A 144,179-nucleotide genomic window follows, 5' to 3' on the forward strand; every position below is an offset into this window, starting at 1 on the left:
GTTCTACGATATACCTGGTACGTAGAATCTTTCTGAATTCCTTACGTACTCCTGGGGAAAGCTTAATAAGCTGTAAAAGATTCACATTCGGCTTGACTTCGCAAAGAGAGCTCGCCAAATCGAATTCATGATAGTTTGATAGAGCTCGCTTTTCACGCCAAATCATCCGCTCTTTAGGTCGCTGAACCGGCTTTATTGCCTCTTTCTTAACTTTCACCTTCTTCTTTGGTGGTTCCTTATCGGCTTTACTTTCTACGGGCTTCAAAGGTCCCCCTTTCATGGCAGGATCCAAAACTTGCGTCCCTTTGTCGCCTTGTTTAGGGTTTCCGTCGACAGGCTTATCCTTATCGGCTTCTCTATCCTTTTGACCTCTTGTAAGGACAGCTCGCAGATTAGAGATTTCAGCATCATTAACGCATACAACCTCAATCAAACTAACCCCACTACCACTTGGTAGCTCCTCCACTGTAGTCTTTGGTCGTTGAAGTATTTGTTTAGGCCCATCTTCTTGCTGGGAATCACTTCCTTGGGCACGATGATTAACAGGCCCTGGTTGCCGACTCCCACGCTGGAGGGAACTGATCTTACTCCAGCAAGTAGCTGCTAAATGGCCGGATTTTCCACAAATGTTGCACTTAACATTTGGGCAATTTCTTGGATAGTGTTGCCCACCACACCATTTGCAACTAAACCTCGAAGGTGCACCCTCCTCTGGGTATCTACTTCCTATCAAATTTTGTTGTTTTTTAAGGAAGTTGACATCAACGGCTATTTGTCGATACTGCTCCGTAATCATGTCGGTATAATGCTTCATCATGTCCTTAACCTCGCCAAGAACATTGGAAGAACTCGACTCATAGCCTTGGTCATTACCCTGTCGTTCCATCGGCCTAACAATTCGATTAGGCACTGGTTGTTGAGCCACAGTCATGGTATTAGAATTGACCGCCTGGCTTCCACCACTTGGAGCCATTTGACTGCCCATAGGCATCGACATGCTAGGGGGAGCTGGTAATAAAGGCACATTCTGCATCATGTTCCCTCTCCCATTAGGGTTAGCCATCGATATCCCTTGGCTACTACTGCCATTGGCCATTGCCACATTGTTTCCCAATACTAAACCCATATTCGAATTGCCTCGAGAAGCATAGGCTGCTTGTAGTCGGGATTCCACCTCTTGTGCTCGTGTAATGGCAGTATCTATATCCCCCAAGGAGACACTATTCAACTGCAATTGGATATTAAAGTCCAAACCATGTAGGAAATATTGCAATTGGGCAGCTGCGGGGATAGGATAGAGGTGTCCAACTTGCGGAAAACCTCTTTTATCTTCTTCGCATAAGCACGAATATCCTCGTGTGGTTCTTGCCGGGTCACGTTAAGTACACGCAACCAATATTGTCCACCCCTTTCAGGGGCAAACTCCCTTCGAAAAGCTCCATAGAATGAATCAATATTCAATATGGTTCCGGCTTCTAAACCATGATACCATATAGCAGCTCTTCCTTTGAGAGTCATATTGAAGAACATCATTAAATGTCCTTCTTCTTGAATGCGACAATTAAACATCAGCTTTTGAAACTCCCTAATGTGGAGTTCCGCATCTTCCTCAACTAACCCATTAAAAATGGGTAGCGGGTAACCTAGAGCCGGCAAATCCGTCGTTCCTGCTAGAATTGCAATAGGCTGCGCCATGACGAGGATTGGATTTGCACTAGGAATAGGGAACGGTGGGGTTACACCTCCCGTACTTGACGTGGACTGGCTTATAGAAGGAAGGGAAGCACTAGAGCTTCCACCTTCTCCTAACTTACTACTTGTGGCCCCAAGACCACTAGATCCACTCCCTCGTAAGGGTTCAGCACCGCTACGCTTAGGAGAATATCTCCTGAAAATTTCAGCACGTCGCCTAGCTCTTTCGTCTCTTTCTTGCTTTTGGATTTCTGTTAGACGATGCTTATCAATAAATAACGGATCAATCTCAGTATCCTTTGGCATAAACTGCTAGTTGGTCCCTAAACAACCAGGATTCGAGAACCGCCACTTTTAAGCGGCTCCCGGCAGACGCACCACTGATGGACCTGAAAACGGGCCGACACTGGCTCATGCACTAGCCGGGCCTCGTCACTACGCACAAGACAACCCCTCGGCCTCGCGGCCAGGAGCGTCTATCAAAATCTCTGCCTTCCTAAACATTGCGTTTGTAATACGTTGTAGTCCAACTGATCCTAACCCAATATTACTCCTCAGAGGGAGTCCCTTTCACATAGCCAAAAGGCTCGAATTACATACACATGGGGTTCCTCCTACGGCTAAATGCCGTCAACCCTCTGCGACTCTCCTACACCTTGGGGATTGGCCCCTCGATGCGTCGCTCAACATTTAGACATTTCGCACAAAAGTCGCTCAAGGTACCAAATAAGCGTGTCCAGGAATGTACCATTGTCCTTACTTCTCTTTCCCCTAGACCCCACGACTAGCCTACAACATGGGTACCTCACTGCCTCTCATCGTAGGTCATGTCCTAATAAAACAATTGCAATGCATGTCCAGGAGCTGGTCTCTGATATCTTTAAATTCTTTTCATGCTCTATGCATTTGGTGGATGCCTAGTGCTCAAACATTTAGCAAAACAGTATCGTGCACAAGTGCAAAAACATTCTTTTAATGGTTTCCAACTACCATTCGTGCTTTGTTGCATGGGCTTAGCACCGAGGTGATCCTCGTGCTACTAAGCTCTTAATTTTAATTATCATCCGTCCTAAATGCTATGCATAGAAATCATCAACTTTCCCATCATCTCACATGGCATTTAGACATATTTCAACTCCTCTACCCTTCCCCATTTAAATATTGCATCATTGGATAGATTTATAGGGCATTTTATCATTATTTTTTGTGTAGAAAGCGGAAAAAGACACACTAGAACAAGAAGGTGGGGTTGAACTGAGGCAAATCCTCATGCTTCAATCCCCACAAACATTCACAAACATTGCTCTTATTTATCCTTATTTTTCGAAACCCAAAATATATTTTTTTCCTATTTTTAGGGTTTTTTCCACACTTTTCTTGTATTTTCCCTTATTTTCCTACATTATTTAATTACTGAAAATTCAAAACAGGTTATGCGCTGTGGCCCTTAGTTCCTTCTTGCAGAAAAATGAAAGTTTAGTTGGTGTTCCTATTCACTTCCCCATTTTTATGCCCAAAAACCATCATTTTCCCTTGATTTTTCATGTTTTACGTGTTTTAATGTATTATTTTTAACCATAAGATGCATATTTTCTTGATTTTCTGATTATAACCAGCAAGAACTCATAGAAAATAGCAACATGAACAATTTTTAGCCCACATGAACAACATTTCATCCATCAAAAGCCATAAAATCTCAAATTTCCTTTGAAAATTTTAAATTACCGCTTATTTGCGTGTTTCGGGTTTCATGTCCATGGCTGCAAATTTGGAAATCAGCAGCACTTCATGTCCAGCACAATCACCAATCACCATTTCCAGCCCGTGGAGCAATCCGATCCATGCCGGACAAGCCTCCATCATTCTTTCTTCTTCCTTCTTCTTCCCACATGAACTTGCCTTTAGAAGAGAGAGAGGGAGGAGAGAGAAAGACTGATTTTCTATCTCAGCATTCAGGCCATCAATTGAGGGGCGAAGGGCGGCGATAGAGTCAGGGTTCAGAGGGGAATCAATGCCCAATGTCGATTGGGGGGGTTGCTCACAGGCAGGAGATGGCTCCTCCATGATTGAAGCGCAAATTTCGGGCGCAGTATGGCGCCTTCTTCTCCACGATTTTGCATCTCTCATTTTCATCTTCCTTTCATGTGACATTTAAAATTGGGCTCCCAAAGGTCATGCCCACTTTGGCCAAACTTTGTCCACCCCTTCGCATCTTGACCGGTTTCTTGGCCATTTCCCCAGCCATTTCCCCATCCGGACTCGGAATCGAGCTCTGAAAAATCCTGGGCATCCGGCTTAGCATCCCGCATTGGCCAGTAGCTCGTGTCAACCCGCACGAATGTCTGAAAAATTATGAAAAATCAACAAGTGTCGCTCGGGCACCTTTAAAGCACTTTGGCGCTTAAAATCGTCCTAGATCGAGCCGCCGCCTTTGACAGTGAATATTTTTCCCTTGATATTCATAATTTTTAGCTAATTTTAAGCACTTCCCGTCACCTAAATTCCGCTCTCATCTTGACTAACCAGAATCCTGTAGATCTGCTCACGAAAAGCCTCTCTACAGAGCGCTTTGCCTTCCTCAGGAGATTGATGGGTGTGGGATGAGATGACATCTTTCCTCATCCGGTTGTACATGTGTACATGTTGTACTGTCTTTTTTCTTTTCTTTTCACTCCTCACTGGGGCAGATTCGCCTTTAAATGGGAGGTTGTTGGGGGTAAAGGCGCCTCTGCCTAGCCGCCCGTGTATTACTACACTGACAGTCACTGCGATTGCACACTGCAGGTGGCAGGCACCCGTCACCATCACTTTATTATTTATTCTTTTAGTGACAGTTTGAATAAAGGAAGGCCTAGTCACACATTGTGACTGTTGGAGTTCCCATTTCTAGTCTCTCCCTTTCTTGCTCTTGCTCTCTCGCCATAGCTCTCGAGTCCAACCTTCGATCCGTTGCTCCCTTTCATTGTGGACCTCGTGCTTAATATCAAGGATTAATGTAGAGTCAACAAAGGGAGTACTCACAGTGTTGGGACTCGATAGCTGTGACACTTGCTTCGCCATTGATTCTTCATCCTTATGTCACATAGGTCATTCATCATCAGTCACTTCGTACTCCTCCTCCTCCTCCTCTTCTTCCAGCCAAGCACGTTTTGGTAATGCCAATTTGCTTGCAGAGCTTCGACGCATGTGGGGTCATGGCAACAACAGCAAGGTGCGAAGCACACGGTGATGGAGAAAGAGAAGAAACATCAAAAGACCATGTTTCCTTCTTCATTTCAAAAGTAAAGTCTAAGTCTTCTTTGAGTAACCCTTCTTTTGTGCCAATTTTCATGTCAAAATCATGCAATTCACACGTGCAACCCTCAAAAACTGATTTGTTTGCACCAACATGAATAAATAAATTAAGAGGTGAATAATAAGGTTGCACTAGCCTTTTCAACCTGAAACCATTAACTGCAGGTTTCAAGATATTGCCCTGCAAATTTTTTAGCAAAAATGTACCTTGTCCAAGATCTTCATAAATGATAAATGGTCTAGCATACCAAAGCTTCAGTTTACCTAGGAATTTTCCCAATCGAGAATTGTAAACAACAAACGAATCCCCTTTTTCAAAAAAAATTCTTCTTAATGTGTCTATTCACCCAAGCCTGTCTCCTTTGCTGTGTGATTCCTGACACATAGGCAGCTAACACCCTGTCTTCCTCCAACTTCAGGAGCTGTTCCATCCGATGCTGCATTGACTGTTCAAGATCCAATTTATGTTCAACAGAAACTCTTAAACTTGGGACCACGAAATCCATAGGGACCACAGCCTCTAATCCATACACCAACCTGAAATGTGTAAGTCCAGTTGTCACCTTGTATGTAGTCCTAAAAGCCCACAATGCAGTCCTGAAAGGTGTAAGTTTAGTTGTTACCTTGTATGTAGTCCTAAAAGCCCACAACGCAGAATCCAACTTGAACTGCCTGATCCTGAACTGTTGTACTTTCAAGAACCTCTTGCTGCTTTTCCCTTATCTTTAGGAACAACTTCTCCTTGAAACCTAGAATCAAATCCAAGATATGTTCCAATGTTAATTGCAAGGAACACTTTTCTAGAGCCTAGAATAGATCTGCTGAACCTCCCTTTGAAAATTTTCCTAATTCTTTATCTTCAGGATACTGATCCTGCTCATCAGGATACAAGGTTCCTGAATCTGCCTGATCATCAAGCTCTTCAAATCTAACTTTCCCTGCAAGTTTTTGAAACCTTTTGACCTGCTTTGTTGCCTTTTTCCTGGCTTTCTCTTGTTCCTGCCAATCAAGCTTCAAGCCTACTTGGCTTTTGGTAACCGCTAATACCATAGCTTCATCAGGACAATCCTCTACTTTAATGCCATTAGAACAATCACATTCAACATGCATACTTGCAGCATTTAAGTTTCCTGACACCCCCTCTCACCATTCTTGAACCTCTTCCTGCTAAATTTTCCTACAACTAGCAGCTCCTATACCATCTGAAAATTGCATTTTCTCATCTTGGTCAGGTAACTCTATGAGGACTGCTACAATTGGGGCAGGTGGATGCCGTGGATGAGATGCTCCTACAAGTCTTCCGTCATTGCAAGTCCTTGCTACTAGTATTCCTCTCTCAGTCCTGGGCCGTGCCTAGAGCTCACAGTTCGTTCAGTAAATGTCCTTGACCTCCACAATAGTGGCATGCTCCCGTTTGAGTAGTTTGTTGCTATGTTCTTAAATTTCCTCAAGGCTGTCTTGCATGCATTCTTCCAGATCCCTTGAAAGATCTTTGAGGCATTGTGTCAGTAATAACCTAATTTACTGCAACTGGCTGCATAGGTTTTGGCCTAGGCTGCTCCATTGGCATCTGCTGTGCCATCCTAACATTAGGATTGTACCAACATGTTCAGGTTTCATGGCCATTTCTTTGGCATATCTCACGGTACTTTTCCTTTCTCTTAGTGTCCAAAATACCTAAATCTTTCAGCTTTTGCTTAATCTTCTTATCCAGTTTACTCTCATTTGCTTTTCTTTTACTTTTGTCTTTTTTTTCTTCTTTGGCTGATCCTGATTTTTTCTTCTTCTTCCTATGTTTCTTCTTGCTAGACTCCTCATCATCAGAGTCATTAGAATCATTTTTTGAATCTCAACCATTCTCACTATCATCATCATTAGTATCACTTTCAAATCCTAAATCTGAACATGAAGAATCATCATCTTTATGTGTTTTTGAACGAGAAGTACCCAGGCTTCTCTCAACTCTTATACCAGCCCTAATCATGGTATCCAGTGTACCATTTTGTTCCAATTCTACATTAGCAATTAGGCTCTCGATTTTACTCCTCAAACCCTTAATGAAGTAAGTAATTTGCATGTCCACTGATGGTGCATCAACATTATTCAACCTATTCAATAGGTTTCTAAACTTTTGAGCATAATCTTCCACTAGCATACTCTTTTGCTTAATCCTCTTGATCTTCCTCAGAATATCCCCCCGGGGTTTTATCTTTCCAGAACCTGCCAAAAAATGCATTTTTAAATTTATTATATGTATTAAATGCTGTCATACCATAACTAGAAAACCAGTCCATGGCTTTTCCTTGCAAAGTGGCTGCAACTTGCTGCTCTTTGACATGATCTCTATACAATTGATAAAATCCACTTGCTGTCCACCTTGTTTCAAATTGAGCCACATGGCAGACTGGATCTTCCTTCTTCTTGCTTGAAAATTTAGATGCTCTCACCTTTGGGTTGAATAGTTGATTTTGATTCATATTGTTTTGCTTCTTGGTCTTCTTCTGTGGTGGTAAAGGGTTAAAACTCAAATATTATTTACTGGAACCCTTGCATTCCTTAACAGGAATGTCCTTCCTAACACCGCATGTTGCAATGTTTCAAGTGCCTATCTTGTAGGAGTCCCCTGATAATCAGGAGGCAATATTACTTCTTCATTATCTGATAAACCTGGTATGCTTGAAGGAATTGGAGGTGTTGGGGGGGACTCTATAGAGGTGGCAAGAGAACACCAAGGGATTCTGTCCAACATCTGTGAACTCTTCTTCATCCAACCTACCTAATTGCACTGCTTCATCTGTTATCATTAGGCCTTACAGTTTGATGTTGCTATCTTGACAACACCTCCCTCAATTCTCGAGATCTGTTCCTTGTGAGGATAGGATTGGATAAATAAGGATAATTGTCTGACATAAATACTGCCCATGCAAGGCATCGTCTACATCTCCAATGCCATTAGAATCTTGAATTCCTGCATCCCAATTTTGTAATTATTCTTTCCAAGCCTGATCCTAAATCATGAGAGTTATTCCCATGAAACTAGCAGGATCGCCAAAGTGTTATGGCCTATCAAGTCCATAACAGAAAATACAAGAAACATCAAATTCCCTGAAACAACCATGTTACTGCAGGAAACTCCCTAACATGATTTACAGCCATTTCATACATTTATTCTTCAAGAACACTATGCAAACACGAACTACACATTACATTCATCAATGCAGAACTACTATCCTGAAAAACTGTCACACAGTTCTTTGTCATCACGACCACTCTTGATCAAATAACTTAAAATAGACATCGTAAATATTCAGGACACAAATACACAGTAATAGAACCAAATATGAGCGACCAAAATCTGGCGTTGTCCTTATGAAAATAGCATTACTCAGCATGCAGGATCTCAAAAGAACGTTAGGAAGGTGCCTGAATGTCAAGTAAAAACTTCATATGACATTTTCAGTCACTTTACATATGCTAGTTCTACATGTATACTAGCACTAAGGTATAAAAGGACTAATAGCAAGTGCAATTCGAGCCTCAACACATTTTCTTGCTACATTTACATTGTCTCCTCAAAAATCGGAACGTTGATGCAATTCAGTTCCTCCTGCCACCTCCTCAACCATCCTTGTCATTGCTCGAGGTGTGGGACTAATTCCTTGTTGTAGTCGACTCAAAAGCTTCTCTCCACTAGGTCCTGCACCATGGAACTTTCCACCATTGAGAATGTATGTCGTTTTGTGCTCTATAGTAGAGCATTGGCCAAATCGCTGACACATGCATCGCACAAGCTGATAGATCCCTTGAATCCCTTCCCTGCCAACCAACTTGCATGCATTGTCTCTACTAGGTTCATGGTTGGCATATGAGCAATGTCCTCCACCACCTAGACAAAAATACATCACGAGAAGGTATGGAGCGTGAGAAAACAAATGCACCACACATCAAATCCTACTATTATGAACTAGTCTTATCCCAACAAAGTGTTGCCTCCAACGTGGATATCTGATATGCCACCAACTAAGCCAACAATCCATTGTTGGTATATTGCAATCCGCAACTTTCCCTGAGGCCCACCAAGCCTGAATGAATTGATATTGCATTGTTGCATCATCTTCCGTGACTGCACACCTCCACATGAGGCACAAGCGCTTATGCTCATCTTGGAAACTCTTATGCATATATTGTGATGTGTGTATTTGGAGACTTTGTTCCCAATGAAATAAGCAAGATCTCTCCTCTCCTTGCATTACGTTGATCGTACCACCATTGAAGACTATGTGGATGGCCCTCCAATTGGCAGATGCCTTGTCTACCATGAATCCTTGAAAATTAGTGCTTTGGTGTCCACACTTCTCCATCACTTCATTCATCTTTGTCCAAAAAAGAGCTTGTGCATTTGTATCCTCTTCCTTCATCTCACATATTGCCAGAGTCACCAACTCTTGTACACTACAGAAACACAAGATAGGAATGGAAGAGTAAGGAGAACTATGTTACTTAAGTTCGTGTTGTGACGGTAGAATCATGTAAGAGAAACTACCTTGGGTCATACACATGTGATGCCATGGTGGTCCAATCATTAATGCGATGCACGTGGTTGAAGCATATCCAACTATTGTGTAGGTCCCTAGTGTTATTCCTTCACATATGATTCACTAAGTCAACCCTTGAGGCTGGCCTAGTTGTTGGCATTTTGAATATAAAGCAACTATTGTCATTGTCAACGACTTGCCCAAGAAATAGGCTACCATGGAAAAATATGTATGCACAACATTGCTTTAACTTTAGAAGATGAGATTCCATTCCATGATCGCTCTCAACACGTGCTGCACTGATCATGTGTTTGAACGTGCATGCACAGAATATCAATCTTCATATGCATAGCTTTTTAATGATATTTTGGAATGTGTTGTAAATGGAATAATATGTTACATGTTCCTCTGAATGAGTGGTTCGAGTTCCTCAAGCATCGTCAAGAGTTTTGTGTTAGACATGGGGACACCTTGCTTACAAACCAAGGCATTCATCACTAGCCTTCCAAGCACAGTCATTTGCAGATGTCGTAGTCCACTTGCATTAAAGTCTCTTACCATTTGCTCTATGATCTTTCGCACCTCTTTGATATTAGCTCTGCATGTGCCTCTTTGCACCTCATGGTTACGTGTGCCTTAATGGATGAACAGTCTTGACATTGGCCTCGCTGACATCACATAATACACTACACACTCGCACTTGAAGAGCAGGATGGGAGGGGGGGTCTTACAATAAAGGCATTCAAGGCTTTCAATACCATCAACTGACATTTGACTGTCGGTATGCTAGTATTAAGTTTACGTGCATGGCATGTATTGAGACTTGATTAATATGATTTACTTGCAATAGGGTACTAGAACCATGTCATGCGACTCTACAATCATTTTGATGATAGTGGAGCGAATGAAGAATCTTGTACCTATCCATGCCACCTTGTTTGGGGAACCAAAAATCGACCTACCAATACAATTTCAATTGGGACACTCTAGTTCTTTGATACATTTGCTTCGGCGAACAGTATCAGGGAATGCCATCAATGTTGATGCGAGCTTTGTCTAGCAATGGCCATCGTACCTTTGCTCCATACCCTCCATTGGACGCATATTGTCTGCTATTGGTGGAAGCTCGCATGCAGTATTGCCATCATACGAAACTGGGATCTCCTTCACTCTCTTTCCACATGCACTCTCTCTCGCATACCCTAGACCCTAAACCCAAATAACTAAGGTAGATACGGGCACTGGTGATCCCTTTCTCAACGGGCAAAATGATCCTAATCCACATGCACTTGCACTCTCTCTTCATTCCCTCCAAAAAAAATCCCATAACATATTAATGTACAATCATATTAACTAATTAATTAGTATTACTATACTAACACATATATTTATATGAAATGATTAATATTAATATATAAATTAATAGATAAGTTAAGTAATATTAATATGCCAATGGTTTACTTAATACTAATTGATCGCTATAATAACTAATTAATTAATAAATTAGTTGATATGCATGAACTAATAAACAAGCTAACTAAGATCAATTAAAGATTAATTAATAATCTAATTGATATAATTTGACCGTTACACTACAAACTAATCAATGAACTATTTGATACCATCTTAGTAAATATTAATTGATTTATATATGTGTTAATTAATTTGTATACTAATAAAAGAAATCATTCATAATTTAATTAATAGATTAATATTAATCAATTGAGTAATAAATAGTATTAATTATTAAATAACTATGTGATAAAATTATTTAATAATAATTTAATAAAATAAATGCATAAATTAAATTAGCAATTACAACTTGAATTAAAGAAATTTATTGGTTCTTAATAATTATTTCAATTGATTTTAATTTAAGTAATTTATAACCAATAAATAAATGATCGATTATTAGTTTAATTTTAAGTAATTAGTTATTTATTTCAATTAATCGACCAATATATAATTTTTTGGCTAATTAATTGAATCAATAGTTATTAAACCAATTAGTTATTTATTAATTATTAATTTTAAGTAATTAGTTATTTAACTGAATAGTAATTAATTTTAAGCACTTAGTTATTAATTTTAACTAATTGACTAATAAATAATTTTATTAGTTAATTAATTATTAATTAGTTAATTAGTTAAAAAGTTAATTTATTTGTTACTTGGTTTTTAATTAGTGAATTAATTATTAATTGTTATTAATTTATTCGTTAATTAGTTACTAACTTACTTGGTTAATTAGTTAATTAATTAATTAATTACTTATCAAATAATTAATTTTAAAAAGTTATTAACCGACTAGTTAATTTAAAAAGTTATTACTTAATGTTTATTAGTTACTTAATTAATTAATAAATTGATTAGCAAGTTAATTAATGACTTAATTTACAAAAATAGGAAGTGTTTTTTGCTTTTTTTTTGTGTGTGTGTGTGTGTGTGTGTGTGTGTGAGCATGCGTGCGCGGACGACGGGTGAGATGAAGGTAGGCAGGCGGTCTGATGGATGAGGGCTAGCGAGAGCTACACATAATGGTCATGCGTATAGGTATATGTTTGAGGGAGCCCCGATAAGGGAGCATCAGCACCCCTTTCTAGGACGAAACAAAACTCTTTGCCCTCCCCCACACCCCCCCCCCCCCCCCCCCCACCCCCAACAAAAAAAAAAAAAAAAAAAACTCTTTGCCCCCGACCCCTTTTGGTCCCCGTCCCCAACATCCAGAAAAAATTTTGGGCCCCTTTCCCCCCTCCCCCCGAAAAAAGAACATTCTTGTTAGTTAATTAATTTTGTTTGTTAATTAATTAAATTTATTTATTACTTAGTAATTAAAAAGCTAATTAGCTTACTAATAATTTAATTAGTCAAAATTATATTAATATTTAATATTTTTGGCTAAGTAATTTAATTAGATAGTTAATTTTGTTAATTATTAATATTTTGTGAGTTAAAACATTAATTAGCTAGTTAACTTATTTAATTAGTTGGTTAATAGTTGCTTATAATTTTTTCTAATAATATGTTAAAAATAATTTATAATTAATTTAAAAATACTATATAATTAGTAATTTTTAATCAATTTATTAGCTCATATTTAGTTAAAAAGTAGTTAATACTTAATAGTGGTTAGTACTTAGTTCATAATTAAAATTAGTAACCAGTGATTAAAGTTTAACTAGTAACTAATAAGTAATAATTATGAATTATTAAATATTAACTAAATTTTAATTAGTAAATACTTTTTATTTAAGTTGTTAATTATTTGATTACTTAATTAGTTTATTATTCCCCCTTCTCTCATCAGTGGAAAAAAACCCACATATCCAAGAATGCATGGGGGGAAGAGAAACAGAGTGATGGGAGAGAGAGAGAGAGAGAGAGAGAGAGAGAGAGCATACAAAATGTAGTATTTTTTCTCATCGAGAAGGCGTCGTTGGCAATCCCTTCCTAGATAAAAAAATATTGCATGTTCTCCCCACTCTCATCCCCTCTCTCATCACTATGTTACTCTACTCTCTCTTTCCCCCATGCTCTCTATTCTCGTATCTGTGGATTCTTTTTTTTCGACAAGAAGGGGTTGCTAGTAGCCCCTTCTTGAGTGAGAAAAAAACCCACACTCTATTGCTCTCTCTTCTCCCCACGTTGTCTATTCTCAGAACCGTGGTTTGTTTTTTCACCAAGAAGGGGATGTCGGCATCCCCTTGTTAGGTGAAAAAAACCACAAATCTAGTTGGGCCAAAATTTACTCTCGCCAAGAATGGATCATTGAAAAAAAAATTCGTCTGATAAGGGGTTGCCGACGACCCCTTTCTGGTGAGAAAAATTTACACATATCGCATGCTCTCTCTCTTCCCCCTCTCTCATCACTCTTTATCTGTGCCCCCATTTTCTCTCTCCTTCACCTATAAAAGGACCCATCCACCCCTCTTCACATTGCAAATTGTTTCCATGACTCTCGGTATGTGACTCTCTCTCTCTCTATCCCTCCCTCACTCTCTCTCCTTTGTCTTTAAAAGGACCCCCCTCCCCTTGCAATTCAAGTCCATGTTTTCTATCCCCTACCCTCAGCACAATTCTCTCTCTCTCTCTCCCCCCTCTCTCTCTCTCTCCACACCTCTCTCTCTCTCTCTCTCTCTCTCTCTCTCTCTCTCTCTCTCTCTCTCTCTCTCTCTCTCTCTCTCTCTCTCTCTCTCTCTCTCTCTCTCTCTCTCTCTCTCAGTCACATGTCATCATCGTGCATTAGAGGGGTGTGAAGGCCCGTGGCAAAGGCAATACTGAGATTGACATTGAGGAAAACGAAATTGTGCAATGGCCAATGGAACAAATGGTAAGCAACCCCTCTCTTGATTTTTGTTACGGCTACTCTATCTCCCCCTCTTACCCTATTTCGGATCATTGTTTGCAGGAAAGAGAGCGACGACTGAACAAGTCTCCTGAGGACTTTGACTTGCCTCCATGATCTAGAGCAAGATGACATGCTATTGTCACCAGCAACATGCAATCAATCACAAGGGGGGAGTCACCCTCCAAGAGTAAGAGGGAAAGCAGCACAAACACGATCATTGACTTCCATCAAGCTACAAGCAACCATTGCAATTGCATGTGGGGAAGGAGTGACATCAAGACAAGGTGGACACACTTTTATGATGCAGATGAGGAAGGGCAAGAGAAAGCTTGTAATATGGGAGAGTGATACTAACAAGGAAAGTGACGACCATCAAAGCATTGAGTCCTGCAGTGCACATCAGGGGCGTGACCATATGCAAACCAATAAGAAGCGAATGCAGAGAACTGAAAAGGAGCACATGACAAAGACTAGTGAAACGACTGGCAAGACAACTCTCACAATCACTTGCGATAAACATATTGTGCAAGCATGCATAGAAGACCAGTTGAAAACGTTGATGGTGAGTGCTTGTAAAAGATGGTAGCATGATTTAGATTATAGTTTTATTTCTTTACGTTGATTGGACATTAATTACTTCATCATCTCATTCAGATGCGGACATCCACCCCTTTGCCACCCATCCCATTATGTCGTTTGGTTTCCATGCTACAATAAGACAAGCCACATCGAGGTACAAGCAACTCTCAAAGACCTTTTTCAACAAGGAGTACGTTAGAGAGATGGGTATATTCATAGTATCATTAGAGGCTCCAAGGCACCAGTGCAAGGAGGTTGATGATATGATTAGAAATGAGTGGGAACCCCATTGGCTAAAGAAACATAAGGACTTTGAGGCAGAAATCAATGGCACCGGTGCAACCTTTTTGTCATATTGCATGTTTTATGTTTGGGATAGTAACCATCGGCTCAAAGCATGGATGAATGAGATACGCACATGTGAGTGGCCCTAAATTGTAAGACCTTAACATTTTACAATGTGTTTGTTGCTTACGTTATTGTTAACATAATTGATTGTTTGCAATAGCCTTTCCAAATAATGCGAGGCAACATGTGCCCATTGATTGGCGCCTTGTGAAAGTGACAAGTGTGACAAAGGGGGAGATTTTGTCGACTATTTCTCTCGTACAAGCAGGTATGCAATGGACCATATTCTCATATGCTTTGATTACCTTTGTGTGCTAAAGGTCACGTGGATGATGAAATATGCATGAGATCCTAATATAAAATGTACACAAGCTGGCACAAAAGGGGATTGTCCATACCTCGTATCTAGACCTTGTTTATGAAGCAAGAATGCTAGGGCAGGCTGACCGCACAACTATTTTTGGCAAGCTAATTGATGAGGCAAAGGCATGGGTACAAGCGCACACAAAGTCAGCGCCCATTCCCGCATGGTACAAGGCACCATTGATTGCACTTGCCCACGTTATGTGGAAGGTAGGTAGTTCTTCAAGCTAACTTAATAATGTTTTTTCTCATTAATTTTTTCCTAATGTAATGATGTTGTCCTTAATTACCAAGTGCAGGATGAGTATGATATGGTAGTGCGACCAATTGAATAGAAACGGACATAGCTCTCCAACTTTGAGTTTAGAACCAAGTGGGGTGAGCCGTACTATAGTGTCAATGAAAATCTCATCAAGAAAACTCAACGTTTGCTAAGAGTTGCAGACCCCAGCCTCAGAGAGAAGTGGTATCAGTAAGTTGCTACCTCTTTGTACTTGCCATTTATATGTACTCAAAGTACATTGGTCCAAAGTAACAATGTTTTTGTCAATGCAGAACTGTCTCATGCTTGGAGTGGGGCTCCAAGACAAAGGGGTGTATTGAAGAGGAGAGAGCATGCACATTGGCATCCTCAAAGCTAAACAAGTCAGATCATGTAAGGATATTGAAATCCATGGAGAGTTCTGATAAGAAAATTTGAACGTTGATGGGCATGCCTGAACATAGGTTATTCTTGTTCGTCTAAATTATATGCATCATAAGCCTGACAAATTTGTATTAAATGACATAACTTTGATTCGAGCATATGGAAATGCACCGTTTTAAAGTTGGGTAAGACAAGAGACCTTTTGGACCATGTTGCAAGATGGCAGAAAGAGATTTCTTTTGAGTTGGGAGGACTACTATAACATTTGAGTGGAACACAATTTGTTCCAACACACCCAAGCTATAAAGAGAAAACATAAAGAGCAAATGTTTCGCACTGTCTTCCATGATTTCAAGCCATATGAAGATATAGAGTCATAGAAGTCAACGAAGTTGGTAGCATGGAGGCTTCTGTACAAGTAGTTCACAATATCCTTCTTTAATAGCATGTCTGCAATGCTATCTTGCCAATCCATTCTAGAAATGTAATGGTGCTTTTGCAAGTTAGGTTCATGTACGAGAAGATGAAGAGGGGGGCTATACAAACTTTGCCAGGAGAATGTGAGGACTGGGCAAATGTACAGGAGGATCAGTGCATGTATGAGGATTACTAGATAGAGCAAGAGTGGGATGAGAATGTATATCAAAGATGCCCTATTTTCCTCAACTATCCATAAGGTGAATACCCCTCTAATGAGAAGGGTTTCTACCAAAAATTCTCAAGGAAAAAATAAACACAAGAGACACAAGGATCCAAAGGCATGGTAAGTAACATGAGTTGCATTCTTAGGAGTATATTGCACTTTGTTGATCACCGCCATTGCACACTGCAGGTGGCGGGCGCCCGTCACTGTCACTTTATTCTTTATTCTTCTTTATTCTTTTAGTGATAGTTTGAATAAAGGAAGGCCCGGTCACACATTGTGACTATTGGAGTTCCCATTTCTTGCCTCTCTCTTTCTTGTTCTTAGCCTCCCGCCATAGCTCTCGAGTGCAAGCTTCGATCCTTCTCACCTTTCAACTGGTATCAGAGCTCGGCTTCCCGACTCTTAAGCTTGGTTCGTGGCATTCTCAGCTTCCCATCGACTCCCTACTCGCATTGGGTCTCCTTCCCGACAGCTTGCCATTACTATATGCTAGTTACATTGTTTGGACCCTATTGCTACTGGAGCTCGGTCTCGGCTTGACCTTGGATTCTCGGAGCTTACTTTGGAGGTTTATTGGCTTGCCATAGTTGTATCTTGGGATGTACTTGATGTCTTACATGCTTATCAATGCTACATACGGATGCTCTACCGCCTACATATTCGGGATGTACTATTGATGTATTGTCTTGGACTTATGTCATTGGCACTGTGTCTTGCCTTGGTTTGAGCTCTTGAGCTCGTACATACGGCTTTTGTGCCAGTGGGAGTGTCTTTGGATGCTTGATAGACATTGAGCAGGCGGTCTATGCTATTTGAGCTTTTGAGACTATTTGGGATCTTTTACCCTTCGGGATGATGCATGGTTCATATGTCTTGGTTCATGTTCAATGCAGCTGACTCTTTGATTTGGGTCCCTCTCTTTGTGAGTTGACACCTACTTGTGTCAAGTCTTGGTAGTGGCAGGAACACTTTGCCTCGTTGACTAGGGGATGCGCCTACTCACTGGCAGATATTCGTATGACATGTTTGGGTGTTGGATTCATGCTTATCGACTATCATATGCCTATGTTATGCCCACATGATGTTGGCTTGGTCTTGGCAGTATCTGATTGACTTGGGATCTGCTTTTGGCACTGTTAGCTCTCATTTACTGAAATCTGTAATTTATTACAGCAAGCATATATGTATGGATTGAGATGGATTTTTCATGCTGAAATATTCTAAAATGATGTACTTTCACTAGTACTTGGTGGGCACCAACTTGTGTTACACTTTTCTCGTCATTTTCTCTCGATTTTGGTGATTTTTTGGTCAATTTTTGCAGTAAACAGTAAGCAGTTTTGAACTTTCTGCAGTGTTCCAGCCTGCATTATGGCGAGTTCATCCACTGATCATGCTATTTTCAACATTACTAAGCTTGATGGTACGAATTACTCTTACTGAAAGAGCCAGATTTGGCAGTGTTGGTGCAGAAATCGCAGATCAAACCATTGAGGTTAAGGGGGCATCTGCCTGCAACTATGCCAGATGAGGAATGGCTTGAGCTTGATGAGTTATGCAAGTCCACTATTGTATTATCTCTCACAGAACAGGTTCATTACAATGTATTTGAGGAGGAACAGAGTGCATGGCAGTTGTGGGATAAAATCAAGAATCTCTATGACAAGAAAAGTCAAGCGAGTCAGATCTATTGGCTGAAGCAACTTATGGATCTGCGCATGAAGGAGAATGTGACTATGTCTGCTCACTTGCGCTAGTTCCATCAAGAACTTGACTTCGCAGGACATCACTTTTGCAGAGGATGTCACTCCTCTCTTCTTGCTTGGTACTCTTAATGAGTCATGGGATGTATTCCGCACTGCATTATGTGCCTCTACTGCTACCTTGAAATTATCTGATGTTGAGAGTGCTCTTCTGCAAGAGGTTAACTGTAAGGATTTAGATGCCTCTCGTGTGTCGCATGCTATGACAGTTAGAGGCAGGAATGATGGATATGGAAAGCATGGCAGTGGCAGTGGTCGTGGACGGGATTCTTAGAAATCTCGGTCCAAGTCTCGTGGGAAGTCACGTAGCAAATCCCATGGCAGGAATGCAGATGTTACTTGTCGCCATTGTGGGAAAAAGGGCCATATTAGGCCACAATGCCATGAACTGCGCAATGAAAGGCGCAAAGATAAGGGGAAAGACAAAGTGCAGGATAAGTCTTCTGATGGCACCATAGTGCCTGCAAAGTCCAGTGTTAAAATTGAAGAGATCAATGTTATGCAGCCTGAGGATGTTGATGATGATGATTATATCCTTGAAGCTTCTTCTAGTGCTTCGCAGATGACAGAGATACACTCTATGTATGCACAGTGTTGGCTCTTGGACTTACCTTGCTGAGAGTGGTTTCATTCATATCGTATTGTTTCGGGCTCTGTGCGCTTGGGTGATGATAGCTCTCTTGATATTGTGGGCATTGGTGCTGTTAGACTGCAGTTTCTTTCTGGTAGCAGTTTGGTTTCTTTAGGATGTACGTCATGTACCTGCTTTGACACGCAGTCTCATGTCAATTGGATAGCTTGATGACGCATGTTATCATGTATCTTTTAGAGACTCTTCATGGAAGATCACTCGTGGCAGACGTGATTGCGAGAGGTGCCAAGGCTGGCAGCCTCTATCCCTTGATTGTATCCGCTTCTTCCCTTGACCATGTTTTGTCTATGGGTTCTATCCCACATGTATCTCTTTGGCATGCCTGTTTGGGCTATATGTCTTTGAAGGGAATGAAAATGCTTTCTGGTTTGCAGTACTTACCACCCCTTGATTATGCATGTTTTGATTCATGTGAGCATTGTCTTTATGACAAGCAGACTAGGTCTACGCATAAGAAGTCTGGTAGGCCACGCATGAGTGAGCCCTTGGCATTGGTACATTCGGATGTCTGTGGGCCCATGCCTTATCAGTCTATGGGTGGTGCCAAGTATTTTGTAACTTTCATAGATGATTTTTCACGAAAAGTTTGGGCTTATCCCATTAAGCTGAAATCTGATGTCTTGGCTATGGTTCAGAGATGGCTTGTATTGGTTGAGAACCAGTCTGGGTATAGACTAAAATGCCTAAGGACAGATAATGGGGGTAAGTATGTCTCATGTGCTTTTGAGCAGTTATGTGATGAGAGGGGTATTAAGCATCAGTTGACCGCCCCCTACATCCCCCCCCCCACAATGGTTTAGCTGAGCAGATAAATAGAACTATCCACGAGTGTGTACGCAGTATGCTTAGCCATGTAGGCCTACCACAGAGCTTTTGGGCTGAGGCAGTTACTACAGCTATGCATATCATAAACAGATCACCTTCTAGTGGTTTGGATTTCCAGGTTGCCAAGGAGGTATGGACTGGAAAACCTCCCTCTTATGCGCATCTCCATGTCTTTAGATGTGAGGCATTTTGCCATGTGCCCAGGGACAAGAGAAGTAAGTTGGATCCTAAGAGTGTCAAATGCATTTTCCTTGGTTATGGGGATGCACGCGAGATGGGTTACCGTCTCTGGGATCCGCAAGCGCGAAAAGTCATCCGCAGTCATGATGTAATCTTCCATGAAGACAAGATGCATAGGCAGCCTTGAGATCCACAGGGTCATATTTCAGGAGGAGCCGAGAGCTCCTGCACAGCCAGTTGGACAGCCTACAGCTGCAGTAGATGCTCATGGTCAGGGTGTTGGACAGGTAGCTGGGCAAGCAACAGAGCCTGCCATGAGATGGTCTACTAGAGACAGACGTCCACCTGATAGATTTCAGCCCTCGATGCATTATGTCTTGGTTACAGATGTAGGGGAGCCTTTCACTTATGATGAGACTATGCGCAAGGGTGACAGTCACTCCTGGGAGAGGACTATGCAATCTGAGATAGACTCCTTGCATAAGAATGACACTTGGGATTTGGTTTCCTTGCCTATGAGCAAGAAGGCTTTGCCATGCAAGTGGGTGTACAAGCTGAAAAGTACCCCTGGACACCCCAAGCCGGCATACAAGGCTAGATTGGTAGCAAAGGGTTTTAAATAGGAGCATGATGTGGACTTTGATAAGGGCTTTTCTCCTGTGGTTAAGATGGCCACCCTGTGCTTAGTCTTGGCTTTGGTTGCTCAGCTTGACTTGGATTTATACCAGATGGATGTCAAGATGGCTTTCTTACATGGGGACTTGCATGATGAGATTTATATGGAGCAGCCTAAGGGCTTTGCAAAACCTGGCAGGGAGCACCTAGTGTGCAAATTGAAGAAAAGTCTTTATGGCTTGAAATAGGCACCTAGGGAGTGGTATCATAAGTTTGATGACTTTATGCAGTCACAGGGCTACAACAGGAGTGCTATGGATTCGTGTCTTTACAGGAAGAAAGCCCATGATGGTTCTTTATTGATTTTGGTACTCTATGTGGATGATATGCTGATAGCAGGGAAAGCTTATGATGAGCTAGGTGCTCTTAAGGCTTAGCTTAAGAAGAGCTTTGAGATGAAAGATCTGGGATAGGCCTCTCACATACTTGGTATGCGCATTAAATGCGACAGGCATCAGGGACTCCTCTACTTGTCACAGAGGGAGTACATTCATAAAGTCCTTGAGCGCTTCCACATGCAGGAGGTAAAGCCTATTGGTTGTCCATTGCCTTCTTATGTGAAGGTATCACAGGCTGATTGTCCACAGACAAATGAGCAGAGGGCCGAGATGTCCAAGATTCCCTATGCATCCGCATGGGCAGTCTTATGTATGCCATGATAGCCACTCGTTCAGATATTGCCTTTGCAGTTGGTGTTGTGGCACGCTATATGGCCACACCTGGCAAGAAGCATTGGGATGCCGTGAAGGGTATCATGAGGTACCTGAAGGGCACTGCAGATATGTGCATATGCTATGGCAGCCAGGATACATGAGTCGTGGGGTACACTAACTCTGATTATGCAGGACATGCAGATAGTATGAAGTCCACTTCCAGCTATGTATTCACCTATGCTGGAGGTGATGTTTCTTGGATGTCCAGTGTGTAGAATTGCACGGCCCTTTCTACTACAGAGGCCGAGTATGTTGTAGCCACTAAGGCTTGCAAGGAGGCCATTTGGTTGGGTCATTTGGTTGCTGACCTTGGTATTGATGCTATCCCTACACTGCATCCGGACTCTATGAGCGCTATTCAGTTAGCCAAGAATCCCGGTCTTCCATGCGAAGACGAAACACATTGAGGTGAGGTATCAATTCATGCATGGGGTCGTTGAGGACAAGTCTGTTGATCTTGTCAAGATCTCGACTGACCAGAATCCTCCAGATCTGCTCACGAAAGCCTCTCTACAGAGCGCTTTGTCTTCCTCAGGAGGTTGATAGGCATGGGATGAGATGACGTCTTTCCTCATCCTATTGTACATGTGTACATGTCGTACTGTCTTTTCCTTTTTCTTTTCACTCCTCACTAGGGCAGATTCGCCTTTAAGTGGGAGGTTGTTGGGGGTAAAGGCGCCTCTGTCTAGCCACCCGTGTATTACTACACTGACATCACTGCCACTGCACACTGCAGGTGGCGGGCGCCCATCACCGTCACTTTATTATTTATTCTTCTTTATTCTTTTAGTGACAGTTTGAATAAAGGAACAGTCACACATTGTGACTGTTGGAATTCCTATTTCTTGCCTCTCTCTTTCTTGATCTTGCTCTCCCGCCATAGCTCTCGAGTGCAAGCTTCGATTCTTCTCACCTTTCAGATCGTGTTCTCAAGGACACATGGATGTTACTTTTCCTTACCACAACACACTCCACCATGGTAGAGCTTGTCGAGTAGGTTGTGGAGGATGGACACCGACAGATGGAGTCAGGGCAGAAGTGTTGGGCCTTACACATGGCATAGGTTATTCATTGCGAGATGCATGTCTGTGTCATTGAAGATAAAGAGGTGAGAGTTTTAAAGTCATGATATGGTCATGCTAGATATTGTTTATGTATCACACTTGTTGGCTTTGTTTAGTGAGTGCAATTACTAAAATTAGCATTTCAAGCTTTAAATATAGGTATATGTGATATATATTCTAGCATACATGCATTCAAATATCACTTACAATGGATTCATCCCTCCGGAATTCACAAAAGACGACATTATTGTGAATGAGTGGGTGCGAGATGATACATCAAGATCTCCACTGAGGTCAATATGAGATCGAATGTTGTTAAACTAATGTAGAGATGTTTTGTAAACATTTAGTAGATTTCTAATCCGTTATATGACTATCAAATATTGTAGGTAGCATGCAACATGGAAAGATTTTTTGGAGCTCATTCTTACAAACACACACAAAAGAAGGGGACACCATTTTAGATTGCAATGCGGGATGTGGTAACTTTGCATTCGTAGCGTTAATTCCAATAGACAAATTGCATGTCTATATCGCTTTGCCAAAATGTGGAAGATATCTAAGAGCAAAGGTAACATGTTTACATAAACTTGTACAATATCTGATTGTATTGTAGTGTTCTTTTTCCTCATACCAATACATGGGTGCTCACCCTTCCATGTGAGCATGTACAGCTACCTCCCACAACCCGAAAGTTAATCATGTTCAATATGAATGGGTTGTTTCTATGTAGGCGGCCAAAGTAGAAGGGTTCATTACCAGTGAAGCCCCTAGAAATGGAAAGGTGTTGGATGATTTTTCAGCTAGGGCTCGCAAGGTTTTTGAAGGAAATATCTACATTGTTTGACATTGCCATCTGGATATCCATGAAGGAAGACAACTTAAGTGAGCTACTCCAATTAGTTAGAACTGAATGTGTGAAGTTGTCAAAGCAAGCACCAACCTTTGTATTTCAATATGAACAAGGCAAGTGCAAAGCAACTCCCACAACAACTTCTGCTGAAAGGAGTTACACAAACCCCCTTTTCATGAAATGTTTTGATGACATTGATTGGCCACACTTCAGCCCAACAACAACACTATTTGTGGATGATAGCATGGAGAAGATGCAGATGAACCCACCCAACTCCTTTATATGTCCACTCCCGTTTGAGGACCCCATGGACGCTATCCTTCTGGAGCACATGCTTCCCTACTTAATTGAGCTAGCGTGCTTCCATGGTTCAGTCCTAGACTTTGTTAGGGATCACCAATTCCAACCCCCAGCAATGGAACTCGATTGATATTTGATGTGCATGATGAATATGTACTTTCAAAATTTTTAGATAGTGTTTATTTACAAGCGCAATGAAATGAGGATGAGAGGGAAGAGGAGAAAGAGAGAGGAATGCACAATTGAAGGAGATTGTGTATACGCATTCGCTCAATTGCAATACAACAAGATGTGTAAATAAAGCACATGCAAAATATCTAGGAAAGGGCGGAGTGTGGAAACATGCATGCATGTGAATGTATATGTGCACAATGGATTGAGTAACAATGAGGTAATCTTGTTGTCCCAATATTAACTATTCGAAAAAAAAAAGATATCTCACATTATTGCAATGAGTGTAACAAATTGTTTGATACCCTATCCTCTTGTAGTAAGTCCACACAATAATGCTCAATTGAAAGTAGCGAAAACATGTGCAATGTAGTTTTGCTTATGTGTGCACAATGGAATTGATATATCAGGATATAATATCAAACCATGCACATAAAAGTAAGAGGTATGTGAATGTATATATGCACGTGGGAGTAACTATGTGATATTCTTTTCATCCTGATATTAACAGCTAAAAGTGTGTAAGACAATGGACCTCATGCAAACCCTTGACCCTTGCAAAATTAAGAGGGGGGAGAGAGAGAAGTTGCTAATTTAGAGAGAGAGAGAGAGAGAGAGAGAGAGAGAGAGAGTGTGTGTGTGTGTGTGTGTGTGTGTGAGAGAGAGAGAGAGAACGAGAGACAGGGTGATTTCTTTCAATAAGTTCATCCATGACATCATTTTTTGAAGGAATGAAGAAGAAAGAGTTGGTTGATTAGTCAAAGGAATAGGGGATTTTGAAGGTGAAACAAGCTCCATCAACAATGGATTTGTTGAAGTTCAAGTAGAGCCCAATCTTAATCGCATCCGTTCTCTTCGAGCAATCATGTTAACTGCATCAATAACATCTGTCCATGTAGTCTTGACTCCTGATTCGGAGGTAGCATCTTCTAGGCGATTAGCAAGCTTTTCTTGCAGAATGGGATCTGCAACCTTAAGGAATAATTCAATCTTCTAACCTTCCATACTTTGTCGGTCTTCAGCATCAAGTTGTCCAAATTTACTTTCAAATTCATCGTATAGAGCTATTGCAGCTAAACCTTTGTTGGGTTTTTCAACCCATTTAGTGAAACTTTTCTTCGTCATAAGGCCAGAGTCTTCTAAGAAGAATTCTTCGCGTAGGGCTTTTTTGAATGCAGCCCAATCCGCATCTTGTTGGAAAAGACCATGGATTCTTTCTTGCATGCTTGGCTAGTCTGGCAAAATAGCGGCTCCATGCATGTTGTAGTACACCAAAGAAGAGCATTTTCTCAACATATAAACGAATGAAAACAAAGACATTTTGACCATTAAATTGTTTTAATTCATGCCCAACTTCTTCTAGGGCCTTGATAGCTGTGGAATCAATCTACTCTTCTTCTTGCCTTTGTTGTTATTGTTGTAACATTTGGATTTGTTTTTGTTGAGTCTGCTTTGCAGTATGCGCACCAATTGTTGTACAGTATCTCCTAAAGAATCCCCCATCTTGGAGTTCTCTTGCATCGACCTTCACGTTGGATTCACCAATGTTGCAGCACGTAGGGTTAAAGGTCACCATAGGGGTTTGGCAAGAGAAGAATGTATGAGGATTCAAGAACTTAGACTCCAGAGATGGTAGAGATAAGAGAAGGCTTGAAGGTTTCAAGCCAAGTTCTTGAAGATAAGTGACAGTAGGGTGAAGGTAAATTCAAGGAGAGGAGTAGACGGAAGAGAAGGGGTTCGAAGAGATTGAAGATGTAGAAGAATACTTCCAAAAAGAATTAGAAAATATAGAAGAATACTAATAGAGATGAAGCCTGTCAGTTTCTTTCAGCATTATGAGAAAATATAACTCTAATAGACAAAAACATGTGCAAAATAATACCTTTCTCTATGCTGCTCAGATCGCCAATCTGATCCTTTCAATGGCTCCAAATGGGGGGTTAAATACCAGGACATCTGGCCAGAATCCTGCCAGATCTCTCCTTCTTCATCTCCCACTTTCAGAGTGCTATTCATCACTGCCTGAAAACAACGATCGCGCGATTTCGCTAATCTCTCTTTTTACATAAAATCCTCTCAAATTAGCTGAAAGCTACATGCTTTCTTTTACATGTCATCCTATTCTAGAAGTTGTCTATAGTTTTGTAGATTTTTTTACAAGAGATAATATCTAGAATATTAAAAATTGACTAAAATCTAATATTTTTGAACCATGGACACTAACACTAATGTCTAAAATGGCATTGGCTCTCTAAATCTAAAAGGAAGCCACACTCTAGATTTTTTTACACGGTGTGCACGTAGCGGCACGACAACGTTGCTACGAGGAACCAGACGCGCGGTCTCCTAACTATGTAATATCTAAGTATGCATGTGCACTCACATAATATCTACACCACCACAATATATATACAGTTTGGGTCCTCAAGTGCAGGACAATACTCTCTGCCTACTGAGAGTTCAACCTGTCTCCCCAACTAATTAGCACTGCGTCTTGTGTACGATTAGAAGACTAGCACTAACCCCAGGGAGAGACCACATATAAAGCTTTTCAATTGCAGGTATTGCAGACTCCAACGGAAGTACTGTCAGCTCTTCATCATCACTCCACTCTGAATTTGTATCCTTCATCATCCTGCAAGCCCACCAACGCATTGTCGCCTGCATAGTATCCCCCAAACATCAACACCTGTGCCAACCCATGAATGCAACTCCCAACAAAAACCGGTCCTATCCCCAACTTCAACACCCCTATCACCAACCAAGAAGGCCAACAAAGTGCCACCAACCACCTTCATCCACACCACCACTAAAACTCCTCCACGGCAAACCACAGATGTCCCTTCCACCCACGTCTTCGGTGCATGCCAAAGCCTGCTACCTACGACGATGAGTGCCATGGGACTGGCACTCATCTAGGAGGGGGGTAATGTTAACCCTCAAACGAACAAGGTGAAAAAGTCAAGAAATCTAAAGCAAAAGACAAGGGCTAAGGCAAAAGGGAAACAAAAGACGAAGGAGCGCCAAGAAGAATGTGGAAACATAAGAAGGGAAAAAAATTCCTAAAGCAGGGAGAAAGGTGCAAGTCAATACTTTTGTAAAAAAGGCGCAGGGTGCACCATGATTTATTTTAAGAGTTCTGGGCTCTCACCCGTGCAATTTGTGAAGGTAGATGGGCGGTAGGAAGGAAGCTAGGAAGATAGAAGAACAATGGGACAAAGGGCCTAGGCAACGACCGGCCATGTAAAAAAGGGGATAAGGGGATGACCACCCAAAAGGGATTTAGGGTTTTGTATATAAAGTTGAAAAGTGAATGAGAAGCTCATTCTTGTGTGTGGCAAAAAGCTTATTCTTCTTCTTCTCTTCTTCTTTCCTTATTGCTTGTGCTTGAGAGAGAGAGTGAGTGAGTGTGAGGGAATGAGGAAGTGAGTGTGTGAGAGGGAGGGATCGAGGAGAAGAAGCTCTCCATCTCCTCTCTTCATCTTCTTCTCTTCTCTATGCTTCTCTTGTCTCGCGTGGCTATGGAGGATGGAGCTTGTTGGAGAGGGATTGAGGTTGCTTGAGCTTGCCTCAAGGATCGTTGAGCTACCGGCATGCACCGGAGAGGAGGGTACTCTATCGGGCATCAAGGTAAGCTCACTACACCCCATAGGTAGGGAGGGCGTGTCGGCTATGTGAGAGGTAGCCATAGCCACTCGGCTTGAAACGCTTGACCAATAAGCAGTCCGTAGGTCTCGGGGGTTGAGTTTGAAGCTCCCTTCAACCATGGTGGTGGAGGTCAAAAAAATATAGGGATGAAATAAGTGGACTATGTGAAACAAGAAATGGAGGTTTCCCAGAAAAGCTCGCTTCTTGCCCTTCCCTGCATCAATTAGGGAAAAGCTTGTGATGTAACAAAAAGGTTAAGCTGTGACCTAAGGGGAGTGGCATGTATCACTTTATATGATTGCACTCTAATGATGAATTTATTGTTGTGGGTTGCATCTTTTTGGAAGTAATTCAAATAATATTGTTTTGTTTTTGTCCTTTGAAGAAAAGCCTAATTGTTTTGGGAAGGCAATGGCCTCCCTAGCCTGGATGAGTTGGTTGACTCTTATGGATATTCAAGTGATTGCTTCATTGAAAAGTAAATGTTTTCCTAGCTAATAGGCTAATTACATTGGTTGTGTACTTGTAAAAAATTTATTGTGCCCTTATGGGCGGATATATAGTTAAACATTAAACCTTCCCCAAGGTTAATAGTAGGAGCCCTTTACCAAGGGCTTGGATTTGACCACGCTAGGGGCTAGGATTGTCCCTAGATGTAAGATGTCTCTCCATAGAGAGGGTGTTAGGCTAAGAGGTGATAAGGGTGCCAAGGGAGCTTTGGTGGTAACTCCCTTGGGTTTGTCGAGGACCAACTTAACCCTTAAGAGCCCAAGGATGGACTTCTTAGAAGGCCTTGATGCTAGATAAGGACAGATTGGTGGATTGTGTGCTAGAGATTTAGACACGAGTCTTGAGTTAAGGGATGGAATGCTAGGTTGGCATTGTACCTTGGAGAAGGTGCATAATAAATATACTATTTGTAACTACTTTCAAATGATTGTTTAACATTGTCTTTGTGTTTGTGATAATAAATTATGTGAAGAAACAAGTGTTTAATGGTTAATTAAGGAAGTTGCCTTTCCATATCAAGCATAAATGTGTTAGGATAATTAGATAACCAAACACACCCTCAAGAAAAGCACAAGGGCAAGATCCCTTGACGGATCCATCCTATGGATGGGTGGTCTTAGTGAGGTAAGAGTTCTCCTTCAATGTGATGTAATTAGGAAAGGCTAAGTATTGGATTGCCTAGCGTGCTATCTTAGATCTTGATCAATGTTGTTTTAGGGGATTGTATTCAAGACTATACCCTATGAATAGAGGGGTTGATGCATATAGCTCCCCCTCGTTTCTCACTCTCTTTGAACCAAGAGCAACATTAATCTACTTTGTTTTGAGTTGACTTGTGATGCAATGGCTCAAGGACCTATAAGGTGGTAGGTGACCTTAACATTGAATTAGGAACCCGACAATCCTTATGGGTTATGGCAAAAACCTTCTATTGTGGGGTGGACTTGAGAGAACCTTGACTTATTCTAGGAGTATCAAGTGACGTTGCTTACGATAATCTCTTGATGGGCCTCTAAATTGTGCCATTGAGGCTCTCAATTGGGCACATTATATTTTCGAGGGTGGGTTATTGCCACTTTGGCTGACTTGGCTATAATTTCCTTATTTTTGCTTAAGATATTTACCCCAGCTTCCTTGTGTACAACAAGATCTATGATAGGCCAAGATCTAGAGGATCGTGTCACTTACTTGCTCTACTCTCAGATGCTCGTACAAGCAATTTTACTATGCATAGTGGTAGTGGTCTTCTAAACCAACCTTCCTCACTCACCTTAAAGTCAACAACCACTAAGGTGTCTAATTTATGTCTTTCTTGGTACCTTTGCATAACTTCTTCATGATTCTCATCTTCTTCTTGGTGGTAGGAGCTCAAGGGGAAGAAGGCATTCAATCGCCTTCTAAGACAGTGCTCTCAATGTTTGTATCATGGTAGCATGTAACTCTTTATGTTCTTGATTCTCACGATCCTTCTTCCTCAAATGATGGAGCAACTCCTCCTTTATTTACTCTATAGACATTAGACTAATTTCAAGGATTTGCTCATGATCTTGATTCTCATGATGCTTCTCATGATCCTTCTTCCTCAAATGATGGAGCAACTCCTCCTTTATTTACTCTATAGACATTAGACTAATTTCAAGGATTTGCTTCATGCTATGCAAAGTTCCAAAAATCAGCCCTATTCGAGCCTTAAGTCCCTCTAGATCTTCTATCTATGGAGTGCAAACCAACATTGTAGCTTTTTTAAAAAGTGTCTACTACTTAGCCATGACATATTTATATGCTTCCAATTAGACATCGTGTTTGACTTTCGCTATACAATGCTACTCTTAAGACTTGGATATCTTAAGTTAAATTGTCTCAAACAGCCTCCTGGTCATATTTTCTACTAATGTATCAATTGGCAATTTGTTTCTAACAAATGTTTTCACATCTCCTTCACTTCTTCCCCCGAGCCTTAAGTTTTGAGTCCTTCTCTTTAAGTGTTGGTGCGGAGCTATTGTACTTGATCATTGGATTCCACAAGGAACTTCTTGTAGTCATCATGTATTTCATCCAGTCTTTTATGAAGTTCCTATTTGGCCTTTATTACCTTTGCTTTATCTCTTTTGAATTCTATACACAACCACTCTAGAGCTCCTTATCTACCTATTGTGCGTTGTTCTATAGGGGGACTCATGTGTACTCTTGGAGGATTCATTGCGGCATGGTTTATCTTCTTGGTTTATAGTGATGGCTTTTGGTGGAGGTTTTGCTTTGATAAGCTCACTGATTTGTACCTTCATGTTTCCTATTTGTGGCATTAATTTGTGAATGGTTGCTAAATCAAAAAATTGTGATTCTCATGTCACCTTCCCCTTCTTAGAGCTCTCCTCTTTTTTAAACTAGAATGTTAGCTACTTTGTATGGGTGTTCTTGTGCATTGCCTCTTAAATAGTTTGCTTTGCTTGGTGGGGTAGTTAGGTTCGAGGTATCATCATTTTATCCTTGAGCTTCCTATCTCCGTGATACTTCTTCAAGACTCCAAACTTACGCTCATGACTTGTCTTTTTAACTTCTTGGAAGGCCCCATGTCTTCTCACTTTCTTTCTATATATAAATCTCTCTCTCCCCTGACCTCCTTCCTCTCTCTCTCTATGTCTTTCTCTCTCCATATATATATATATATCTCTTTCCCTCTCACTCCCTATCTTCTTTCTCTCTCTCTCTCTCTCTCTTTCTTTCCTCTCTCTCTCTCCCCCCTAGTACTATCTCTCTTCTTCTTCTATCTTTCCTCTCTCCTATACTTATCTATTCTCCTTATTTTCTTCTTCTATTTTTTCTCTCTCTTCTTCTCTTCTCCTCTCTTTCTTTTAGACCCTCCTCTTTCTTCCCTTCTTCTCCTCCTCTTCTTCCTATCATACCCTCCTATTATTCTCTATCCCTCCCTTCTCCCTCTCCCTCTCCCTCTCCCTCTCCCTCTCCCTCTCCCTCTCCCTCTCCCTCTCCCTCTCCCTCCCTCCCTCCCTCCCTCCCTCCCTCTCTCCCCCTCTGTGTGCGTGTGCGTGTGTGTGTGAAAAAAAATTTGTGGGTCAAATAATAGCTTTTTTAAGCCTTAGCTAAGGCTTTACATAGCCATTAAAAAGGCTTATTAGCTTCTTCCCTGCTTGTTGCATATGGCCGATTGACTATTAGAATTCTCCTACTTGACAATGAGCCCAAGGAAATTCTTCAACATTGAATTGTATGGTCATAAGGGATCTTAGTGAGTTTGAGTGTTTGAATCAAGGGGGAGATCATTTTGAGGTGGCGATGGATTTGCTAATTGACAGCAATAATGATAGACTCATATTTTTGAATTTTTTAAAAATAAAGGTCTTTAAATCCTTTAAACTCCACCCTTGTAAGCCCTTATTCCCATGTAGGCTCTTGGGCATCACAAGAAATAACATAAAGGTATGAGAAGCTCTTTGCTACTCACATGAAAAATGAGAGGGTGGATCCCTTCTATTGCCCCTATCCATAGAGATATAACAAAGAGTATGCAAAAAGAAAACATGGTAGGTACAACTTTCCTAGGATTCCAAATATAATAGACACACATACAAATAAGGCCTACTTGTTTTAGCCCATAGACCTAGTGCCATCATTTAGCCATTTTGTGAGATATTTCACCGATTGCCTAAACCCCTCCTTCATCACAATGTGTAATTGCCTCAAATTGATGATAAAGTTGTTATAACAACTAGTTACACCATATGAAGATGGGCTTCTGCCCCACTATTTTTTGACATAAATGCAAATATTGATCTTGTAGTGATGGTTTGACTTCACCTTAGAGTAGTGCTATTACCTACAATTTGTGTACAATTACTAGAAGACACAGTGGATAGTACATTTTCTAAGTGTACATATCCATTCTTCCTTGAGTCGTCTATACAACTACATGAATCCATAAAAGAATATCTCCTAAGCAAAGGATACCTCACTACCTCCATGTTGGCAAAAGGAAGCTACACTTAAAATGAATAAGGAGGTGTAGTGATGTATGGAATGAAGAGAAACTCTGCTACTTGTTACTAAAAGAAATTAAGTATAAGTGGAACATAGGGAATGCAAAAGTCTAGCGGGTGAAGAAATAATACATGCTAAGAAAGTTGATTGACTGACGTTTATGTTGTTAAGGCTATCCCAATGATTGAATGGATTAAGTTTGAAAGTGATCAACATTGAGTGACTCTAGGAAGCCTAAGGACTTCCCCAAAAGTGATGATAGACATATTTTCAAGATTAATGAACACTTGAAATAATAGTACCCACACACCAAACTTCAAACATGGAAGAGGAGGGCCAAGAAGATATTGGTGCACATGCCCTCAAGAAGGCTAAACTTGGTCTCATGGAGAATAATTATGAACAAATACTCTACCAATGTGAGACTAAGTAAGTCAGGGAAGATATATGGCCTATACGACTTGTGCAAAAGGCATGAGGAGTCTACCGCATACCTCTTTTGGGACAGTCACACTACAAGGATATAGGGGAGTAGTGATGGGAAGTTGCGATGCATATTAGTGGTGTCGCTATTTGCATCACAAATACGATGCAAATAGCGACGATACTCAGATAAAAAAAAAGTGAGAGAAACCCGAGCGCGGCATTTTGCCACAAAGAGTGAAAGAGAGAGCGAAAGAGATCGTGCATTTGTGAGGGAGAGGGAGAGGAAGAGAGAAAGAGAGAGAAGGAGAGCTTCTCATTGCCGCCGCTGTCTCCATCACCATTTGTGAAGAAGAAGAGGAAGTGCACAAAGGAAGAAGAGGGGCCGTCACGAAGAGGAGACGAAGAATCCATTCTCAAGCCTTTGCAGTGAGTACATTGCCCCCTCTTGGCTTGTTCTTATTCTTCCTTCTTTTCTTTTGTTTGTTTTTGTTGAGAATGAGGTACATTGAGGATGAAAGAGAGGAAATGAGAGAGGGAGAAGAAGAAAGGAAAAGGAAGAGGGCATGAGAGAGAAAGAATAAACATGAAAGATAACAAAGAATGTAAGAAAGAGAGAGAGGGAGGGAGGAGAATGAGTAAGAAAACACGAGGGGTAGAGAGAATCGAAGAGAGGATTTGTCACGAAGAGGAGACGAACAATCCATCCTCCTCTTGGTTTGTTCTTGTTCTTTCTTCTTTTTTTATTTGTTTTTTTTTAGAATGAGGTGCATTGAGGGAGAAAGAGAGGAAATGAGAGAGGGAGAATAATAAAGGAAAAGAAAAAGAGAACAAGAAAGAGAGGTTTTTGTATAGTTTAGGGATATAGATTTATAGATTTATCTATTAGTTAGTTAGTTTAGTTAGATACTTTTCTTTAAATTTTTTAGATTACTGATCAATGAGAGAGAGAGAGAGAGAGAGAGAGAGAGAGAGAGAGAGAGAGAGAGAGTGAGAGTGAGAGAGAGAGAGGTTTGTATTGTTTAAATTGTTATCTACTTAAATAATTGATTAGTAAGGTGTTAGTAGGTTTGTATACAATTAGTAAGTTTAGATTTATAAATTTCTAGCCATGATTTCTAGTTGATTTAAAGAGAGAGAGAGAGGGAGGGAGAGAGGAGAATGAGTGAGAAAACACAAGGGGGTGATAGATTTATAGATTAATCTATTAGTTAGTTAGTTTAGTTAAATACTTTGCTTTAAATTGTTTAGATTACTGATCAATGATTGAGAGAGAGAGAGAGAGAGAGAGGTTTGTATTGTTTAAATTGTTATCTATTTAAATAATTGATTAGTAAGTTAGCAGGTTTGTTTACAATTAGTAAGTTTAGATTTATAGATTTCTAGCCATGATTTCTAGCTAATTTAGAGAGAGAGAGAGAGAGAGAGAGAGAGAGAGAGAGAGAGAGAGAGAGAGAGAGAGAGAGAGAGAGAGAGAGAGAGAGAGAGAGGAGAATGAGTGAGAAAACACAAGAGGTGGGAGAGAAACAAAGAGAGGGTTTGTCACGATGAACAATCCATCCTCGTCTTGGATTGCTCTTGTTCTTTCTTCATTTTTTTTGTTTGTTTTTCTTGAGAATGAGGTGCATTGAGGGAGAAAGAGAGGAAATGAAAGAGAGAGAGAGAGAGAGAGAGAGAGAGAGAGAGAGAGAGAGAGAGAGAGAGAGAGAGAGCAGAAGAAGAAAGGAAAAGGAAGAGGGAATGAGAGAGAAAGAATAAACATAAAAGATAACAAAGAAATTGGGAGAGAGAGAGAGAGAGAGAGGGAAGGAGAGAGGAGAATGAGTGAGAAAACACGAGGGGGTGGAGAGAAACAAAGAGAAGGGCAGGAAAGAGAGAGAGAGAGAGAGAGAGAGAGAGAGAGAGAGAGAGAGAGAGAGGGAGAGAACATAAAATGAAGAGTGCAAAGAAAGGTGCAAAGAAAGGGGGAGAAAACCAAGACTTTAGTTGACATTAATTTTGTTGAGTTATAAGAGAAGAAATCCCTTCTCAAACAAATTAAGAAAGAAAAAGAGAATGAGAACAAAAACCAATTGTTTGTCATAACGTAGATGAAATGGAAAACGATGATGGTCATGATGTTCAAGATCGCGAGGCGTATCTTAATCAGTGTGTCCCGTGTCCTTGCTCTTAATGCAAGCTAGCAATTAGACGAAAGTGTTGCTTGTCTATAGAATACATATGACGGTTCGACGAGTTTCAATCGGAGATAATTGATCATGCGATCTCATACTTTGAGCAAACGATAAGAAAAATGTGTATCAATCATGCCTTATGTTATTTTCACAAACTACTTGAATATCATATACAAAAACATTAGACGTGGTCGTGTAATATTTATATAGGGAGGTGACATCTCATCCCAAGGAGGAATGCACCTATTGCGGCCAGTTAGAAGAGTTCATGGGCGTGCGATGGATGGAGTGCTTAAGCCAATCCACCACTTGGAAGGCATAACCCAGTCTATATCATCAATACTAGAGAAGACATGTAGTCTTTCAGACTTTCCTACAATCTTGGAGCCTAAGATGAAGGCAATGATCGATGCATTGATACCCATGGATATCGAGACATCTGATCCGCTGAGAGAGGAAACATCCATATCATTATATGATGGGTGCCGAGTATCTCGCTTGAAGATGTTGCTTGCACTCCTAAGTGTGTTAAGCAAAATATGAGTGGAGTGATGTGAGTGTGACCGAGTTGTTCAGGTACCTTCTACGTACACTTTGTTGATTTCTTTTCGGCACCATTATAGAAAACAATTGTGCTTTTTCAAGGTGTTTTATTGTTTCAGGTTGCTAAAGTATCATATATTACCACTTGAAAATATCATGCCTAAGTCTCGTGATGATGCATGACATGTTTTACGAAAGCTTGGCATAGACTACAATAGCATCCATGCATGTGTCAATGATTGTGTGTTGTTTCGAGGAGAGTACGAGACTATGGAGACATGTCCAAAGTGTGGTACTCACAGGTATCGATAGAACTTGCAATGGCAAACCATCCCTCAGAAAGTTCTTAGACAATTTTCACTTATCCCCTATATATGTCACATATTTCGTATGTCGGGCATGGCGAGCTTGACAATGTGGCATGTGCATAATAGATCCACTGATGGAATCCAATGAATATCAGTGGATTCACGCGTATGGAGCCACATTGACTCTGCCTTTCCACTCTTTGCATAAGAGTCAAGGAATCTTCGGCTCGGTCTTGCTATGGATGGTGTTCGACCTTCGCTAAACTTCTTACAGTGTGTGGCATGTAGTCCTTGTTAACTACAACATCCCGCCATGACTTTCTACGAAGAAAGGACACCTGATCCTTAGCTTGCTCATTCTTGGCCGCTACAAAGTCAAGAATATGGATGTCTATCTCCGTTAATTAGTCAATGAGCTTAAGATTTTATGGGAGGAGGGGGTTGTCGTGGAAGATATGAGTAAGCGCTATGGGCGACAGTCCATCAATATATGAGCCATTCTCATGTGGACCATGCATGACTTTCCAGGATTTGGGGGGTGCTAAGGTAAGTAGGCATTCGTTCTCGTTAGTCATATCTATCATAACTAGTTCAAGTTTGTATTCGCTAAATAGAGGTGTTGGGATAGGTCTGGTTGCCTCAGGTTATCATGCATGTCCATTGTGTGGGCTATAGTTATACTCCCAAAGGTCACAAACCATGAAGAAGATGGTATATCAAGGACACACCTCTTTCTTACATGAGGGTCATGAACTGAGGGAAGGTTTTCTTGGATGACCTCCAGCATGAATGAACACCCAAAGCTAGTACGAGTTGAAAATGGTCCACATGGAGTCGCATCTAAACAAAATGCGATGGTTCTCGATTTTCTACGAGTTGCCGTATTGGACCCAATTACAGATCAATCACTTGTTGGATCCCATGCATATTTTTAAGAATGTGGGCAGCTTACTGTGGGATTACATCATAGGAAAGAGAGACATTGCAGGGGCACAAATGTAGACATACCCCAAAGGGGTATGGATACCTTGTAGATGACAGGACATAAGTTGTGATCATGAATGATGAGGGGAGGAGGGTGATCGCTCATATGAGAGAGTTGTGCCAACAATTTTTTTGGCACAACGTCTTGGACCATTGGAAGAACATACTCGAGAGGAGCAATGACTACATAGTAGCATTCTTGCATGAGGAGTTTCTAGTATCCACTGCGGCAGATAGGTTTTCCACAAGCTGGATGATGGAGTACATGCGTGCATACATGTCACATAGATTATCGAACACACGCAAGGCACTTAAGAGTGGCATACCAAAGTCCGAGTGGCTAGACGCAGATGACTGGCGTAGACTCAGGGAGGAGACTACAGATTCTCTAGGACGTTGGAGACAGCAACGCGAGGCAGCGAGGGCACGATTGGAGGCAGGGGTGATTCATCATCTTGGGAGGGCGGCCACCGAACTTATCTGGAAGGCTTTGTAAGTTTTTCTTTTGTTCTTCTCGCTTATTTTTTTGTAATATCACTTGTACTGACAATCCTGTTTCTAACAGTTGTATTTTGTTTTCTTTGTAGCACTCCATTACAAACTACGATCTCACTGGCCTAGAGACTCGATATGCAGAGAGACATAGTCTCACTATATTGATCAATAGATTATATGCCCGCGGCGGCCCAATAAGTCACTCATCTTTCTTGTCAGTAGTTACTATTTTTATTAAAATGCATTATGTAGGGTGAACTTATGTGTAGTTTTTTTTTTTTTACAGAGTCCATTTGATGCTCCTTTGCGTCGAGATGAGCTTTCTGATGGCGAGGATCTATAGCTCGTGCTTGGATTCATGGAGCGCACATCCTCTTCCTTTTTGGTCCTATGATTTATGTAGGCATTTTCTATGCACTATATTATTATCATCCTTTGTATCTTGCCATGATTCCATGAGCTTTCATTCAACAATCTTATATTTATTTTATGTATCAGTCTTGTGGGTTCAAGTGTATTTTGCCTTCATTTTGACGACCATTGTACACTTTATATGCAATCCATTTGTAGAATATAAATACAACACATAGTGCTATATTACCACAAAATTTTTCTCTGTAACAGTCTATTAGTGTCACACATTTACTATATGTGTCGCTATTGATATCCCAATGTGCATTGCAAACTTTCGCTATTGGCATCGCTATTTATGACACAAATAACGACGCAAATAGCAATGCCAATAGCGACGACAATAGCAACGGTTCTATGGAGACACCAATACCGATGTGTTTAGCGACTATGGGGACAATTTTTTTGGTGAACATTTTCGTCGCTTTGAACGTTGGTATGAGGCATGTATCTTGTAGTGAGTGTAGAAGTCCAAATATTGTCTTGCGTTTAGAGGTTTGTGCAATTTTGGATCCCTATATGAAATACAATGTATACGGCCTTAATCAATGCTAGCTAAGCCTTTGGTTATGAACTAACTCCACCTTTGGCTACAAATTGACCTTACATTTGGTGGTGGTTGGTGTGAACATTTTTAATTAATATACATGCAAATTATAAAAAAGAATTCTACTATGCCTTTAGCCTTCATTCTTGCTTCTTTGATAGACCCCTCTCGATAAAATACATTTGTTCTCTTTACTTCGTTACCCAATTAATATTTGAGCAATGTAGTCCCTCCTCTCTATATGAGCACAACAATGCCTTATAGATTTATAGAGGAGGCAAAGAACTTAGCCACCCTACAAGCAACTACAAGAAGGCACAAAGAGAGAACAATGTGCATGACATATAGCAAGAGAAGAAAGCAATGGTTTGCCCAAAAAGTCTTCTTCCAAACTCTAGTGTGACTCATTGCTACCAGTGTAGTACTTACTTTATGGGGTGGTGAGACAATCGACATCAACTCTTTCCCATGCATGTTGAATTAGCAATGGGCCCATCCCCTATAGGTCATGTGTACATCCCATCATTGAAGGTTCTAATAGCCCTTGCCTTTTTAGTAGGTTGTGTTTGTTTTCTAGACCGATTCCTAAGGTGATTTACTACACAAAATTGAGTTCACTTTCTTGGCCGATTCCCAAGGTGATTTATTACACAAAATTGAGTTTACTTTTTAGAAAAATACAACTACTAGGATGTGATTTGCATTAAAGGGTTAGATGGAGACAATAGATCCCAACTCCCAAGTACCATTATGATACACTTGGAGATAGTCTCAAGGCATCTTAGAGCCTAGATATGTGCATGTCAATTGACTTATGCAAGCTAAGGTAGCATAGATTTAAATGTGTGCGTATAGGTCTTCCTTCAAGTTAGTCGGCTTATCAACATGCCAGTGGGACTCTTTGCAAGTGAAGGGAGCACCCTCTACAAACGAGGGTAATACCGTAACTTTGTGAAGTTATCTTGACGTGGTGATCATCCAGTCATTGATCGGCTCAGATTTGACCTCTCTCTCTCCTTCTCACTCCAAATTTGGTGACATCTTTCACCTCCTCAATCTCTTTTGCTTAGCTCATCAACTTGTGCATGGACCTTTAACTTTCACAAAACAGGCTTAAGCCGAATACACACCGGGCTATGGACAGATGCAAGGTGGAAAAAGAGGTGTCCATTGCCCTACGTGTCAAAACGCTATTGGGCCCGATTTTTACAGATGGTGGACACTTCTGGGCAGGGGATCTCCCCTATCCCGAAATTTGGGCGCGCCCAATGTACAAGACGACAACACATTTCTCCAAAAATTGGCCTATGGAATTGACAAGGATTGAATCCCCTACCACTTCCCTCACACCTCTCATTCATTACCAATGGGCCAACCTCCTTTTGATGCAATTCATGGGCGCAGTTTAGTGTGTAAACAAAATAATGGACAACTTACACCTCCTGTCTGTCCATAGCCCGGTGTGTAACCGGCCTTATACTTGCAAGTCTATAGACTTAGGCGTGGCGTGGCCTTAGTAGCTCACTCTTCACATTATTGGCTATTTTCAGAATTTCAACGGGCATTTTGGTGATTTTCCCAATACAAAAATCATTTGGCAATATTGAGGCACAGACCAAGGAAAGGTGGTGTAAGATGCATGGTGCTTGAATCATGAGCTGCTGATACCGATCCTGGAGACAGAGAGCAGCAGCATTACTAGCAGCAAAAGAATGGCGGCAGATCTCAGCGATGGTGCATTAGTGCTGGTGGTGGGGGGCTCAGGTTACTTGGGCCTCCACATTCTGCAGGCGTTCGCTTACCTCTCACCTGCCTTCCGCCTCGCCTTCACGTACTTCTCCCACCCCCCGCCCCCCGCCTTGTTTGCAGCCCTACCCAGTGTACGCTCCTACAGAGTAGACCTTCGATCGGGACAAGGCTTCCACAGCATTGCTGAAGATCTGGGTCCTGTGAGTTCTTCAGCTACTTCCTTGTTGATGCAAGACAGGTTCTCTTCCTCGCTGAGATTTTCCCTCATGTGAAATTAGTCATCCATGGATGTTCTTTATGTAGACAGTGGGCTCACTCTGACATTTGATGCAAGACAGGTCCTTGTATTTGTCCTTTTGTGAAATTAGGCATCTCACAAGAAGTTTTTAACATTTTTCCATGTGGAACAAGGGCCTTTTCCCCCTTGTTTTTCTCAATATCATGAGTGTCTGCCTGGGAGCCATGGCATAACTTGCTGGTACGCGGACGGGGGGCTGCCCGCTCCCACCCTGCCGACAGCCCCTTTCCTCCAACCATACCTGGGGTCCCTCCCTCATAGAAGCTTATGATGTTGTCATAATTCACAATGTGGGAATTATAGTGGGAAATTGTCCAAAACTTATTGTGTCTCCCACGCTGAATCTTTTCTTGTGTGAAATTAAGCATCCATGGATGTCCTAGATGTAGACAATAGGTTAGCTTTGAAATCTCTTGTGGGAGTGGATTGAGGGAGTGTCAAAGAGTGGCGTCCTCTATCTACAGATCCTGAGTGCAGAAAAGCTACCGACGATGATGCTAGTGCAGTAGATTGGAGCCAAGGGTGATGAAAGGGCAGCAGCTGTGGGCCTGTCAATGTGGTTGATGATAATACGGACCAGCTGGCAGCCAAAAGGTAGCCACCTGGAGCAGAATTCTGAGTAGGCAACTGCTGCATATGAGGATGCTGATGCTGGACAGCAGATTGGAACCAAAAGCACAGCCTCCAAGGTAGGGTGATAACTAGTGGCAGCAACTGGAGTGTGAAGGAGAGTGCTGAACGAGAAAACAAGGATTATAGGAGGCCACCAAAAGCTGGGCAGTACTATCTTGGGTTGGCAAGCTGCAACAGTAGTAGGGATTCCTCTAGCAGCTAGGTGCCACCTCAAGAAGCTGGACAAAACCTTCTAGATGTTGGTGAAAAGGGAAGTAGCAACTAATAGTAGAGGGAGAGCTGACGATGAAGGTAATGATGGTGGTGGATTGTGTGCACAATCTGATATTGAATGAGAAAGACACCTCAATCGGAAGAGCAATTGAAAATGATAGCTATCATGATAAGTGGAATGATGCCTGAAACTTGATCTCAGAAGAGAAGACACTATCTTTGTCTCCATGCTAATCAAGGATATAAAGGTAGATTTATCAAGTCAAGGACTGAAAATCCATGTCTTTAGCCTAGTTAGGACCGTTAGATTCCCTGTAATATCAATCCTTAAGTGAAATACAAAACCAAAAATGCATGTAGATGTGTCAAATGTAGATGCTTTTGGTATTTAGCTAAAGGTAGATGAATCTAAGTGTCATGAAGATGAGAAATTTGATGCTTTGCTTAGCATTTGATTAAATCTTAATCAAATGTGTAAATATGTGAGGTGCACATGTGATGTGCAAGTTAGCTATTTGACTATGATAGGCGAAGGACCTTGAGATGTTGGTGAGTATCAAGGGCAAAAGTTGTACTAAGTTATCATTGATAGATACTAGGTAGTACCTGGTGTTAGATTTTGGCCTAGAAGATCTTATTAGCCATTGATGTTAGTGGTGATATTAAGAAGTAGGCATTAATTAATTAATTAATGCCAATTCAGTGGCTAATAAATGCTTAGGAATACTTGGGTGCCAAATAGCCTAGCCAATTTAATTGTTGGCTAGTAAAACTATTTTTCTAAGCAAGAGTTAATAATTAAAATAATTTTGAAAATTAATTTAATTGGGCTGAAAAAATGGTTGAAAAATGCATTTAGAAGCTTGCCACTTGGCAAAACCTTTCCATGCAAGAGAAAAAGCTATTAGAGATTGGTGGAGCCTCCTTTCAACATTGTGGAGGTTGGGAGAGAGCTGCTGATGCAATTTTCTAGCAATTATGACAAGCCCAATCATCGGAGGCTGTCAAAGAGTTGCCCCCAACTGATTAGGAGCCTATTGGAGATAGATGACAGCCATGATAGGTTGTCCACAGTACCCAACCCACATGGACATGCACAAACTCACTCATGAACTGACAATATCTATTACTATATCATAGGCTAAGCCATACATTAGCATTTTTTCTCTATCTTATGCTACATACTTATTCACTTACTCTACTACACACACACGTAGTGAAACTAGCCTTCCTTCTCAACAAGGGTGGTAAATAACTTTATTAAGCACTAATTACAGCAAGCATAAAATTCACATGAATTGAAAATGCACATGTTACCACTTAATCTTGAATACTAGACACCCAATTGGCCCCAAAACTGGCATCCCTAGTAGTATTTCTTTAACTTGTGTTGCGAAAGGTTGAAGTACACTTATATTTAGCCTAATCTCCTTTGATTTTCAATAAATCTTGCTGTCCATAGCCACCATCAAACCTCCAAACCAATTTGCCCCTTGGTTTGCTTAGGGATTGACCTTCAATTTGCTCCTTGGATGACAAATTCTACCCCAAACTCATTTTGTCTAGCTGGCCTCTTGAAATTCTCTGAAATCCTCAAATTTTAGCTGTTGAGTTTCAAGTACTAGGCCCCAGTTTCTGAGGACTCTTCCCAGGGTGGTTGGTAAACCCTAATTTCTACTGTAAATTCGGGTTTAAATCAGCAAAAATTCTTCAAGTGCACCCTCGTGGACTGATTTTGGCTGAGATCTATTGAGGGAAGCTTTGAATTAGCTGAGAGAATAGAGAGGAAGCTAGAGAGAGAAATTTCAGAATTGATTGAAATTAAATGCTGCCCTGGTATGAATGGCTGATTGACTGCAACCCACCATCAATAGGAGCCCCACATGCAGTCACCTGCCCTTCTAGGCCCCAAATTTGCTATCACCTAAGGTGAGTCGTAACATGGTAGTCGAAGGGGAACCTTTCCACTTGTGATATGGGTTGCTAGATTTAGGGTGCTTGATTTATGGCCACTTGGAGTTTTTGTGCTGGTCGATTGCATTATTGATGACAGCTCATTAATGCTGGTCAACTGATCACATTTATGGCCTATTTATAGGCTGCTGCTCCCTCCTTTAGAGATCTTTAGCATACATCATTATCGTAGGTCGTGTTGCAGAGAGGGAGCTAGTGCTAGTGCCCACATAACTAGTGACTCACCATTGGTTTTGTACTATCTCGCCTTGGTATAGGGATTCCATTTCCAGAATATCTTTTTTTTTTTTGCAAATAAAATGTGGTTGATTATATTACTAAAAAAATTTGATTACAATGGAGTGCTTATGCTCAACAGACTAGCTGGAGCTAATGCAAAGTCACAAATACATTATGTATACAAGCCTCTCAGGGCGGTCTGGGGGGATGGGGGCAAGAAGCCATGGAGGGGGGGTGTATTGCCATCTGGGACTGCTTGCATGCATCATGAAAAACAGGTCCTGGCCATCCCACGTACGCATGAAATGACAACGGAGCTCTTGACTCGCCCTGGACTTGCCCTGCACCTGATCCCAATAGCCGTGGAGGGAGTGGATGATGGAGGTCCAGAGCTTTGCTAAGGTCGCCTGTACTGAAAGTCTCTCTCCGCCGAAAGCTTTCTGACACTGCGCCTTCCAGATATGCCATCTAGTAAGACTCCCTATGATCTTCCATACCTTAGAGCGGTCTGCTATGGGCTCCAGTATCTGGCGGATGGGTAGAGCCTCCAAACCGACCACTGCACATGACCCTGCCTCGATGATGAATATCATGTCCTGCATCCCGGTCTCACACAGAAGGTGACGGCCCTGGCTGATTGCCTGCCAATAGAATGCTCCCCATGAGATACATCCAAGGCTGGGTGCTATTCGGCGAAGGATGTGGCATGCTCCTCTCCACACAACCTGCCCCTTCTCACATGACCAAAGGCAGTGCTTTGGGGTTTCCTGAGGCTGCTGTGTGCAGTGCTTACAACCTCCCTCCTGGATCTGGGCAAGCCAACTTCCCACCACCAAGCCTCCATGTGCCACCAGCCATAAGAAATATGATACCCTCCTCGGTCTCCAGCTATCCCATAGGTGGTGCCAAAAAGTCCATCGGAATGGCTCCGTGATGCTGTGCTCCGCCCAGTGCCTACTCCGTGACGGCGCCCAATCCATATCCTCCTGCATCAGTACGTGCCTGCCAATCCTGGCAGTGTACTCCCAGAACCTCGGTGGCTTCTTGGCGACTGCAGTGGTTGGCCATAGCTACTCTCCTGGATTCCATTCCAGCTCATCAAGTGGTCTTCCCTCCCAGATCCAAAGGCGCCACTCCTTGAGCTCCTTCTAGAAAACATAGGGGTTGAATCGCCATGTCTTCCCCTGAAGGCCCACCACCCGAATCCTCCTCTACGAAAGGGCAGCTATCCCCTCATCCTACTGCCCTCTGTGAAGGGCCAGATGCCCCCTTCTCCTAAACGGTGAAGAAAGTCCCTTGTGGGGCGCCGCCCACTCTACTTGCCACCTGTAGGGAGATGCCTGTTGGTGAAAACCTAGCGGCCCATACCTCCTCGGGCTCTATCGGCTCTTATATCGGGGGAGCAAGCCACTCCAGAGTTATTACTGCGTCTATCTCCCTTCTCCTCAGCTCCACTCTCTGGCAGCCTGATACACGCTGCAACACCTCCTCGTTCGCCATCTTGTATACCTCCCGCCATGTCTTGATGGTACGAGCCGGGCCGGCCTCCCAACCAACCCACTGGATGTGGGGGTGCTCGCCAATCTGTGCCTCTTCTCGATCTTTGACCTGGGGGTTCCATATCACCGACTGATGATCTATCTCCTCTTGGCAGCTTGGGGGGCTCTGGATTATGGCCTTATGGAGGCCCTACCATACGCGGAGTAAGCTGCGTAGGAAAGGTGATCTGGGAGGGGTGATCTAGGCTGATGTGAAGATCCATCTCAGGGACGGCTTCCACTCACCGCCAAGTCTCGGTCTACAATCTTGAAGACCCTATTGCAATAAAACCTTCCAAGTCTGCCCACTTGGTGTGAGGCCGCGGACAAGTAGCTTGCCCAAGAGGGCCATACTCTAATACTCTGGGTCTATGATCCCAAGCCCTCCCTCTGACCGATGTTGTATGATGGTCGCCTACGCCACCTTGGCCCTGGAATCCATGGAGTCATCTGACCCTGACCAAAGGAAGTTTCATACTACGCAGTGAAGTTGCACTATGCAGGATGAGGAGAAGTACCAACACAAGGTGATATACCAGGCCGTCGCTAGGAGGACCTGGTTAACCACCAGGGCTTGGTTGGCTAGTGAGAGGGGAGCCGTGCTCTAGTAGGTCAGTTTTCTCCAAATAGAATCAAGGACAGGAAGAAATTGCTGGGCGGGAGTGATATCGAGTCCCACTTGGAACCCTAGGTACCGGACAGTCTGCCCTTTGCTTACCCATCTAAATCCTAGGTAGACGCCTCACTCCGTGCTAGAGTCTGGGTCTGTGAGGAAACCGACCGAGTTTTGCCAATTGATTTTCACTCCCGCTGCAAGATAGAATACCTCAAGAGCTAGCCTCACTCTCTCCAGCATCAAATCATCGTCCTCTATGTAGAGTGCTGTGTCATCTGCATACTCTGAGTCTAACAAATCAGTCTCCTCTCTCACTGGAAGTCAGAGGCCGTGTAATTCTCTCACACATGACCTGAGGAAATGGGACATCGCCTCTGCAAAGAGAAGGAACAGGTATGGGGCTAGGGGGTAGCCCTGCCGTACTGATCTCTCCAGCCGAAACTCCTCCCCACGCCTACCACCGATGAGAACCCTGTTGGTGGCTGATCTGTAAAGTGCGAAGACCCCGCGAATCCAAGCTTGGGGGAAACCAAACCTCACCATGGTGCCCTCTAGGAAGTCCTAGTCCACCCTATCGCAAGCTTTCTCGAAATCCAAGAGTAGTACGACTAGTCTCTGCCCACTGTGCTGAGCTCACTCTGTCGCCTCAAAGAAGGTGAATACATTGTCCAGGATGCTCCTATCCTGGACAAAGCCTGTCTGTGTGTCATGGATGATGTCTGGAAGCACAGTGCGTAGTCGCCTACCAATCATCTTTGCCAGTGCCTTATAGGCCACTGACAACAATGTGATTGGTCTCCACCACTGGGAAAGCTCCAACCGGTCCTTTGGGGAGAAGACTGATAAGGCTTGCCGAAAGACTCCCTGGCATCTATCCTGAAGTGAAGATCTCTTGGAAGGCCATTAGTAGGGGGTTCTTCACCACTTCCCAGTAGGTAGTGAAAAAGGCCTTAGAGAGGCCATCCTCTCCGGGGCATTTCTGCCCGTTCTGTGTATGGAAAGCTTTCTCTAGTTCCTTCTCTATGAAGGGGGCTAGAAGGGAGCGTCCATCTCCTCTGAGGGATGTGATCCCAAACCTGCTGTCTACATTGCTGCCCTCTAGTTGAGGTTGTCTCTTGCTAGAATAGGGGACTGTAGTAGTCAGTGGCAATCTCCATCACCTCGTTTGGGCTAGAACAAGTCCTCCCATACTGATCTGGAAGGCTGCGTATTTGCTCTCCTGAGGAGCGAGGCTGGAATATCTGGAAGAACTCCCTGCACATTGTATCTCCCTTTCGCGCCCAGAAAGCTGCTAAGGTGCGGAAAGAGAACTCTAAGCGCTTGTCCTCTAGGCCAGCAATGGCTACTCGCGCGCGCACGTCCTGTGCGTGGAGGGTGGGATCCCTTGGTGCCTCCTGTAATAATCTCTGCGTGGCTGCAAGGTCCGGCCGGAGTGCTCTCTCCTCCTCCCAGCTCTATTGCTTGGCCTATATGGCTGCCTCTTGGCAGATTCTGCTCGACTCGCGACTAGGGCCTCTACATCCTCCTTTGCGATCCGGTCCCTCCTGCCCCACTCCTTGGTCCAAACCTGCTTGATTTGGCTAGGGCCTCTGCAACCTCCTTTGCGATCCGGTCCCTCCTGCCCCACTCCTTGATCCAAACTTGCTCAATCTGTCTCGTCACCTTCTCCCTCCTATAGATCGAGTCAGGGATCCGACATGCTTGTGTGTAGGAAAAATGCTGGGGGATCTAGTGTCAGGAGAATTGGGCAATGATCGGACAATGTGGTGCTTGCCAACTGCCTAATCTGGCCTCCACGAGAGCCACCCCACTCTCCCACATAAAACCTGTCCAACCGCTCCAGCAGGACTCCACCTAGCTGCTTGTATCCCCAGGAGAAGTCTAGCGACCTCTCCCTCCTGTGGAAGGTAGGGTCTCTCCAGGCATTGCGTGCTCCTACTACCAGTAGAAAGACCTCCCATGCCTCTTGCTCCTCCCCATCCATGCCGTGGTAGTTTCTGCCTCTGCCCTGCTGGTCCTCCAAAGCTTCCAGCTTGTTGAAGTCTCCTCCAACGATCCAGGAGTCCACGTCTGGGAGTCCATCCGCGATCTCCCCCCAGAACCTGCTGTGTGCCCTAACCTTCGTAGGGGCATAGACATTGAGGACTCCAAGGCACGAGTCCCCAATATCCAATCTGATCCATAGAACCCTCTTTGCCACTATCGTCGTGTGATCTCGTACACAGGTGGTGAGACTCGGACCAATAGAGGTGCATATGTCTCCACTCCTGCTGTGGGCACCTATGGCGTGCTCCCAGTAGGTGTGCGAGCTGCTCGAGAGTATCTTCCCAACAACCCGCTGGGCCTGGGTGGGAGTGAGCTTGTGCTCCTGTAGAAGTAAGATGTCGATCCGTTCGGCAAGGGCAGACTGCAGCTCCCGCCGAAAAATCAACTTTCTGGAACCACGTGCCCCACTGTAGTGGAGACTATTCACATTCGAGGATGCAAGGTGTAAGCTCATGGGGAAACCTGCGACTAACCGAACAGGCGTCTGTTCGGTGTGGAGGCTGTTGATGAGGAGGAAAAACTATGGGGCATGTAGTACGCTTTGTCGCAGGTCTAGATGGCGAACTCCAGTCCCCCATGGTGGCCCTCGGCTGAACCAAAGGGGTGATATATGCTCCAGGTGGTACTATCAATGCGTCTATCAGCCATGCTGAGAGTCGTGACTCTATACACTGGTAGAGACGGGCCGCCTGTGCTAGGGGCCACTTGATCACATCCCTCCGAGCTCTCCACTCTGGGGGGGACTCGAAAGATCATGCTCAAGTGTGGTACCTCGGCTCCAGCCCACCAGTTAATGTCCATCATGCAACAAGGCCATCCACTGCTGTGCAAACAGTGCTAGTCCTTCTCCCATCCTCTGGGAGATGTGGTCCGCCACCTGACTCTTCAACTCCTTAATCTGTCATCATCCAATCCCCTGAGTGAGAGGACTGAAGGAAAAAGGTGTAGTTTGGTCCATCCAGTGGTGCTAGTAGATGGACCTTGGCTCTCCTTGACTTACGAACCACGAAGATCCCCACTTCTAGAGGTAGTGGGAACTCTCCGTGCTCCACAACTCTCAGATAGGACCATGGGCCACTGCGGAAGAATTCTTGTGGCAATAACTGTGCCTGTCTTGGGAAAGTGTGATGGGCGGTAGGGGCAGATGAGCTGGTGGCTGTGTGGGAGGGGGAACACTGCTGTTGCGAGGAGGATGTGGGTGTGTGTGGCTCATCGCCACCTATGGGAGGAGGGGGGTGGGTCTGGGGGGGATCTATTGAAATAGGTGCGGATTAGGGGGGGTGCTCGGCAGGGGGGGTGGTGGGGGGGGGGGGGAAGAGGATCGAGGGATGATCGGAGGTATGTGGCGAGTGTGGGGGGGGGGGAGGGACTGGTTGCCCTGGACGGGGGGATGGGCTGTGGGCCAGGGTCAATGGGGGGAGCCTGGGAGGTGGAGGGTGGGTGGGTGTGGGGGTTGTGGGATCTTAGGTGGGGTAGTGTGTGGCGTGGGTGGTGGCTGTGAGGGACTGCGGTCTTGCCGGATGGGGTGGGCGAGGGGGGGGGGGGCTATGGAGTGCGCTGCCAAGGGGGTGTCGTACGCCCTCTTGCTCCCTGCTGTCGGGGCTGTGTCTGAGAAGCTGGCTACAGCCCCCTTGCCTTTGCCCTCTCTGTCGTCTCTAGACCCGTGTGAAGCCGTCAGCGTCCACTTGCTGGCCTGTCGGCGGAGCTGCCTTGGCTTCGAAGCACGTACAATCTGTTGCATGATGCCCAAAGTCGTGGCAGCGCAGGCATTGCCCTGGTTGCCCAGTCATAATGACCTACTACCTAAAGGAATGACCTCCTGCCTCAATCTCCAGGAACTTTGGGATACTCTAATTTTCATGGCCACTCATACCTTTGGGACTCCTGCAGCTGTCACTGCATTCGCGAAGGAGGCAGGGAAACTATGCTGAAGAGTTGTCCAAAGTTCTCCACTAACTGGCGGTACTCTACTGCCTCTCCGGGGAAAAGTAAAGTGACTGGGTGTTTGAGAAATCTATTGTGGAGCGCAAATGACTCCACAGTGAAGCCACTATACCAGGAACCATGTAGATGACCCCCTTTGTGGAGGCATAGGGCGAGCTCTCCACTAATGAGCTGCATCCGTAGAGGAGTCGAAACCATGAAGATCCCTCGGCCCATGAGGACTGCCTCCACAATCTGCGCTGTGCCAATGTGGAGAATTGTACGGACGGCTAAGAGCTGTTCCTTAGAGAGGATGATGCGCAAGGTGTTTGATTGGGGAGCACTCGCAGAATGCGCCGGCGTCTGACCAGAGGTTTCCATTGCGCTTCCTGCTAGGAACCTACCTATCACGTTGCTATGCTACCGTGGGGGGGGAGTTGCTACAGGGGGGAGGGAGCAACTGGAGGTTTTGGGGGGGGGGGGGGGAGGGGAAGTCGATGGCGAGGAGGGGGGGAGGGGAAGTTTTGTTCTCGTTTTCAAAGAGGTGGTGTTATCTCAAGGCGGACGAGGTGGGAGAACGTGCACAGGGGGAGGGGGGGAGGGAATGGGCGAAGGGTTGGCCCGGGAGAGGCGGGGGGGGGGGGGGGGTGGCGAAGGGCAGCGGGTGGCCAGGGAGAAAGGCGGAGTGCAGGTGGCCTAGGACTGGCAGGCGGGCGGGGGGGGGGGGAGGGCCAGACAAGGCCAAGGGGTTGCAACGTGGGGGAGGCAGGGGCAGCAGGGGGGGGCAAGCACAGGGGACGGCGGAGGAGACGATGGTAGGTAGGGGCACAGGCGGGGGCGACGGGCTGTAGGCGAGGGCGACAGGCGGGGAGTGACGGGCCTCTGGTATAATTCTACATTCTTATACAACATTCTTCACTACAGATTTTCTGCGTTTCACTGTCTCTTTCTCTCTCTCTCTCTCTCTCTTCACCCTTTGTCTTGGTCATTCGCTTCCACATTGCGTCACTTTGACATGGTATCAGAGCACTAAAAGACTGGTGGACCCATTTGAAGAGGAGATTTCAGCGCAATACAAGGCTGCGTTTTCAGCGTTCAAGTGCGAATAGGTGGGCCGCGCATCAGAACAAGGCTGAGGTGAGCGTGGGCGTGCGAGAATGGGAAAGGTTTGCTGAAGCTGCTACTGTTTTTTGCTATTAGAGAAGAAAGAAGGCTGCGTTTTGGGCCTTGAAGTGCAGATCTTACCTTTTCATTGCCTCCAGTGGGTTAAGGAGCAGGATGAGCAAACCACAGCCCTAGTAGGCTGTATTTTCAAAGTTAGAGGGGGTTGCTCTTTGTGTTTTGTTTAGGCATTGTAGGTGAAGATGTCTTTTGAGGCTGAGATAGAGTTTCAGGCAATCATGGACCAGAAGGTGCCCGTTTTACCGGCTCTTCCATCAGATCAAAAGCTCAATGGTGAGAATTACTGCATTTGGCAGGTTATGATGCTTGCCATTCTGGAGTCCTATGATTTGGCGGAGCTTATTACGAAGGCTATTCATCGTCCTTCTTTGTGAGATGAGTCCAGACTCTCTTCTAGTGATAAGGTGGAGTTGGCAAAGGCTTAGGCACATTGGGACAAACTCAATGCTCACATTCGCTCATTTTTATTTCTCTCATGTACTACAGCTATTATCTCTCATATTAAGCATTTGACGGTGGCCCAAGAGATATGGCTGGAATTGGATCAAATGTACAATCGGATGACCGTCATGAAGCTAGTTTCTTTGGAAGTGCAAATGCGGACCATGAGTGTCAACAAGTCATCTTTTATGCGGGAGCATATCAACAAGCTGAGGCAGCTTCAGATGTAGGTACAAAATGCAAGGAAGGTGATCACTTTTGAAGACATGGCAATAAGTCTTCTTTCACAGTTATCGCTCCACTTCAGTGGCCAATTCCCCACAAGCACTGGATGAGAGTTTGGACTCATCTCTTACCGAGGGCTGGTTGATCTCCATCACAAGCTCTACCAAATCATAAGACTCCAATATGGCCAACATCATCACACACCATATGCGGTAATTGTCACCATCGAGCTTTTGTTTTGATGGAAGAGCCGGTAAGACAAGCACCTTTCGGTCCATGATCGCCTGGAACTCTCGCATGGAACTGTTAGCAGAGTATTTGTCAGCTCATGTGTGAGTCTGAGCTTGATGTGGGCTGGGCATTTTTATTAGGTATTTTAGGTTTTTTTCTGGTGTGGCATTTTATGCCAGTGGAGCATTTTTATGCACCAGTCGGCCAGCATTAATGCTGTCCGACCAGCATTATTGCTCCCCACTTTTTCAGCCTATTTATACTCAGTGCTCCTCCTCAGTCAGTATCATCATCTTCACCATCTGCAGACTCTGTGGAGAGAGGAGCCAGAGCCAGAGCCAGTGCCAGTGCCCACGCAGCTAGTGACTCACTGTTGTATGCGACTGTCTCGTGTTCAGATATATGGATTCCATTTCCCGTGCATACATCTGAGTTCTCATCTGTATCGTGTTCTTTTCTTTTCTCTTTTTGTCTTGTGTTTCAGCAGTTTATTTCAGCACATGTTTATGCTTCCACCGCTGCTCCACTTCTGACATGGTATCAGTTTTCAGGATGTGTGCTTCTGCTGTGTTTTATTGCTGATTTCAGGACTGTCTTCTACCCCTGCTGATCCGACGACTGCTGTCGCAGCCAGGCGACCTGTTTTGGGGTTGTTTTCAGCCTGCGTTTTTTGCAGTTTTGCCATCGTTTGCTGCCTACGCACCCTCTGCTGCCTGCGTTTTTCATCTGCAGCTGCTGGCGACAGTTTTCTACCTGTTTTTCTCCAGTTTACAGCCTGCGTTTTGCTGATTCAGCGTCTCTCGTGGCTGGGTGACTATTAATTCAAGCCGTTTTTGTTGTTTTTGGCAGTTTTTGACTGATTTTTTGACTTTCTGCATCAGATTTTGTCTTCTATTGCTCTGATTTTTGGGTTATATTGCATGTGAACTTTCATTTTCTGCAGTCTGTGCTTGTGTTTTGGCTGTGTTTCCTCTCTCAATTCCATCTCTTCTCTACTCTTCTTATCCTCTCCAAATGGCTCCTCCGTGCACTTCCACTGATGATAAGTTACATGGACCTGATTATCTCACATGGAGTGCTGTCATGAAAGCTTGGTTTGTGCAGAAGCGGTTATGGTACATCGTCTGTGGAGCTACTCCTCGTCCTCTCCGTCCTTTTCTTCTTCCTGACGACTTTGATGAGGACAACCATGAGGAAGCGGTGCTCACATGGGACTTGGACGATGCCCGTGCTTACTCGGCATTGCTTCGGTGTATTTCTAAAGCGGTCTTACCGGCGGTTACCTCCTGTAGGACATCTCCTGAAGTATGGCAGAAGTTGCAGCAGATGTACGAGGCACCTTCCACCATGCGGGCAGTCACACTTTATGGCCAGCTCCAGCAGATGAAGTTTGAGCCGAAAGATACTATTCAGTCTTTTCTTCTTCGTGTTACACAGGTACAGGACCAGCTTCGGCACATGCAATCTGCTCTTCCCGAGGCGCATCTCGTCGGGATGGTCCTCTACAAGCTCCCCTCGGAGTTTGATGGAGTTGCCAATGCTTTGCGGGCGCAGACATCATCGACTCCTGTCAGTTTTACACATATGACCTCGATGCTTCTTGAGCATGAGACATCCTTGAGATTACAGGGGCGGCTTCCGGCACATTATGGAGGCGAAGCTTATGTAGCTTTAGAGAGGGGTGACGGGAAGAAGAAGTCGAAGGCCTAGTGTTACCACTGTGGCAAGAAGGGACATTTGCGGAAGGACTGTAAGAAGTTAGCGGCTTCCAGGAAGAAGGAGCAGAAGACGAAGCGGGCTGTTGACTCTACCGATGAGTCCTCTCCTTCATCAGACTCCGACTCCGATCCTCCGACCAAGGCGAAGTCCAAGGCGCGGAAGGGATCCTCTTCTTCAGATCGTGGGAAGGGCTTCGTGGCCCCTTCCTCGGCTGCTTTCTAGTGGTGGTGATGAGGTCATCCCTTACGACTCTCTTGTGCCAGAGAGGGAGTGTGAGCGGGTGTTCAGATGGGGCAGCCGTGCCTCATCTAGACTTTTATACAGGTGCACAGGTTCCAGAGAGGGACGTCCCTGACGCATCGACTTCAGTCTGGCGGAATCAAATCCTGGAGCTGGGATTGACATCCAAGTTCATGCTGAGCTGGTTATCTGACAGAGGGCGGGAGGCTTTTGTCAAGAGCTCACATGAGGGGACACTTTGGCGGTCTGGCCAAAGGCGGGGAATCCATGGTCACCTATGTTCAGGGGCATTTTTGACAGGATGGTCTTGTATGCTACTGCGAGACAACAGAGACATTCTATGATCTTCTCTATTTTCAAGTGTTTGGTACGATCGACATCGACATCAGGTTCTCTCCGAGGCACCTTGGTGGTGGCTTGATCACCCACTGCTTGGATATCCATGGTTCTACTTGGTGGTTCTATGTTGTATAGTTTCTGATCCCTTTTCATTGTACTATTGTATTGTATCAGATCACCCATGATCTAAGAGAGGGTGTTAGCAGAGTATTTGTCAGCTCATGTGTGAGTCTGAGCTTGATCTGGGCTGGGCATTTTTATTAGGTATTTTAGGTTTTTTTATGGTGTGGCATTTTATGCCAGTGGAGCATTTTTATGCACCAGTCGGCCAGCATTAATGCTGTCCGATCAGCATTATTGCTCCCCACTTTTTCAGCCTATTTATACTCAGTGCTCCTCCTCAGTCAGTATCATCATCTTCACCATCTGCAGACTCTGTGGAGAGAGGAGCCAGAGCCAGAGCCAGTGCCAGTGCCCATGCAGCCAGTGACTCACTGTTGTATGCGACTGTCTCGTGTTCAGATATATGGATTCCATTTCCCGTGCATACATCTGAGTTCTCATCTGTATCGTGTTCTTTTCTTTTCTCTTTTTGTCTTGTGTTTCAGCAGTTTATTTCAGCACATGTTTATGCTTCCACCGCTGCTCCACTTCTGACAGGAACTCCATGTTAGTCTCTGTAGACATCTTCACTTGCAATGCCTGGATAAATGCAAAAGAAACCCCCTTTGACTGTGAAAATGCAGCTTGCTAGGGCTCTTGTCTTTGTTTCCCGAATCTTCTTCAGCCGGCCGGAGGTGATGAAAAGGTAAAATCTGCAATTGAAGGAAAAGACACAGCCTTCTTCCTTCTCTAACAGCAGAAAAACAGCAGCAGCTTCAGCAAATCTTCTCTATTCTCTCACGCTCATGCTCGCCTCAGCCTTGTTCTAATGCGCAGCCCACCTGCTCGCACTTGCATGCTGAAAACTCAGCCTTTTGTCGCGCTGAAAGCTCCTCTTCAGATAGATCCACCCTAGGTCAGTCCTTCAATGCTCTGATACCATGTTAGAGTGAAGCAATGTGGAAGCGAATGACCATGACAAAGAGTGAACGGACACAGAGAGAGAGAGAGAGAGAGAGAGAGAGAGAGAGAGAGAGAGAGAGAGAGAGAAAGAGACAGTGAAACATAGAAAATCTGCAGTGAAGAATGTTGTATAAGAATGTAGAATTATACATAGGTGCAGAGAGAATATCTGCGTATGTCTCCGCCTTGAGGACCTCGATCTCCATCAGCTCAAGTGCTGTCTCCGTCACCAGCAGGCTGTAATGTGCCAGATACAAGTAATGAAAACTGCTGGAAACTCAGCCATTTAAAAAGCTAAAAAGAATGCCTCATAAAATGCCAAAATAGGCAGGTCGGCTGCAGATGACTGCAGTTGGTGGACAGTCCGATTGCTGCCATGTGGCAAAATTGCCACGTGGCACTGCTGACGTGGCAAGGAGTTGATTGCTAACAAGTGTTTGGTACACTTGATTGACTCAGGATAGGACCCGTCGCATCAATTTGGATCATGAGCTCCAAAATTTTAAAATCACAAACAAGGATGACTTGAAAGTCAAGTTGGTTGAGTATCGGTGTCTCCTTGTTGAGTTCTCAACCACTGGGGCTTCTAAGTTCTCTGATGATCAGGCTTCTGTGTTTCTTAACAAGTTGCTAAGAAAATATTTCCATTTTGTACAGTAGGTGGTTTCACAGCCTCAAATGCCCACATTTTATGAGTTTGAGTGTCAACTATTGCGTTGCGTACGGTTATTCCTCGATCGAGGGGGTTCTTGTTGCATCTTCTCAGAGGGGGCAACAGGGCAAGGGCACACAACACTCTAATCAAAATCAAAATCAAAATAGGGCTAGCGAATCCCAAGGAACCAATCAATCTACACTATAACGTGTCCACTAGCATCATCCAGGACACGTCTTAGCAGTCCATCGGGAAGGATGTCTAGAAAGCTCCGCCCTGCATTCCCATGGAATGTTACGGGATTTGCAATCTAGGGCTTCCCGCGTCTGCCACGTAGCGGAAGTATTCTGGCCGTTCCCACTTAGGATCGACCGGAATTAGGGTTTTCCTGATTGGTCATTACCTAACAGCAACTAGCATCGGACCCAAGCGAACTACTTTACGCAGAAACGCCAGGTCCAAAGCGGATTCACGCTGCACTTGGTTCAAGGAGAATGGGAAACGAGAGGGATGCAAAGCTCAACCTCTCTGCCATAAGGCATAGTCCCATTCTGTTCCCTTAAAACAACGTAAATCGGTTAAGACATCACTCTAGGTCAACGCTTTTGTTGTTCATGTCCTTTGACGATCATTCCGCTGTTCTTTGAGAAAAGTTCCCGGCTAACCGGGACCACCCAACCGTAGGACGGACCCATGGCCCATCCTCCGCACTTTCCTTGGTTTGTTTTAGTTATGTAATTATCTAACACATTAATTTGACATGTAACAAACAACTTCTTTAATTAATCCGTTAAGCACTGGTTCCTTCACGTAATCTTATCACGTGACATAGAAAAACAATATCAAACAAGTTCTTTATTAACATATCATCATTTTTATCTTTGAAATACAAGGAGTTTCCGCCCGTAGGCTTGTCCATAATCCGCCCGAAGGCTATCCAGTAATCCCAGGGATCATTATTCCAAGCTTTCGCCCGTAAACTAGTATGCGGGCCTCGAGATCCAATCCCGAGTCACGTTAGCCTCTTGTGCAGGACCCGGAAGGCGAGGGATTTACGGCCAGAGCCCCCCTGGCACCCAAGCGTCCTCCTGCTCCAAGTAGAGATTCAACGGAGAGACCTCTTGCGGCGGGTTCGGTCCACATTCCCGGCGCGGTCAACAACCCCCTTGGTTAGGGCCAGGCAGGCAGTCGGGGGTAACTGAAACTGCCTCTCCCTTCAGGCCTTCAACCTGAAGTATAGATATTCATTTAATTTGTAATTCATAAATCAAACAGTGCTCTAAAATCTCTAGCAAGCACAAACATTTCCATTAATCGACCTTGTTGTTTGGCAAACTGCTAAGGAATGATTCTTTCCTTTTGAATGCATTAGCACTCGTTCCAAGGTGTCTTGCAACTTGGCAAGATCCCTTATATTCTGGGTTAGGGCGTACATTATTAACCCAACTTGGTCAACCCTAAAGTTCATTGCATACTTTAGTTTCCGGTTTTTAACTTTCCTTATTTAGAAGGATATCAAAGAATACATCATTTTGCAAGATAACTTGTGTAAGGATCCACCATCCTTGTTGAGGGTATTTAACCTTTCTTCTTGTGAATCAATCACAAGACTATATGACTTTGTACTTGCTGCGCAAGTCCTTTATCGTAATATACGATGAAATAATCCGTTTTAGTTTCTTTAAGCTGACGTTTGTCGGACCTAGGGTCTCTTTTTAAGAACCTCAGGGACAAACCCTAGTTCCTTTACATTTACGAATTTATTGCCCCTACAATCAGGGAAGATAGTCAAGTGTTTAAGGTATAAACGTTTCTTGGTCTTTAAATCATTTCCAAGGCATATTTTGCAGCATAGGTATTTCTAAGTTTACATTAATTCGGTTATCTTTTAGAAGGTAATATTGAGATCACCTCGGCACGATTTGTTATCCTTGTGACAATTGATTTTTTTGTCCTAAACTTTAATGCTTTGAGGTTAGGTAAATTCAATTAATCTTCCTTTTTTCTTGCAAACGAAACTCATGCCAAATAAGAATCTTTTCCTTGCTAAGATATGCAATCAGCAATGATAACTTTCTAAAATTCAAGCAACGTAAGAAACCTTTCATGAATTTCATCTTCTACGATGATTCGTTGCAAAAAGGAATAGGGGCTAATGGTGCAAGATGCAGTTTTTATACCTTCAAGATTTAACCGAAATATACTACTATAGTAGGTAGATAATCTTGCTCGTAATTCGTTTCAATGCTTGATGCTATTCGAAGGAACTATGTTTTATACATTATCATTTTTGCATGATCAATTAAACTAAACTCCTTCATCGTAAATAACTCGGAAAAAAAAATATCTTATCCCTAACAATTCATCTTTGCGTGATTGACTTAAAACCGATATAAAACCAAGAAGGAAAAAACCTGGTTTTGGGGTGAGATATCCACATGGATACCGGGAGATGACCCTCCTGCAGCTACTCCTTGGACATTCTTAGGTGGCATCGCAGTTGTAACCCTTCAAACGTGAAGGTAGCTTTTACTCTCTTTTTTGGATTTCCACCGTCTCTCTTTCAAGGCAAGGAGCCGCTTAAGGAATTGTCCACGAGAAGGGTAATAAGACTTTTAAGGTCTTAGCTTCTTCGGAGAGGGAAAGGTTTATAAAGCCTAAGAAGGGAAAAAAAAAAGTCTATAGGGTATAATCATGGTGAAAAGGGTGTGTGTGAGTGTGGATTCACAAACATATATGAAGGCCTTGGGAGATCTTTGGGCTTGGGCAAAAGGTATAGGAAGGTTTTTCTCTTTTCTTGTACTTCCTCTATCTTTGTCCTTCTCCTTCCCTTCTTCTACTACTCTTTCTCCTTCACTCCTCTCTTTCCCTCCTTCTTACTCTTCTACCTCCTTCTATTCTCTCTCTCTTACCTTCTTTATCTTCTCCCACCCTATTCCTTCTTTCACTACCTTTTGTCCTCCTTCCCTTCTTCTACTACTCTTCCTCCTTCACTCCTCTCTTTCCCTCCTTCTTACTCTTCTACCTCCTTCTATTCTCTCTCTCTTACCTTCTTTATCTTCTCCCACCCTATTCCTTCTTTCACCTCACGGTAAAAACATCCTGGGTAAAAACAGTCCGTCGGGGTCCATGGTGGCGGTTTGAATTGGGGCCCAGGGGGGGGTCCATGACGTCCCGAAATAGGGGGGGGGGGGAAGTTGAGCAGGGTCAGAGGCCCTATGTGGCCTACGTCGAATTGATGGGGGGGGGGGGGGGGGGCTGGGTGGCGGAGCGGCCCGCAGAACTACCGCTGCAGTTTGACTGGGGGGAAGGACACGTGGACTAGGTGGCGGAGCGTCCCGGCAGGCTGCCGCTGATGCAGATAGTCCACGGGGGGGGGGGGGAGGGGGGAAGAACCCGTACGAAGGCTGCAGGGAGGTGGCGACGCTGGAGACCTGGCGAGGGAAAACAAAATGGTGTACAGGCGAGGCCTTAGGATGTTGATGGCTGCCTACAGCGAGCGGAAGGCACAGGCGATGGAGGTGGGAATCCCCATTGCAACGGGGGGGGGAAGGATTATTATATAGTTGGGGGGAGAAGGGGTTGCTTTCCTCATGCTCCCGACGGGTGGCACAAGTATACAGGCTTGCAGTCGTGTCCTCTCGCATGGACGGCCAGCTCGAGATGATGACGAGGGTGAGAATGATATTGGCACTGACGATGATGATGATGTGGACGTCGCCTTCAGTCGTCGCGGAGGTGGTGGATTCACCCGTCTCAGGTAAGCTTTATATACTATACCATAGTATATTACTAATGTTAACCTTTACTAACATATTCTACATTTCTAACGTTTTTAATTTACCCTTACAACTTACTAACCTTACTTAATCAACTAACTCCTTCGATCTCACCCTACTAACATACCTACTAATTTTGACTACCACTACTAGATCCGATCCTCGGAGGTGAGTGCCAATGTCAAAAGCGTGTTTCCTTGGAATGTGTGAGGGCGGAATGAGAGTGAGACATTACATCCTCTTCCCGTTAGAAGAATCGAGATGTCCCCATCTCGAGATAAACTGGGGATATTGATGGTTGAGAGTGTCTTCATCTACCTAAGTGGCATCCTCTTCGGGATAATCTTTCCACTGGACGAGGCATTCTCTCAAGGTTTTGGATCTTAACTGTCTCTCCCTAACATCTAAGATTCTATCAGGCCTTAGCTCAAGGACTCCTTGGCTAGGCATTACAATTTGTTGGTCATCAAGTACATGGTTAGGGTTGGGTACATATTTTTTCAATAGGTTGATATGGAATACATTGTGAATCTTTAGGTTCTTAGGGAGTTGCAATCTATAAGCATTGGGTCCTAGGCTTTTGAGGATTTTGTACGGCCCACAATACCTTGGACTTAGCTTCTTGCAATCTCCTAGGGATAGAGAACTCTTTTTAGGGCGTACGCGAATGAAGACCATGTCTCCTTCTTCGAAGACTCTTTCTTGACGCTTCAAATCCGCGTATGCCTTCTGTCTATCCTTGGCCGCCTGTATGTCTTGTCTTATTGACTTTATTTGATCATCCATGTCTTCCAACATCTGTCTTGACGCTTCAACCCTTAGGGTTGGATTAGAAAAGTTTAGGGGACTTCGACAATCATGACCATACAATGCTTGGAAAGGAGTCATCTGAATGCTCTGCTGGTAAGAAGCATTGTAGGAAAATTCAATCAATGGCAAGTATTGAATCCACCTCTTCGGCTCTCGACAGCAGTATGCCCTAAGCATATCCTCGATGACTTGATTTACACGCTCTGTTTGGCCATCCGTTTGGGGATGGTAGGCAGTGCTAAAACAGAGTTGAGTCCCAATAGCTTCAAAGATAGCTCTCCAGAAGTGTGATGTGAAGAGAGAATCTCGATCACTAATGATTCTTCTGGGTAAACGATGTAGTTTGAATATTTCTTTGATAAACAATCTTGCAATGTCGGAGGCTTTATAGTTTGTCTTTACTGGAATCAGGTGTGCAACCTTGGTAAGCATGTCAACCACAACCATGATGGAGTTGTATCCTCCCTGGACTTGGGGTAAGCCTACCACAAAATCCATACTGATGAATTCCCATTTCATTTGGGGAATGTCAAGCGGTTGCAGTTTCCCTGGCATCATGACATGTTCGGCTTTGATACGTTGGCAAGACAAACACTCAGTGACATATTTGAGAATGCTACCTTTGAGCCTCTCCCAATGGTAGCTCCTCCTAACTGCATTAAGAGTCTTAGCATAGCCAGGATGTCCTGCGAAAGGGGAATCATGAGCTTCCCACATTATCTTCTGCTTAAGTGACTGGCTTGCTGGTATAGACAGCCTTGTCCTGTAGTAGACAAGTCCATTATCAATGGAAAATTCCTGATACTTAGCTTGCAACTTTTGGTTCTACTCCTTGGTAGATATTTCCTTTAGCATTGTTTGGTAGGCCAAATCATGGCATGCTTCCTCTCTAGCTAACTCAAGTATAGGGTTGTTTGGCATAGATACTTTTGTAGCCAGAGATCTAGCCGTTGATGGATTCTGCAAGATTAGGGAATTTAGGAATGCCTTGCGACTAAGTGCATTGGCAACTACATTCTCTTTCCCTGGTCGGTACTTGATTTTAAAATCATATTCCTCCAACACTTCAATCCACCGACGTTGCCTCATGTTGAGCTCGTTCTGGGTAAAGATCCATTTGAGACTCTTATGATCGGTTACTAGAGTAAACTTGTTACCCAACAGGTAGTGTCTCCAAAGCTTTAGAGCATGGATGATAGCTAGTAATTCCAGATCATGCGTGGCATAATTCTTTTCATGACTCTTCAATTTCCTTGAAGAGTATGCTACTGGATGACCTTTCTGCATAAGTACACACCCCAAGGCAAGAATGCTAGCATCAGTTACTACCTCGAACTCCTTATTGAGGTCAGGAAGTTTTAAAATAGGGGCTGATACCAAACTTTGCTTCAATCTATCGAAGCTATTTTGTTCGGGAGTTGACCATGTAATGGAAGTCTGCTTCTTTAGTAAGTCCGTCAGAGGTGCTGCAATCAAAGCATAGTTTTTGATGAATACCCTATACCATCCTGTCAATCCAAGAAAGCTGCGTATTTCTTTGACAGATACTGGTGTTGGCCATTCAAGTACATCTCTGACCTTGGCTGGGTCTACTGATATTCCTTCTGATGACACTATGAATCCCAGATATTCAATCTGACGCTTGAAGAATGCACACTTTTTCATTTTTGCATACAGCTTATGTGACCTCATTGTCTCAAGGACAATCCGAAGTTGAGGTTCATGATCTTCTTCTTGTTTAAAATAGACTAACGTGTCATCGAAGAAGACAAGTACGAAATCATCAAGATATGGCCTAAAAATATCGTGCATTAATCTATTGAAGGTAGCAGGTGCATTCGTAAGCCCGAATGACATAACCAGGAACTCAAAGTGCCCATATCTTGTATTGAAGGCCGTCTTTGGGATATCTTCTTCCTTGATCCTTATCTGATAGTAACCTGACCTGAGATCAATCTTGGAGAAGATCTTTGCACCCTGAAGACGATCAAGAAGCTCATCTATTCTAGGAATAGGATACTTGTTCTTGACTGTTGATTGATTCAACCCTCGGTAATCAATACATAGTGGAAGTGTCCCATCTTTCTTTTTTTGGAATAGTACTGGAGCTCCCCACGGTGAATTGCTAGGCTGGATGTAGCCCTGATCTAACAGTTGCTTGAGTTGTTCCTTCAACTCAATTGCTTCTGGTATGGACATTCTATAAGGTCTCTTTGTAATTGGCGCAGCTCCAGGTACTAACCTAATCTCATGATCCACTTCTCTTTGAGGCGGAAGTTCGGTCAACTCTTCAGGAAATACGTCCGCGTATTCCTTTAGCCAAGAAGGTCCTTCATGAGACTCTTGCTTTTGATCTAACTTGTTGAGTTTGATCAAGTAAACGGGTAATCCTTTTTTGACTCCTTTTATGATCCGAGATACTTTGGCCAATTGGATTCTTGGCACTCCTGCCTCACCTTGAGTTGTGACAAATTCCCTTTCAGAGTTTCGAAAGGAAACTTGACCCTTTTCACAGTGAATGTGGGCTCGTTGGGCTTAAGCCAATCCATTCCGAGTAGACACTCATGGATACCTAAATTCATGACTCTGAATTTGACCGAAGTCTTCTTTCCTTCCAGAAAGAATTCCACCTTAGCAGTTTGCCTGGTACAAGTTACCTCACGACCATCTGCCAATTCCACAAGCAGGGTAGGTGCTTCTACTGTGGCTATTCCTAATCTTTTTGCACATGCTGGTGAGATAAAGGAATGTGTATTGCCACAATCAATCAAGGTTTTGAAACCTTTACCTTGATAGTCCGACGGTGTCTGAATCACCGAGAACTGGCGATTCGGCCCTTTCTTGTGTAAAGCGGCATGGACTGTCGCTCTTTCGAATTCTGCTTCCATGGTCGGATCTTCCTCTTCTTCTTCTTCGCATCTTTGCCTATTGGCAATGCAGGCGGTTCTTCCTCTTCCTCGGGTAGCGGCTCCTTGACCACGGCCTGTTCCTTGAAAAGGCGCTTGGCGATGTCCTCCACCAAGCTTGGGACATTGCCTCTTGAAGTGACCGGGTTCGTTGCAGTGGAAACAACGGAGGTTTCGGCCATTACTTTGAGTAGGAACAAAGTTGTTGACGTTATTTGTCCTTGCTTTCTTTCTTTGTCCCTGATTATGACCTTGAACTCTCTTTATTTGAGGTCTGAATGCTCCTCTGTTCGGGTCATTATAAGACCAAGTTTTGTTACCTCTTGGTCTAGCTTGTACCTCCTGAATTATAGGTGCCGCTTGAATGAGTGCATCCTGAAGATCTGATGGACGCATAGATTCGAGACGGGTATTTACTGGTGGATTTAAGCCCGCACAAAATTTGGACACCTGCTGTGTCATATCCATCTGTGGCGCATACTTTAAAAGTGAGACGAATTTAGAGTAGTATGCATCAAGAGTGAGTCCTAGCTGTTTTAGCTCGTAGAACTCGTTCATTTTCTGCGTGCGATATGCAGGTGGTAAGTATCTACCCTGCACGGCTTTCTTCAGCTTCTCCCAGGTAACGGATCCCCCTGCGATCCCTTGATCCCTGCACCATTGCTTCCACCAAAGTCTGGCTTCGCCGGTGAGTTTTAACTTGGCGAGCATTGCTTGATTGGCGGGTGCAGTACCGGCTGCTTCAAAGTAATCCTCCATGGATTCAATCCAAATTTCAGCATCAGCCTGGACGAATCTGCCTCTCCCGTCAAACTCGGGTGGCTTAATCTGCTTGAGAAGGAACTTCTTCTCCTGGATCACAGTAGTACTTGATGTAGGAGGCGAATTAGGAACCTGTACCTGGGGTTGTGCCTGAATAAAGGTTTTCTTAACATTATTATACGATAATCGACGTTAGCTTATATGACATCTTTAATTCGGCTATCTCATAAACAATGTAGCTACTTAACTTTTTATCAACTCTTATACACAACCAGACATTGATAAAAAGAAGTCTTTATTTGTATTTTACATGGGCATAGCCCTTTCAAATACAACGTTCCCTGTGATGATAAGTTAATTGTTACATTTAGTTTGGGGAGAACAACGTTGTATTGCATTTATTTATAGGAATTATGTAATAGTAGGGTTTTGGGTCATGGATCTTCAGGAATCGATAAGTCATTGGAAGTTTAGGATATCCTTTCCGTTGGAATCCATACTTCTCATGGCGGCCCAACACTTTAATCCTGTCGGCGGGGATTACACGGATTACTTCCTCATATACATATGAGTTCATTTCAACCCTCCGACCTCGAATATGTAAAGTTGAATTTACGTGAGCTTCCACAAAAACGAACAGCTTCACGACTTTCAAGTCTTCCAACCACTTGATCCTTTTTAAGTTGGTCTGTAGATAAGCAAACCGATGGGCGGCTATATAATAGATTCCTGAAGCACCCGTCCATCTTCGTTCCATGTACAAAGGTGATGGATTATAGATCTGCTCCAGGATGTTCATCATCCCAATTTTTTGTCTATAAAGCCGAGAATGCATTGCAGTCATAAACATGATCCGAAATACCAAAAACTTGTTCCACGCTTCGTAATTCTGCAAGACAGTGTTGAAGGTAAGGAAATCTTTAGACAACAACAATTTCTTTACTTCCTTTTATTGAGATCTCATAAAAACAATTCCGTTGTTAGTCGGCTCTGATACCAACTGTAATGTGTCCACTAGCATCATCCAGGACACGTCTTAGCAGTCCGTCGGGAAGGATGTCTAGAAAGCTCCGCCCGGCACTCCCATGGAATGTTACGGGATTTGCAATCTAGGGCTTCCCGCGTCTGCCACGTAGCGGAAGTATTCTGGCCGTTCCCACTTAGGATCGACCGGAATTAGGGTTTTCCTGATTGGTCATTACCTAACAGCAACTAGCGTCGGACCCAAGTGAACTACTTTACGCAGAAACGCCAGGTCCGAAGCGGATTCACGCTGCACTTGGTTCAAGGAGAATGGGAAACAAGAGGGATGCAAAGCTCAATCTCTCTGCCATAAGGCATAGTCCCATTCCGTTCCCCTAAAATAGCGTAAATCGGTTAAGACATCACTCTAGGTCAACGCTTTTGTTGTTCGTGTCCTTTGACGATCATTCCGCTGTTCTTTGAGAAAAGTTCCCGGCTAATCGGGACCACCCAACCGTAGGACGGACCCATGGCCCATCCTCCGCACTTTCCTCGGTTTGTTTTAGTTATGTAATTATCTAACACATTAATTTGACATGTAACAAACAGCTTCTTTAATTAATCCGTTAAGCACTGGTTCCTTCACGTAATCTTATCACATGACATAGAAAAACGATATCAAACAAGTTCTTTATTAACATATCATCATTTTTATCTTTGAAATACAAGGAGTTTCCGCCCGTAGGCTTGTCCATAATCCGCCCGAAGGCTATCCAGTAATCCCAGGGATCACTATTCCAAGCTTCCGCCCGTAAACTAGTATGCGGGCCTCGAGATCCAATCCGAGTCACGTTAGCCTCTTGTGCCTTCACGTAATCTTATCACATGACATAGAAAAACGATATCAAACAAGTTCTTTATTAACATATCATCATTTTTATCTTTGAAATACAAGGAGTTTCCGCCCGTAGGCTTGTCCATAATCCGCCCGAAGGCTATCCAGTAATCCCAGGGATCACTATTCCAAGCTTCCGCCCGTAAACTAGTATGCGGGCCTCGAGATCCAATCCGAGTCACGTTAGCCTCTTGTGCAGGACCCGGAAGGCGAGGGATTTACAGCCAGAGCCCCCCTGGCACCCAAGCGTCCTCCTGCTCCAAGTAGAGATTCAACGGAGAGACCTCTCGCGGCGGGTTCGGTCCACGTTCCCGGCGCGGTCAACAACCCCCTTGGTTAGGGTCAGGCAAGCAGTCGGGGGTAACTGAAACTGCCTCTCCCTTCAGGCCTTCAACCTGAAGTATAGATATTCATTTAATTTGTAATTCATAAATCAAACAGTGCTCTAAAATCTCTAGCAAGCACAAACATTTCCATTAATCGACCTTGTTGTTTGGCAAACTGCTAAGGAATGATTCTTTCCTTTCGAATGCATCAGCACTCGTTCCAAGGTGTCTTGCAACTTGGCAAGATCCCTTATATTCTGGGTTAGGGCGTACCTTATTAACCCAACTTGGTCAACCCTAAAGTTCATTGGATACTTTAGTTTCCGGTTTTTAACTTTCCTTATTTAGAAGGATATCAAAGAATACATCCTTTTGCAAGATAACTCGCGTAAGGATCCGCCATCCTTGTTGAGGGTATTTAACTTTTCTTGTGAATCAATCACAAGACTATATGACTTTGTACTTGCTGCGCAAGTCCTGCATCGTAATATACGATGAAATAATCCGTTTTAGTTTCTTTAAGCTGACGTTTGTCGGACCTAGGGTCTCTTTTTAAGAACCTCAGGGACAAACCTTTATTGCCCCTACAATCAGGGAAGATAGTCAAGTGTTTAAGGTATAAACGTTTCTTGGTCTTTAAATCATTCCCAAGGCATATTTTGCAGCATAGGTATTTCTAAGTTTACATTAATTCGGTTATCTTTTAGAAGGTAATATTGAGATCACCTCGGCACGATTTGTCATCCTTGTGACAATTGATTTTTTTGTCCTAAACTTTAATGCTTTGAGGTTAGGTAAATTCAATTAATCTTCCTTTTTCCTTGCAAACGAAACTCATGCCAAATAACAATCTTTTCCTTGCTAAGATATGCAATTAGCAATGATAACTTCCTAAAATTCAAGCAATGTAAGAAACCTTTCATGAATTTCATCTTCTACGATGATTTGTTGCAAAAAGGAATAGGGGCTAATGGTGCAAGATGCAGTTTTTATACCTTCAAGATTTAACCGAAATATACTACTATAGTAGGTAGATAATCTTGCTCGTAATTTGTTTCAATGCATGATGCTATTCGAAGGAACTATGTTTTATACATTATCATTTTTGCATGATCAATTAAACTAAACTCCTTCATCGTAAATAACTCGGAAAAAAAATATATCTTATCCCTAACAATTCATCTTTGCGTGATTGACTTAAAACCGATATAAAACCAAGAAGGAAAAAACTTGGTTTTGGGGTGAGATATCCACATGGATACCGGGAGATGACCCTCCCGCAGCTACTCCTTGGACTTTCTTAGGTGGCATCGCAGTTGTAACCCTTCGAACATGAAGGCAGCTTTTACTCTCTTTTTTGGATTTCCACCGTCTCTCTTTCGAGGCAAGGAGCCGCTTAAGGAATTGTCCACGAGAAGGGTAATAAGACTTTTAAGGTCTTAGCTTCTTTGGAGAGGGAAAGCTTTATAAAGCCTAAGAAGAAGAAAAAAAAAAGAAAAGTCTATAGGGTATAATCGTGGTGAAAAGGGTGTGTGTGAGTGTGGATTCACAAACATATATGAAGGCCTTGGGAGATCTTTGGGCTTGGGCAAAAGGTATAGGAAGGTTTTTCTCTTTTCTTGCACTTCCTCTACCTTTGTCCTTCTCCTTCCCTTCTTCTACTACTCTTCCTCCTTCACTCCTCTCTTTCCCTCCTTCTTACTCTTCTACCTCCTTCTATTCTCTCTCTCTGACCTTCTTTATCTTCTCCCACCCTATTCCTTCTTTCACTACCTTTTGTCCTTCTCCTTCCCTTCTTCTACTACTCTTCCCTTCTTCTGCTACTCTTCCTCCTTCACTCCTCTCTTTCCCTCCTTCTTACTCTTCTACCTCTTTCTATTCTCTCTCTCTGACCTTCTTTATCTTCTCCCACCCTATTCCTTCTTTCACTACCTTTTGCCCTTCTCCTTCCCTTCTTCTACTACTCTTCCTCCTTCTCTTCTCTCTTTCCCTCCTTACTCTTCCACCTCCTTCTATTCTCTCTCTCTTACCTTCTTTATCTTCTCCCACCCTATTCCTTCTTTCACCTCACGGTAAAAACATCATGGGGAAAAACAGTCCGTCGGGGTCCATGGTGGCGGTTTGAATTGGGGCTCAGGGGGGGGTCCATGACGTCCCGAAATAGGGGGGGAAAGTTGACCAGGGTCAGAGGCCCTACGTGGCCTACGTCGAATTGATTGGGGGGGGGGGAAGAAAATGTCACCGGGAGGGGGGGGGGACTAGGTGGTGGAGCGGCCTGCAGAGTTGCCGCTGCAGTCTGACTAGGGGGAAGAAGGACACGTGGACTTGTCAGAGTGCAGCGGTGCGGAAGCGTAGGACTGAGAGAGAGAGAACGCAGAGAGAGAAGGGAGAGAAAGAGACAATGTACACTGAAGATCTGCTGTATAAAGAATGCTGAATACAAAGATATACACGGGCGCAGTGCGCTGGACTGCGTGTCTCCACCTCGACGATGCGACCTGCTGTCCACCTCGAAGTCTGCTGCAGTCTGCACTGTCTGCTGTCTGAAATCTGCGAACAGAGACAGAGATTTGCACGGCACCGGTCTGTAATCTGCGACAGAGAATGAATGGAAGACTGCTGGAGACCTCAGGTATAAATAGCCGAAATCTGCCCAAAGAATAGGACAGGTCGGCTGCATTAAATGCAGCCGACTGGGCTGCAGGCAGTCGGACTGCCACGTGGCAGTCCGACTGCACAGTCCGACTGTGCAGCCCTGGTGCAGCCCTGGCTATGATCTCTCTAACACCCCCTCTCAGAGCTTGGGCAGGGCAGAAGCCTGAGGGATCTGGAATGTTGCCGAAGTAGAGCCTGAGGAAGAGCCTTCGTAAACAAATCCGCAAGATTGTCCTCCGTCTTGCAATACTCCACAGTGATGGTCTCATCCAGAAGCTTTTCTCGGATGAAGTGGTACTGGATCTCAATGTGCTTCGTCCGGGCATGAAAAACAGGGTTCCTTGCCAAGGCAATGCAACTCTCATTGTCACATCGCAGCAATGTAGGACGAGTCTGGGGGCACCCAAGCTCCTCCAACAATCTCCGAAGCCACACAACCTCGCATGTGGTGGAAGACGCGGCCCGATACTCCGCCTCAGTAGACGAAAGGGCTACCGTGGGCTGCTTCTTGCTACTCCAAGAAATAACACCTGCACCCAAAGTAAAACAGTAACCTGTTGTAGACCGCCTGTGGTCCACGTCACCGGCCCAATCCGAGTCGCTCCAACCTTCAAGTACAAGATCTGACCCATCTGTCCCTGCGGGGTAATGAATCCCCAAATCAGACGTTCCCCTCAGATACCGAAGTATCCTCTGAGCAGCCTGCCAATGCACCGTCTTAGGTTCACTCATGAACCCTGCCAAGATCCCAACAGCAAAACATAGATCAACCCTGGTGTTGAGAAGCCAAATCAAAGACCCTATCAACTGTCGATAGCGGGAAGCATCCGCCAAAGGAGAAGCTGAGTGGGAAGTGGCCTTCCAGTTCGGATCCATAGGAGTAGAGAGGGCCCGACAATCATCCATCTCAAAAGACACCAAGAGCTCCTGTACATATCTCTGTTGGGAGAGAAAGATCCCCCTCTGAGACTGAAAAATCTCATGTCCTAAAAAGAAATGGAGTAGCCCCAAATCCGTCATCTCGAACGTCCGATGTAAAGCTGACTTTGTCTCCTGGACCTGCTGTGCATCATCACCTGTGATAATCAAATCATCAACATATAATACAAACAGCACACAACCATCCTCGGAAGTGTGAACATACAGCTGCGGATCGGCCTTGGACCGCCGATATTCCAACTAAGATTGGAGGAGCGAATCAATCTTCTCGTTCCACGCTCGCGGGGCCTGCTTGAGACCATACAGGGCCTTCTTCAACCTGTAGACTTTCCCATCTGAAGAACCAAAGCCAGGAGGCTGTTCAACGTAGATCTCCTCCTTCAAATCACCATTCAGGAAGGCCGACTTCACATCCAGCTGATAAACAGGCCATCTCCTATGGCCAGCCAAAGCAAGAACAGCTCTAATGGTTGCCATACGAGCTGTAGGGGCAAAGGTGTCATGACAGTCAATCCCTGGGCGCTGGGCAAAACCCTTAGCAACAAGGCGAGCCTTGTGCTTATCCAAAGTACCATCACTGAGATATTTGGTCTTGAAGACCCACTTGACTCCAATCACCTTCTTCTTCAGGGGGCGGGGCACAAGTGACCAAGTGCCATTCCTCTCAATAGCCTCCAACTCAGCTTCCATAGCTTTCTTCCATGGGGCGGACTGTAAAGCCTCCTTCACGGAGGTGGGCTCTCGATCCTGCATAACTCGGGACATCGAACAATAATTGGAGCACACAAGCTCCGAAGAATGCGCCTGGTGCCTCCGTGACCGCCGCGGACCATCCTGCAGTCCCCACTCCTCAGGAACCCCCTCGATCCCTGAATCACGGAGTGTGTCACGGGCCCAGCGAGGAGGAGGCCGAACCTCCCCTCTTCGTTCTCCATCAGTAGAAGACTCTGGAATGTCCACCAGTGGTAACTCCTCGGAAGGATCCGGTGGAACAGGAGACTCTGTGTCAGAAACAGAATCATAATCAAACGGCACAGGCTCCAGTGGAACTGTAGAAGGAGCCAAACTCTTCCCTGGATCTCCAAGAACGGGATGCTCCTCACCCGTTGAAGAAGTCGGAACCTCCACAAACCGCACATCACGGCTAGTATACACATCCCGCTTGACGGGATCATAGAGTCGGTAGCCTTGGGACTGGGAGCTGTAGCCAACAAATACCTGTTTGCGGGAAGCCGCTTCGAATTTGTCACGGTGAGCTTTGGGAATGTGAACATAGGCATCACACCCAAAGACCCGAAAGTAAGAAACATCTGGCTTCGACCCAAAATACGCCTCAAATGGAGTCATCCCTTCCACGGCCGAAGTAGGAGATCGGTTAAGAATGTGGACTGCAGTAGCCACAGCCTCGGCCCACAGAACCTGGGGGGTCTGTCGGTGCTCCATCATGGTGCGCGCCATCTCGATCACACTGCGGTTCTTCCGTTCGAGAATACCATTTTCTTGTGGAGTATTCGTATTGGCAAACTCTTGGTGAATTCCTCTATCTGCACAAAACCGAGCAAATTCATTAGAGACAAATTCACCTCCCTTGTCGGATCGCAAGGTCTTCAACTTCCGGCCTGATCGGTTCTCCTCAAAGAGAAGCCAATCCTTGAAGTGCGAGAAAGCTTCTGATTTTAGTGCCAAAAAGTAGGCCCATATCATCCTGCTATAGTCATCCACGATCAGCATGAAGTACGAGCTCCCACGCAAGGACTCATTCCTCATAGGGCCACATAGATCCGTAGATACTAACTCCATCGGTGAAGTAGACCGCCGCGAAGCGGTGTGGGGAATGGCATCCCTATGCTGCTTCCCCCTTATGCAGGAGACACATGGCTGCTGGCTCACCACTATATCCGGCAACCCTCGAACAAGCTGTCCCCGTGACGCCTTCCGAAGATAGTCATAGTTCAGGTGACCAAACCTAGCATGCCATAATTCAGACTGTGACTGTGAGGTAAGAAGAAGAGTGGAGAGGGCAGTGGAAGACTTCAGTTTGTAAATGCCGTTCTCCTCATATCCAGATGATAGAACCTTCCTCGATTCACGATCAAGGACTCGCACTGTAGAACTGTCAAACTCCACCAGAAGACCAAGAGAGCAAATCTTATGGACTGAAAGGAGATGGTACCCCAATCCTGGTACATGCAAAACCTCTGAAGTATGGGTGCCACCTCGTCCATCCGGAATAAGCTGCATCTTACCCCGACCTGCAATAGAAACTGAAGAGCTGTCTCCAATGAGAACCTGCCCACGCGAAGGTCGCAGCTGGGCAACACCATCTGATGAAGGAGTCATGTGCCGTGAGGCACCACTATCAATAATCCACTCTCGAGATTGGGAGGCCGCCATCGCAGCATCAGAAGCATTCGGTGAAGCGTCCTCAATGACAACTAAGTGTAGAAATGCAGCTGATGAGGGTGCAGCCACCGCTCCAGAATCCTTGGTTTCCTTCTTCTTGGTGTCCTTCGAGGCTTTGTCAGGGCAATCCTTCTTCCAATGGCTAGTCTTTCCACAAATATGGCATGTGGAGTCTTTGTCCTTGTCCTTCTCCTTGTCCTTCTTGGACTTGATATCCCCCTTCTTCTTCTTTTGGTCCTTCCCCTTCTTCTGAGAGGCTTGACCTGTCAACGCCTCCGTCTTGGAAGCATTCTGTCCCTTTAACTGTTCCTCTTGGTCCAAGACCATAGGAACCAACTCCTCCCACCGAAGAGTAGACTCTCGCCCCGAAGCAATAAGGGCAGAGTAAAATGTACCGAATCGTGGCGGCAACTGGGACAAGAGTGTAATCGCCATGTCTTCGGAGGAGATCGGCTTCCCCGCATTCTGAACCGGCATCTGTAGCTGCCTTAGCTTGTTAATGTGTTCCCTTAGCGAAGAAGACTTATTGACGGACAAGGTCCGCATCTGAACCTCCAAAGAAACCCTCTTCATCAGGGTCATCCGATTGTACATTTGATCAAGCTCCAGCCATATCTCACGAGCCACCGTCAAGTGCTCGATGTGAGCGATCACGGCTGTAGTGCATGATAGAAAGAGAAAGGATCGAATCTTGGCATTCAGTTTGTCCCAATGAGACTGGGCCCTGGCCAACTCCGCACGAGCATCGGAAGAGAGTTTGGACTCATCTCTTACCGAAGGCCGGTCAATATCTTCCTGTACCAACTCCGCCAAATCATAGGACTCCAGAATGGCCAACATCATAACGCGCCAAATGCGGTAGTTGTCGCCGTCGAGCTTCTGATCTGTAGGAAGAGCCGGTAGGACAGGCACCTTCCGGTCCATAATCACCTGGAACTCCAGGTCCATCTCTGTAGACATCTTCACCTGCAATGCCTTCTCAAACGCAAAAGCAGCCCCCTCTGACTGGGTAAACTCAGCCTGCTAAGGCTCTTCTGCGTCCCGAAGCTTCTTCACCCGCCGGAGGCGATGAAAAAGCAAAACCTGCACTTTTAGGTTGAAAACTCAAACTTTCTCCGCGTCAAACAGCAGTAAACAGCAGCAAATCCACCACCTGTACTCCTTTCCTGTGCGCCCACACTCGTTTCAGCCTTGTTCCAAGGCGCAGCCCTCCTGTCTGCCCTTAAACGCAAAAAACGCAAATTTGTGTCGCGATGGAAACTCCTCTTCAGGTTGATTCTGCGCTCAGTCAGCCCTCAAACACTGCTCTGATACCATGTCAGAGTGCAGCGGTGCGGAAGCGTAGGACTGAGAGAGAGAGAACGCAGAGAGAGAAGGGAGAGAAAGAGACAGTGTACACTGAAGATCTGCTGTATAAAGAATGCTGAATACAAAGATATACACGGGCGCAGTGCGCTGGACTGTGTGTCTCCACCTCGACGATGCGACCTGCTGTCCACCTCGAAGTCTGCTGCAGTCTGCACTGTCTGCTGTCTGAAATCTGCGAACAGAGACAGAGATCTGCACGGCACCGGTCTGTAATCTGCGACAGAGAATGAATGGAAGACTGCTGGAGACCTCAGGTATAAATAGCCGAAATCTGCCCAAAGAATAGGACAGGTCGGCTGCATTAAATGCAGCCGACTGGGCTGCAGGCAGTCGGACTGCCACGTGGCAGTCCGACTGTGCAGCCCTGGTGCAGCCCTGGCTATGATCTCTCTAACAGGACTAGGTGGCGGAGCGTCCCGGTAGGCTGCCGCTGATGCAGATAGTCCACGGGGGGGGAGGGGGGGGGGAGAACCCGTACGAAGGCTGCAGGGAGGTGGCGACGCTGGAGACCTGGCGAGGGAAAACAAAATGGTATACAGTCGAGGCCTCAGGATGTTGATGGCTGCCTACAGCGAGCGGAAGGCACAGGCGATGGAGGTGGGAATCCCCATTGCAACGGGGGGGGAAGGATTATTATATAGTTGGGGGGGGAAGGGGTTGCTTTCCTCATGCTCCCGACGGGTGGCACAAGTATACAGGCTTGCAGTCGTGTCCTCTCGCATGGACGGCCAGCTCAAGATGATGACGAGGGTGAGAATGATATTGGCACTGACGATGATGATGATGTGGACGTCGGCTTCAGTCGTCGTGGAGGTGGCGGGAGATGGCGGGTTCACCCGTCTCAGGTAAGCTTTATATACTATACCATAGTATATTACTAATGTTAACCTTTACTAACATATTCTACATTTCTAACGTTTTTAATTTACCCTTACAACTTACTAACCTTACTTAATCAACTAACTCCTTCGATCTCACCCTACTAACACACCTACTAATTTTGACTACCACTACTAGATCCGATCCTCGGAGGTGAGCGCCAATGTCAAAAGCGTGTTTCCTTGGAATGTGTGAGGGCGGAATGAGAGCGAGACATTACATACTCTTAAACCTAGATGGCAGAATGTACCTAAAAAGAATATGTATTATCAACATTGTCAAAAGGCTGGCCATTATGACAACGAGTGTCCATCTAAGGCAAGAGGCACATAGCTAAAATCCAAGGATCAGACTCCTGCACCCCAGTTAGGTAACCCCCAATAAGGGAAGTAGGGTGGTGGCAACCCTTAGCAAGGGCAGTGGAGAGTCTAGACCCACATTGCCACCAGTTTGTCATTGCAATCGACTAACTACTCAATTCCAGAGGATTGGTTTGATTGGTTTGTAGAGGCCCACATCATCTCCTTATAGAGATTGGATGCAAGTCTCGTTTACATTTGCGAGTTGCCTCTTGATGAGGTGCTTGCAAAGGCCAACTTGTCACAGCCAAGCACATCAGTACCTGTTTGGCTTGTGGAGAGTGGAGCTACCCATCACATGACTCCTAGAGTGGACATTTTTATTTCTGGGGCCCTGCAGTGGGGAGTGTCTGTGTAGGAAGCAACTCCTCAGTCAAGATTTAGGCCCAGGGTCACGTCAGTTTTCCCATTGACTTGAACTTTTAGCCCAACACTAGGAAACTGAAATGCAGCCTCCAAGGTAGGGTGATGACTACTAGTGGTAGCAATTGGAGTTTGAAGGAGAGTGCCAACGCAAAAAGGAAAATTGTAGGAGACCACCAAAGGCTAGGTAGCACAATTTAGGGCTGGCATTAGTAATAGGGACTCCTTTGGCAATTGAACGGCACTTGAACAAGCTAGCAACACCTTCTAGATGTTGGCGAAAGGGAAAGCAACAGGGTGGCAACAATTGACAGCATTGAAAGGGGCTGATGTTGAAGGTAATGATGACAATAGAGTGCTGCACAATTTGAGAGTGGAGGAGTGAATGAGGGATGAAGGATTGATGCCCACAACCTATGCTTATATAGGTTGTAGCCTGTAGGGACTCCTTTGGTAGTTGAGCAGCACTCGAAGAAGCGAGGCAGCACCTTCCAGATGTTGGCTATAGGGGAAGCAGCCGGGTGGCAACAATTGATAGCATAGCTGCTGATAAAGGTAATGATGACAGTTGAGTGCTGCACAATGTGAATGAGGGATAAAGAATTTATCCTTATATAGGGGATTTTGGTCATGTGTCCCGTTGTCGAAATAAAAAGCCTTCTTAATGATTAATTCTTTTTGAGGCTGTGCATGATAATTTTGTGTTAGTGCTGTCCTTAATTTTGGTGGTTCATTAGGTCAATGAACCCTATTAGAGGCACAAGTTGATTAGATCTTGGCATGACAGTGCAGAAGCATGGAGGAGAGAGAAATGATACTAGAGTAGGAATTTAGTGAAACTAGTGTAGCATCCTCCTCTTTTTTTTGCTGAAAGGATTTCTGCTCCTTCCTTTGTTGCAGTTTGTAGTTGGTTGGAGTAAAATGTGAAAAAATAGTTGAGTGCATTTGGGCCCAAGTGCTTTGCTTGGGTTTTGAGGTATGACTCCCACCAAAGAGCTGCTACATCTTGCACCTCCTCCACTGAAGCTAGACAAGCTTCCCCTCTTGCTTGTTGAACTTCGGAATGGTCAATTTCTTTGCCATTGCCGCTTTGGGGACACTTGAGTAGTGCTAGGCCCCTCTCTTTGGGATGACTTGGTGTTGAGATGAGTGGCTAGCAGCTACAATGTTGAACTCCTCGCTTGTTGAATTTAGGATTACCATTAGTTCCAATTTGATCCTACCTTCACTCCACGCTTCACCCCTTGTTGGCTACATCCCCTCGCAGCTTGGAGACCGTCAATCAGGAATAATAATTTGGCTTTGAAGAATAGTAAGCTCTTGCTGAAGTCATATTGTCCCTGTGTGCGCCACGTTTGTTGTTCTATGTGCTGCCTCCACTTGCATTATGAGCTCTTCATATGAAGTCTCCATTGTTTGGTTGGGTTGGGGGGGGGGGAGGGGAGGAGGATCCTTATTACTTGTTGTCGAGAAGCGAGATTTTTTGGAATCCTACGAGTCACGACTCCCACTCCTTGCTTGGTTGTGGAGAGTTGGCTCTAATACCAACTATAAGACACTAGGTCCTAAATGTGGAACTCATAGAAAAGATAAGAGAATGCAAAGGTGAAAATGATCCTCAAATCTTGTATGATAGTAGTAATAGGAAGATATACAAGGTATGGTGTTGAGAGGCCAATTTGTGCACTATCCATAACACTCTTGGATTCCATAATTGCAGGCCATGTCCTTGCCAATTTGGGATAGTCATGATTAGTCTTCACTCAATCACATGTAGTCACAAACACTCCGGCCCATGCTTCTTGATCACTCGCTCATGCGCGTGCCCCATCGGTCCTTGTGATCTTGCCGATGTCTTGAGAGGAGACAAACTTGACCACAATTTTGATGATTGCCTTACATGTGATCATGCCATTGAGACGTTGCACATGCGATGCTCCAGCACATTGTCTTGCCATGGTATCCATGTCAGCAGGTGCAGTATAATGATTGGGTTTTGCTCAAGTTTTTTTGATAGGTACTATGGGCTTTTATGTAGTCCTAAAAGAATTAGTGGGGTGGATTAAAAGTTAGTTTTACCAGATTGGTGCCAGCATGTTAGTTTAATTTTGGTGTAAGAGCTAGCAAACACACAAATGTTAGCAATCAATAGCTTATGCATAACCTTGAGAAACACAATTCTACAAAGCTTATCATAACATCAAGAACCACAATTCTACAAACCAAAACATACGAGTGCGTTAACAATGACAAAGCAAAACATGTTTACCTCATTGCTCCAATCTCATCTAGGCCACATCTATTGCTTGGAGCTCTGATATCATGTTGGAAGTGTGCTAGGTTGGGAGAGAAAAATAGTGGGTGTGTGTTTACATCAAAAGATCATGCGCCTGGTTATAAACCAATATAATGCATAAAGAAGAGGGACAAGGACAATGTAAAGCAACTGAATGATGATGATACACAATAGTTACCCCAAAGTGAGCCATGAAGTACACTCACAAGAAGTTGGAGCCAAGATTGGGGCTTGACCAAGAGTGAGTAACAGTGAGTAAATCAACAAGGGTGGGGTGCCAAATAGAGTGCCTTCATATAGGCTACAAGTGATACAAGACTCTAGAGAGTGACAGTGAATACGAGCCTATAAGATTCACACTGAGTGTTGCTTCCATAGAGGAACCACTGAATTTATAGAGCAGCATACATATCTCAAATGGGATTACGGTGGTCAGAGCTATTGGGGTGACCGTGTGGCCTCAAAACTGAGGTTCACAAGAGGTGTCAGCCTCAGGTATTTATGCTGGCAATGTGTCTGATTGTATGACATAATTCTTTCTTAACACCACAATCATTACAAAGAAAAGAAACAAAAGGGACAATTTGCTGCATGATCCAGATATGCATTTGCTACTGTTAATAAGGATCAAAATAAAATGCCTTTTTTCTTGCATGGGGGGGCCGGGGGGGCGGGGAGATGACAGCCTTGACATCTTTTTAACATGGAGCTTTTGGCTTCTCAGCCTTCAGTGGTTATAAACTGTGCAGCAGTATCAGTTCCCCGTGAATGTGAGACTGATCCCTCAACTGCAATGGCTGTTAACATCCCTACAGCTTTGGTAGATTGGCTGTCTTCCTTTGCTTATAAACATCCTCCTTTGCTGGTGCATCTTTCCACGGATCAAGGTACACTTTTAACTGAATTGCTGCCATTGTTCCGATTCATCCATCTGCATTGCAAGTCATGAAAGCCACTTACTTCTTTTCACTGTTTAAACTCTGCTCCAAAAGTATGAAGAAATCAGTCGTTTGTGTACATTTATATGCTTCATTTTTTATGCCTTGCTTTTTAACCTATAAATGGTAAGGCTCATAAATGGACATGGTTAGTGCTTTGCAAGAGATGGAAAAGCCTTATGCATTAAGTAGTCAGCTAGTCATATTCAATAGGGACTTAAAAGGCAAAGTGTCCTTTCTTATTCCTGCCTTGTTGAAGTGGACCTATGATGCTTTTGTTATTGCAGTATATGAAGGCAATACGTCATTCTACAAGGAGGATGATGAGGCAAAACCAGTAAACGTATATGGGAGGTCAAAGTTGGAAGCAGAAGCATTTATCATGAACAAATGGTCACATTATGCAATCTTAAGAAGTAGCATTATCTATGGACCTCAACCTATTGTGCCTGTACAGAAAACTCTGCCAATCCAGGTTTGCTGTTCAATGAGTTCTCATTTCATGCTTTGCAAGAGTAGGTCAGAAATGTTTTCAAATGTTGGTATTTGCTATATTGATACTTCAGCTGCTGCTGAGGGTAGGTCCACTTAGATTGGATTATGTTTGCTTTGCCTAGGATTGAGCTTCACACATGGAAGTTTCGCCTGCCAACAGGCATAATTTGTGTCCAACCAGGGTTTGGATAATGATTGGATTTTCTCTCTTATTTATTTGCTCATATGTTCCTGTATTAGTTAAGAAAAGCAGAGTAGGTCTGCCTGAGCTGTCAAGTGTCAGCATGCCTTCTTAGCTATTCGGAGATGTCAGAGTGAAGCAGTGCAGAAGTGTATGACCAACATAGAGAGTGATCAAAGAGAAGAGAGAGAGAGAGAAAGAGACAGTGGAACACAGAAAATCTGCAATGAAGAATGCTGTATAAGGAAGCAGATATGTACATGGGCGCAGAGTGTATGTTTGCATATGTCTCCACCGCGAAGATCTCACACTTTGTAAACCCCGAGGGCAGTCCCCACGCTCAGCAATTTGGAAACTTGTGATTAGAAACTGTGAAAGTGTGTGCTGAAGACCGGCAATAAATAGCCTATGAAAAAGTATGCTGTTGTCTGCATTTAATGCAGAATGCAGCCGATTGTACTGTTCAACTGCATGCTACTATTTGACTGGACCAACTACTATGGCAATCAACTTTGTGTTGCCACGTTGTCGGAGCGTTTGGGGTCGAAAGTCTACCACGGAGGTAAGGGACAGTAGGGTGAAGGGAGATTCAGGGAGAGCAATTGATGAAAGAGAAGGGGTTCGAAGAAATAGAAGATGTAGAAGAATACTCATAAAGCTGTCAATTTATTTTTGTATCTTGGGAAGATAAATCCCTTGTAGACTAAAAACGTGCATCAAACAATAGCTTCTTCTTTGCTGCCCAGACCGCCAATTTGATGCTTCCGTTGGCTCCGAAAGGGGGGTAAAATACCAAGACACTTGGTCAGAATTCTCCTAGATCACTTCTTCTTCTTTTCCCAGTTCGGAGTGTTGTTTGTTGCCTACAAATTGCGATCGCGCGTCACGCGATTTCGCTAATCCTTCTTTTTGCATAAAATCCCCCAAAAATGGCTGAAAGCCACTTGCTTTTTTTTGACATGTCATCCTATTCTAGAAGTTATCTACAACTTTTGGATATTTACAAGAAATAATATCCAAAATATAAAAAATAGGCTAAACTTGTAAAAAAATCTAGTATTTTTGAACCATCCACACTACGGACAGTGACACTAATGATTAATATGGCATTGACTCTCTAGATCAATAAGAAAGCTGAATGACGATGCACTCTAGAGTTTTTCACACTGTGCCCGCGTAGCGGCATGATATCCACCCCCTCTTAACCTGCACATCCTCCGACATGTGCCAAAGTCTTATGGATCTGCAGTGTCAGAAGAAGTATCCTTTGCCATGTCAATGTCTTCATCTTTTACCTCTTCTTCTTTCATATTTTCATGTTCATGCTCAATATCCAACTCCTTCAACTCATATGCTGAAGACTCCTTACTTTAAAGAGCTTGATACATTTTCCAGCCACTGGAATCCTTAGAGCTGTCCCATCCATCTCATTTAATGTATTGTCAAAAACAAACCTTACCACATATGGACCAAACCACCGCTTTGCCATCTTCCGACCGGCACTATACTGATTTTCCAAGCTGCTGTCATAAACCAGCACCGAGTCCCCTTCTTGTATAGCTCATGGTCGAAGTCTGTGTCACTTGTCAAACCTCTTCTTGTTCTTGATTCTTGTAGTCTTTAGCTTTTTCATGGCTGTCTCAATGTCTTCAGACCTTCTTTCTAACTGTCTAATGCGTAGGACCAGCAACTCTTCTCTATTCAAAACCTCTTTCCATGGTAGAACACTCCAAGTAGCAATAGTCTCCTCAATAGGCATGATTGGCTGTTGTCCATACATTAATTTAGCAGGCATATACCATGTAACTGCACTATGAGTGGTCCTATCAGTCCATAAAGCAAAGGGTAACATTCTTGGCTACTCTTTCATCTTGTCCTTGCATGACTTTGTTAATGTCTTAATGATAGGCTGATGACCTCTTTTACTTTTGTCATTTGCTTCAGGATTGTAGGCTGAAGTTAAAGCCAACTTGATACCCAATCGTGAAAAGAAGTCACAAGCCTCATGCCATCCAATTCTCCTTTATCTGCAACCACTTTACCAACACAACCATACCCGCAAAAGACTTCTTCCAATAATAACCTGCAAATTACTTGAGTAGTCTTTGTACTAAGAGCTCGACCTTCCACTTGATTTGTCAAGTCTTCTTGTGCAAGCACAAGATATCTTATATTCCATAAACCTGTAGGCATGGTAACCAAATCAACTACCCATTTGTAATGCACAGACAATGGATAGGTCGGTTGCAACCCATCTCTATGCTTTACCATGGAATACATCTGACAGTCATTGCATGATTTCACATAATGCTCCACATCTTTATACATGTTCTGTCACTAATACTTCTCTTTGATCTTGGAAAATGTGCCCCAAACTCCTCTATGTCCAGTCCATAAGCTTTTCATAAAACTCTTGCATCACCTGTTGTTGAAAAGCCCTATCTCCCAATACATGTACTAGAGCTCCTCTCTTTTTCTTTGCATGCTTCCATAAATATCCGTCTTTCAAGAAAAACCCATAAGCTTTTCTTTTAATCCTTTTAAATTTAGCTTCAGACACTCAGCCTTCTTTGTCATCATGAGACTAAGATATTGGTCTATTTTCAGCCAATCATCCTCATACAACTCTTTCAAAAATTGTGTTCTCACTGAAGCATAACATTGATGATGCTTTCTCTCTACTGCCCATCTCTTCTTCATGGCTGTAAGTTCTTTTCTTACTGTTGAAATCCCTGTTACAACAGTTGTACCTGCTGTATTTGTTGTTATGACAATTGTACTTGCGTTAATGACAGCTGTACTTGTTGTTTTTAGATTTGTATCTACAAAAACATTTGCATACTCATTCCCTGCTATCATAAAGTCGTTTTCAGCACCTATCACATCGTCCTCTTTGTTGAGATTTAGCAATCACACTCACTAAACAACCTCTTTGTATGGAGCTTGAGGGCCAAGGACATGCAAGCTAACCTATCCCATATGCACAATGGTGCCTACTGCAGTTTCCTACTTTCCTATAAAGCATTGTACTTGCTTCCTTTTCTTAATGCAATGATAGTACTCTTTTCTTTTCAATGAAGTGTCAATGTCATTGTCCACATACACAAGATTGTGTTTATGAGTCCAAGTCTCAATCTTGGAACCTAATTCACTTGTGTAACAAACAGTGTCTTTATCTTCTTCATCATGAGTCCACACTTCTCCTTTCATCCACCATAACTCACTGCCATGCTCTAGATCCCGCATTTCTCACATGGTATCAGAGCCCAGTCGGGCATGGCTCAGCTCGGCTTAGCTCTCCTCTGCTCTCTCTCAGCTCATGATAATCTCTGGTCAGCTTAGTTCCATCCTATGACTTCATCTCCCAACTCTACCCTCACTGAAGCTTCCATGGCAGCCATAGCCAGCAGCACCCTATCAGATTGAGCTGCTTATATCTCACTCCACAGGTCAAATCTCTTGGAGCTTCCTTCTGGAAAAGTATTCCCCAACTCACAAAGCTTCCCTGTATCACATCAATCCATGACATTTGACTATCTGAAGCTCAGCATTGTGAAAATTCTCAATCTCTGCTCTGTGTGTGCCATAGCCAGACAGGACCTACCTCACTTGGAGCTTCCATAACTTCTCAACCAGGCCACTTCAGCTCCTGATTCCTTCTAGGGGATTGTTCTCCTACTCAAGGCGCTTCACCCTGGCACATCAATCGACCACATTGCTGCGCCCTGACCCTGGCATTACGGAAATTCGTCATCGCTGTCCTGAATCGCGCCGTGTCTGATCGAGCTGTTTGCGCGTGCCGTACTGCCTGCAATCTAATCGATTATCATGGGGCTTTGATAGCCCATGAAGTAAGCTTCCTAGACATGTAAATTTTTTTGAAAATGATCAAGTATAGCTCCTGCAATCTGAGAAAAACCAGGCCCCTGTCTCAGAAACCCTAATTCCACCATAACCAAAATCTCCCAAAACTCATTTTTCTTTCATTTTCTCTCTCCTGACACTCAACCCAAGCCTCTGTCACTCTAATCCATTGACCCAGCATCAAATCAAGGAGGGGAAGGACCTGAGAAGATTGAAGAACGACCAAACGATCCCGAACAAGAAGAATCAAGCTCAACATCAACACTGACATAGTGTGTTTTCACACTGTCACTAACTGTGTCTCTTGACACACTGCATTCTGCTCTTCTACTGATAAAATCTCAGAATTCTGGTGTTGATTTGCTACTGATCTTGCAACCTCAACATGGGAAAAGACTCTCCAAATGCTCGATTCAAAGGAGTCGGGTTTCACACTTGGCAAACCCGCATCAAGCTCATCTTGATGAAAAAGGGTCTCTGGGCCATCACAAATGGCAAAGAGAAGAAACCTCGGGACGCGGACCTTGCAACTACTTGGCAAAAGAATGATGACAGAGCCCAGGCCATTATCAAACTGGAGCTAGACGACAGTTATATCCACCATGTGGATAACTGCGAGACCTCACAGGATACATGGAAAAGACTTGACACCTTGTTCGGTGCATAATCTAAATCATCAAAGTATGGTCTCCTGATTGAGTTCTTCAGGCTTGAAATGAAGTCCAGCACATCACTTGCCACACATCTCAATTACATGGAAGGACTCCTAACCCAACTTGCAGGAATCAACATTAAAATGGATGAAGATGTTTGCATCGGTGTTCTACTTAAGAGTTTGCCTCCTGAATATAATAATGTATCAACAACTTTAATCAACATGCCAAATCCTGAACTTGTTGATATCCAGGCATCACTGTTAGAAGAGGAAAAGAAGCTAAAAACTAAGGAAGAACCAAGTACCTCTAGAGATGAGCATGCATTATATGTTGGCAACAGGTACAAAGGCAAGAAGGATCAGCTCTTCTGTGACTTCTGCAAAAGGACCGGACACACTGAGAAGTTCTGCCACACAAGAAAGAGGTCCCAAAAGGCCTATCTAGTCGCAGTCAAAGAAGAGGAAGAAAATGGAGCAAAGGAAGAAGAAGATGAAGATGAAGACCACCAGGATCGGAAGGACAAGACTCATCAGTTCTTCTACTCTCATAACTCTGATAGACTGTTTTGAAAGCCTTGTACTTCCTTGCCCTAATGCTTCCTGCCATAAGCTTTGTAAACTCCTCATGTAACTTGGCATTACAGTCCCTGTACACTTTGTGAGGCCCCTGTTACAGCCTCTGGATGTCCATCATGTTTTAGTGTCCACACTTAGCCTTTTCTGCGATAGCCTCTGGTGTCTACCATGTTTGTGGTGTGCCCACACTTTGCAGGTGGTTCTCATTACAGCCTCTACACACTTTGTGCCTTTCTAGTTGTGATTGAGGAGGGGTGTTGAGATTTAGCAATCACACTCACTAAACAGCCTCTTTGTATGGAGCTTGAGGGCTAAGGACATGCAGGCTAACCTATCCCATATGCACAATGGTGCCTCCTGCAGTTTCCTACTTTCCTATAAAGCATTGTACTTGCTTCCTTTTCTTAATGCAATGATAGTACTCTTTTCTTTTCAGTGAAGTGTCAATGTCATTGTCCACATACACAAGATTGTGTTTATGAGTCCAAGTCTCAATCTTGGAACCTAATTCACTTGTGTAACAAATAGTATCTTTATCTTCTTCATCATGAGTCCACACTTCTCCTTTCATCCACCATAACTCACTGCCATGCTCTAGATCCCGCATTTCTCACATCTTCATGTTCCATCATCTCCTTTTCATCTTCAAACCTTGCTCATGAAAGCATGTTAGTCACGGGGTTTTCTCTACCTGTAATATGCTGAAAATTAGGGTTAAGTGACTTTATATATGCAATCCACCGTAACATGGCAATATCAGGAGTTGAGCAATTTACTATCATGCCCAATAGAGATAGACAATCAGCCTCTACCACTACACGAGCTCCCATAAAATACTCCCTATTACACTTAAGGGCTGTCACTATACCCCAAAGCTCTCTTTTGACTTGAGAATACCGGTGTTGCCATTCATTGAGGACCTTTGCTCCAAATCGAATGACATACCTATTTCCATCAGCATCATCTTGACCCACTACTCAACCAATGCTAATTGGGCTTGTATCCATGGTGAGAATAATAGGCTGCCCATTCTCATAATTTGCTCTTTTTAGTGTTGGGGCTGAAATCAATAAGCTCTTTAACTTCTGAACTGCCTTCATATGCTGTTTATCCCACCAAAACTTTTGCCCTTTCCTCAAGAGCTGATATAAACTTTTAGCCACATGAGCAAAATGCGGAATCCATATCAAGTAAATGACACATGCACCAAAAAATATTCGCACCTCGGATACATTCGAACATGTCTTCCGCATCTTGCTTATGGCATCAATCTTTATTGGTGAGGGCTTTCTCCCATATGGTCCATACATGTGCTCAACAATTAATACTTCCTCCACTCCAAAAACTGACTTTTCTCCTGATAGAGTCAAATGCACTTCTTCAAGATGGCTCAAAATCCTGTCACAATCAACAATATGATCAGCCATAAATCTTCTACATCCATGCTCATTCAACTCTTCATTCTTCTCATAGATGTCACATCCTTTGATCGGCACATCATCAAGAAAAGGTAAGGTCAACTAAGGAATATACTCCCTCATAACTTTATGCATAGCATTCATCATATGCGCCACTGAATTGGTTGCTCCCTATGGAAGCGTACACATCCTAACCAATCCAAGCGGTGTCTTCATGGTAGTGATATCCCGGCTTTCCAATGTAAGTTGGAACTGATCATATCTTGATTATAAATCACCCATAGAGTAAATTGCCTTGCTTGCAAATGCTTCTGCAAATTCATCCACTATCAGGCTTGATCTAACATTCCTTATGGTGACTTTATTAACTGGTTGTAGATCATGTATAAACCTCAAAGTACCATTCTTCTTTGGAACAGTAAACTACTGATTTGAATATGGAGTTGAAGGGGGCTCCAAAATCCGCATCCTAATCTTCTCATTCAAAAGCTCCAGCAGCTTAGGCAAATATGCCCGAGACACTGGAATAGGCTTTAAATTCCATGGCACATGAGGTACTGTAAAGATCACCATAGGTGCAACTATGGTTGGATCAACACATCCAATTTCATTTGGCTGAAGTGCAAAGGCTTTCCCATGCCTTGCCAATATCTGCAAGAAACAAGCTCTTTCTGCAGGCAAAAGAAAGCTCGTATCACCAATTTTCAGCTTTTGTAAAGTTTCAGCTATAAATTTATGTCCTACTCCATGTGGATCCCACAAACTAAACTGTTGAGATACTTTTTCAGCCAACCCATCACTTTCAGGTGGTAAAGGAAAAGCCACAAGCTTAATCTTCTTTGCAAGTGTTTTGTACTTTGTATCCACCCTTGCTTCAGCCCTATTTCGTAGCCCATACATTCATGTTCAGCAACCTCTTGAATGACTTCACACATCTTTAAAGTGCCAATATAAATAATCTCTTTTTCTGCCCCGTTTTCAGCATTAATTGCTGCAAAAATTTCAGCCATTGTATTAACATCAACCAGCCCTGAAATACCTTCATTTGTAGCCATCAAACCATATTTCTTCAGCTCTTTTTCAGCCCATCTTACATATTTCTTTTCAGCCCTTCACATGGATGAAATATTCTTAAAACTGCCAAGACTACATGCTGTCCATTCATGTAATCTAGACACAAATACAGTTTCCCCCTTTCTTGGAGGCATAATTATCTTCCTAGAGGCACTGCCATAGCCTCCACTTATAGCAGTGCTGTCTAAAAACCCTTAAACTCTCGTGCATTAGGTGGCATGGGATTATCTCGCAGCCTATCCCAATTGCGGGGATGATTCACACAAACAGTGAGAAACTATACCGCCTTTGTATTGTCTTTACTCCGAGCCTGAGCATATGAAGAACCATCATTCAAGGCTTTTGTTTCTAGCCTTGATTCCGAAATATAGGGCTGTCCCAAAATCAGTGAATAACTATATGAATTCTGCATAAAAGAATGATATTCATCCCTAACATCTCCAATAGTCATGGATACATTCCGACAAGCCACATAAAGATCCCCTGATGAATTATTTGTTGCCCGCATGCGGCATCCCGGATCTACATCAATTGGCCAACCTCCATTCTCATACAAGCCGTATTCCATAACATTGATTTTGGAACCATGATCCAAGAGAGCTATGCAAGGCGTCTCTCTTTCTCCCACTTTAACAATTGTCTCTGTTGTAGCACGAGCCCAATGCGTTTATGAATAATGACTGCTTGGAATAAAATGAGTATCTTCTTATTCATGTACTTGTTGATGGACATCCCTATTATACATGGCCTTCTCTCTATACTTACTGCTGCTCATAAGATCAATTTCAGCCACAAGCTTGCTGTCTACACTCCCATTTAACCCATTTTCAACATCAGCTTGCTTCAAATCAGCATTACATGCATTATCATATTCCCTCTGAAGTTGTTTCTCTATGTCTTTGTCAACTTGCATCAATGCTTGTAAAACTTCATCATCAAACTGTCTTTTTCGTTCAGTATATCAATGATTACATAATGAAATTCATGCTTTGTGATTCCAAGAACTTTGCTAAGTGTGAATTTCACTCTACTGCCAAGTATGCGATCTTCCAAGACCTTTTTAAGGTTTATGGCAATCTTAAGATCCGATTGTAACGTGTAACTGGGCTGCTTGCCCCTTTTCTTCCCTTCTTGTTTTTTCTCTTGAGATGCATCCTTCATAACATGCTTAGGTATGCCTTTTTCTGTCTCTTTTTGCTGCTCCATTTTACTTCGTGTTATGCGTTTAGATGGGCTTGAAGAGGAAGGACCAGTAGTGTCCTCATCTCTTTTCCTCTTTTCTTCCACAAGAGCTTCTTGATTATGAACCTCGGCCAAATAAGCATAGGTTGAAAATGAATCCACTGGTGCACTTCATCTTGTTCTCTCTCGTATACTCTAACTTGCATCAGCCAATTCAGACTTCGCTGTTTTGCATTTTTCCATGTAATCTGATGCTTGCATCCAAACGCGAGATTTTGCTTCAGCCATGCCTCCTTTATGAGCTTCTTCTGTCCTTTTAATTCTCAACCCATATGTGGCTGCATCTATGGCAACAAATGCTGTCATTGCTGCCATCTCTTCCAACCTCTTGTGCATGCCACCATTTCCAAAATTTGGCTCTATTGGAAGACTAGTTTCTGTTGTATGTATTTTACCATCTTTCCAAAAGACTAATCTTTTCGCTTCTGCTTTACGGTTTGCTATACAGTCTCACTTTTTATGCTGTAAACTGTCACACCAAATGCATCTCCTCTTGTATCCTTCTTTGTACGGTCTTTGGGCTGTTGCCCGACCCTTCTCTTCTACCTTAACATCTAAGTTTTCGACCTTTACATAGATTTCTACTAAATTCAGCCTCAAATCACGCATGCCTTTGATTAATTCATCCACAACATTACCTTTAAGAGCCAGACCAACATGTATAGCCGATTGTTTTGCCATAGCCATAGGTGCTTTGGCTGCAATTTCAGCCTCCTTCTGAGCACTGGCAGGTGTGGTGCCTGTATCCCATCTTAATTTCATCTATTCTCTCTTTACCAACATATGCATTGCCTCAGTTACATTAACCTAATCTGATTTCAGCCCTATTTTAGAAGAGGCATATTCTAAACAATCAATCAGCTTCTCTTACAAGATAGGATCTGCAACCTTCAGAAACAAATCAATTTTTTGACTCTCCAATGATTGCTACTCATCAGTATCCAAGTGTGCATACCGACTTTCAAATTCACAGAGCAAAGTTGTAGCAGCCAACCCTTTATTGGGCTTTTCAATCCAATCTGTAAATGTCTTTTTACTTACCAATCCTGCAGCTTCTAAGAAAAACTCTTCTCTCAAAGCTTTCTTAAAAGCTGCCCAATCAGCATCTCTTCTATGTAACTCATCAATCTGATCATGCAATGCATACATGGCCAAACGGGAGAAATACCAACTCATGCATACTGCGGTATCCCATGAAACATCTTTTCTTCATATACAATTGGATGAAGGCCGAAACATTTTGATCCTTAAACTGCTCGAATTCCTGTCCCACTGCTTGCAATGTATTCATAGCTAAGGAATCAATTCTTTCTGCTTCTTGCCGAGTTTGTATCTGCTATTGTAACAACAACTGCTGCTGTTGTTGTTGTTGCAACAAAGCAATCATCTATTGTAAAGCATCACCACTACTTGAACCTAGAGAATCCCCCATCTTTACACGCCTGCTGCCGACTTTCACGTTGGGTTTACCACTGTTGGAGCGTTTGGGGTTGAAAGTTTATCACGGGGATAAGAGACAGTAGGGTGAAGGGAGATTTAGGGAGAGCAATTGATGAAAGAGAAGGGGTTCGAAGAAGTAGAAGAGATAGAAGAATACTCACAGAGGTAAAGCCTGTCAATTTATTTCTGCATCCTGAGAAGATAAATCCCTTGTAGACCAAAAACGTGTAATGGGTAGCATCTGCCAAAGGAGAATCGGAATGAGCTGTGGCCTTTCAGTTCGGATCCATAGGAGTCGTAATAGACTTGCATCCCTCCATCTCACATATAGTCAATAGCTCTTACACATATCGCTATTGGGAAATAAAGATTCCCTTCAAAGTTTGATAGATCTGATGACTTAGAAAGAAACGAAAAAGTCCCATATCCGTCATCTCAAACTTCTCATGAAGTGCTACCTTCATCTGCTTGACCACCTTGGCATGGTCACTTGTCACAATCAAGTTGTCCACATAAAGGACAAACAATACACGACCACCACCTGAGGTATGAACATAAAGTTGGGGGTCGGCCTTGGAAGTTTGGAACGCTGATACCTCAATCTCTCTTGGAGGAATGAGTCAATCTTCTCATTCCGAGCATGGGGAGCCTGCTTAAGGCCATAGAGGGCCTTCCTCAACCTGTACATCTTACCATTAGAAAAACCGAAGCGTGGAAGCTGCTCCACATAGATCTCCTTCTTCAACTCCCCATTCAAGAAGGCAGACTTTACATCCAGCTCATAGACCGGCCATCTTCTATGGCTAACAATAATGCAGATGCAGTTGACCAGCAACAGCCAAGAAGAGAAAGCGACCCCCTCTCAGACCATGGAGATGATGCTGAAGGAGGACAAGGAGTTGAAGTTGGTATGGATGCTGATGAAGACATGGCAATATGGAAAAGGAAAAATGAGCCCTTGAAACACGTGAACCTGTTTTGTAGCAAAATGGAATGGACAACATGTTCAAGACCTTGGAAAGTTCCCGTTCCCATTCCCATTCCTGTTCCCATTCTGCCATGTTCCAAGATTGGAATGTTGCCCAGCCAGGGAACATTGTTGGTCGGGAATGTGCTGTTCCACCCTGGTGGGAGTGTCTCCACTACTGCACACTTTGTCTTGACTATCCTGTCCACTCAACACCTCCCCTTGCTTGTCCCCTTGTTGCAGCGTGCTTGCTCATGAGGATGAGGTTATGGATGTCTTGTTGCATTTTCCTAGGGATAAAAATCCTGGCTGGGATGGTCTCACGAATGAATTTTTTGAGACTTATGCGGATTGTTTGATAAAACCTTTGATGGTCATGTGTCAGGAGGTTTGGGTTTGGGTTATTGCAATCATGCTTGCATCCTAGGAAGAAAGCGTTATCAATTTGATCCCCAAAGTCCCTTTCCCTTCCATGCTCAAATATTGGCGACCAATTTCCTTGATGGGTACTATGTACAAGATCTTCTCAAAGGTATTGGCTAATCACCTCCATAAGCACCTCCCTAGCATTGTGCTTCCCCATCAATATGGGTTCATTAAAGGCAGGAATATTTTGCATAATATCTTGAATATACAAATGGGCATCGATTATATGTAGTACTCCAATCAGGAGGTTGTTCTAGTTCAGTTGGATTTGGAAAAGGCCTTTGTCTACTTGGAGTGGTATTTTCTTGCAGAGTTAATGGAGACCATGGGTTTTGGGCCATGCATGTCTCAATTGATATGCACAATTAGCAATGATGCTTCTTCTCATATCATGCTGAGTGGCAGTGTTACTGATCCCTTTACTCTTGCATGGTTAGTTAGACAGGGTTGCCCTCTTAGTCTCTTGTTTTTTACCCTTGCTAGGAATTATTTGCATAATATCTTGAATATACGAATGGGCATCGATTATGCATAGTACTCCAATCAAGAGGTTGTTCTAGTCCATTTGGATTTGGAAAAGGCCTTTGACTACTTGGAGTGGTATTTTCTTGTGGAGCTAATGCAAATGATGGGTTTGGGGCCATGCATGTCTCAATTGATATACACTATTAGCAATGATGCTGCTTCGCATGTCATGCTGAGTGGTGGTATTATTGAGCCCTTTACTCTTGCATGGTTAGTTAGACATGGCTGCCCTCTTAGTCCCCTATTTTTTACCCTTGCTACTCATTTGGTTCTCACCTTGTTGTCACTTTAAGTTGACATTGGGAAGTTGGCTGGTTATCCTTCCATTAAATTAACATTTTGTTGAGTATTGCCTGATGACACTTTCATGATATTGGTCATGGTTCTGGAGCCTCCATATCAATGCTACTAAATTGTCTCTCATTAGTTGTACAAAATCAAATTTGTAGGCTTTGTATTGGCAAGGTGAAGTGGTTCCACATGGCAATATAGCGCGTCATCTAGGTTACCCTTTGGGTGTTGATGTTCAGCCTAAACAATTGATGCAATGGATCTCTTACATGCTGGACGCTAAGTTTCTTTATTGGAAATTTTAGGCTTCGCCATTTCATGTGTGCCTCAAAGTGGCACAAACTATCATGCTGCCCATGCTTACCTAATTTTTTGCCACTTTTGGCTTGGATCAAGAATAGTTTGAATGACCTTACCAAGCATATCTGTTTCAAGCTATGGAAAAAGGTTTATGTGCATGCTAGTATCTCTTGGATTTATTGGAGCTATTTTTGTACTCTAAAAAGCATGGGGGGTGGGCTGTTTTGGTTGTTGAGACTTATATGGTTGCTCTCTGATGGTTGCATCAACCTTGGGTCTCTATTATTTACTTTTTTCTTGAAGATTGGGGAATTGTGCATGACAATACTAAAATTCAAGGTTTGTGGTGGCACATAACATTGAATCCTAGCTTTTGCTTTCTTTTTTTGTGCTAGTAACACATTTTGTGTGCCCATGGAAGGCGGTCATTTAGAAGGTGAATTGGTCCAACAGAGGATATAGTATCCGCTAACTCCTTACAGTTTTAATTGTTGATTGTGTCTTAGAGCTGCTCTCTTGGGAAGGGAAACAAGATGATCACCCCAAGTTTAATTGGATGGCACGTTTGGGTTTGGTCTCTATAGTGAATGTGACTCTCTCGGCTTGTAGTGTGATGATGATGTCTTTTTGCATAGCTAGATGGGTTTTCCAGATCCCTCATGGATACTACGACTTATGGGGCAAGATCTCAATGCAGTCGTAGGATTGATACCCTCCTTTGCCCTTGATTTTGATCATCCTTGGCAAGATTGGGATCTTGTGGGTCAGCTAAGTTTAAAGAGGTCTTTGGTTAACTAGATATACCACCTTATGATTAGAGATTGACATTGGTTGGTGACTAATGCTAATACTATTTAGGGATTACATAAAAGTAAGGCATGGTGGAAATTGACTATTATGAAAGGGTGACTCAATAAGACTCCATTCAAATGAAAAGTTTTTCTTTGGAAATATTGATAGGTGGCCTGTCCCTTGCCTTAGCTCTGTCTAGGTGCCATATTTTGAATGAAAATTGTTTCTTTTGTACTATCGATGTGGAATCTTCTTGCCACAGATTTATTTCGTGCCCCTTAGCTAGAAAGATTTGGTCCCTTTTGTTTGACATTTGGTGAGCGGCGACATTGGGACCTTTGCTACGTCCCTCTGATTGGGTCTTTGATAAGGCAAAATATCCCACTCCCATGCGCCGGTTTTGGGGTTGTCACTATTGAGAAACCACTTATTTAGTTTACTCACTTCATTTAGGGTTTCACACTAACAGTCCCAAAAAGGGTTGGTGTCCACATTTTGGCCACTTTTTCAGTGGGCGCCCACATAGTGGTGCGCCACCCTAGATAGCTTATGCCTATAAATAGGCAGTCACTTCATTCATTCTTCACCATCCCACCACTCTATCTCTTCAGTCATTCTTTACCACCTTCGATCACCACCACTTCCCTTCTCTCCCCAGCCCCTTTCACTACCCTCACACCCCTTCAGGAGGACATTGCGGTTCGTGGCTCGTGGCTGCCTTCACCTTTTCTCTTTTGCTTCAGGCATCCTGTTTCATCATCAGGCCTTGTGTTTGGAGCATCTTCCACCTGGCGTCACCATTATCTGCTTGGCGCTAGCACCTTTCTGAGGATTGCATTTCGCTCCCTTCCTGTGGAGATTCCCACAGGTTTTACTGTGTGATTCAAACAAGACTTTATCTTCCATGAAAGAACACTTCGTCATCTTGTCAAAGAGTGTGTATCTTTGTAATGTGTCAAAGACCTCTCGTATATGCTTCAAATGCTAGTGCAGTTATCTTGTAAGCTTTGGCTCCGCTGTATCAACTTTTCTTCTCATAGCATGATTCAGTGCATCATCACTGTGTTCTTCTTGTGTTTCTGAGTTTCTCTTCTCTCTCAGTGTTTGACGTGCACACTTTGTGTTATCCCTGCAAATCCTACTGTCTCTTTGCATTGTCACTTATTTTGACACGAGACTATAGGCGAGGATGAAAAAATAAAAGCAGTTTCTCTCTTCTTGGATGAAGTTGGAAACATGGTGCACTGTCAATAAATTTCCCTCAGGAATTGAATGAATCATAGCAAAAATATTTGTCCCTCCAAGCTCTGCGACAATGAAATCCGGCACGGGTTGAGATATATGTAATGCTTATTAATCATACTTTATTACTATGCAGCACAGAAGCAAAGAGACAGATGGAAAGGAACCAGTAACTCAAGGGCCCAACTCTCCAAAATTTCAGAGGGAAGCCAATTTGAAGGGCTGAGAGGGATTGGACTTGTCTCCTGGTAAAACTTTACTTGCAGGGATCCAGCCTCTTACTCAACTGCGTGTTGTCCCATCTGCTGTTTTGATGGGCTAGAAGGTTGATCCTTGTGCTGACCCTTTCTCTATCTCATGGGGTTTGTCCTCTACATTTATCTTGCTTCAGTCTCCATCACTCACTGATTCTTTCAAGCACTTTCCTTCTTCTGACCTTTCTTTGGGCAATTGTGGCATCAGATCTTTTGCACATTTTGCTACATGCCACTGTCTGATCATCCTCCTACTCATGCTGCTGTTGTGAAGCCTCAAAAACTCACCCTTTGCAACCATGCAGACACTGCATACCTAGTGCGCCGGTGCCATCACGATGGATCAGATAACCAATGTGAGTCCCATGGCCTGGTGAGGTGTGAAGTTTGGGTAGAAGCCCAGAAAAGGAGAGTGATAAGTCGTGGTGGAACTTGGTGCACCAGGCTGAAGGTCTGCTAGTTTGTTTATAATTTGACAAGCACAATCATCCGAGAGTCCACAGAGAGAAGTGACTCCTCCAGCAGGATTACTGCATCATCTTTCTGGTTTAGCACTATGTAATAGAGGTGTTATTGTGGCTAACTAGATTTTCTGTTAAGAAGAGCACATTTGGTAGATGTAAGAACCATTTTTGTCACAAATATTGATGCTTCAGATTTTTGGTGTGAACTTTGCCTCTCTACTTGTATACAATGATGATGTTGTGTTGTCTGGGATTTTTATTTTGCAGAACCAGTTACAATTGATACATCCTCAAGTGATTTTGCAGAGATTTTTGTTTTGTTTGTTTTTTTTGGGAGGGTATCCTTTCATAATGCATTGCTTTGTTTGGTCTGGGCAGCAGCTATGAGTCTTTAAGTTTATATTAGCTGCATCTATGAGTTTTTCAATTTTACACTAGCCGCAAGTCCTTGTGGCTTCATTACTCAAACACTTCTGTTGTCTATGGAAATGTTCAGTGGATTGATAGTGTGCTGTCCAATGGCAAAGGAGCAGAGTTTTTTGACGATGAATACAGATGCCCAGTTTTTGTGAGAGATCTTGTGAAGGTTGTGGAGTTTGTCATTGCGAAAGCAAGAGGTCGTATGCTTTACCTGACATACTTCAGGCTAGACCTGTGAGGGAAGGCTCAATTATGCATAATGAATCTCTACTTACGCAGTTTATAGCTCATTTGGTGCTTCTCTGGTTTGTGTACAGAGGCTAAGTTACAAATGCTCCTTAATGTGGGAGGCCCTGAAAGACTGTCACGCGCTGACATGGCAGAAGTGGTAGCTGCTGTTAAAGGCTATGACAAAGCTCTTGTGAGACGTGTGTCTGCTGCATCGGTGTGTACTTAATCAAAGCATCTTTTACTTGTTCTCATGGTTGTTTTTCAGGTTGTTGGAACTTGAGTAGCATAGGATGGATACTAGTATATTTAAGAGAAGCTTGCTGCATGTATTTGTTATGAAGTGCGAGGCACACCACAATTTTGTGTGTAGGTGAATCGCGGGGTGGCAAGTCCAGCTGATATATCAATGGATGTCAGCAGATTGACCTCGTTGTTGCATTTAGCATTGACTCCATTTCACACTGGGGTTGAGCTTACACTGGCAGCAAGTAGCTGCTGCCAGTAGCTAGGTCTAACCTTCATTCCAATCTGAAAGGCTGTTCACGGTGCATGAACTTTGGATAACTGACATTGAGGACATTTTGTAAGGACAAGATCTGATAAAATCTTAGCTAAATTTTATCATCTTGTCTTTAGAACAACCTTCTGTTTTAGTATTTTTCAGTTATAAAAACTGACTGCTTCAAAATCTTGGTAAGAAACACCGGTAGTTCTCGACTGTCTCCTTTCCATGGTTTGTGGAAGAAGTCATCTGATGGAATACTGTTCCTAATCTGCACCAATGGTCTGCAACCCACATTGCCGGGGCTGTCGAAGTAGGTAACAGGCAACACACACACACACACACACACACACAGTCTCTCTGTCTCTGTCTGTGTTTCTCTCTGTTCCTACAACCCACATTGCCGGGGGTGTCGATGTAGGTAATAGGCAACACACACACACACACACACACACACACACACTCTCTCTCTCTCTCTCTCTCTCTCTCTCTCTCTCTCTCTCTCTCTGTTCCTACCCACACCCGCGCCCGCGCCCCCGCCCCCCCAAAGACACACACACACACACAAGAAGAAAGACTGAAAATGATTAATAATTCACATAGTAAGTGAAAGGTTTCACCTAGGCTACCTTGCATCCACCAAAATTGTTTTCTTAGTGTGCAAAAAAGTTGTTAACCTGAAACATGAAAGGTTCCAAGACTAAGAAGGTCAATTTCAACTCTTATGACTCCCTCTTTTCACCCTTGAAGGCCATAGTGCTAATTTGATTCAATACGCGTGCAATAGTAGCAATTGAGAATGGGGCAAATCTAAGTCACATTCTTACTCGTGTAGCATTTCATAGTGATGTGCTCTTTTTTAGAAGGATAATATCCTCTTAAGCCACTGGTAAAAGATGCCTTGCTTTGCCCATGGTTAGTTGGCATGTTTTGGATCATACATAGATTTACTTAGGGGTCCCTATTTGCATTATGATTTTCTAAATCTAAATTTGTCCCATCGCTCTAGGCTTTGATAACATACATATTTGCGCATATAATTTGAACATTTAGTAATAAGTTTTTCACATGCACAGTATATTAAAGTGTACATTGAGAGCTATTGTGTGTAGGACATGTACATTAAAGATCCTAATCCTTGTGCTTTTGCAACCTTATATATGACTTGATTGTCATGTAGTGCTAAGATTCAACACCATTTACAACAATCCTACTTTATACGAACTTGCTAATACAAGCTTTCAATATGCAAGAAAACTTAACTTGACACTTTTGAGACGCCATTTCTTTCAAATTTTAGTGGAACCTACTTGGGGTTTTACTTTTAAAAACTCCATAGAGGTTGATGTAGACATTGCATGCCTAAGAATTCTACTATGTCTTATGAATCAAAATTGAGTTGAATTTTTGCACATCATAGTGCATGTCAAACAATAGAACGTGATGGATTTTATTGGCATGTTATTACCTTACTTTTGTTGGAAGCTCATATACAGCTTACCTACTTTCAATATTCAACAACATCAAAGTCAAGCTTGAGATTGGGGTAGCATTAGAATTGAAGGCTTTTTCAACTTGACTTAAATGAGTAATGTTTTTTATAATGTGTAGATAATATAATGAATAGAAAATATGTACATACCCTTAAAAGTGCTTTTCAAGCCTTGCCTAACATGTAGATAATATAATGAACAGAAGATATGATAGTTGATTGAAAAATATGCTAAGCATTCTATATTTTTAGATAATATAATGAATAGAAGATATGTACATAGCCTTAAAAGTACTTTTCAGGCCTTGTCTAACACTTAGTTGATTGAAAAATATGCTAAGCATTCTACATGTTGACTTTAGTCCTTTCAAAAATGTATTTCGTCCCTAAGCTTTAGTAGAAAGACTCATTGTTGGAACTTAGATGAATAATGTTCATAGTTAAGAACTCTAATATGTGCATTATGAATCAAATTTCAATAGAATTGGTATTTTTTACATCATAGTGTTAAACAATAGAATGTGATGGCGTTTATAGGCATGTGGGTACCTTGCTTTAGTTGCAAGCTCTTGCGTAATTTATGTGCTCTTAATATCCAATAATAATATCATGTCAAGCCTAAGGTTGGGCTAGCATAAGAATCAATGGCTTTGAGCCTAAAATAAATAATTTGAAGAAAGCCAATAAGTTATGAGTTCCATGTGTGGTGGATGACACCCTTATGCTTAGATGCATCAAAAGGGTTTACATTGAATATTGATCTTAGCCAAATAACACAAAACTTGGTTCTTTAGTTGGTGATAATCCTTGCTTTGCCAATGGAAGAGAGAATACACACTTATGCATAAAGAAAGCTACATTTCACTTGATTGAGTCCATGCCAATAATACGTTTGTGCAAATAAATTGAGAAAAGAGATGATCTTTTGCTATACACATTATCATAAGATCCAATGTCATAATGCATACATCACACTCAAAACCTTTTATAACACCTTGTGAGGGACTTTAAAAGACTAGTAACCATATCATCTTTTATAATTTGACCCTTCTTACAATTACATGAAAAAAGAATCAGTGTGCATGTCCTTATATATTCTCATAGTACTCGTTTTGGTTTAGCAACCAAATCTAGAAGAATCTAGACTAGTAGGGCATAGTTAATACATTAAACACATATAAATATCAATAATTTTCAAACTATTATACACATGATATGGATTTCCTCACTTGCATGCATAAAGATATGCATACACACGTGCAACATAGTTTTGCGAAACCATTCTATTGTGGCATTAATGTACAAGGAGAATAGTCCATAACAATCATTTCAAAAAATCCAAAATAAGGGTAAAATAAATCCTAATGAGAAGTATCCATGTCACTTACAAGACAAATATTATGTAAACATTGTTTCAATGAGTGATGACTATGTGAGCAATCTCAAACTTGGGGCGAGGTGATGCAATGCTTTTGCCAATTTATGCACCATGGGTAGCAATCCAACCATACATCTTCAATGAAATAGCTTTACTTCAATCATAATTTGTTTTTTCAAACATGGAAGAGATTGAAAATTTTACCATTTTAGTAGGTTGTCAAAATGCCAAAGAGTAGTAACATCCTTATCTATCCACAATATGAGGGTAAACTATGTCTACAAACCTTCCAATAAATTGTGGAGGGAAAGCAAGTGGGCATTTAGAGTGGTAAAATAATACAAGATTGCATTGCACTTGATCCCTCTTTATAAAGGCAAATGGTTACATCTAGTACAATGCACATGACCATTTTTCAACTCATTCATTCACTTATATATTCTTATCCTTCTACACATTAAGACTAAGTTCCTCTCCTCAAGTATCACACATGCTAACACCCCCTTTATACATGGCTATTCACACCATCATTGTTAGATATGTGGTGTGATTATAAGATAATTTGCTCCACTATCCTACATCCTCATCAGCATGTGATGTGTAGGTGAAGAAGTAAACTCTATGTATTCTACATCATATGGTGCCAAAGGTAAGCTTAGTACATCATTGTCTTCTAGCTAGGTTTACAATTGATGGAGATATATAATGATAACCGTTTGAGTTAAGGACCTCACAATTTCTAAGTGGCTTGCTTACATAATTGCTTTGATTCAAGGTCTATTCAAGTGACAACCTTTATCAATATGACGCCTAGCATTGATATTTTCCTTATTCATGAAACCCTTTTTCCATGATTAGTTATCCCATACTTACACTAGTCCTTAGGTTGCTTCTTTGAATATTCCTCCTTGTGCCCATAAGAGATTGTTTAAAGTAGAAGTGGAAGTGGATATCATGCTTCCTCTCTACTTGGTTTTACTCTCTCTCTCTCTCTCTCTCTCTCTCTCTCTCTCTCTCTCTCTCTCTCTCTCTCTCTCTCTCTCTCTCTCTCTCTCTCTCTCTCTCTCTCTCTCTCTCTCTCTCTCTCTCTCTCTCAAGAATGCCTTAATGTCATGTGACTTTATGTTACTCCTATGTTAGATATTTTATGAACAAGTGTGTCAAATCCTTCTAACTGCAATTGGCTAAGAGAGCCTCATTTTCACTAAAAGTTAATTTTGGAATAATTAATTGTTGCCTAATATTGTTTTACTTGTTCAAGTGACTAATGAGACCATCCTTTGAGCTATACTTCAAGTTGTAGATTTGCAGATAATTTTACCTTAAAATGCTTGGAGTTAGTCCCAAACAACGTCTTAAGCTTTTGCCATGTATGCTTGGCACCTGAAACACCATTTATATGATGCACACACTCATCTCCTAAGCATGCTACTTCATATTCCAAGGCTTTCTAGTTGCTTTCTTCATGGTTTCCAAGATTTCCTTTTTGTCTCTTCTAATAATGATACCCCATAGGCTCTTTCATATGAGTAGGCACGAGACTTTTGATTTGCATTTTGTGGAAATCATACCCTAGAAACTTGTCAATGATATCGGTTGTGACCATTTTGCTTAAAGGAGAGATCCTATTGGCTAATATGAGTTTCCATCGATATCTATCTCCTTACAAATGAGCAATTGGAAAGATTTGGGCTTGTTAGGATTCAAATTAGTACATGCATCTAGAATGAATAGCATATTTATTAGGAAGGTGTAGTTTGAACACCAACATGCTCCTCTATTGGGTAATACTACCTTCTAGGCATCTCTAGTTGGCCTTATTGTCTTTCTTTGTCTAATAAGGGATGTCCCCTTTTATAGAGGGCTCCTCTATTGATGCCAGGAGGCATATTCCATGGTGAATTCAGTGAGGTTTTGCGGTGGATTCCATAAAATTATATTTGTTATCGGGGCTTATACACAAGCTGGATTCCTTATGTGAAAAGTCGATGGGGATGCCTGTCCTTTTCGGGCGTCTTGTTAATTTAATATGCAAGTGGGTGATTCCATAGCGGTTGATTCCGCAAAATACACATTTAAATTAATGGACGTTTATGACTTTAGAGTGTGCACTCCTAATAAATTAAGATTAGGATTGAGTTCTAACCAATTTATTTATTTTGTAGCTGAAGACTGCTAGGTATTCACTTTTGTCGATTTAATTTTATTATTTTCTAACAATTGTGAATGCTTCAGTTGTTGATGTGTAGAGCAGGCAGCGGTGGCATTGGAAAGCATTGGGCGATAGCGGATATTCAAGTTATTTAGAAAAAAATATCATTTTGATGGGCGTGCATCTTAGGTGTGGTGCCAATATTTATTTTGTCGCGCTTATTTATTGAAGCACCTAACATTTATTTATTATTTTGTATATGCATGGGCACACGATTTAAATATTTGTTATTGGACATTGTATTTGGGCATAGCTCGACTCTTTAGGTGCCCAATCGCTTTAATTCTTTAGTTGGACAAAAGCAAACACAAAAGCTAAAGCGTGATAATTGTAAATTGGGCTATTTTTTGAGCTTGGAGAGATGAATAATATATCAAATACATGCTTTGTGGAGTGCTCACACAAGGCATGGGGGGAGATTGTACCCAATTAGTCTTTTTCTTCATGTTGTGCAAGTCTTCTCTCTTGTTTTTTGTGCAAAAGTAGAGTTCTTTTGTTCTTGGGGACCTTCTGGCGCTCACTACGTATGCATACAACATCCCTCCTGGAATGATCGAGCTCTACAGTCCGTCAATACCAGCGCATTCCTGGCGGTGAAGAACCCCGTGCTACGCTGTTGGATCACGAAGGACCTCTTCCAAGAAGCGGAGGACCACCTCTAAAGATCTTTTGTAAGTCTCTTTGTTAACAGAGAACATAAAAGATTAAGCTTTGAGTTAAAAGCTTAATAAGCTTTATTTAAAAAGCTTAGCTTCTAAAAGTTTTCGAAATGCTGCGGGAGGACGTTTTCGCTGGCGACGATTGCGCTGATGTTATGTCGCTGTCCTGATCGAATTGTTTAAAACCATTTAGCTTTTACTAAAGCTTAAGGTTATTGAGTTTCCTAAAGTATAAAGGTTTCAATCTCTCCCATAGCAGCAGTTCACACTGGTTAATCCCAAATCGGTTTTTACCCTCTCTTCAAGCTACTGTTCACCCTACGCTGTGACAGAGTTTAATTCCAGCAAATAGATTGCTATACGCAGACTACACGCACGAAGTATCCTCTTGGAAGAGGACCGTGACATCAATTTCAGCATCTGCAAAGAAGAAATACTGCAAAAAGCCATTAAAAAAAGAAGAGAAATAAGCCTTGTAAGCCCGACTTTGAGCTACGCTTATCCCGCTAACAAGATTTCAAGTGTGTGAGGTCTTTTGGAATTTTGTAGGATATCCAATCAAACCATGGAAGATTTTATGGCTGAAGGTGATTTACTGGAACCAACGATGGAGCAAAAATTGGATCTGATTATGATGCGGCTTCAAGAGGAACGAAGAGCACGTCAAACTTTGCAAGCTCAATTGGCCAATGTGCAACGATCTACCGTCGACCAAGATGAACCTCAATATGAAGATTTTATACGACGTACGATCGATGCGACACTTGAAGCGCAATCTATTCGGAAAGAAACAAAGATAAGTAAAAGAAATTTCAAATTTCATACTTTCAATGGGTCACGCGATGGAAAGATTGTACTTGCTTTTATTAGTCAATTTGATGATTATTTCCATGAAGAACATTATGCTGAGAAAGACAAAATTAAGTGTGTCATTAATCATCTAGTGGATAGAGCATCCCTATGGTGGACTGTTGTCCACAAAAGCATTGATTGTCCTACTACTTGGGAGACTTTCCAAATTTTTTTTTGAAGAATTTCCTTCCACCCCAATTCCACAAAAAAGCAATCAAACAATGGGATCTTCTGCAACAGAGGGATCGTGAGCCTATTTCACAATATACCGGGAATTTTCGGAATGCTTTATTGCAACTTCGAATGCTCGAAGATGTACTTGAGGCAACCCATAAACACAAGTTTATGTCTAGCTTACTTGGACATTTTTATGCGGAGGTGAACATGTTCAAGCCAATGACTCTCGAAGATGCAATTTCCTTGGCCCATGACACTGAAGACAAAATTCGAGGATGAGAGAAGCGACCACAACAATTTCAAACTAATGGCAACGTTGGTTCAAAACAATTCAATTTAAATTTTCGAAGATTCAATCAAAACCGTTTCCTTCCATCTTCATTCCGTAAATCTTGGACACGACCCCTTAATTTACCATCAAACACAAATCCAAATCCTAAGCCATCTTTCCAGCCAAATCCCAACATTCCTAAACTTTTCGCTATTACCAATAATATGTCTAAGGCCAAACCCATAGTCTGTTAAATGTCATCAACCTGGACATCTAGCAACGAATTGTCAATCCAAAAAGCCAACTGTTCACATCAACTATTTGGGAGCAACAGAAGATGAAAAACATGAAGAAATGCCAGATTTTACGGAAGATGATGACGATATCGGTACTACTTTAGATACTTTACCAGGTATGCCAAATCCCCATTCTTTATTAACGATGAAATGTCTTGTGCATGGTAAAGAAAAGACTGTTTTACATGATGATGGGAGTACACACGACTTTATTTCTGTAAAATTGGTCAAAGAATTGAATTTACAACTGTTTCTACTCATTATCGCATTAAGGCTGCATTCTTCGGTACTAGATACAATGGAACACAAGAACTGCACGACTTAGAAATTAAAATTGGTGATTATGTTGAACGTAGAAATTTTTAGTTGTGCCTTTACAATCTAGTGATATTATTTTAGGAATGCCTTGGCGTCATTAGTATAATCCCGATATAAATTATTCCACGCATTCAATGAAGATTCATTCTAATGGGAAACAAATCACATTGCATGGTATGCACACTTTCGATAATTTTCCATTGCTTAGTCATACCCAGGCTAAACGTGCATTACAAAAAGGTAGAAAATCCTACTTAATATGGGTAAATGAAATTGAAGTTAAAAAAAATCAGATGAATTCTAAGCACACACAATTTCTTTCACAATTTCAAGATTTTTTGCTGTTGACTTACCACGTGGCTTACCACCTATACGTCTCGAAGATCACAAAATAGATCTAATTCCTGGATCACAACCACCATGCAAAGCACCATATAGACATAACCAAATTGAACAGAAAGAAATTCAAGCCCAAGTTGAAGAATTGTTAACCCAAGGACTCATTAGACCCAGTAGCTCTCCATTTGGTGCACCTATCCTATTAGTGAAGAAGAAAAACAATACCTATAGGATGTGAATTGATTATCGTGCCCTAAATAAGATCACTGTTAAAAATAGATATCCGATTCCATTAGGGTAGACGATCTTATGGACAAACTACAAGGGTCTGCAATATTTAGCAAGATAGATCTTAAATCTAGATACCATCAAGTACGACTGGACACATTTGATATTTTCAAAACTGCATTTAGAACACAATTTGGACACTATGAATTCCTTGATATACCTTTTGGTTTAACTAATGCACCAACCACATTCAGTAGTATGATGAATTGCATATTTTTGAAGCATCAGCATTGTGTCATTATTTTCTTTGATGACATATTGGTTTTCAGTAAGAATGAACATGAACATTATGAACATTTATATTTGGTTTTCAAATTATTGAAAGAGAATCAATTATATGCTAATCTTGAAAAGAGTAAAATTTTCCAAACACAAATTGAATACCTAGGACATAATGTTTCATCTGAAGGTATTAAAGTTGACCTTAAAAAGATAGAAGCAATTTTGAATTGGCCGATACCTAAAAATCTGCACGAATTACGTTCTTTCTTAGGTCTTGGTAGCTTTTACAGAAAATTCGTGAGAAAGTTTTCATTGCTTGCATTACCTTTGACAAAATTATTAAAGAAAGGCATTGTGTATCATTGGTCTGACAATCAACAAAAGTCCTTTGATTTTCTGAAACATACTTTAACTCATTCTCCTATATTGCAATTACCTGACTTCAATAGACCATTTTTCCTAGTAGTCATTGACGCTAGTGGATCTAGAATAGGAGCAGTCCTTATGCAAGATTCCCATCTCATAGCCTACTCTAGCTGCAAACTTAAACCCTCTAAAACTTAAGTATTCTACCTATGATAAGGAATTGCTAGCTGTAGTATAAGCTTTATGTCAATGGAAACACTATTTAATGGGATTTGAATTCATGATCAAAACTGACCAACAAAGCATTAAACATCTCCTTAGTCAACAACAAATATCTGACCAACACATTAAATGGGCTGCTTTTATTCAAAGTTTTCATCCACTCATACAATATCAACCCGAAAAAGAGAATGTTGTTGCCGATGCTTTAAGTAGAAGACCGACTATTCATAATATCTCTGTGATATCTTTTGACTCTCTTCTTCCTATGAAAGATACCTATGACCAAGACTCTAGTTTTCAAACTAATTGGAATAAATTAGTTTCAAATAAATGGATTCCAATTGATTCATTGTCTTACGCTGATGGATTTATGTTCTATGATAAAAGATTATGTGTAACTGTTCCATTTCGATCATTTGTTTTGCATGCAATTCATTGTCCCCCATACCAAGGCCATAGAGGAATTATTTCTACTTTGCGTACACTGATTGAAGATTTTATTGGCCACACATGGAATCTGATGTATCTAACTTTGTATATGAATGTTAATTTGCCAAAGAGTTAAACGACACCATGGTAAGCAGTATGGTTTGTTAATGCCTTTACCAATCCCTGAAAGACCATGGGAGCATATTTCAATGGATTTTATTACTGGTTTGCCTAACACTTAAGCTAATCATGATATGATTTGGACTATTGTTGATAGGTTTAGCAAACAAGCCTATTTCATTCCATGCAAGAAAACGTTAACTGCATCTCAAGTTGCTCAATTGTTTTTGAAAACTGTTTTCACTAATCATGGTTTGACAAAAGTTATTATTTCTGACAGTGATTCTAGATTCTGCAATAATTTTTGGATTACTTTGTTTGCTAATTTAGGAACAAAGATTGATTTTTCATTTGCATTTCATCTTGAAACAAATGGGCAAACAGAAGCTACTAACAGTACCATTTTAGATCTTTTGCGTGCATACATAATTTCAAAACCACAAACATAGGATACACATTTACATTTACTTCAGTTTGCATGTAGTAACACACCACATACAGCTACAAAAAAAGCACCTTTTGAAATCATTTATGAATATAGATTGCCTACACCTGTTACATCATTGTCAAACAAAGTTCAAGCCGTTGATGATATTGCTAACATGCATGCTACTATTTTTGATGAAGTCAAAGATATGATTGCGAAAGCCCAGCAATCATACACAAAACAAGCTAACAAGAAAATAAAAGCTATGACTTTCAAAGTTGATGATTATGTTTGGTTACGCATTGAAAAGGGAATATTACAAAGTGTTGACAAACCCCCTGTTGTAAAGTTAGCTCCTAGATTTTATGGACCTTTCAAGATCATTCACAAAATCAATGACAATGTATTTAAACTAGAATTACCACAACACTGGAAAATCCATAACACTTTTCATATCAATTTATTAGGACCTTTTAGAGGCCAATTACATATACATCCTATCTATGAAAACCCTCCTTTGCTAGAAGAAGAAACTGAAATCCTTGAACCTGAAACTATTCTAGATACTGACTTTATGACCACTAGAACTGGCCGTAGATATTCTAGATATTTGGTTAAGTTTAAAAATCATCCTGTTGAAGAGGCCCAATGGATGCACGCTCGAGACCTAAGTGTTTACCCCTCATTGCTGGCTCCACATTGAGCTAATAGCAATTAAGGACAATTGCTATCCCACCCTGGGGGTATGATGCCAGGAGGCATATTCCACGGTGGATTCCGTGAGGTTTTGCGATGGATCCTGTAGAATTATATTTGTTGCTATCGGGGCTCATACACAAGCTGGATTCCTTGTTTTAAAAGTCGATGGGGACGCTTGTCCTTTTCGGGCGTCTTGTTAATTTAATGTGCAAGTGGGTGATTCCATAGCGGGTGATTCCGCAAAATACATATTTAAATTAATGGACGTTTATGAGTTTAGAGTGCGCACTCATAATAAATTAAGGTTAGGATTGAGTTATAACCAATTTATTTATTTTGTAGTTGAATACTGCTAGGTATTCACTTTTTTCGGTTTAATTTTATTATTTTCTAACAATTGTGAATGCTTCAGTTGATGTGTAGAGCAGGAAACTGTGGCGTTGGGAAGCACTGGGCGATAGCGTGTATTCAAGTTATTTAGAAGAAATTATCATTTTGATGGGCGCGCATCTTAGGTGTGGTGCCAATATTTATTTTGACGCGCTTATTTATTAAAGCACCTGACATTTATTTATTATTTTGTATGTGCATGGCGCACGATTTAAATATTTGTTATTGGACATTGTATTTGGGCACAACCCGACTCTTTAGGCGCCCAATCACTTTAATTATTTAGTTGGACAAAAGCAAACACAAAAGCTAAAGCATGCTAATTGTAAATTGGGCTATTTTTTGAGATTGGAGATGAATAATATATCAAATACATGCTTTGTGGAGTGCTCACACAAGGCATGGGGGGAGATTGTACCCAATTAGTCTTTTGCTTCATGTCGTGCAAGTCTTCTCTCTTTTTTTTTGTGCAAAAGTAGAGTTCTTTTGTTCTTGGGGACCTTCCGGTGCTCGCTACGTACGCATACAACATCCGATCTATGCACCATCTATTTATAGGCTACAAGTTGTAGAGAACACTTCTACGTGCCTATTAAACTACTACATCATGGTTGGGCCTTCCACCATTACTACAAATCCATATGTTTGAGGCTTTGGGATTCAACTAGCACCACAATGGATATATTGGACTTGGATTGATATGCAAACCTAGGCCTTAAGCTCTCCGATACTTTTCCAGTTCTTGCTAAAGGTCTTTACTTAGTGTAGTTCTTGCTTTAGGTGTACAACTTTTTTTTGAAAAGGTGGACTCCTTTTCTTTTTCTTTGTCCCTCTAAAGGTCACATATGCTAACACCTTCATGGATGTTATTGCTTGTGGAGAAAACACACTACATCTCAATGGTTTGAGTTTTTCATTCACAAGCATACTTGATGTATTGGAAAGGGGAATGGAATGAAAAGTTTGTAAAAAAATTTCCTAGTTTCTCCGAATTCTTTTATGATGCATTTCCATCATCTTCAACCACCTAACCAATATGTTTGATGTCTAATTTCAAGCGACTGTAATCTTAGCATCCAAAGGAAACTAGTAAACCACTTGCACCAATTTCAAAAACAAAAGCTAATTTCATCATAATTGGATATAAGAAATTCCACTTTGGACCATATCAAATGATTTATCCACATCTATATGCATAACCAATGCATCTTATGAGCATATTACATTCTACAATTATTGCTTCAAATTCAACCCTTGATGCAAAGTACCTCTTTGAGACTATGGAATAATATTTAAACAGTCCCCTTGGATAACATGGTTGTGTTATTGGCCATGAGTTCATCAAAAGTTTCACATACCATGTTTTATTGGTATTGGTAATTATTAATGTTGCTTAGCTTAATTTGTGGTCATCACTAGTTTTTCTTTCAAATCATTCATGGTTTCTCTAATTTGGCAACTTTTGTAGAATCAGTACTTGAGGAAGCAATGTTCAAAAATTGTAGTCAAGGATCAACAATGCTAGAAGTCAGAGTAGATGGCACATAAAATACATTTACAAAAAATGGAGCACATTTAGGGGTGTAAATTGTATCTAAGAGTTGTATGCTTCTTGACCCATTAGATCAATGGCCTTTTTGATCAACATGCAAGCGAAGAGAAACCCTTTTGAGGAGTGATCACTATTACAAAAGGGCTATTGTTATGCTTAAACCTACATTTTTTGAAGCTTGGGCTAATTTTTGTTTGAAATCTCTTGAGGAATTTAGTAATGATGTCTCTTGTTAGCTTCTATAAATTACAATACTCATGCAAAGATTTGATTCTAATCAATTGGGATTCTTTGTCATAAATCTCAATATTAATGAGCTTTTTCCCCTATAAAATTGTGGTTTCTTGGTTCATCAACACTAGATTAAGATGAAGGTTACGCACATGCATGAAAGATACAGACAATATTAGTTATGTGAAAAAAAGCAATACACAAAAACATAAATATTAACAAGAGTTTAAGGAGCTTACAGTTTATTCTATGGGAGAGTAAAGAGTTATCAATCTACCTCTCAAGTTCAAGCTCATTATGCATGTATATGTGCTACACCAAAACCTCCTCAATAGTCTTTCTTTTGTCCTCTATCTTGAAGTTCTTCACCTTTCCTTTTCACACATTCCTAAAATTATTTTTGGTGGTTGCCTTCTTGGGCCTTTGTAGTTGTGCGATGATTTAGGAATCCTTAATGATTTTACTTCACTCCATTGATTTTGCTTAGCTATAGAGGTAGATATAACCAAAGAAAAGACTAAAGAGTGTGGAGATTGACTATTTGTATTGAATTGTCACTATTCCCCATATAGCATTGAAATCTTGATGTTCAAGACCAACCATTGCTTTCTATATTGAGGATGGTTGTGGAAGAGTGAAGGCAATATACCTCTTTTTGGGCCTCATTGTAAATTTACATTTTGAAACATTCATCATATCCATGCTTTTCATTCTCTACAAAAAGAAACCAACCACAAATTTGACCTAAGGATCCTTAAACCATAGTCCCTTTTTGAATCTTACTAGCTTTATTACTCTTTTTTTGGACTCAACAAGGGGCCCTCTAAGAAGTGCCATGCCATCAACTCCTTGGGAAGATGGGAGCACAATGAGCCCTAACAATCTTACATAAAAAAACCCAATTACACAAAGTTTCACTGGATACCTTTGAAAAAATACAATCTAAGTTTTGAATGGTCTACAAATTTCTATTTGATATCCTCAAGTTATGTTGGATATTCTAATATCAGCTTAAACACTTACCGGTCTAGAACTTTTTGAGTCACTTGTTCTAGATCTCACATTCCTCATATCTAAACCTCATCATACTATATACTAGTGGAAAAATCTTGAGAAGTAAATTATATGAATCTAAAGTGAATAAATTTGGATTTGATTTGTGAAACTTCAAGCATGGCCCCATTGTACATAACAAAGGGTGACATGACACTAATTAGATTTGCCTAGAATTAAGCTCAAGGATGTAGATAATACTCTAGGCAAAAAATGAAATCTTAATATGCCAAAAATCATTTTCTCAAACCTCTCTTCTTTGAAAGGCCTCCTAAATGACCATTCAAATCTCCTAATGGGGGACTAAGCTAATACACGTGGGTTACCATGCATTCAAATAACCAAAGCTACACCCATTTGATGTGTGTGTGCATGGTGCACAGATCGAATGCTGTATGCTCGCGTAGTGAGCACCGGAAGGTCCCCAAGAACAAAAGAACTCTACTTTTTACACAAAACTCAAGGTAGAAAGCATGCATGATATGAACAAGAGACCAATTGGGTGCAATCTCCCCCCATGCCTTGTGTGAGCGCTCCACAAAGCATGTATTTTATGTATTAATCATCTTCAAGCTCAAATAATAGCCCAAATTACAAAATAGCACGCTTTTGGCTTTTGAGTTTGCTTTAGTGCTAAATAGAAATAAAGCTAATGGGCGGGCGCCCAAAGAGTCAGGCATACCCAATACAATGTCCAAATACAAAAATCATAATCGTGCGCCCATGCGCATACAAAATAATAAATAAATATCCAACGCTTTAATAAATAGGTGCGACAAAATATAGGCACCATGCCTAAGATATGCGCCCATTAAAATATAAGTGATAACTCGAATACACGCTATCCTCCAATGCTTTCCTCCGCCACTGCTGCTATCTCTACACATCAACTGAAGCATTCACAATCGTTAGTAAAATAATATAATTAAACCGACAAAAGTGAATACCTAGCAGTCTTCAGCTACATAAATAAATCAATTGGTTAGAAATCAATGAAAGGGATGAGAGGATCGAAAGACCATGCACGAGCTATGGCAGAGAGCAAGAGCAAGCAAAGAGAGAGAGAGACAAATGGGAACTCCAACGGTCACAATGTGTGACTATGACCGGGCCTTCCTTTATTCACTAGTCACTGAAATAATAAAAAATAAGTGTGACGGTGCCGGGCGCCCGCCACCTGCAGTGTGCAGTGGCAGGTACTGTCAGTGTAGTAATACATGGGGTGGCACGACGGATGTGCCTTTACCCCAACAACCTCCCACTTTAAGGCGAATCTGCCCTAGTGAGAGAGAAAAGAAAAGAAAAGACAGTACAAATGTACATAGGTACAAGGGATGAGGAAAGGCAACATCTCATCCAACGCCCATCAATCTCCTAAGGAATGCAAAGCGCTTAGTAGTGAGGCTTTTTGTGAGCAGATCTGCAGGATTGATGTTAGTGGAGATCTTGACAAGGTCAACAGACCTGTCTTCCATGACACCCCGAATAATGTGATATCTCACCTCAATATGTTTCGTCTTCGCATGGAAGACCGGATTCTTAGCCAACTGAATGGCACTCATAGAATCCGAATGCAGTGTAGGAACAACATCAATCCTAAGGTCAAAAACAAGACGGCCTAGCCAGATAGCCTCCTTGCAAGCCTCAGTGGCTGCAACATACTCGACCTCAGTGGTAGACAAAGCTGTACACTTCTGCACCCTGGATATCCAAGAAACAGCCCCTCCAGCATAAGTGAACACATAGCCAGAAGTGGACTTCCTACTATCTGCATGTCCTGCATAGTCGAAGTCAGTGTAACCCACAACCCCTGTATCCCGGCTGCCATAGCATATAGACATATCTGCAGTGCCCTTCAGGTACCTCATGATACCTTTCACGGCATCCCAATGCTTCTTGCCAAGTGTAGCCATATAACGCGCCACAACACCAACTGCATGCGCAATATCTGGACGAGTGGCTATCATGGCATACATGAGATTACCCACTGCTGATGCATAAGGGATCTTGGCCATCTCGGCCCTCCGCTCATCTGTCTGCGGACAATCGGCCTGTGAAACCCTCACATGAGAAGGCAAAGGATAGCCCGCAGGCTTTACGTCCTGCATGTGGAAGCGCTCAAGGACTTTATGGATGTACTCCCGCTGTGAGAGATACAAAATCCCCTGATGCCTATCACGCTTAATGCATATCCCAAGAATATGTGAAGCCTGTCCCAGATCCTTCATCTCAAAGCTCTTCTTGAGCTGAGCTTTCAGAGCATCAAGCTCTGCATGAGCTTTCCCTGCTATCAGCATGTCATCAACATAGAGAACCAAAATCAGTAAACTGCCATCACGGGCTTTCTTCGTGTAAAGACACGGATCCATAGCACTCCTGCTGTAGCCTTGTGACTGCATAAAGGCATCAAACTTATGATACCATTCCCTAGGTGCCTGCTTCAAGTCATAAAGACTCTTCTTCAATTTGCACACTAGGTGCTCCCTGCCATGTTCTGCAAAGCCCTTAGACTGATCCATATAGATCTCGTCATGCAAATCCCCATACAAGAATGCAATCTTAACATCCATCTGATAAAGATCCAAGTCAAGTTGCGCGACCAAGGACAAGACCAAGCGTAGGGTAGTCATCTTGACGACAGGAGAGAAGACCTCATCAAAGTCAACTCCATGCTCCTGCTTAAAACCCTTAGCTACAAGTCTAGCCTTATAGGCCGGCTTGGGGTGCCTAGGGGTACTTTTTAGCTTGTACACCCATTTGCATGGCAAAGCCTTTTTGCCCTTAGGCAAGGCAACAAGATCCCAAGTCATATTCCTATGCAAGGAGTCCATCTCAGACTGCATAGCCCTCTCCCAGGAGTGACTGTCACCCCTACACATAGCCTCATCATAGGTGAGAGGCTCTTCTGTATCCGTCAACAAGACATACTACATAGAGGGCTCATAGCGATCAGGTGGATGTCTTTCTCTAGTAGACCATCTCACCGTAGGCTCTGTTGCCTGCCCAACTGCCTGTCCAACACCCTGGCCCTATGTAGGAACTGCTGCAAGCTGTACTATTGGCAGTGCTGGAGCCCAAGGCTCCTCCTGAAAGATCACTCTGCGGATCTCAACCACCTTCTCAGGCTGCTTATGCATTTTGTGTTCATGGAAAACTACATCATGGCTGCGTACTATTTTCCATGCCTGCGGATCCCATAGGCGATAGCCCATCTCTTTTGAATCACCATAGCCAAGAAAGATGCATTTAATGCTCTTTGGATCCAACTTACTCCTCTTGTCCTTGGGCACATGGCAGAATGCCTCACATCCAAAGACACGAAGATGCGCATAAGAGGGTGGCTTACTAGCCCAAACTTCCTCTACAACCTGGAAATCCAAACCACTAGAAGGCAATCGGTTTATGACATGCACTGCCGTACTAACTGTCTCAGCCCAAAAGCTCTGTGGTAGGCCTGCATGGCTAAGCATAGAGCACACGCGCTCCTGAATAGTCATGTTCATGCGCTCAGCCAAACCATTCTGGGGTGGGGTGTAAGGGGCGGTCAATTGACGCTTAATACCCCTGTCATCACATAACTGCTCAAAAGCACGTGAGACATATTCTCCCCCATTGTCAGTCCTAAGGCATTTCAGCCTATACCCAGTCTGGTTCTCAACAAGAGCAAGCCAACGTTGAAAGACTGCCAAGACATCGGACTTCTGCTTTATGGGATAAGCCCACAACACCTTTCACATTAGTTTATTACGACCCTTTAGAGGCCAATTACCTATACACCCTGTTTATGAAAACCCACCTTTGCTAGATGAAGAGACTAAAATCCTTGAGCCTGAAGCTATCATAGATACTGAATTTATGACCACTAGAACTGGCCGTAGATATTCTAGATATTTGGTCAAGTTTAAAAACCATCCTGTTGAAGAGGCCCAATGGATACACGCTAGAGACTTAAATGCTTTTCCCACTCTGTTAGCTCCACATTGAGCTAATAGCAATTGAGGATAATTGCTATCCCACCCCAGGGGTATGATGCCAGGAGCCATATTTCACGGTGGATTCCATGCCACGGTGGATTTCGTGAGGTTTCACGGTGGATTCCGTAAACTTTGTTTACCGGGGCTCATACACAAAGTGGATTCTTTGTGTGAGAAGTCGATGGGGACGCCTATTCTTTTCGGGCATTTAGTTAATTTAGTGTGTACATGGGTGATTCCATAGTGGGCGATTCCGTAAAATACATATTAAATTAATAAACGTTTATGAGTTTAGAGTGCGCACTCATGATAAATTAAGGTTAGGATTGATTGTTGGGGTAAAGGCGCCTTTGCCGTGCCACCTCGTGTATTACTACACTGACAGTACCTGCCGCTGCACGCTGCAGGTGGCGGGCGCCCGTCACCGTCACACTTATTCTTTATTCTTTCAGTGACTGGTGAATAAAGGAAGGCCCGGTCACACGTTGTGACCGTTGGAGTTCCCATTTCTCTCTTTCTCTCTCTCTTTTCTTGCTCTTGCTCTCCGCCATAGCTCGTGCATGGTCTTTCAATCCTCTCATCCCTTTCAACTGGTATCAGAGATTGGCTTCCGATTGCTCGAGCTCTTCTCTGCTTGCTTAGCTTCGCATCGACTCCCTTCTTGCATTGGATCTCCATCCTGACGGCCATATCCGATCTACCCGAGCTCCCGTCACTCCTCGGGTTCCCGAGCACCTTCCCAGTCTATTGAGGCACCTTCAAGGCATTGGTATTGAGGTATTTGATCATTCTTTTAGGGTTTTATTTCAGTCTACAGGTTGCAAACAGCAAGGCCAGCCATGGCTTCAAACCCTTGAAGCTTATTCCCCTCATGTTGTGCCTTACACCTATCAAAGCTCGAAGAGGCTTTTCATAGGCCTTTGATAGGCCCTTCTTGAGCCCCCCATTACCCCCTTTCAGCCCACGTGGAGCAGCAGCAAGTTCAGCACCAACAGGGTAGATTGTGCCATTTTTTCTAGGCTGTTGTCTACTTCAGCTCCACACTTGGCCATTGCTTCTTGCTCTCTACCTTGATCAAGAGGGCTATTAGACTTCATGTTTCATGTCATTCAAGCTTTGTGCATTGGTCTTGATCATTTGGGGCTGATTTCTTCAGATTTGGGACTATAATAAACTGTCATAACAGGCTGAAAACAGGGCAGCAACATTGGCATTAGCATTTGTTGCTTACACTCCATTCCGATTGTGCTATTTGATGCCTGTATGCGGCCTACTTGATGCCCGAATGTCTTGGGAATGTATGCATTCGATTTGCCCATGATTTGGCATTGTTGTTGGGCTGGAAATTGACAGTTTTGGACTGTTTAGAGCTGTTGTACATGAGCGGGCTGAAGCTCATTTGTCACATGTATTGCTTCTCTATTGATATCGGATGTATGCTATGGGTTATGCCATGATGTATTACACTTTGGGGATCAACTTCGAACTCATGATCGTGATTCCGGAATGCTTTTGAGCATCGCATTTGCTCCATTGTTATTGGTTTGTTATTGGCAGTTTGGTCGACTTGACTAGCATTTGGGCCGCTTATGCCTATTGTCTGTACTTGACGGATAAGCTCTATGCATTACATGCTTTGGTCCGTGGTTGATGCCTCTTAGTTCGTCCATGCTTGACAGATATTTTGGAGCTCCGATTTGGATGTTTTGAGCACTTCCGACTCACAGGGATATTGACTTTGGGTTGCTACTGGATGTATTGACTTGACAGAGATCTTGCCATTGGAATTATGTCTTGCTCAGTGGTTGCTACGATAGTTGCTTCATGTATGTCATGCTCTCTTGGATGCGTCTGACGCATTGACTTGGTCACTTGTCACTGGTACTTTGTCTTGGTTTGTTTGAGCTCTTTAGCTCGCCTATACGCCGTTTGTGCTAGTGGAAGCATAGTGTATGCATGACCGACTTTGAGTAGTTCATGTCTTGGAGCAGCTTACGACTTTGAGCAGTTTTTTTTTTTTGAGACTTTGGGATTACCCTCCAACCTTTGGATGTTGCATTGATGTATGTCTTGGTCTCTGGATTGCTTATGAACTGAGTCTCTTGCTTTGGATCCGCTTTCATTTTGGGCAGACACCTATTTGTGTCAGGTTTTGGCAGTTGTAGGTACATCTTGCCTAGATTGTCTAGGGGTGTGCCTCTTACTGGCAGATGCTATTTGACATGTCTCGGTGTTAAGCTCATGTATTTTCACTGTCATTTGGCTTTGCTTTGTCCTTTTCATGCCGGCTTTGGACCTAGCACTGTCTAGTTGACTTTGGATCTAGATTTGGGACAGTTTGCTCTCATTATTACAGGTCTGCAATTTATTACAGCAAGCATTTATTGGTGGACTGAGCTATATTTTTCATGCTGAAATGTCCTGATTTGGTGTATTCTACCTCGTACTTGGTGGGCAGCAGCTTCTCAGTCAGTTTCCTAATCATTTTGCCTTGGATTTAGTGGTTTTTTGGTTGTTTACAGCAGAAAATAGCAAGCAGTTTTTTGAACTATCTCTGCATTTACAGCCTGCATTATGGCTTCATCTTCGACTAATAATGCCATATTTAATATCACGAAGTTGGATGGTACCAACTATGACTATTGGAAGAGCCAGATTTGGCAGGTCTTGGTGCAGAAGAACCATGCAAAGCCACTTCGATTGAGCGGGCAGCAGCCTGCAGGTATGAGCAATGATGACTGGTTTGACTTGGATGCATACTGTAAGTCCACAATCATACTCTCTCTGACTGAGCAGGTTCATTACAATGTAGTGATGAGGCACAGACCACATGGCAGTTATGGGAAAAGATCAAGAATCTTTATGATAAGAAGAGCCCGGCTAGTCAGATGTATTGGCTCAAGCAGCTCATGGATCTGCGCATGAAGGAGAATGTGATGATGTCTACTCATTTGAGCTAGTTCCATGTGATCTTGAAGAATCTGACATCGCAGGGTATCACATTTCCCGATGAGGTGACCCCACTCTTTTTGCTTGGGACTCTTGGAGAGTCGTGGGATGTCTTTCGTACTGCCTTGTGTGCTCCTGCTACTGAGCTGAAATTGTTTGATGTAGAGAGTGCTCTTCTGCAGGAAGAGATCAACAGGAAGAACTTGGATGCCTCTCGTGCTTCTCATGCTTTGACAGTTAGAGGCAGGAATGACCGTGGGAATGGCCGTGGCCGTGACTCTCAGAAAGGTTGGTCCAAATCTCGTGGAAAGTCGCGTAGTAAGTCGCGTGGGCGCAACGCTAATGTCACTTACCATCATTGTGGAAAAAAGGGCCATATCAGACCACAGTGTCATGAGTTGTGCAATGAAAAGCGCAAGGACAAGGGGAAGGATAAAGTGCAGGAAAAGTCTTCTGATCGCAGTATTGTACCTACGAAGTCCAGTGTAAAGATCGAAGAAATCAATGTTACACAGACTGAGGAGCCATCTGACAGTGATGAGTTTATCTTGGCAGCTAGTTCATCTGACAGCTCACAGTTGACTGAGACTCCTAGCATATATGTACAGTATTGGCTTTTGGATTCAGGCATGTCTTTTTATATGACGCCTTATCGTGAGTGGTTCCACTCCTACTGCACTGTATCAGGGTCAGTCAGGCTTAGAGATGATAGGTCTTTGGCTATTGTGGGTAGTGGTGACATACAGTTGCAGTTTTCCACTGGCAGTTCTTTTGTGCTCAGGGATGTACGTCATGTACCTACGCTTACGCGTAGCCTTATGTCTGCAGGTCAGTTGGATGATGCAGGGTTTCACATTGGTTTTGGAAACTCTGCCTGGAAGATTACCAGAGGCAAACTTGTACTGGCCAGAGGTGCCAAGGCTGGCAGCCTCTATCCTCTTGTAGTGGATGGTCCTACAGTTGATCATGTTTTGTTAGTGGGTTCTATCCCACATGTATCACTTTGGCATGCCCATTTGGGGCATATGTCTTTGAAGGAAATGAAAATGCTTTCTGGTTTATAGTATCTTCCGCCTTTAGACTATGCATGTTTTGACTCGTGTGATCATTGTCTTTATGGTAAGCAGAATAGGTCTACGCATAAGAAATCGGGTAGGCCACGCATGAGTGAGCCCTTGGCTTTGGTGCATTCCGATGTTTGTGGGCCCATGCCTTGTATGTCTATGGGTGGTGCGAAGTACTTGGTTACCTTCATTGACGATTTTTCTAGGGATTTTCCAATGTGGTGGTAGTTCTAACTTAAATGCATTGTCATTGATTTTGTGAATGATCTTAAATGGTCCATAGAATTTAGGTGCTAATTTCACAACTGGGTGTTTATCTACACTTTGTAATCTACGTTTCTCTATTCTTAACCAAACATAGTCATCAACTTTGAAATTCATGGCCTGTCTTTTCTTATTGGCTTGTTTTGTATATGATTGCTGGGATTTGGCAATCATGTCTTTAACTTCATCAAAAATAGTAGTGTGCATGTTAGCAATATCATCAGCACTCTGAATTCTATTTGATAAAGATGCAACAGGTGTAGACAATCTATAACCATAAATCACTTCAAACAGTGCTTTCTTTGTCGCTGTGTGTAGTGTATTGTTATATGCAAACTGAAGTAAATGCAGATGTGTATCCCATGTCTGTGGTTTAGAAATAGTGTAAGCACGTAAAAGATCTAAAATAGTATTGTTAGTAGCTTCTATTTGTCCATTAGTTTCAGGATGAAATGCAGATGAGAAATCAATCTTTGTTCCTAGGTTAGCAAACAAAGTAATCCAAAAATTATTACAGAATCTAGAATCACGATCGGAAATAATAACTTTTGCTAATCCATGATTAGTGAAAACAGTTTTCAAAAACAATTGTGCTGCTTGAGATGCTGTTAAAGTTTTCTTGCATGGAATGAAATATGCTTGTTTACTAAACCTGTCTACAATAGTCCAAATCATATCATGGTTAGCTTTAGTGTTAGGTAAACCAGTAATAAAAATCCATAGAAATCTATTCCCATGGTCATGATGGAATAGATAAAGGCATTAGTAAACCATACTGTTTACCATGATGTCTCTTAACTCTTTGACAAACTAAACATTCAGAAACAAAGTTAGATACATTAGTGTCTATATGTGGCCAATAAAAATCTTCAGTTAATGTACACAAAGTAGATATAATACCTCTAATGTACGCAAAGTAGATATAATACCTCTATGACCTTGATATGGAGGACAATGAATCTCATTCAAAATAAAAGATCTAAATGGAACTGTAACACATAATCTCTTTTCATAAAACATGAATCCATCATTGTAAGACAGTGAATCAATAGGAATCCAGTTATTTCCAACTAATTTATTCCAATCAAATTGAAAAGTAATGTCCTGATGATAAGTATCTTTCATAGGGGTTAGAGAATCAAATGATATGATAGAGATATTATGAATGGTCGGTCTTTTACTTAAAGCATTAGCTACTACATTTTCTTTACCTGGTTGATACTGTATAAGGGGATGAAAACTCTGAATGAAAGCTGCCCATTTGATATATCGGTCAGATATTTGGGGTTGACTAAGAAGATGTCTAATACTTTGTTGGTTAGTCTTAATCATAAACTCAGAACCCATTAAGTAATGTTTCCATTGTCTTAAAGCTTGTACTACAGCTAACAATTCTTTATCATATGTAGAATATTTAAGTTTAGATGGTTTCAGTTTACAACTAGAGTAGGATATGGGATGATTATCTTGCATAAGTACAGCTCCTATTCCAAATCCGCTAGCATCAGTAACTACTAAAAAGAATGGTTTATTGAAATTAGGTAGTTGTAATACAGGAGCATGGATTAATGCATGTTTCAATAAATCAAAAGATTTTTGTTGATTATCAGACCAATGATAAACAATACCTTTCTTTAAAAGTTTAGTCAAAGGCAAAGCAAGTAATGAAAAATTTCGCACAAACTTCCTGTAAAAACTAGCAAGACTTAGAAAAGAATGTAACTCATGTACATTTTTGGGTATAGGCCAGTTTAATATTGCTTCTATCTTCTTAGGGTCAACCTTAATACCTTCTGATGACACAATATGACCTAGATATTCAATTTCCATTTGAAAGAACTCAGTTTTTTCTGGATTAGCATACAATTGATTATCTTTCAACAACTTGAAAACTAAAGACAGATGTTCATAATGCTCTTTTTCATTTTTACTGAATACCAAGATATCATCAAAGAATACTATAACACAATGCTGATATTTCAAGAATATGCGATTCATCATTCTACTAAATGTAGCAGGTGCATTAGTCAATCCAAAAGGCATCACTAGAAATTCATAATGTCCGTATTGTGTTCTAAATGCAGTTTTGAATATATTAGATTTATCTAATCTCACTTGATGATAACCAGATTTAAGATCTATTTTACTGAATATGGCAGAACCTTGTAGTTTATCCATAAGATCATCTACCCTAGGAATTGGATATCTATTCTTTACAGTAATCTTATTTAGGGCACGATAATCAATGCACATGCGATAAGTATTATTATTATTCTTTACCAACAAAACAGGTGCGCCAAATGGAGAACTACTAGGTCTAATTAATCCTCTGTTTAATAATTCCTCAACTTGATTCTGAATTTCTTTCTGTTCAATCTGATTATGTCTATATGGTGCTTTACATGGTGGTTGTGTTCTAGGAAATAAATCTATTTTGTGATCTTTAGGACGTGAAGGAGGTAGTCCAGGTGGTAAATCTTCAGCAAAACAATCTTTAAATTGTACAAGGAATTCTTTATGCCTAGGGTGCATATATTTTTCTTTAGCTTGAAGTTCATTCACCCAAATTAGATAAGATTTACTACTTTTATGTAATGCACGTTTAGCTTGAGTATGAGTAAGCAGTGGAAAATTATTGGATGCATGCATACCATGCAATGTAATGTGTTTTCCGTGAAAATGAATTTTAATTGAATGCGTGGAATAATCTATGTCAGGATTATGCTGATGACGCCAAGGCATACCTAGGATAATATCACTGGACTGTAAAGGTACAACTAGGAAATTCCTTCTTTCAGTGTATTCACCAATTTGAATTTCTAAATCATGCACCTCTTGTGTTCCATTATATCTTGTGCCTAAGAATGCTGCTTTAATGCGTATGAACACTTTGTAATTTCAATTCTTTCACTAACTTTGCAGAAATAAAATCATGTGTACTACCATCATCATGCAAAATAATCTTTTCTTTTCCATGCACTAAACATTTCATTGTCAACAAAGAATGTGGAGTTGGTATACCTGGTAAAGTATCCGAAGGAGTAGCAATGTCATCCTCATCTTCCGTAAAGTCAGGCATTTCCTCACGTTCTTCATCTTCCATTGCTCCAAGATAGTTGATATGGACAGGTGGCTTCTTCGATTGGCAATTGGCTGCTAGATGTCCAGGTTGATGGCATTTGTAACACACTATAGGTTTGGCTTTAGATACATTGTTTGCAATGGCAGGAAGTCTAGGAATATTAGGATTTGGATGTGAAGATGGCTTAGGGTTTTGATTGGTATTTGATGGCAAAGCATGTGGTTTTGCCAAAGACTTACAGAAAGATGATGAAGGAAATCGACTTTGATTGAATCTTCTAAAATTTGAATTGGATTGCTTAGAACCATAGTTACCATTTGCTTGAAATTGTTGTGGACGTTTGTCTCTTCCTCGAATCTTGTCTTCAGTGTCATGAGCCAAAGAAATTGCATCTTCAAGGGTTGCAGGCTTGAACATATTGACTTCAGCATAGTAATGCCTAAGTAAGCCAGACATAAACTTGCGCTTATGAGTCGCTTCAGGTGCGTCTTCAAGCATTCTGAGTTGCAGTAGGGCATTCCAAAAACGTTTGGTGTACTGGTAAATAGGCTCACGATCTCTTTGCTGAAGAAGGTCCCATTGCTTTATGGCTTTTTCATGGAATTATGGAGAAAGGAATTTCTGCATAAACTTCTTTTTGAAACTCTCCCAGGTAGTGGGACAATCTATGCTCTTACGAACCAGGGTCCACCAAAGAGATGATCGATCCACTAAATGATTAGTGACACATTTAATTTTGTCTTTTTCAGCGTATGTCTCTTCATGAAAGTAATCATCAAATTGACTGATGAATGCAAGAACAGTCTTTCCATCTCGAGTTCCATTGAAAGTACGGAATTTGAAATTACTTTTACTTATCTTTGTTTCTTTGTGGATGGATTGAGCTTCGAGAGTCGCATCTATGGTACGTTGGATAAGATCTTCGGGTTGTGGTCCATCTTTTTCGGTAGTCGATCGTTGCAAATTGGCCAATTGAACTTGCAAAGCTTGTCGGGCTCTTCGTTCTTCATCAATCTGTGCCATAATTAAATCCAATTTTTGTTCCATCGTAGGTTCGGGAAGATCGCCTTCAGCCATTAAATCGTCCATATTTTGTTCCGTCATCCTATAAAAATTCAAAAGACCTCACACTCTCAAAATCCAATTAGCGGGATGAGCGTAGCTCAAAATCGGGTATACAAGGCTTATAGATTTTTGTTTGGCTTTCACGGTCTTCGACTTTTGCGGTTGCGAAATTTGAAGACTTCGTAAAATCTGCGTATGACCTTCTGCATGTGCTGAAACTGGTTCAGTAAGTCTGCATATGTGAGCACAGTCTTCCAGGGAACAACTTTGCAGTTCTGTGCTTCTACGCAGGAACATTCCTTATAGGAGTTTTTGGAATAAGTTAGTTTTGATCTCTACTGACTTGCAGGACTTGTAGAGTAGGTAAATTTGAACTTATAGACTTTGAAGACTTGTAGAACTTAGGAGTTGCTTAGTAGTTTAAGGCTTTAAGAAGCCTATATGATTTTCAGGTAATGCGGTATGTCATCGATGGATTTGAACGCGACAGAAATATACTGACGCCGCCCGATGACAAATTCGTAGTATTAAGCTTATTAAAGCTTAATACTAAGCTTTCTAATCTTTAGTTTTAAGCTTTTAAGCTTTGTGAAAGAGATGAAGCTTATCTGTGTTGACTGGGAAGAATGACTTGGAAGGAGAGATGTAGGAGTGGTCCTCCGCTTCCTCAGGCCGGTCCTTCGCGATCAAAGGCTGTAGACAGAGGTTCTTGACCACCAGAAATCCACCCGTATCGACCGTTCGCCGCGATGAAACTAACTGTAGAGCTTGATCGTTTCAGGAGCTCTGCCTTCGCACAAGATGGGTAGCGATTGAAAGCTCTCGATCTCAGCTTCGCTCTGATACCATGGTGCATAGATCAGATACTATATGCTCGCGTAGTGAGCGTCGGAAGGTTCCCAAGAACAAAAAAACTCTACTTTTTGCACAAAACTCAAGGTAGAAAGCATGCACGATATGAACAAGAGACCAATTGGGTGCAATCTCCCCCCATGCCTTGTGTGAGCGCTCCACAAAGGATGTATTTTATGTATTAATCATCTTCAAGCTCAAATAATAGCCCAAATTACAAAATAGCACGCTTTTGGCTTTTGAGTTTGCTTTAGTGCTAAATAGAAATAAAGCTAATGGGCGGGCGCCCAAAGAGTCAAGCATACCCAGTACAATGTCCAAATACAAAAATCATAATCATGCGCCCATGCGCATACAAAATAATAAATAAATATCCAACGCCTTAATAAATAGGCGCGACAAAATATAGGCGCCATGCCTAAGGTATGCGCCCATCAAAATATAAGTGATAACTCGAATACACGCTATCCTCCAATGCTTTCCTCCGCCACTGCTGCTATCTCTACACATCAACTGAAGCATTCACAATCGTTAGTAAAATAATATAATTAAACCGACAAAAGTGAATACCTAGCAGCCTTCAGCTACATAAATAAATCAATTGGTTAGAAATAAATCCTAACCTTAATTTATCATGAGTGCGCACTCTAGACTCATAAACGTTTATTAATTTAATATGTATTTTGTAGAATCACCCGCTATAGAATTACCCATGTACACACTAAATTAACGAAACGCCCGAAAAGGATAGGCCTCTCCATCGACTTCTCGCACAAAGAATCCACTTTGTGTATGAGCCCCGGTAAACAAAGTTTACGGAATCCATCGTGAAACCTCACGGAATCCACCGTGGCACGATATCCACCGTGAAATATGCCTCCTGGCATCAGTGCATGCATGTGCATGCTACAATCACTCAATTTGTGAATAGATAAACACATTTGGTATTTTTTTCATAGTCATTGAGATAACTTGACCTAGCTCATCAGTGGTGCGTCTCCAAGCAGTACAAGAAATATAGATACTCTACTCTTGTTTTTTATTGCTATGTTGAAACAATTAATTAAGGATAGCATTAATACCATTATGATAACCCATATCTTTACATTTATGAGTAGCTTTAATAGGATGCATGTGAGTTACTTATAGATTAATTTTAGGGATTACCCTAATGTGACATGCTATATAGATTAAAGCTAAGGTAAATACACATTGCCTTATTTTTATAAATAATATCTTAGCTTTGTACACACTATAATAGACATTAATAATTCTTGTGCAATTCCTTTATCATAGTAGATAGTGCATACTCATCATATGATAGGGGCTAGAGGGCATATTATAGAGAAATTGTTATAGCCATTGTTGTATTAAGCATAATAAATCAACAAAAAATTTTGCTTCCCTCCTTTAGTCTAATATTCACTATTCGCATATAAGATTAACAAGGATAGACATCTTACTTAGCTAATGCCTTAATCTTCATCTTTTAGCTTCTTAAAATCTCATTAAACTAAGAGCTTAGTCCTCACATTTTTAACTTCTCAAAACCAATGCTCATTAGTCCTCACAGCTTTAATTGAGACATTAATCCTTTCCTTTTTTAACTTCTCAAAACCATTGGTGGTCATCATATATGCCTTTACAAAGATTTATGCTACCCTTTTGACTTCTAACTTTTTAATAAAAGGACATTTCAAAGTAGATGCATGGGTCTAATTCAAAACTATATCAAAATGCCTTTAGAGATTTGGTTTTGTGCTATTTTTTATTCTATTGGTTGCTTGTATGTATCTCCAATCATTTAAGTTAATTGATCGAATATTTATGTTAAACCTTAACCTTAATTTAGCTAGCTCACATGAATCTCATTCACAATGTTAAACCTTAACCTTAATTTAGCTAGCTCACATGAATCTCATTCACACACGGATTGCATGGCTATTGAATGGGCCTTTTAAACATTTCACTTTAAGAATGTCATAGCCATTTTTTTAAATTGAAGCCCACAAGCATGTTATGAAAATCTCAAATTTTAGAGTTGTATAGTTAAATATGAGAGTTATCAAGATATTTGTAGAGAGTCAACTCATTTCTAGCATTGGAGATCTAAATGATTGGTTAATATTATTTTATGTATGCATATTGCTCATTTTAAAGATTAAAATAAATGCCTTAGAGGCTATCATAACCTTACAATCCTCATTGTATTAGTTAATAGCTTATTGCTCATTTCAAAATAGACACCTTAGAGATTATCACAACAATGTTTCAAGAGCCTTTTTTTGGGGGCGAGGGGGTATGTATGTGCATTTCAAAAGTGATTATGTTTTCAAAGCATCTAGATTCTAGACATGACAATGATGTCAAACCATCTAGATTCTAGATATGGTAATGATGTTAACATCTAGAGTTACTATGGAGGCCTTGATGCATTCCATTCGTGATGGTGATATATTTCTATAGCTAGTGCAAAAGCCTCTATATTTTATGAGCATGTGCATTTCTATGTTGAGAGACTAGATATGCCACATATTTTGCTCTAGAACTGTGGTATGAGAGCTTTGGAATCTCGCCAACCTCTATGAATTTTTGCTAATGCCATTGCCATCATGGAGAAAAATGAGCAAAGCTTCTTTAGATTTTCTTTACCACAAACTACTTATTTCAACACTTTCTTTTACACAAATAATCTATCCTATTAGCAAGAGACCAACCGTCTCTAACCTTCTATGTACTTGTCTTCAAAATCTACATTTTTAGCTTTATCCATGTCATGGTATTAGGCATTGTATTTATGTGCATTTCATGGGCTTTGGTGGCACCACATTTAGGCCATTGGGTGGCTATCTCAAATTGGCTGATCTAATCCTCTTGGATTATATAATTACTAATCTTTCATACAAAAAAATCTTTCTTAGAGACAATCTTTCATTTGAAAGATTTACCTCCTCTACATAAACTAGAGTTCGTAGTTTAGAATTTATTTGCATGGAGCTAAACCTATTGTAATACACATTTCCTAGCTCTAGAGCTTATAGTAGCATCGGCATGTCTATTTGCACACAATTTTAAAAGAAAAAATTAAAGATATATTTTTTATGATGATGATGATAGTTTGATGTTAGATATTAGTAACATCTTGATGTCAATTTGCATGCATCCTGCACCAATGCACTTAGGACTAGAAGTGAATATACATTGGATAGGGACGTCACATGTGTTAGATATTAGTAACACCTTGGTACTAGTTTAGTGATTGTATTTATATACTTACCCAACATTTTATGTAAACATGGTGCATGATTACCTTGTTAATATATTTAAATTGATTACTATTTAGACTTGAGCAAGAAGAAGATGACTTGATAATAATTGACAAAGCAAGTTGAGCTTTCTTATTTTCCTCGTGGGCATGTTGGGCTTGAGATCAAAGCCCACATGGGTTTTTCAAAAGACTATGTAAAAGCCACGTGGTGCTAGGTAAATGTTATTGTTTATCTTTTGGGTAACTTTTCCTCTCTCTCTCTCTCTCTCTCTCTCTCTCTCTCTCTCTCTCTCTCTCTCTCTCTCTCTCTCTCTCTCTCTCTCTTGTTGTATGGTGTGTGTGGTAGGAAGGACTATTAATTAGCATGCACCATGAATTTGATGGTAGCATGCCATAAATAGCAATCTTCTCCTACCACTTAGTGTGGATGCATGAGTGTGTGTGTGTGCTTTACATGAAACCTATCTATCCTCCCTAACCTTGGTTGTGTCACTATCCTAATCCCAATCCTTATTTCTCTCCTAATCATAATCCTGATTAAGAACACTTTAAAGGGTTTTTTGTTATGCTAATTAATAATTTTAAGTGTATTTTTCATCTTAATAATATTTATGGATCTATTTTGAAAATAAACAAATCACAATCTTCATACTACTATAAATCTTTATTTTTTTTCAAATGCTAAAAACTTTGAGACATATTATCATTCAAATTATACTTTTACATATATTTAAATTATTAAACAATATTAATTATAAGTTCAAATATAAAAAGATCACAATTATTCTCTATCTTTGTCTCTGTCTCTTTGTCTGCCTATCTATTTCTCTCTCTCTCTCTCTCTCTCTCTCTCTCTCTCTATGTGTCTCTTTTGTCGTGGTGTGTGTGTAGTAAGAGAGAATTACCGATTGGCATGTGTCATGAATTTGATGGTAGCATGTCATGAGTCGCAATCACTTAGTATGCGTACGAGAGAGAGAGAGAGAGAGAGAGAGAGAGAGAGAGAGAGAGAGAGAGAGAGAGAGAGAGAGAGAGAGAGAGAGAGAGAGAGAGAGAGAGAGAGAGAGAGAGAGAGAGAGAGAGAGAGAGAGAGAGAGAGAGAGAGAGAGAGAGAGAGAGAGAGATTTACATGCAACCTATCTATCCTTTCTAAAGTTGGTCTCACTATTTTAGAGGGTTTTACTTATTCCAATTAAGAGTTTGTAAAGTAATTTTTAATCTTAATCATATTTAGGAATCTCTTTTGAAAAAAATTAAAAATAATCAATAAATCTTAAATTTAATACTATTATTAAAATTATCTTCCCTAAATATTAAAATTTTTTAAACATGCTATCACTCACACACACACACACACACACACACACACACACACACTCTCTCTCTCTCTCTCTCTCTCTCTCTCTCTCTCTCTCTCTCTCTCTCTCTCTCTCTCTCTCTCTCTCGTTGTGTGGTGTGTGTGGTTGGGGATGATTGTCAATTGGCATGGCCCATGAATTCAATGGTAGTATGCCATAAGCAGCAATCTTCTCCTACCACTTAGTGTGCACTCATGAGCATGTGCGTATCTGTGTATGTGTATATGTTTTACATGCAACCTATCTATCCTCCCTAATCCTTTAAGATATTTTAAAGGGTTTTACTTATTCTGATTGAGAAAGACCTTTTAATCATATTTCTAATCTCAACCATATCTAGAAATCTCTTTTGAAAATAAATAAATCATAATTAATTATAATCTTACTATTAATCTTTATCTTATTTTAAAGATTAGAAAATTATATAATTCAAACCATAATTTATAATAATCTTACTATTAATCTTTATGTTATTTTAAAGATTAGAAAAGTACATAATTCAAACCATAATTAAACATATATTTACACTATTAAAATATTAATTCTAAATTTAGATATAGAGAAACCACAATTATTCTCACTCTCATTTGTTGTGTGGTGTGTATGGTAGGGGAGGATTGCTAATTGACATGCATCATAAATTCGATGATAACATATCACGACTGGCAATTTTCTCCTACCACTTAGTATGTTGTATTAGAGAGAGAGCATATACACACTTGTGATGAAAGGGTCATTCGACTAGCATACGTGGTGAACTCAACATATGCATATTATGAGGATTGATGAGACAATCCTCTTCTATCACTCACTATGCGTATATATGCACACTTCACATGTATGTGCATTCTCTCTCTCTCTCTCTCTCTCTCTCTCTCTCTCTCTCTCTCTCTCTCTCTCTCTCTCTCGTTGTACATGTCATGAGAAGGTTCTCTTTTGTTACCTACTATTTGTATCATTGAGTTTGTGTATGTATGCTAGCTAAATAGTGAGGAGAGTTCTAAAATTGATATGAGTGCATAAAGAATGGTTAAGAAACTAGAGAGTTTTTTGAAGATGGGCAAAACTATCATTGGCAAATTTATTTATTCTTGGAGTGTATTCAATGTGTCACTAGAATAATCATGAATAAATGGACCTAGCAAAGCCTTAGAAAATTTTTAAACCATACTTGAATTCAGGATTATTTATGAACAAACCTTTTTACAATCCAAACCATATCTTTTCCTAGAAAGTTCTTCTAGCTCTTGCTTCATCTTCTTGAATATTCATTATTCTATCTTCTCTATTTTGGAACTTTTCTCACTTGATACCAATGATCCACAATTGCTCAAATATAGAGACAAAGAAGACTCAATGAGAAATATGTTAAGTGTCTCCATGAAGGTATTGACTCTTGAGAAACAAACAAACAAAAATAAGCAATACAACAATCCATATGTGAATGCTATTACTATATTGTTTTGATACACATTACTTAGTTTTGCTATAAAATAAAGATTTATAATAAGTATTTTTTCTACTTTTAATGAACATATGATGCATCAAACGTGTAAGAATTATGACATGGAAGAATTATAAAAAGGATAAGTAAACATGCAATAACAATATGCAAATTAATAGCAACAATATTCTAAACATTGATAGCTCTCATGTCACATGCATATGTGTAGATACATACTTACATTGTAATTTACATAAACAATTTGCATTGCAATTTACTTATAATCTATACTGCCTTTTTTGTCATTCTACTATGTTTGATCCTATTGTGCCTTGCCCTCTTGTGGCTTCCTTTCTGTCCTATGTGGTAGTGGTTGTTTTGGTAGTGATAGTTGTACTTCCTTTGGGGAAATTAAGTTACTTACTACTAGGCCTGCTATGAAGATCCTTGCAATAGGAGCTCCCAAGGTTGTGTACTAGCTAAGTGAGTGCAGACCTGTAGGTTATCATGCAAAGTCTGGTCTCTATACATGTTAGTGTTCTTGGGGGACTTTTACAAAGTTGTCCTAGCCCTTGTGAGTGATTCCATAACATTATTAATCCAAGAGTGATTAAGAAATTTCCCGGTAATGCTCCTAGACAATATGTCTTCCATGAGTCCCTTTGGAATTGTGTTGGCTGATGCATTGGGTTTACAATAAGTGAATATGGAATGGAATATTTGGGTTGTGATTCTTAAGTATTCATCTTGAATTGCATTGAAAAGTACTCTATCATTATTCAATCATGTGTTTTCATTCCACCTAGCAGAGTCACAAAGGTTACTTTCTTTATTGGCTCATGTCTTTCTTCTTTTTTGTTTAGGCCTAGGGCGTGAGCTCCACCAACTCTGGTGTAAGGGCCACAAGATAGAGTTTTCTTCTAGTTGCTTCTCTAGTACTGATCATGCCTTGGATGAAGGTCAAGCATCCCAATAATTGCATTGGTCCACACATTGCCTTGACATAAGTGGCAAGTCCACAATAGTCTGATATGAGTTTCTTGGCTATGTTACTACATTCTATCACTTTATCTAAATTGTCCAAAAGACAAGACTTCAACTCTCCAACTCTCCACTTATGTGGGTGAAAACCAAATCATTGTTGCTATTCCAAGGTGAAAACACTATTATTTTCATCATACTTGGTATCACTTATTGCCTTAACTCCTTGCATGGTGCTTGATTTGCCATCAGCCCAAGGAAACGACTTAAATGTGAAGGCCTTTTGATTAAGTGAAAAATTTGAATTAAAAATTTGATCTTAGGTAAAATTCAAATGTTGTGTAATGATCCATATCATTCGAATGGATGTCCACATGCATTATATAGGTTAGTACATATGCCAAGAAATCTCCAAAGCCTATTTAGTTGGCAATATGAAGCTCTTTCATTTACTAAGAAGTCTATCAAGGTAAGGGTGGAGTAGAAGGTTGTTGCCAATTGGCATGTTATGGATCAACATGAGGACCTAAAATGATGTAAGTTGGATTGTATTGAGAGGTTTTAATTGCATGATATTGTTTGACATCGGTCCTAGTCTAACAACCAACATGCTCTTGTTGGGCATGTAGAGTGAACTAGTGTTGTAAGAAGCTAGACTTGGATTTCGTAAGTCTATCCTAATCTACGAAATTCTCAAGTGTGCTTTCCACACAATTGCACTTGATGAGGTGTTTTTGAAGGGTTTTCTCTCATAATATTTGAGTGGTCATCAACTCTTCAGAAATGGAGGAAGTTTTAGCAAAAATGAGTTGGAATCCCTCCCAAGAGTAGTAGAGATTTCACAGCTTCCATCATGTCATAATCTAAGTGACCAAGTTTTAGCCTCTTATAGTTGAAAGCAAACAAGGTGAAGTTGTTGTCTAGATTTTGAATCCTTGTGATGATAACTTCACATATTTTTGAGGCTATGTTAGTAGCTAATTCTAAAATGGATGGTTATCTATATGAGGACCTTGATCTAAAAAGTGGATTTGGTTTTGTGCGAGTGATTTGGTTTATACATTGCATTAAGGTGATGGGCTGAGTGCTCCATTGGAATAACAGTGTTAGATGGCCTTGCCTTGTGATCATTGGCTTTCAATGATGCTAAGAGGTGATGTGATTCTTGGGTTTGTGTGAAAGAAAGAAATCTAGGATCCCAAGATCCATCATGTCAAACTTTTGTTGCAAAATCTCACAAGTACAATCAAAACTTCTGGAGTAGAGCTCCTTGTAATAATAAGTTCATTCCATACAAGATAAGGAAAACACACATGTCACCCTCAACCTTGAAGTATAGGTTGGAGTCATGAGATGATCCATGGAAGCTACTCTATAGAAAGAATTGATCAATCATCTAGTACTAAGCACGAGGAGCCTGCTTCACGCCATAGAAGGCATTTTGCAATCTATAGACATGGTTCTTCATTCCTTGCATAAGAAAACCTAAATCTTAAGAAACATGAATCTTGTTGCAATAGAGATTCAGTAGCCTCCCGTATATGTAATGCATCTCTTTGGGGTAGGGACTCCCCCTCACCAAGGTAAGGTAAATCCTCCTTATCTCAAGGAGGCTCCCCATCTACTGATCAACCCTAGAAGACTTTGAAGGGGAGGCTAAAGGGATGGAAGTATGCAAGGAAGAAGAAGTAGTAGTCACATTTGTCAAAGGTGATAGGGAAGCCAGAGTAGAATGTGAAGGAGGAGGGGGAGAAGCCAAAGATGAGGAAGGGGTACTAAGAGGCAACTTGGAAGGAAGGAGAGGAATTGAGGGTGGGGGAGGGTCAGTTGATGACAAAGAATCACTGAGAATAGAACCATCAATAGGATTCTCAGAAGCCGAACCCTCCTCGAATATCACATCCCTGTTGCTCACCTCAAGCTTCCATGTGTTGGGTCATAGAGCCGATATCCCTTCATGGTAGTGTTGTAGCCCAGGAAGATGAGTTTCCTCAACTTTGAGTCAAGCTTTGGCTTCCTCTTCTTCTTATCCACATAGATAAATGCATCACATCCAAAGATGTGGAAGTGAGACACAAAGGGATTTCAATCAAAGAAAACCTCATAGGGAGTCATGTACTATAACATTGAAGTCAAGGAAGAGTTGTAGATGTGAACCACAATAGCGATTGCCTCACCCCAAAGGGAATGAGGAAGACCCCAATTCTCCAATATCAATCGATGGGCCATCTTTAGCATGGTTCGATTTGCATACTCCACCACAGCATTCTTTGAAGGTGTGTTTGGATAGGTACACTCCATGTGAATGCAGTGGTCCTTGCAAACTGAGAAAAGAGGTTAGAAATAAATTCTCCACCATGATATGCTTGTATGCCTTGAACTTGAGAATTAGTCAATGTTTCCACAAACATCTTTCACTCATCGTCGCAAAAATGAGAGTATGCCTTACTCTTATACTCTAGAAAATAAGGCCACACATAAGGACTAAAGTTGTCTACAATCATCATAAGATACTTGGCCTTTCCAAGGGAGGCTATGCCTGTAGGGCCACAAAGGTCAGTGTGAACCAACTCAAGAAAGGTAGAATCCCTCCAAATGGTAGCGTGGGGATGTGGCTGCTTATGTTGCTTGCCCCTCAAATAGCTAGGCCACAAAGTGTGAATAGGAGGGAAGTCAAGAAGTCCCTCCACTATCTTCTTATGAGAAGCCCATCGTATAGTGCCAAAATTGAGATGACCATAATGAGCATTCCAAAGCAACCCAAGCTTGTGGAAAGACCTCATGGCTAAGGCTATGAACATGTAAAGCCCACCCTCTTGGGATCTTGTCCGAAGGACATCACTTGTAGTAGCATCCTCCACTGTCACTGCATCCTGCATAAATACCACGCAAGTACCAAGTCATGTAACACCATCAAAATAGACAAGAGGCCAAAACATAAATCTAGTACATAAAGAACTTTGGTAGAAGAAAAGTGCATGTCTAGCAACAAAGGAATAGTCTCCACTCCTTGAACAAGGACAATAGAGTTTTCACCAATTGTGACTATGCCCCCTGTGGCACTCAAATCCTAAAGCCAATCATGTGTATATGTCATGTGAGAAGAGGCCCCATTGTCAACAAGCCAAGGCTTCTCCTGAGAAAAAGAAGCAAGAGTCTTTATCATCATTGGGGCAGTCTTCAAATCCTCCTTGGCAAACACATAAATAAAGACAAACTTTTTCTTCATTGGGACAACCTTCAAATCCTTCGAATCCTTCTCCTTTGGCTTCAAATGGGGGTACTTTTGCAAGCACTTATCTTCAAGATGAGTGCCCTTCCCACAATGTGGGGGCTTGGGCTTCTTCTCCATTTTCTCATCCTTCTTGTCCTCCTGCTTCTTGTCCTTGGCATATGCCATCTTCTTCTTTCCTCCACATGTACGTATAGTAGATGCCTTGATGGAGCTAGAACCACTAGCCACAACCTCTCAGAGTCGCTCTCCATGCTTTAAGATAACCAATGAAAGCTCCTCCCATAAGAGTGTTTTATGGGTCCTTGATGTGATAAGACTAGTGTAGAAGACATTGTGTTAACAATCAGAGACAAAGACAAGAGTGAAGAGACAACAGTCAGAGCAGAGTGCTCTCCCATTCCTTTCATTATCATTCCACACACTACTTAGTGATTGTACAACCTAAGGTCACAAAGGACCATTCAAACCAAAGCAGTTAAGTCCTAAGCACCAACTTATTTAATGTTTGCATAGTGTTGTACAGCTGGACAACTGAAGTGTTGGTTATGGTCATACCAAGGATAGTAGATCGAGCTTGAAGTCTTAACACTCCCCCTCAAGCTCAAGACAACATCTGCACACCAAGGCTAAAAACACTGAACTTATCTTTACCTAAGGACTTGGTAAAGATATTTGCAACCTGCTCTCATCAGTCTTTACATGCATGAGATCAACTCGTCTTGCAAGAACCATCTCTCTGATGAAGTGGTAGTGTACCTCTATGTGTTTCGTTCTAGCATGATATACTGGATTCATGGCTAGGAGTACACTACTCAGATTATTGCATAGTAACTTCACTAGAGCATCTACCTGCATGTCCAAATCTGCCATAAGCTTGAGCAGCCATGAAATCTCGCATGCTGCCAATGCAGCACCCCTGTACTCTACCTCAGTACTCGACAAAGCAACCGTAGGCTGCTTCTTGCTGCTCCAGCTAATCACATGGCTACCAAATCCAAAAGCATATCCACTCGTAGATCTACGGTCATATGAGCATCCTGCCCAATCTGCATCCGTGTATCCAATGAGTTTCAAGGGCTTATCTCTGACATAAAACAACCCATACTCTATAGTGGACTTAACATATCTCATAATGCATCTAACTACATCGAAGTGCGGCTTTTTGGGCTTTTGCATAAATTGGCTTATGAGCCCTACAACATAGCTCAAGTCAGGCCTAGTGATGGTCAAGTAAATCACACTGCCAACCATCTGCCTGTACATAGTCACATCCTCTACTTTAGCTCCAGTGCTCATGTCTAGCTTGACATTCTGATCAAGAGGTGTATCCAATGGTTTGCATTCAGGCATGCCATACTTCTTCAGCATTTCCATGGCATAGTGCTTCTATATTAGCCATAAACCATTTTCAGCCTTGATCACCTCAATACCCAAAAAGTACTTCAATTCACCTAGATCTTTCATGTCAAATTCAGATTTCAGCATCTGCATAACATGCTCTATCCCCAAATCATCATCACGTGTGATTATTAGGCCATCAACATAGATGACCAGCACTACCAAGCCTTTGTCTGTCTTTTCCATAAACAGACTATGATCAGCCCTACCAACAGCAAATCCCAAGCTCTATAAGTAATTACCGATCCTTGCATGCTAGGCTCTCAGAGCCTGCTTTAGCCCATACAATGCTTTTTTCAGCCAGCATACATAATGCTGAAAATCAGGGTGAACATACCCTTCCGGCTGAACCATATAGACATCCTTTGCTAAGTCACCATTAAGAAATGCTTTCTTCATGCCCATCTGCTACAATTTCTAGCCTCTAGCAGTAGCATGCGTGAAGAAGACCTGAAGACTGACCTGCCAAGGTTGAAAAGAGAAGAGGGCTGCATGTCATTTCTCACCATTGCTCACACAGGGTATGCATTGTTTCATTTGGTCTTGATCTTGCTCAAGAGTTGTTCTTGGCTTGTTTGGAGTCTTTCAAAGGCTCTATTGAACATCTTGGAGAAGGCATTGAACATCATTTGTGAAGAAGCTTGCTGCTGTGAACTCCCTAGGCTTCCAGCGTGTTGCGCCATTTTTATGCAGGGTCATTCACGATTGAAACTCATGATGATAAGCACTAATCAAGTCATTAGATGCTTGATAATACACTTGGGAAGGGAATTGAAGTCCCTAATACACAAATGCTAATGTAAGCTTAGTTATGAGCTGTGACACACATGTACTGATCTGAAATTGTGACAGGTCTACTGGAATTTGTGGCAGGACAGCATATAGTTGACATTGAAGAGCATTTGAAGCTCTTTGACATGCTTGAAAGGACTTGATACATCATACATATGCTCAGGAAGACATATGTATTAAATGTCATGCTTGGAAGGTGCATTTTCTTGCTGAAATTACTCAGATCTATGAGCTCCTAACAGGCTGAAAACTGTAATGATTATGTGGGCAGCATGTACTACTTGCCCCTGAAGGGAACTAGCTAACTTTGGTTAGCTCCAGGTACCTTATGACTTGCGTATGTCTGTCAAATGCTTTGAGCATTGAGAAGGGAGTTGAATGCAAATGTTTGGAGCTAAAGCAAGATGCTTTAACATGGTTCTTGAATGTCATGAATAGTAAATAACCAGTAAATGCCTTCATTGCTACCACTAACTCTTGGAGACAGATCATTCTTGGATGAGGTCAAGATCATGTATTGAGTTCTATGCATGGTAGCATAAGGTTATGGCATTTTGCAAGGTCTTTGGGACTGAAATACCTTGATAGTGATTGTTTTTTTGTGGCTGAAATATACAGCAGGTATATCTTGTTTTGTACTTGCAACACATGTCATACTCTATGTCAGAGTGACTTGATTGGGAACTCATATGCAAAGATAGATCTCTGAACTGTTGCAAGTGTTATGGGACATGTATGACATGTATATTCAATGTTCTTGGCCTTGAAATTAGTGTTGGTTACTCAAGATTACAGTTTTCAGACTGCATGTATTTTCCCTGGCAGTGAGGTTGCAGGAGTTTAAACTGAAGCAACTACATAGCATATGTATTGACTGTTATACCTATGGGTTAGACCACTTTTTTGAGCTGTCATTGGGCTGAAATACCCTGTTTTTTACTGCAATTAATTGCAAAAAACTGTCATAAATAGTTGAGGAAGTCATACTTGTTGGTTTGCAAGAAGTCAGGCAGTGACTAAATATTGTCTGGTACAATATGGCTAATGCAGAGAGGACTGACAACATAACCCAGATAGTGGGGGAAAAGCTTAATAGTAACAAATATGCCATATGGAAGTTCCTCATGGAGAACTTCTTAATAGGGAAAGGCTACTGGGAGTTGGTGACTGGAGCGGAAGTTGAACCTGAGCTCCCGATCGACCTACAGCTGATTAGAGAAGACTACACCGAGCTTGGATAGAAAGAGCTCGTAGGGTGTTGCACTGGCTGTCTCTATGTATATCAGATGCCATGGTAATGCAGATAATGAACTGTAGCTCTCCTAAGAATGCATGGGACATTTTGGTCAAGTACTATGGCACAACCACAAGTGTCAAAAAGATACAGTTGAAGCAGAAGTTCAACAACATGGAGAGAAAGAGCAGATCTATACAGGATTATGTCACGGAGGTTAAGACCATTGCGGATCAGCTAGCATCTGTTGGTTCATAGGTTGAAGATGAAGACATGGTTAATGTGACTTTGAATGGCTTGGGGCCTGAGTATAAGTCTGTTGACACTTCTATGACTGTGAGGGCTGAAATGCCTGATTTTAATGAGCTGGTTGCATTGCTTATACATGAGGAGGTTAAACTTAGCTTGGCTACAAGGTTAAACAGTTCTAAAAATAAGGATGCAATTTTTTATTCGAATCAGCATGGCTATGGCAACCGAGGTAGAGGCTATGGATCTGGAAGAGGAGGCCAGCATAATGCATCCTATGGCAATAACAACTAGCAGGTATTGAATGCAAGAGGTGGTGGAAACTTTAGAGGCAGGGGGAGATCTAGTCCTAGAGGCAAAGGCTCCTGGCAACAGCAGCGCCCATCTGACAATCCCAATAGGGATAAGGATTGTCACTACTGCGGGAAGTATGGACATATTGTCAAGGACTGCTAGAAGAAGCAGAGCAATCAGAAGGGCAAATAACATGGACATTTTGCTACGTCTAGTCAGGGAGATGATTTCTCAGGTGATAGATTGTTTGCCATGCAGTATGTAAAAGACAGGGCTGCTGAAAAATGCACAGATGATGCAGTTTGGTACATTGATTTAGGGGCATTGAACTGCATGAGTCCTCACAGTGATTGGTTCACTGACATGGTGGCTGGAAAATGTACTGATGATGCAGTTTGGTACATTGATTTAAGGGCATCGAACCACATGACTCCTCACAGTGATTGGTTCACTGACATGGTGGCTGAAAAGCATGGCTATGTCTGTACATGTGATGACATGCATCATAGCATTGAGCATAAAGGCAAAGTGCCTCTTGTGGTTCATGATGGCAGAAAGAAAAATTTGCATGATGTATTGCATATTCCATCGATATTGTCTGTCGGTGGAGCAGAACTTGTAGGTTAGATTCAATAAGCATGGCTGCTTTATTGAAGAGTTTGGCAATGGATGCAAGTTGATAGCTCGCACTCACAGGAATGACAGAATGTCTACTCTTGATGCTATTTTGCTAGAGCTGAATTCAGCTATGTTTGCCCATGGTTCTGGCACTATCAGAGATTTGGAAATATGGCACAAGAGAGTGGGGCATGTGAATTTGCAAAGGCTGCAAATTATGCAGAAAAAACAGCTTGTTACAGGTTTACCCAAGTTCCAATATTCAGATATTGGTCATGTATGCGATGCTTGCCAGTTTGATAAGCAGTCAAGGTTGCCATTTGTCAGGCATGTAAGGCAGAGTACACGTCCATTGCAGTTAGTGCACTCTGATGTTTGGGGGCCAGCCCATAATGCATCTATTGGAGGCTTGAAATATTATGTGACATTCATTGATGATTACAGTCGCTATACTTGGGTTTACATTCTGAAGACAAAGGATGAAGTGTTTGCTATTTTTCAGCAGTTTAAAAAGCAGGTTGAAAGGAATGGGAGAGCACTCTGCTCTGATACCATGTTAACAATCAGGGACAGAGACAAGAGTGAAGAGACAACAGTCAGAGAAGAGTGCTCTCCCATTCCTTTCATTATCATTTCACACACTACTTAGTGAATGTACAACCTAAGGTCACAAAGGACCATTCACACCAAAGCAGTTAAGTCCTAAGCACCGACTTATTTAATGTCCGCATAGTGTGGTACAACTGGACAAGTGAAGTGTCGGTTATGGTCATACCAAGGATAGTAGATCGAGCTTGAAGTCTTAACACATTGAACCAAGGAGATAGCAGTTGAGTCAAAAGAATCATAGCCATGTGTTTAGAGGATATATCGATCGACCAAGAGAGGCAAGCTCACCTCTCATGTCCTCCATCTTCGTAAAGACTCAAGCTTCTTCCACACTTTCATCGGAGTCTTCAACCTACGAACATATACAAGGAAAGAATCTTGCAAATTCATAAAGAGAAATGATCGGACTCGAGAGTTGGGTTGGTCCCACAAGGCTGCATGGTCCATAGAAGTCCCATCGATTAGATGCTCTATAGGACAAGGGATGGAATCTAAAACAAGAGCCCAAAGATCGAAGGTGTTGAGTATGCACTCCGCCTTACACGATCACAATGAATAGGTCAAACCATCAACTTTTCTTTATTGGATAATGAAGCTAAGACATGCTCTTGCATCGAGGGTATCAACAAGGATGACATCTTCACTAAGGACGAAGCCTTCAGGGACATATGAATATAAAGGGGATGGGTGTGAATGGGGGACTCCTTGCACTGACTTTAATCGTGAAAATCACATCTCCACTTATTAGAAGAGTGTATAGAAATAAGTTCCTCCTCTGATAATCAAAGCTCATGAATTGGTAAGACATCTTTGATCCTGTAACACCTAGAAATCTACATCTTGATGGAGACAATGGGAAAGATAGAAGGCAGTCAACTACAAAGATTGTAGATGTGTCATCTATCAAGGAAAAGTTATTGCTTGCAAATAGGAAGTTGTTGCCTACACCAATTTGTTGTCGCATGTACCAAGATGTGGTCACCTATAAAACACAAATTTGTGATTTATGCAAAATGTAGAAATAGATGTCACATGACTGAATGGTGTTGCATGGGACCTAGAGAATGTTGCATGGCTATCAGGAAGACCAGATGTACAAGCTATAAATATAGTAAATATTGGCTAAAAAACTATGTTTTAATGATTGGAGCTACTCCTCTATGATGAAAACCTGCTCTTCTACAAGAAGTCTCTATATTGTGTCCTCACTTTAGGCGATGATACCATGTGAGAGTGCGCAATGAAAGAGAAACATGAACACAAAGAGAAGCAAAGGATAGAATGAGAGGAAGGAAAAGATGAAGGAAGAATACTACACTAACTAAAAAAGAATTTTGATACAATGATGATGGAATGATTAGTCCCTGCACATAGTCCAAAGCGTCAGTGAGGGCATTAGATTAGGTTGATGATGATTGTAGAGGTGATCAACTGCCAAGACCCAGGGACCACTTATTGTTTCAAGAGTTCAAAGTTGAGCACTAATGGCTACCTCTCACATATTGGATGCGCTATCTCTCTCTACGAGTGTAGTGAGCTTACCTCCATGCCCGATCAAGTTGCCTCCTCTCCCAAGCACTTCGATAGCTCCACGATCCAAGTGCAAGCTTCAAGCAAGCTCCATCCTCAAGCTCAATGCTCCAAACTGCATTTTCACGAGCAAGACAAGAGAAGAGAAGAGGAGAGAAGAAGAGAGGAGAAGATGGAGAGCTTCTCCCCCACGGTCCCTCACCCTCACATACTCATTGCCTCACACTCTCACACTCCCTCTCTCAAGCACAAGCTCAAGCAAGCAAGCAAGAAGAAGAAGAAGAAGAAGAAGAAGAAGAGAGCTACTTTTGGCTACACATAAGAATGAACTCTCATTCATATTTTGAACTTTATATACAAAGCCCTAAATCCCATTTGGGTGGTCATCCCCTTATTCCCTTTTTTACAAGGCTGGCCGTTTTTCCCATTGTCCTCCTATCTTCCTAACTTCCTTCCTACTGCCATCTACTTCTACAATTTGCACGGGTAAGAACCCGAAGCTCTTAAAATAAATCATGGTGCGCCTTGCGCTCTTTTACAAAAGTATTGACTTGCGCTTTTTCTTGTGCACCTTTCTTCTTGATTTAGGACTTTTTAGCACTTCTTGTGTTTCCATGTTTTTCTTGGCGCACCTTCGTCTTCCGTTTCCCTTTTGCCTTGGCCTTATCCTCTGCTTTAGAGTTTCTTGATTTTCCACCTTGTTTGTCCTAGGATTAACATTACCCTCCTCTTAGATGAGTGCCAGTCCCATGGCACTTGCGGATGGTGAGGGGAACGGTGGTGCTGGGTGGCCAAGGGCGCCTTGAGGTTGTGGGCATACCATGTTGAGGGTGTGTTGGAGGGATTTCTAGAATTGGAAGGCTCTTGATGTTGGAATAAGCCATGGTATTGGAGAGATTTATGGAACTAAAAGGCCCTAGTGAGGGGTATGATCCCTGGTGTTGGAGGAATGCTGAGGGGTGGGTCCATCTTTGAAATTCCAAATGCTGTTAGATGGATCCACGCTTGGAGGATAGCGTGTGGGCAGATCCTTGTTTGAAATTCAAGATGGTGTTAGATGGATCCATCATTTAACTCTCAGTGGTGGCTAAGTTTGCCTGCGCTGTTCCAAATGATCTTCTTCATTCACTTTTGGATTGTGGCTGTCGCGTGGGTGCACTTTGCTGGATGGCACGGGGCATGGGATGGGGAGTGCATTACATGGATGATGGGGTCTCTGAAGGTGGTGGTGGGGCCTTTTCTTGTACTTAGAAAGAAAAGAAGGTGCACCACCTAGGGTGTGTCTACCTGACCGTGGAGTGCGTGGTGCCAATGCTTGTGGAATTGGGAGATGGGTCTACCTTGGGCAATCCCTTGGTGGCGTCCCACACTTGAGGACCCAGTTGGTGTAGATGGAGGGTGTAGTGTGTGTAGCTTAGGGTGACAAGTCTAATCATAGGTGAGTGGTACCTCCCTAGGTGTGTCCTGCCCTTGTTGTGCCCTAAGCATGTGTTGTGGGGGGTGGGGCTAGGTATGAAAACACTAGGTGCAGTGATTTGTGGCATGCAAAGTGCTTCTTCTTTTTTTTGATACTCGGAGTGATTTTAGACTCTACCTTGATCTTCGTCAAACGAGTCTTACAGATTTAGTTAAGAAGGTGCAGCTCTCTAGGTATTCGTTGATGTTAGCCCTCACATTGAGAGGTGTGGTTGACAAAAAAGGGTGGTTGCACCTCGTAAAGTGGCTATCATTCATGTCTTCAAGGATCCTCATGCAAAACAAGGGAAGCAAGGTTGCCCTCATCATGATCCTAGCCATAGCACAACTATCTATTCCTAGGTTAATATAAAAAAAGAGTGGCGGAGGTGGGCTTCCTCAACTACTGGCTTTTGTTTAAGCAAAAGCCTAATGATCCTAAGGTAATTACAGGTGGTTATGAAGGCTAGGTCTGGGCAAGAAGAGAAGTCCTCGAGGAAGCGGTTAATAGAAGGGCGGAAGTCCCCTATTCTAAAGGTCATGCATTCCTCGGGACTTGCTGCATTGACATTGTAGATATTTGGAAAGTCATACCTACCATGCACCCCCCTATCATAATCCACTCTATGTCTACGAGGGTAGGACATGTAGGCGGGATCATTCCATTCTTTCTGTAGCGTGTCGTAGAAGGCCATCCATGCATCAAAATTGGTGTCCCAAATTCTCCTCTGCCACTTTGATTGTGCCTCGTAGCCTTGGATGGTTTTGGGAACCTGATAGACCTTGTCTTGCCAGTAGTCTGTGGGCTCTCGCCTCCATTGTGTGATGATGATGCTCTGCTCCTCGACCCATTTGTCAGCTAGATACCCAATCGAATGATTCCTTCCACTACTTCCATGGATAAGACTCGGTTTAATGCCTGTATGAAGAGGAAGGAGAACTTAAAGGGTCAGGATTGGAGCTCTTGTTGTTGCCAGATAGTCAACCCATGTGGCCAGTTATAACGGGGTAGTGATCCTCATGTGGCGGCATGGGTTTGTTAGGAAGCTGTTGTAGCTGTGCTTGTGCCCTTTTCTAGGTTTGCTCCACAAGTTCCCGTCTTCTTCTTCTTGCAGCAATAACACAATCGAAAACTTGGATACCCTCCGGCTCTTCTAGGGGTAGATTAGGTAAGGGTGGACTAGCCTCCTGGATTTGTGGTTCTTCTTTGAATGCTTGCTTGAGGTCAGTCCTTCCGTGGTATCATGTTCCACACAGAGTTGGATTGGGGGTGGGTGGGGCTGCTCTTATTCCTCGAATCCAAGTTCCTTGAGCTCATTGGTGGAGAGGCCGGCTTGTCACAAGTAGCTATGTTGTTGCTCCTTGGTTATGCCCATGTCGGTTCAAAGTGTGCACTCTTGCAGGCCATATCTTAAAGCTTTGGTGGTTAGTTCCAGCTTCCTCCTCATTATCTCCATCGAGTCCTCGCCTTCAGCTTGTGTGACATGAAGCATAGTGCTCAAAAAGGCTTGCCTCTGTGTGTTGGAGCACGCTTCAGCGGCCTTAGCTCTGGACTCTACAAGCACCCTCTCACATTTTGATAGCACTCTTTCAAGGTTGTGTTCCTCCCACTGCTATGCCTTTTCTTCCATGTTTTCCTTACCTTTCTCCATCTCTTGAGGTATCATTACTACCTGTTATTGCTACTCGCTCTAGATTTCCATCATCTGGTCCTTCTCTTTATCTCAATGGTTCAGTTGCTCCTCAGTCATCCTCCTACCTTGCTCGGCCATAGAGTACTGTTGGTAGGCTTCTGTGATCTGTTTTGATAGATCTTCAATAGTTTGTGCACAACTTTCAAGATCTGCCTGGTGAAGCTTCCTTTCAATCATGGCCATGGCCATTAGTGCCTCCACCTCCTCCTGGCATTCTTCAGGTCATCTTGTAGGCTTCTTGTGGCTTTGTCGATGGCCTCGTCTCTTAAATCTAACACGGCTTCTATTTCTCTCTCCAGCCTTCCTTGCTCTTCCCTTTCCGTCCACAGTTGGAATATCAGGGCGTCCTCCTGTTCTTGGCATTGTTCTTTTGGTGCATTGTCTCCTTCTTGCGGGCTTCCCTATAGTTTTGCATGCATAGCTTCCACCTGTGCCATTCGCTGCTGGAGCTCATCATACTACTAGATGAGCCACTCGTGGCCCCGCTGCTCCGCCACCAAGTCTTGGGCTTCATCCTCTAGTCTTTGTCTTAGGCGATCTTCATTTTCTTGAGCCTTATTTTCTTGGGCATTGAGTTGCTCTTTCGAGCTTCAAATTTCTTTCTCATGCTCAGAGGCTTGCCGTGTCATCTCTAGTCATAGGGCTGCCACAACCTCTCTTTCGGCCTCTAGCTCCATAGCAACGACCTTCTTCTCTTCCTTGGCCCTCTCTAGTTGGGCTAGGAGTTTAGCCACATAGGCGTCATAGTCCGCGGCCGAGGGCATCGTTGGCAGTGTTGTGGTGGATGCTTCCAGCTTTTGCTGCTTTGGGTCCTGCCTCGACTCGCGGTGTCCATCGCAAACAACCTTTTGGCTCCTGTCCCTGGCACCATCTCTCGTACTTTTGTTACTAGGAACTGCATCATGGACATGAGCTGAGTGGTGTCCATGGCAGATGCTGGCTCCGGTGTGGTGGAGGTGGTGGTGGCAGTTTGAGGCATGAGAGTGGAAGGGAGGGGGTGCAAAGGGGCCTTGCCCTGTCCTGCGATGATTAGGGCTACTTCAATGAAGTCGCTTGGTTTGCCTTCATGCCATGGGCTCAAGGTGGCCATTCCTCTAGAATCGTAGGCCTCCTCTATAGACATGTGCATGGCCTTCGCCATGTCTTCATCTTCCTTTCTTTTTAGCTCTTCTACCTCTCTCTGGACTCTTCTCTTTCTCTCATCTTTGGCTCTCTTGGACTCATTTTGGACCTTCCTCAACTTGGCCCATTCCTCCCTTGTCACCGTTTCTTTTTCCTCCTTCTTCAGCTTTGATGGGGTTCCCTTTGTCTGTGCTTTTGACTCTTCTTGGACAGTAGACTGCGTCTCCTACTCCTCCTTATCACTTATAGTCCTTTTGCTTGACTGCACTTGTTCATGGTGAGGCAGTCAGTCAAGGGTTTTCCCTACTCCCTCTCCACCTTTCTATGTGTCCTTCAAGGCCTCGTGGATGATGGCCGTTAGGATTCCACCAAACCTGATGGTGGATGCTTTGGAGGAGGACCTCTTTTGAACTGATCTTACTATGGAGGTCAGGGATTCTCCTCCTACTACTGTTCTACCAGTGGTCAAAGCTTTCCCTGAGCTTTCCATAAGTTTGCACATGAAGGCATTTCAATCTATTTCATTTGGGGATCCTGCTGCGATGCTCTCCAATAATTGCACCCTGATTCTATTCATAAGGGAATTGTACCTTTGACTGGAGAAGGGAGTATGGACCATCTTTGCCTGCAGCTTGATCTCAGGATTTGGACTATTTGCTAAACTTA

The 144,179-nt window shown here is 42.2% G+C and overlaps 1 protein-coding gene across 2 annotated transcripts; it reads left to right on the forward strand.

Moving 5' to 3' along the window:
* The first annotated feature begins 39,239 nt into the window (after positions 1-39,239).
* Positions 39,240-95,210, forward strand: LOC148012275 (NAD(P)-binding Rossmann-fold superfamily protein). 2 transcript variants are annotated; one of them, XR_015689116.1, is made up of 6 exons: positions 39,240-39,632; positions 77,417-77,579; positions 77,918-78,105; positions 94,333-94,490; positions 94,574-94,701; positions 94,858-94,877. XR_015689116.1 is itself a non-coding variant. In XM_087669529.1 (6 exons), the coding sequence occupies exons 1-6, from the start codon at positions 39,396-39,398 to the stop codon at positions 94,990-94,992; spliced, it is 972 nt and encodes a 323-aa protein (XP_087525655.1). In that variant the 5' UTR covers positions 39,246-39,395; the 3' UTR covers positions 94,993-95,210. The 2 variants fall into 2 exon arrangements, 1 of the variants encoding a protein (XP_087525655.1); XM_087669529.1 differs by having other exon boundaries at positions 39,246-39,632; positions 94,333-94,453; positions 94,858-95,210.
* Positions 95,211-144,179: the final 48,969 nt, after the last annotated feature.

Source organism: Lygodium microphyllum, chromosome 27 (assembly GCF_053477565.2).
Source record: "Lygodium microphyllum isolate KBCC chromosome 27, Lygodium_microphyllum_v1.1.10, whole genome shotgun sequence".
NCBI classification, from domain to species: Eukaryota; Viridiplantae; Streptophyta; class Polypodiopsida; order Schizaeales; family Lygodiaceae; genus Lygodium; species Lygodium microphyllum.

What these genes read in the sequence shown, in the direction of transcription:
- LOC148012275 (XM_087669529.1), top strand. Translation starts at nt 39,396, where the DNA reads ATGGCGGCAGATCTCAGCGATGGTGCATTAGTGCTGGTGGTGGGGGGC. An exon ending in GCATCTTTCCACGGATCAAG is followed by an intron (nt 77,580 to 77,917) that starts GTACACTTTTAA and finishes TTGTTATTGCAG; the next exon opens with TATATGAAGGCAATACGTCA. An exon ending in TGTCATTGCGAAAGCAAGAG is followed by an intron (nt 94,454 to 94,573) that starts GTCGTATGCTTT and finishes GTTTGTGTACAG; the next exon opens with AGGCTAAGTTACAAATGCTC.